The following is a 144,179-nucleotide window of genomic DNA, read 5'->3' on the forward strand; positions in this document are numbered from 1 at the left end:
AACTCAGTGAGATTATGGGTCTGTCTACACTGCAATTAAGATTTATATATCTATACACACATTGCAGAGTTATACAGCTTCGTATAGGAGGATTATCACAAGTGACTGATATTTTTAAGCACAGTACCCTTCTAAGTCTACAGAACACTGGTGTATTCTGCCTTTTGAGCACCCTTTTTTCATTAAGTAAATTAGTTTTAGAATATTCAATTAAATTTTTTTAAAACTTTTTTTTTTAATTATTGTGCCATTTATCTAAGCACTGTGTTCTGTTCAGTTAGTTTTAAAGAAAAAACTTTGAAGATTTAAATTTTCATCATCAGAAGGAAATCATACCAATCTAAGTGCTTTCCCAAATATTGCCAAGGGGTGAGCAAAGTCATATTTTTGCTTAATGTGCATACAGCTATTCTGTTTTGTTTGTATATTGTCTTATACAACAGGATACATGTTTTTTTGCTTGAATTCTAGTATTGTAATCCATTTTAGATCATTCTGCAGACAATTTTACACATGTACAAATAGAGATAGTATGAGTCATGGGAATAGTAATGAGATGTGGACACTTTCATTTCTAAGTCACAGGTTTGAATCCAATCTGAGGCCCAATCCTGCAAATTGTTCCATGTAGGACGACTCATGGTCACATACAGAGCCCCACTCATTTTGATGGTTCTTTATACAGCCTAGGGGGCCACTCATGCAGAACAAATTTCATGATCATATTCAAAATTAGTAGTAACCAAAAGTCATAAAAACTACTATTCCACAAAAGTAGCGGTAAAATGTTACATTGCTATAGCATTATCCATATGACAATCTTAAAGTATTTTACTAACATGAATAAATTAAACCTCACAAAACCTTTATGAAACATTGTAGATAAATATTATGTGCCTTTTAATACAGAAATTGTTGCACAGGCTATGACTTTTGCCCAAGTTCACTCTGGTATTTATGGAAGAAATTGCATATGTAGGTAGAAAAGAGGCCATGTCCAAACAGAATAGAGTTTTGATTTTATATAATGATTCAAGAATCTTAAGCCTTTGAAGTAACATGAAATACTAGAAATGTAGTGACTGTGCAGACAAATGGAGTAGCTGTTACGGGATTTAACAATAGATTGCCTGCAATCTTGGATATTAGAAATTATTTTATTGAGAAGGAACTCTAGTCAGATCATCAGTATCATCCCCTACCTTTTTTTAAAGTAACTTGGGATCTTCAGTGTCAAATATGGACCTACTGGTGTTAACTGTTTGTTTGCCCTATCCAACTTCCTGTTTCTTTTGCTGTAATATGGAAACTTATTGATTCTATTGTTTTTCTGTTCAGCTTACATTAATGCTGAATTGTGTCATGCCCATCCCACTGTACTGTTTTTTAAAAAGTAGCTGGAGTCTGCACCACAAACGTTCTGGTAAATAAAAGATTCATGGGCTACAGGGATTCTATGGCAGTAGAAACTTAATCCTAGTTTGTCTGGAAAACTGGCAGCCATGTGAACAGCTGCATTTCATGGGGCCCCATGGCAAACTGTCCTACAGATAGTGTTTTCAGTGGCTTGCAAGGCAAATGAAAGCATAAGAAAGAATTTAGTCCAGATATGGTAAGCAGCTACATCAATAACCTTGCCTGCCTGGCTGCTTTGCCCCCTTTTATTTTCAGTCCTAACCTTCCATTACATTCACTGTATTAAATGTAAGATATAAACATAATCAGCATATTAATTTTAGTGGCTTGAGCAGAAAAATCAAATAAAAATTAGCCATTCACAAGAATAATGACAAGTAAGGTCTGGAAATTTTTCACTTTTCATTAGGTTACTTTTTATTTAGCACCTCATACTCTGTTTATACAGCAGTTACTTTGTCTACTTGTATATTATGTTTTAAAAAAATTATTTAATATTTTAACTTCCAATAAATGCTGCTTAACCTGCTTATCAGGTATTTGATAGTAAAAAGCTGTTTTAACTGATTTTTCTGATTGCTATGTTAATAAGTATGCATGCAAATTTAATTTTGACTGTCAAACAACATTGTTCAGTTGTTTGTGACATAGACTGTATGGGCAGGAGGTGGTTCATGTCTGTCGATGTGTGTTCCTGTGCAAAATCAGATTTTTATATTTAGTGTGTGTAGATACACAACTCACAGTTAATGTTCTACCTAGAAAGTATCCTATTACTAAAGAGACTTGCTTAATGAACCTGTGGATTGAGCATCTTTAGGACACTTCTGAGATTGATAGCCTCCAAATTTGACTGATTTTTTTCCCTTCTGCTTGGTACCATAGTTCATACTGTGTTGTCCTTCTAAAATTTGATTATTTTTCTTCAAGGAAAAAAACATCCCTAAAACGTCAAGAACACAACAAAAATCAGTGATAGTAACCATACAATAATAAACGAACATGCATGTGTGATAGGGAAAAAGTAACTAAACAAACCTATTTTGGCCACTAGCTTTCAAGGAATTGCTGTGTTAGGGAGCAAAAATTGATTTGGGAAAAAAAAAAAGAGTTGCATTGGTAATGGGATATGGAACCTTTGACCTAGGTCATTGGTCTGAATACAGCCCAGATTTGTATTGACAAGAAATTGTTACCATCTGAAGGTTATTTGGTATGTGTAAATTAGTTGTTAATCTGATCTAGTAGGCATATGTTCTCATCACAAAAACTGCCACCAGATAGGCTCCTTGACTGGCAATCTCAGAATTCAAGGATTATGAAAGGATACACTGAACCACTTTATTTCTGTAAACTTCACCATTTAACAGAGATTGAGCACACTGGTGGAGCAGTGTTTTATCAGAAGACTTATGCTGTTGCTGCCCATGCTGTAACTCTTCTAGAGACAGGTAAAGGAATCTGTCTCCATATTGCTGACTGGAAATTTTCTTGAGCACTGAACTCATAAAATTACAGCAGAAATTAAAAAATGAAATATAACATCAGTGTCCTTTTAATTGTTTAGGAGCCTGTTGATAATATAACCTCTTGTCACATTCTGGGGTGCAATCCAGACCAGTGAGGGGTTGTGTTACTGCCTGCCCTGTAATGCTGAGTGCCTAAAATGGTCTCCTGCTGAAGCCCTCTTGTCTGGCCGCTTCCAGCTAGTGTACAAGTTCTGTGTGTTAAGTAGCTCTGACTCAGCAATTCTGATTCCAGCAGCTTGCTTGTTATACAGCTGCCACATTCTGGCCTCCCCCAGCCTTCGTGACACCTGGCAAGATGACCCCAACACTCCCCAGTCCCAAATTTTCCCAAAGCCATGTATTCTGGAATGTCCAGCCTTCTCTTGGACTACTCAGAGAGACATTAAGGTCTGTTTGTTCCCTTAAAGATACAATACCCAGCAGTTTGCCACATTAACTGGAATTAACTTTTAAATTTAAATTCACTTTAAATCAAGCACAGCGCTTGGGTTGCTTAGATTAAAAGTAAAACAAGTTTATTAGCCAAGGGAGATAGGATTTTAAGTGAGTTCAAGTATGAAGGACAGAGTTAGAAATGGTACAAACAAATAAAAGTTAAAAATGATTTCTAGAGACAGAGTTAACAAAACTACAGTCTTGGCTCAAAGTAAGATTCTCATCACAGTACCTTCCGGCAAGATGGCTGACTATCCCTTCTCCCACAAAGTCCAAAGTGCTCAGTTCTTTGTCTTCTTAGATGAAAGATAATTTGGAGTTTTTCGCCCCTTTCTTTCATAGTCCAGTAAACCTTTGAATTAAATTTTTTTAAGATTACTCCCCAAAGTAAAGTTAATTCAAGCTGTGAGGAAGATGACAGAGTCTGATGGGGAAGAAAGTTCCATGCTGATTTCTTCGCCTGCTAAAATGCAAATTGAGCAGTTTCTTTCAATCTCCTCCCCCTGCTGTGATGCTGAGTGGCTGTCTCCTCTCCTTGTTGGCTTTATGGTCCTGATTATCTTTTATGTAAATTGCATTCCCATTGTCTTTTAATGTACCTTGGAAATACCTTTCAGGTGGAAAAACCATATTCCTTTGTCTAGGTTGGGGTAACTTTAGCCCTGCCTAGCAGACACACTTTGATAAAGTAATTTCCAATATCTTTATCATTTTGAGTTTGTCCTCTGTTCATACACCATGCAATAATATTAATTATCAGCAGGGCCGGCTCCAGGCACCAGCTTAACAAGCAGGTGCTTGGGGCGGCCAAGGGAGAGGGGCGGCACCTGAGGCAATTCGGGGGCGGCAGGTCCCTCACTCCCTCTAGGAGCAAAGGACCTGCTGCTGAACTGCCGCCGCCGATCGGGGGTTTTTTTTTTTTTTTTTTGCTTGGGGCGGCAGAAATGCTGGAGCTGGCCCTGATTATCAGTATGTTATTAGTTTTCTATTGATACCTTACATGACACCTTTTAGATACAGATTATGACATTAATTAGTTGGATACCAGGTACCAAAGAGCCCCTTGCTCTCTTGCACTGGGATGTTGTTAGATTCATACCCCTTGCTAAATGAATTTAGAATAGCCTAGTGAAAGTTTCAGCACCTGAAATAAGTAATTTCTGAAAATAACCTTAGTTATATTATACTAAGGATCTATTTTTATTCTTTTCACTTTCATATTTGTATGCATATATGGTGTAGGGTAGATAAGCTGTGGTTACATGACATACCTGTTATGTAGAAGATGTGTGAATGTGTATATAGCTATGCAACCACACTGACATACCCTTGTTTTTGTTTAAATAAGACTATTACAATCAAGCACAGTGTGAATATCACTCTACAAACTCCAGCCATTACCCTGCTGGGCATGGCAGGTTTTGTTTTATGAAGAAACTTTAAGTATCTCCATCTTCATTTTTTATTTGTTATAAAACATAGAGAATTTCCACGTAGTTGCACTTTGAATAAACACGCATAGTTGTCTCAGTTTCAAATTAAGATTCGTGGCTTTGTGTCATTATGCATGTCAGTTTTCAAGGGTTTGTATAGAAGTAGAGCAAAAAGACACTAACTCTCTAGTGGGAATGTTCTGTACTTTGACAAAGGTCTGTTTGATCATGTCTGAGTTTTATTTCTGAGTGAGTGTCCCAGCTGTGTTGCTTGCTGCATACTAATGAATAATGTGTGAAAGCATTGTCTGAATTGGGTGCATCTTGTCTGTTATAGTGCTCTGATTAAGTCTCTAGTTAAGTTCTGATACATTAATTCCATGGATGTATAACTCTATCCAACATGATATATAGAGCAGTGCACTCTACGTACCTGGAAAACACCATTCAAATTCCAGGAACCTTATATTCCTGTGTGTTCATGCCTTAATGATAGTTGATTTATTCCTTGGTCTTGGAATATATTTAGTTCTTCTATACATTTTAGGGTCTGCTTCACTGACGTCATTGGTAGTTTTCCCACTTGCAATGTACATGTTTTGTGTGTATGAGTTAGTTATGTTTCCCTGTAGTGGCTGGACTGCAAAGACCTACCATTGTTACAGTCTGAACTTTTTTGTTTTATCTACATTTGGCCTAGTCAGCCTAAAAACAGCAAGATCCAGGCCCATTATACAATTATCATTATTACTGTAGAGCTTAAGAGCTCTGGTCTTGGACCAGGACGCCATTGTACCGGGTGTTGTAAAATCCAGAATGAAATGTTGGTCCCTGCCCTAAAGATTGTACATTTGTGTATAAAATATGGATGCAAACTAACTGATGGGGTAGTACAGGGAAACAATGAGACAATATTGGTCACTATGATGGGCAGTGGTCTCAGCACACCAGAGGCCTAACCATTGTTAAGCTTTTATGTAGCCATCACAGCAAAGGTGAGTTTGGAGGAGGATAAAGAGATCATTTTATGGATGTGGACAAACACCTGTCAGGGATGGTCTCAATAATACTTAGTCCTGCCTCACTGCAGGGGACTGGACTAGATGACCTATTGAGGTCCCTTCCAGTTCTACGATTCTATGATTCTGTATTTATGGGACCCTCCCAAGCATCAGGGGCAGCACAGGAGAAAGTACGATGGTGCTTGTTTGAAAATTTAATAAATGGGCGATGGAGGCTGGCTTCATAGAGAGTACACTTATAAAGTTTGCGGATACCAAGCTGGGAAGGGTTGCAAGTGCTTTGGAGGATGGGATTAAAATTCAAAATGATCTGGAAAAACTGGAGAAATGGTCTGAAGTAAATAGGATGAAATTCAATAAGGACAAATGCAAAGCACTCCACTTAGGAAGGAACAGTCAGTTGCACACATACAAAATGGGGAATGACTGCCTAGGAAGAAGTATTGTGGAAAGTGATCTGGGGATCATAGTGAATCACAAGCTAAATATGTGTCAACAGTGTAACGCTGTTGCAAAAAAAGCAAACATCATTCTGGGATGTATTAGCAGGAGTGTTGTAAGCAAGACACGAGAAGTAATTCTTCCGCTCTTCTCCAGGCTGATTAGGCCTCAACTGGAGTATTGTGTCCAGTTCTGGGGGCGCCACATTTCAGGAAAGATGTGGACAAATTGGAGAAAGTCCAGAGGAGAGCAACAAAAATTATTAAAGGTCTAGAAAACATGACCTGTGAGGGAAGATTGAAAAAACTGGGTTTGTTTAGTCTGGAAAAGAGAAGACTGAGAGGGGACATAAGTTTTCAAGTACATAAAAGGTTGTTACAAGGAGGAGGGAGAAAAATTGTTCTTAACTTCTGAGGATAGGACAAGAAGCAATGGGCTTAAATTGCAGGAAGGGAGGTTTAGGTTAGACATCAGAAAAAACTTCTGAACTGTCAGAGTGGTTAAGCACTGGAATAAATTGCCTACGTAGATTGTAAAATCTAAGTCTTTGGGGATTTTTAAGAGCAGTTTAGACAAACACCTGTCAGGGATGGTCTAGATAATACTTAGTCCTGCCATGAGTGCAGGGGACTGGACTAGATGACCCCTCGAGGACCCTTCCAGTCCTATGGTTCTGTGATTCATGGGCTGAGTGGAGGTGGGAGTCAGCATCTTCAATAGCAAACAAATGATGATAGGTAGGGTGGGGATAGGCTGAGCAGGGCCTTGAAAGTGAAAGACAAGCATCTTCTGTTTGTTACAGTAGCCTTCTCCAAAACCACCCCCAGCTTCTTTGGCTTTGGGAGAAACAAACACCAAACTGGTATCTATCCCAGTCAAAAGAGGAGGCTGATACTCTATTGCCAAGTGACCCCTAGAAGTTGCCATCTGTAACCATGGTGTCCTGTGAAATCCAAACTGCAAACTTCAAACCACAACAAACTGTAAATTCATTAACATTCTCCACCAATAATCACACGGGGGAGGAGAGAGTGGGCTTTGTGGCGGAGAACAGAGCAGGAAGGGGTGCTCTTCTGCTTTGCTTGCTAATATCATCTACACTGTGTCCCAGCTGGCCAACTCAAGAGACCTATTACAGGTACCAGGAGTATCGGATGTGAGTGCTCCTCGTACTCTTATTGCCCCTTTGGGTGAGTGTTGCAACAAGGCAACCCAAGGGCATGGACTGCTCTTCAGACCCTGCCCTGCAATCCCATATGGCTTTCTTCCAAACAACAAGTCAAACACCACTTAAAGGGATTTTTCAATTTGAAAATTGCTTTTATCTGAAAATTATATATCTGAAACAAAATTATCTGAAAATTATCTGCAACAAAATAGTCAAAAAAAATTCTTTTTTTCAGTTTACTTTGTGCATTTGGCAGCACTTTGTATAGCCAGTTTAACGTCCTCTATATAGGAGAAGGCCTGCGACTATTACCCAGAGCAGTGGTGGGATCCCATGGTATGAGGGCAGGTGTGCTTAGTGCCCTGGATTGTCTTCATCTGCTCCTGTCCCTGTCCCTTAACATAGTTAAGGTAATATACTCCCTGCTTACTTTTGAAGAACCCAACTGAAAAGGCTACACTGAAGCCTCTGGATTTACTTGTACCAGCTTTGGCAAAGAGGACTGACTGTGCTAGGATTTAAATATTCGTTACGTTTTGTGTTGAGTCTGGTATAATTTTACATCATGGTAGCTCTTTCTGAAGTCCACAATGGATGCTCTGGCTAGTGTAATATAACTTCCTTATTTTGAAGTACCATCTTAATTGACCATGAATTTAACTCTTGGAGTCTGCCTTCAAGGTGGCACAATCTAATATTGGGAGTGTTAAAAATCTTTTATACATTTTTGGAAAAAATGAACATTTTTTTATTTTTTCATTTTTGGGCATTGGCTCTTGCAAGAGAGAAGTGCTATATGCTTTAGTCATGAAGTTAGAAATTTTGTTTTTCTGTTTACATTATTGATTAGCAGCTAACAGCAGACTGTTACTTATAGAGGACATTATTTCCTAGTTATTAGGGAGGGACATGGATGTAGAATCCTATGTGTTTGGCTGTTTGTTTTCATTTCTTCTTTAAAAAGAAAAGATCATTGTATCAAAAAGTAAGGTATTTTTTCTAGATGTGTGTCTTTTAATTTTCTTATTCAGATGAGAGCTGAGTGAAAATAAAATTTCTGCCCATGGGAAATTCTGATATTTTAACATTAGTTTTCCTCCCAATTCAAGAAGAAAACTGAAATATCAACATTTTTTGCAGAATAAAAAGTTCTGAAAAAAATTCTGTTTAGAAATGGGAAAACAGCATTTCAGTATTCCTGCATTAAAATAGTTCATTTTGATTTGTTGAACCAAATCAAAATGTTTTGTTTCAAGTGAGCTCAATGTAAAACTTCATGTGCCTGTGATGCCATGGTGCCTGATGAGAATTTTAATTCAGGTGTTCCTTGCCCCCACTCTCCCCTGGGGCAAGGTTCCTTAACTAGACTAGAACTCCCCTGTTGCACCTGCAGTCATATGATTCCCATGATGTGTCACATGGCTTGGTCAGAGGAGAGACAGCATGGAATCATAGGAGATGTAGAGTTGTGAAGAAGCACAGCCAGTAGGGGAGAATTTAAGCTTGCAGCACCAGAACTACAACTTCCATGAGGCATTGAGACACCGTAGGCAAATGCAGTTTAATGTTGAACTAACTTGACACTAAAGGTTTTGGTTCAATTCAACAAACCAAATGTTTTGAGCAGGTTGAACCAACCCAAAATGAAATACTTAGTTTAGATTTTCCTGATGGAAAATCAAAAGTTTTTTACAAAACAACTGCATTTTCTGTTTTAAAAAAATCATTTCCATGGAAAATTCCCAACCAACTGTAGTATTTTAGAACAATAATATCCACAGTGGACAAACAACAAATACTTTACAAATGATGATAACAAAGGAAAAATTCTATGAGCTAAGTCGCTTGTCCCCTTCTCCTCCAGTATATCTCTGTAGCAATCTGATGCATTTCTCACCTGTAAACCTGTTTTTTCTTTGAGAGAAATTATTCCCATATCACACGAAATTCGTCTGTTATGTATTAATCTTATAAATAACAGCTCATAGGGAGCAATTTCTACCATGCCATGTGTAAGTCTCTTAACAGTGAAGTGGTGAAATCCTTGCCCTGTTGAAGTCATTGGGAGTTTTGCCATTGACTTCTGTGGAGCCACGACTTTACTCAAGAACTTTTCTTTTAAAAAATCAGTCTGCAATTGTCCTTAGGTGTGCAAACAGACTGATTTTTTTAAAAGAAAAGATCTCAGTGTACTTGATGGCAAAAAAAGAAATGTAGCTAATATAGTTACGATTCATCTGGTAACTTATGAATCCTTGCTAGTTCTATACCATTTATAACACCTGATCAAAATTTTCTAATATTGGTATATTGCCAGTAATGTTAGGTTTCCAACCTGATTTCCACTCTGCTAGCATACATTGTCCAATATGCCACATTTGAACAAGTGTGCAGGAATACAAGAAATACTTTGTATGAGTTTAAATTGCATTAACTTAATGTTAGACTCACTCACACTTTTGTAAATGTATAGAAAGTCCATTTATTCATTTCTGAATACTGGGTAACATCATAGCAGAATTTTTGGGAGCATTCTCAATCCTTTGAGAACTTCACACACTCAGCAGCTGACTTCCCAGTGATCTGTTGCACAATGTCTATCCATCTGCTCACTGATTGTCCCCTCTACAATGACCTGCCAGCATTCCTTCCATGATAACTTTCTCAGGGTTATTTCCATCTGTATGCCTGGTGTGATCAAAGTACATAAATTTGTGCCTGTTGATTTCCGACAACGGAGTCTGCTTCTCTTCAGCAATATTTCAAACATAAGTGTTAGTCTTCTTTTCCATCCAGGAGATACGCTTGAGTCTTTGCCAGTACCACATCTTAAACGTTTCCGTTTTTCTCTTGTCAGGAGCATTGGTTTTCCAGGATTCACATCCATAAGTCACTATGGAAAAAATTAAGCTTTTCCCTGGTTGAACTTCATACGTTTTGAGATGCCATGGTTTTCCACATTTTTGTATTTCATCAAAGCATATATTTAACTCAAACTTCCATCTTTCTCTGAAAAATTGAAATGCACAAATAGACTGAAGTAGTCTGAGAAACATTGCATAAAGTACTGAGACCAGATGAGAGGTAGACGCAAGTTTTAGTATAAGAATTTCAGGTGTCTCTCCTTCCATGGAGTGGATGGTAGTAGTGCAGCCTTCATAAAGTTCCTGGACCAGTTGGAGAAAGCTTTCAGGCATCCCAAACTCTCGCAGTATGGCAAAAATGTGCTTGTGGAGCATGGATGCAAAAGCATTAGCCAGGTCGAGCCACACTATGGCACATTGTCTCTGTGCACTCCTGGCTGTGTGGATGGCAGTCTGAAGGACAAAGTTGTGTTCATAACAACCTTCGCATGACATGAAGCCTTTCTGGATGGAGCTGATGGCTCCTCTGTTCACCGACCAGTCTGTGATCCTAGCCATCAGGCCGCTAGCATACAGTTTGTACATGGTGAAACAGAGAGAGATGGGTCTCCAGTTGCCGTGGTCATCTCTCTCACCTTTCTTGTAGACGAGCACTGTCATAGACTTCTTCCAGGAGCTGGGAGTACAGCAGAACTATTTGCATTTGTTGAAAATGGCAGTTAATACCAGGCAACCGGGGTCTCATTTTTTCAGGAAGTTGTAGCGAATGCCATCTTTTCCAGGGGCTGTGGTTTTGGTATTTGTAAGACTGGTCCTTACTTCATATGATGTAAAGTCTTCTTCCAGGTCCCCTGCACAGCCAACTCGCCGTAGAGGATGAAGCTATCTGTAGTGGCATGAAGTAAGGCTGTCCCCTCAGCCCCATTGTTTTCGACTTAGCCATGGAGCCGTTCATTCGAGTGATCTCCAGCGGTGTAGGCGGTTTCAACCTGTACGGCAACAGCATGAATATCCTGGCCTACGAGGACGATTTGGACCTGATGGCAGACAACCCTGAGAGTCTCCAACAAATGCTCAATGTCACGAGCCAGGCTGCCAACTGGGTGGGACTCGGCTTCAATGCCAGGAAGTGTGCATCCCTGCATATCAATGGCAGTAGAAGGGACTTGGTCCAGGGTGACGCCATTTCAGATCCAGGGTGAACCTATGATCTTCCTCGAAGATGGACAAACGTACCAACACTTCAGCACTCCAACGTTTCCGCGTCCAGCAGACATCTGAGGATGCCATCGTGGAGATCCTATAAGATGTGGCCAGGATTGACTCCTCCCTACTGGCACGATGGCAGAAGAGCAATGCCTTGAACATCTTCCTGATCCCCCGTATTTTATTCGTTCTGAGGGGATCTGCCGTGGCGAAGGTACTACGTAACAAGGCGGACAACACTGTCAGGCAGCTAGTGAAGAAGTGGAGGTTTCTTCTCCAGAGGGTCAGCAATGAACTGGTATACATCTCGCACAGGCAGGGCGGCACCAACGTCCCTCGAGCGGGTGCAACATTGCAGTGATCACTCATGCCTTACACCTTCTGGCATGCCCAGACGCCATGGTGAGGAACATCGCGGAGAGTGCTATGCAGGACATCATCAGGAAGCGAATTGCCAGGACCCCCTTCAACCAAGATGTCGCCACCTACCTGAGCAGTTCCCTGGAAGGCAAATTTGTAAGAGAGAGGGGAAACTGCTTCGCTCTAGACTCATGCCCGCAATGCTATGCAACACCTGGAGAAGCGAATCGTCTGCCACTGGACATGGTGTGAGGAATGTCAGGAGCTGGGAGTCCTGGTGTCACAGGTGACAAAATACAGAGCACACAATCGTCATCGGAGAGCTAGAACCATGCTGGAGAGGATTCTTAAGGATGCCATCCACTCCAATACATGGAAAACCTGAAATGGAAGCCTGACCAGCGCAAGGCCTTCGCCATCCCTGGAACGGACAGCCAACTGTGACCGGATGTCATCACCAACAAGGAACAGAAGAAGATCATCATGGTGGATGTCACAGTTCCATTTGAAAACAGGACCCTAGCCTTCCGCGATGCCCGATCTTGAAAACTGGAGAAATGCGCCCCTCTGGCTGACACCTGGAGAGCTAGGGGCTACAAGGTTCAAACTCATGCGCTGATCGTTGGAGCCCTGGTCTCATGGGACCCCAGTAACAAGCAAGTGTTGAGAGAATGTGGAATGAGTCAATGATATGCTCAGCGGCAACTCATGGTGTCAGACACCATCAGGTGGTTGAGGGACATCTAGAACACATCGGCAGTACCAGGAGAGAGAAGCTGGAGTGCCGACCAGAAGCGAAATTGGAAAGTAACTGAAATACTTCTGTGATGGATTATATCTACTAAGGGACAACCTATCCTAAATGCTCAATTACTGAGTGACAATCTACACTCATTCCTATATTTGCTTTCTACAACCAATTCTCTGTATAACTTTTCATGAGTGATGTACCCGAGTATTTGGATTCTAATACCTAAACTGTATCATTAAAATTGGGTTATTGCAGATTATGTTCGTTCTCTCTCTCTCTCTCTCTCTCTCTATATATATATATATAACACGACTTTTAAACCAGATTTTGTACTTTTGGGTAATCTAAGCACTACATCCAGATGTACAGACAATCTTTTCTTAACCTGTGTATTATATAATTTTAACATTAGCTTTATTAAATGTATATAGTGACTCAAATGCTTTAGCTCAACAGGAGTGCAGATAACTGAGAAATTTCATGAAATCTCAGTTGATTGCTTTCTTAGTTAAAACCCTTTTACAGAAAGAATACAAAAGTGCTTGATAAGCCATTCAGATATAAACCCACAACAAAGACCAAAACAAACACCAAGCAACATAGGAAGGATGTTATCTTTTGTTTTTACAATTATAACAGAAAAATTGTTGTGTAGATCTTTAGTCATCGAGGAAACAGTGAAAATAATAGGTAAGAAACATGGGAATGAGAAGAATGGAAACCTAGTATGTGTAGGGCGGAGGGATAGCTCAGTGGTTTGAGCATTGGCCTGCTAAACCCAGGGTTGTGAGTTCAATCCTTGAGGGGGCTATTTAGGGATCTGGGGCAAAAATGTCTGGGGGTTGGTCCTGCTTTGAGCAGGGGGTTGGACTAGATGACCTCCTGAGGTCCCTTCCAACCCTGATATTCTATGATTAGGTATAAGGCACCAAGCACATCAGCATCACTTATCAGACCTGTCAACTTGCCAAGGCCTAAATTTGGGACACAATGTTTCCTTAAATGAAGGAATTCAGGAAAGTTAAAATGCTGTGGGATTCTTTTCTTTAGTGTAAATGACTTTCTGTAGTTTGAATGTCTTCTTTGTCTAATATAAATACTTTTCAACAATGAAGGTGATGATAAACCATCTTTCTGTGGAACATAGGTAACATAGGGATTAAAATGAGTGATGTACCTCATTTTGAGAGATATTTAAGAGGTATGGTGCTTAACAAATAATGGATTTCCCCTTAAATACTTTAAAAGGAACTTTAACTTTTGCAAGTTTGTCATGAAAACCTCTGTGTCAAAGTTTTGTTGTAATTTTGTTTTTGAAAATACATTTCCTCTTTGTTCAGAAAGATTTGTTTCCATTCTTAGCTCTATAAGATTCTAGGATTGTCACTCTCTGTCCTCTCAAACCTGTGATGGCTGAGTCAGTGTGAAGCGATGCAAACAGCTACAAGCGTAGTTGAAAGCTCTTTTTGTTTAAAATATCACCAGTTCAGTAATCGCTGGGATTTGTAGTCTGTTACTTGCCAATTTTTAAATTCTCAGCCATTTTCAGCTTTTTTTACACTTTATGAATTACATCTGGATGACAGCATGTTTTTATATATTTTTTATTTTAATATAAATTGTTTATATAGTGTTTCTTGTTCACAATTATCCCAAAGTACTTGACAGGCTGTTTGGGAATTATTTCACCCATTGCTGAAACACAGCCTCTTCGTGGAACATGGCAACTAGTTAACTGCACACAACAGTTCAGGACAGGAAACTGAAGAGAAAGTTTGGTAGGCAGAATGTAATTACCCAAACTGGAATTTGGTGAGGACACTGGGGCTAAAACCTCTGTGCTTGCAAGGTGCCCTGTTTATTATCTCATTTGAAAGATGATAGCTGACAATGTTGTAAGAGTTCAGTGCATTCTGTTCTGACTCAGAGGGAGTTCTTTACCATCAGAATGCTTGAGTTTCCTAACATCAGATTAAGTTAGTGGATTCAATATTAAATTGGAAGGAAGCATGCCACCTACTGAATCACCAACAGTACCTTCTCTAGTATCTAACTTTACCTTTGAATGTCTCTATTCCTGTCATTGACTGGGCTTGATTCTGCTTAGTGTGAAGCAGGATGAAATTGTAGCTCAAGGTGACATAGCTACAGACTGCATTGTGTATATTTTAATTATTTTACAGTAACCAGGCAATGTTTTACTCTGGACAAGATCAGTTAGATCTGTTCTTGATCAATATGTTTATAACTCTTTGGTTTACTTCTGAAGATATCATTCTTAATATGTTGTGATAAATTTTTTTTATTGCATCCCAATAACTACTCTGTTTGTTAAACCTTGGCACTGGAATTCATTTTCTTTTTTAATGAAATCCATTTCGTTTCCATTTATTTTGTTAGCTTTTCATAATGGTTCAAGTAGTATTTTTTTTTCAAGGAAAGAAAGGTAATGAATTGAAAAGATTACTTTTTTGAAGGAAAAAATTAAATTGTTCAGAATGGGTTTTTTAAATTAAATTGAAACAACTTAAGTCCTTACTTCCCCTCACATCTCCCTTGGAAACTCCCTCCTTTACTGTAACCTTGTGGTCTTGATGATATTCACAGAGAAGCTGATTTACTGAATAAAGAACTTCTTTAAGTTTTGAGTTTTGGAACATTACCAGTGTGTCTGAACCCAGGTTTCAAATTTTACTGGCATTTTGTTGGCAAACCAGTTTTTGGAGTCCCTTCTTATTTGAGTATGTTTCCTGACACCTTTGGCTGTGTGTTACTGTGTTTTTACATTCTGTCTCTTTTTAAAAAAAATAGTATATAAACATTTACAAAGAATTAATTTAAAAATATCTGGTATAAAAGTAGAATAAAGACACAAGAAAATTACCAATTGAAAATTCAGAAAGCACAAAAAATAAGTACCATTTTTATTGCCAAGGTACCAAAAGTAGCAATGTTATCTCCTGTCCAGTCAGTGGGCCCAGTCCTCAAAACACTTCAAATGAAGTGGTCACAACTGTGTGTAGCCACATTGACTTCATCCTCCTCACAATAGCACTATGTCTAGAAATAAGTGTTTACAGAATTGGGTCCTACGGTTGACACTCTTGTTGCTAGCACAATTTTTTTTCCTCCGACAACTGTCCAAAGTGCGTAACTGTAAGACACTTGGTTTTCAACCTGTGGTCCCTGGACACCAGGGGTCTACAGACTGTGTAAAGATTTCTAAAGGGGTCTACACCTCCATTTGAGATTTTTTTTAGGGGTCCACAAATGAAAAAGGGTTGAAAACTACTGCTGTAAAACAACCTTGTTAGCCCAATTTCATTCACAGCAGACAGAGGTCAGAAAAAATATGATGACCTTAATATGGTAGATTCTTCTTTGTACAATAAGTGTTTATAGCAAGGTAGGAAAAACTAGCAGTGTAAAATTACAAGGCTTTTTGTAAATCTACAGAAGTCTGGAACACCTTCATCACTTTTTTTTTTTAAGAGGATGCAGGAAACGAATATCTGGAGACGTAAAAGAGACTATTGGTTTAAATGATCACTTTGTGTACTAGTACTAATATGGGAAAAGGCTGTTTTATGTGGAAGCTGCTTGGATTTCTGCTATAAAAGAGAAATTTTGGCATATTGATGAGCTCCAACACGTAGTAATGACTGGTTGGGTAGAATGTCTCTGATTGTGTTGCAAGCACTGCACTAAAGAATCAACAATTTCAGGTAGTCTGCACTGTGTAGAAATAGATGGGTCTCGAAAAGTAGCTGGGATTAGAGGCCTTTTCTGTGTAATTACACTATGAAAATAAAGGGTAATGGTACATTTAGAAAATGTAGTGGAATATATTGTTAAAGATGACCCTTTTCCAGTGGAAGGAGTTGTTAACTTGAAAACTGTTCTGCTCACAAAGATGCTTTTGTGTTCCCATAGATAAACTCATAATTTTATTAGTATATTTTGAATTTAGTTAGAAAAACAAATAGAAAACCTACAATATGTAACAACTTGGGAGTGGGATAAAGAATTCTTTAGCATGTTGTGAATGGCACACAGTACATAGGAGAAAACGGAGTGGATTTGTAGCAAAGAGACTGAACGATTTGACACACGTTAGCCTTGAGTCTGCATTTCATGACTTTTGTGAGCTTTAAACTAGACCCATAGCTAGCTTTAGTGTGGATTTATTGGGGGAAGAGAGATGAAGTTTTTTTTAACTTAATTAAATTAAGTTGCTCAAACAACTTACTTACCTGGTGAATAATTTACTATTTTATTGTTTGAAAGGGGCAAAACCATCCCTCCTCTAAAATTTGTTATAGGACTTATTGTTAGCGTGCAACAAAATGATGTTATGCGGAATTCTACTATGGAGGGTATTTCTACAATTGTAAGAACTAAGAATTGGAATGGAAATGTCAATAGAACTGTCATTTAGAAGTAACAGTCTTTTCAGTAATGCATTTTAAGATCTGACAACTTGTCTTCCAAGATGCTCCTGGGGAAAGCCTGAATTATAAAACCATAAATGGCACTATGTAGTAACGTCTGAGCATTTCTGTCACAGTGCATTAGGATCGTTGATTGACTTATCTTCTTTTATACGGTCCTATGGACCTTTGTAGCTATTGAAAATATTTTAAACTCTATCGACAGGGAAGGCTTTGTTTCATTACAGTTTATTCTTTAGAAAAGTATCCAGCTCAAACTCCCATTACCTAAATTAAGGAGATGGATTACACATCGGGTATCAGGCACTATAATGAAATATGTAAATATATCAATACATACACTGCTAATTTCCAGAAAGGATATAATGGACTATGGCTACGGTTAAGTAATAAAAATGGAACAGAGAGTTTGCAGGTCACCTCTTTGTCTGAAATATCATAGGAGACTTGGATCAAGTGGCATGTCCTTTTTTTCAGTTTGACTAAAAAATATTATCTCTTTGTTCTAATACTGTTTCCAATATTATGGCATTCTCTGTAAATGAAATCATAGTAACTATAATCAAGCAACTTGAAGGTTGTGATTTGGTTTTTTTAAATCCCTCCCTCTCCCCACTCAGAACAAAGACATTCAGAGTTAAGGGTAGAAGTCTGTCTCTAACCTATGCCCAGGTATTTCAACATCTGGAATGTAATGTTGCCTTTTGTAATACCTCTGCAATACTGTAACACAGCAGGGTGCATTAATGAGACTTTCAGCTTTAAACCCACAACATCAATGAAATGTATAGTTGTCAGGCTGTTAACATTTTTCAAACATAGTTTTTGTGGTTTCAATTCCCATTTTATGTTGCTATATACACAAAAGCCATTGCATTGGCTAGCTGTGGGGACTGATGGTTCTTTGGCCCTGATATTTCTGTGAGCCATTTAAGTATTGTTTACTACTCTTGACAACATAGACTGTAAATTATGTTGTGAAAAATTATTAATGTGCTAGTATTTTACCATTTAATATTTCAGTTGCTTTAAACACCAGAAGTGCACAGTTCACAGTTTGTCAGGTACCGCAAAAAATTTGTGGTGGTGAAGAAAATTTGAAATTAAATTAAAGCATTTTTTTCCAGAATCAGATAAATGCTTTTCTTTATCCCTACCTGTTGAGTAAATTTAGTTTGAATGGATCAATCTTCTAGATTCATCAGTGAGGTCTTCTGTCTTAATTCATTGTGCAACAATGAGAAACACAGAACTTTATGAAAACATTGAAATGAAGGGGAAAGTGAAATAAAAGAGGAAATGAAAGTATGAGATAACTTCATCATATTACATTATGCCATTGATGAACCCCCTTTTCATCCTCCAGTCTAATCGGTCCCAAATATAATCATTTATTTCTTCAGTGGGAACGTCAATAGCTAAGAATGTAAATCCATCTACAATTGCTTCTTTCTAGTAAAGAAAATTCAAACAACTTTTCTTTTCCAGAAATGAAACAACCCCGCGCACCCCAAAAAACCAACACAATTTATTAAGTTCAGAAGCACTTTATTATTGCCTTTGAGCTGTGTGGCAATGCCTCCAGGGCTATCTCAGATAGCAGAAATAAATCCGTCTGCCTCCAGTTGTCTCAGCCTAGGTATTAGCGACTTCCCCATGTTGTGTACCTCCTTACAGAATTTCCTCTTGGCCTAAACAGTACAATCTCACTGTTCTCAAACTCAGTCTTGTTAACTGTTGCCAAACCTCTAACCGTTCCATGCATATGTTCCCTTAATCATATCTCTTTGTTTTAGAGGTCTGTGTTTGGTTTCAGAACTAACTTTTTTCCTGCCCTGATTTTTTTACCCCCAGAGCTGTAACATGACTATCTATTGTTTGCCTGATATTTAAAGAACCTAGATCATATGAACAGAGAAGTGATAAACAAGTTTGTTTCGACAAAATTTGTAATCTGTCCTTAGCCCCATTTCCAAATTTAAATTAATGTCCTTGTTGGAGTACCATGAATTCAGTATTGTAGCTGAAGTGATGTTAATGAGTACAAAGAACCTCTCTGGATTTTGCTACTGGTTCCCAACACTAGGAAAGGTATATTTCAATATTAAAGATTGACTGTAGATAGGCAATCATAGTCTCAATAAGCAATTCGTAGTGTCCAAGAGAAACAATTCTCAAGCTGTATTTCATGTGAAATGGAAGTGGGACTGGCAAAGAGATCTTCTGGCTAGTGTTCTTTGAAAATGTTTCACATTGATTTCTGCAATAATGTGAAAAAAAACATCTGTTGGACCTGTTAAATCTCCAGTCAGCTGTAGTTCAAGTATTTCTAATTAGTAAAGGTGTTTTATAGTCCAAACCTCTCTTTGGCCCTTAGAATAACCTACTCCTTTCATAGTCATGTGAGCAATTGAATCATTATGCAGAGATGTTCTGAGATTTCAGGAAGTGGTTACTTTTCTGTATTTTTGCTCTACTTCCTCTCCCTTATCTAGCCACAGCCATTAATAAAATACCACATTTCAAATTAAAAAGCGGGGGAGGAGGGGAAGCAGACGAATAGCTCCTTCAGTAGCTGTCTGCCATAACATTTATTCCCAGTAAGCAGCAGAGGGTGCACTTGTACTTATTAGTTCCTACTATACAGTGTCACTATCTTGGTTACAGGAGGACTTGGAAGTCCTTGAATCTTCTTCCTAAATTCAGAAGAAATAATTCTGAATGCCACTTACTCTTTTCTGATTAGTGTGGCACATATTGCCTAAGGCAAAACCACCTTTAATTTAAATGAACTACTCTTTATTTGCATTAAAAGTGAGCTTTTTCAGACTATAAATTATTTACTAGATTTATCTTGTATAGCCAAACAATGGTAACATCATGTGGATCTTTTTTGTCTGTTAAATAATTTCTTTTCCCCAAAACTTAAAATGAAATGAAGAAGGATCATAATACAGTTGAAATATGTTTAAAACAGTTCCCATAGTAAGATTTTTTTAAAGTTAATGTTGACTCATTTGGTGGCATTCAAGTGTACTTTCTACGGATTCCCAGAGGAAAGTTAGTATTCTTTTAAGTGAAACTATTTTAACAGCAGAGTGCAAGCCTAAACCAAACCAGTGTTCTCTAGAGTTCTCAGAAGGTGTAGATTTATTTACTGTAGTTAAATCATAATTAGTTCTCAGGGGATAGTGTATCTTTTAAACTGCTTTATTGCCACCATATTGGTTTTCTAAATAATCAGAAACTGCTGCTGTTATATTGTAGAGTATGAACAAAAATTTGCTGTAAGTAGAAACAAATGTCTGGAATCGCTACTATGGGAGATAGTGACACAAGTTAGAAGAAATAAGTACTTCTCGGAGAAATACTAAAGAAATACAGCCATCTGTGTTTTAAAAAGCACCTTAAATGAACTATGGTCATATCTTTTTTCCAGAATTACAGATGCAGTATTATTTCACTTGGTCATTTTTCAGTTAGCTTCTCTTTTTGGATTTTCCATTGCCCTTTTCACCTAATCATAAATTATAACTGAAAATGAATAAATGATGCTTTTAATTTGATGTAAAATATTAGCCTCTATTTAAATGTTGATGGTAGATTTTCATGAAAAAAGCTGACTGTTCTAGCTGACAACCTTTTTCCTTAATTGGCAGGTTGATGTTCAATTTGCCTCAGGAAATGGATTTAATAGCGATTGCAGTTCGACAAACACAAGGGAAAGGTAAGTAGGTTTTCTTGCAACACTAACAGAAAGAAGATAGTTTATTGCATTTATTCAGTAATGTAGTTAATATAGATCATTTATAGTAGGGCTGTCAAGTGCTTTAAAAAATTAATCATAATTAATCACACTGTTAAATAATAATAATAGAATACCATTTATTTAAATATTTTTGGATGCTTTCTACATTTTCAAATATATTGATTTCAATTACATCACAGAATACAACGTGTACAGTGCTCACCTTATATTTATTTCAGATTAAAAATATTTGCACTGTAAATAATAAAATAGTATTTTTCAATTCACCCAATACAAGTACTGTAGTGCAATCTCTTTATCATGAAAGTTAAACTTACAAATGTAGACTTATGTACAAAAAAAACTGCATTCAAAAATAAAATAATGTAAAACTTTAGAGCCTACAAGTCCACTCAGTCCTACTTCTTATTCAACCAATTGCTCAGACAGACAAGTTTGTTTACATTTGCAAGAGATAATGCTTTCTGCTTCTCGTTCACAATGTCACCTGAAAGTGAGAACAGGCGTTCACATGGCTCTGTTCTAGCCTAGGTCGCAAGATATTTACATGCTAGATGCGCTAAAGATTCATATGTCCCTTCATGCTTCAACCACCATTCCAGAGGACAGGCGTCCATGCTGATGACGGGTTCTGCCCAATAACAATCCAAAGCAGTGCGGACCGACGCATGTTCATTTTCATCCTCTGAGTCAGATGCCACCAGCAGAAGGTTGATTTCTTTTTTGGAGGTTCGGGTTCTGTAGTTTCCGCATCGGAGTATTGCTTTTTTAAGACTTCTGAAAGCATGTGCCACACCTCGTTCCTCTCAAATTTTGGAAGGCACTTCAGATTCTTAAACCTTGGGTTGAGTGCTGTAGCTATCTTTAGAAATCTCACATTGGTACCTTCTTTGCGTTTTGTCAAATCTGCAGCAAAAGTGTTCTTAAAAGGAACTACAAGTGCTGAGTCATCATCCGAGACTACTATAACATGAAATATATGGCCGAAACAGCTAAAACAGAGCCGGAGACATACAATTCTCCCCCAAGAAGTTCAGTCACAAATTTAATTAATGCATTATTTTTTTAACAAGCATCATCAGCATGGAAGCATGTCCTCTGGAATGGTGGCCGAAGTATGAAGGAGCATACAAATATTTAGCATATTTGGCATGCACATACCTTGCAATGCCAGCTACAAAAGTCCCATGCGAATGCCTGTTCTCACTTTCAGGTGACATTGTAAATAAGAACTGGGCAGCATTATCTCCCATAAATGTCAACAAACTTGTTTGTCTTAGCGATTGGCTGAACAAGAAGTAGGACTGAGTGGACTTGTAGGCTCTAAAGTTTTGCATTGTTTTGTTTTTCGAGTGCTTGCTCATGTCCATTCCATATTAGGTGTGTGTGCTCGCCACATGCAGCAGTGCCAGAAGTTTTTCCCTCAGCAGTATCTCTAGGGGACTGGCTCTGGCGCCCTCTAGAGTGGTGGCTGCATGGCGTGGTATAAGGAGCGCCACCAGCTCCCCGCACCCTCAGTTCCTTCTTGCCGCCAGTGACAGTGCTGGAATATCTGCTGTTTCAGCTAGAATTGTTTTGTTCTCCATTTTTGTGAACTTTATAAACCTGTAATATAGTTGTATATAGTTTGTAGTTGAATTAGTTACCCGCAGTAGTAGTTTTTAAAGTCTTTGTTAGTCCCGAATGGGACTCAGCCTGGGGACGGGGCATGCAGCCACCACTCTAGAGGGCGCCAGGCTTTAAGCCCTGCGATCATTGCAAACGGCCTATGCCCATCAGCGATCCACATGATAGTTGCCTAAGGTGCTTGGGCGAAGGGCACATAAGCGACAAGTGTCATCTTTGTAAGTCCTTCAAACCCAGGACGAAAAGGGAGCAGGACAATCGCCTGAAAGGGAAAGGAAAGGGCTGGGGGCAAGCCAAGACCCACGCCAGACAGCTCAATGCCCCCTTAGAGAAGTCGGGACCCAGCTCAAGTCGAGCATTGCAGGCCATCCCATACCTTGCCTGCGACTCTGGATAGCAGTACAGGCCTCCGTCAGCTTCAGGTGCCATCGGCACCTGAAGCCCTGCAGGCAGCTCAGGAGATCCTGGTGCTTCCGGTACTGCCCACACTGGCTCCGGCAGTACCCCGGTCTCGGGGTAAACCCGCCTTGGGGCCTCCACATACGTCCCCACATCAGCGGCACTGTTTCCCATCACATGGGATGTCCTGCCACCGCTCCCCCGCCCGAAGCCATCATGCCTCAGAGCTAGAGAGGCAGGCTCAGCAGAGCCCTCTTCAGTCCACAGACCTTGGGAACCAACAGCAGGATTCGAGGCGTACCTCACCAGTAGCCTGGCACAGATCCACCGAGGCATGCGCTCCCTGGCAGGAGACTGACCCCTCACATCGCCAAGAGCTTGTTACAGATCTCAGGACCAATTGGGGGACTAAAGCCACCGATCACCAGCCCATTGTCATCAGTCGTCCAGATGGTGGTCGCCCTATTCGGGAAGATCCTCCCAGCAACCAGTGCGTGATAGCTCCTGGTCCCGCTTGACATCCGGTACCAGTCAAGTAGCATAAAGCGTAGATTGCCGGGTTTCTGACACTGATCCACCGAACACCGTCAGTCCACAAGGCCCAGACCAAGACCTTCATCTCGCTTGGACAGATCTACCTTAAGGCGCAGTGACCAGCACTGGTCAGATAAGAGCTGCCGCTCCACCCAATCCTGGTCGCCAGGTAGCGACCGTTCCAGCGATAGCTCCAGCATGGAGCAGGGTTCCGTAACTCCAGGGCATCCTACGATACTTGCGCTGTCGCCTACATCATCAGCACCAAAACCTGTCCCAGGGCCCCAAGTGCAGTGTCCGGTGCCATGGTACCCATGGAACCCTTGGGGGTTCACCCAACCTTCCCAGGCTGCCCCATCGGTGTCAGGAGCCTCGGACAGGTCAGCAGCCTCGACATCCCAACCCCCTCCAGTGCCTGAGACTTATGGGGGAAGGACCCCACAGGTCCAGGAGGACCCAGGGGAGCAGCCTGGTGGCCCACCAATGGACGTCGAGGGTCCTGGTACCGGCATCGTCCTTGTTGTCGCCGGATGAGGCTATCATAGAGCCCCCTTACCCAGTTCCTCAGGATGACGCTAAGGCGCACCAGGAACTATTGAAGAGGGTTGCTTCTACCCTGGGGCTTCAGGCCGAGGAATTGGAGGAGCCTTTGGTCTTCGTATTTGATGTCCTCTGCTCCTCAGCACCTGCCAGGGTGGCTTTACCCCTTCATGAAGGGGTATCGAAGATTACCACTGTCCTGTAGCAGACTCCCTCCTCCTTGCCCCTCATCTCTAAAAGGGCCAAGCGCATGTACTTTGTGCCAACCAAGAGGCATGAGTACTTATATTCCCACCTGGCCTCCAATTCCCTGATGGTAGAGGCAATTAACCACAGGGAGAGGCAGGGTCAACCCGGGGCTACCCCCAAAAACAAAGACTCAAGGAGGCTGGATCTCTTAGCACACAAAGTTTATTTGTCTTCCAGCCTGCAGTTGGGAGTGGCCAATCACCAGGCCCTCCTTGGCTGCTATGATTACAGCATGTGGCAGGCCATGGCCAACTTCGAGGCTTCACTTCCCGAAGGGTCCAGGAAGGAATTCTGGGTGATCCTCGAGGAGAGCACGGCTGTGGCCAGAGCGGCCCTCCAGGCAGCTTCAGACGCAGCGGATTCTGCCACCCGCACCATGGCCTCCGCCATCTCCATGCGGCGAGCTTCCTGGCTGCTCCTGTCGGGCTTTTGCACAGGCTCAGCAGTCGATGCAGGACCTTCCCTTCGATGGCCAGGCCCTGTTGCAGAGCAGACAGCCTGAAAACTCTGGGACTTTATGTCCCAGGCCTGGCACGTAAGCGGTTCAAACCGCAACAGCCTCAGGGACAAGGGAGCCAGCCTCGGTAGGACCTGCCTCACAAGAAGGCCAAGGGCTACAAACGCCAACTGAGCCACCCTCCTCCACCCTCTGCTCAGTCGGGCTCCACCCTAAACAATCAGGGGGCCAAGCACATTTTGAGGATGTGCCTGAGGGCAACCTACCAGACTATATTCCCTGGATCCATCTTCTTCAGTTTTTTCCAACCGCCTTTTCTTTTTCCTCCTTGCGTGGACCGCTGTAACCTCGGACCGCTGGGTCCTGAACACAGGGTTATACCCCCCAGTTTATTTCTACCCCCCACCCAGGCTCCTTCCCCGTCCCTCTTCAGGGACCCGTCTCACGAGAGTCTCCTCACGCAGGAGGTCCAAGGGTTACTGCAGCTGGGTGCGGTGGAGGAGGTTCCTCTCGAATACAGGAACAAGGGGTTCTATTCCTGGTACTTTGTAATCCCAAAGGTCAAGGGCGGTCTACAGCCTGTTCTGGACATGCGAGACCTCAACAAATACCTAAAGAAGCTGAAGTTCTGAATGGTCTCCCTGGCCTCTATCCTCCCGTCCCTGGATCTGGGAGACTGGTATGCCGCTCTTGACTTAAAGGGCACATACTTCCACATAGCGATCTTTCAAGGACACAGACGCTTCCTCCAATTTATGGGGGGACCCGGCCACTACCAATTTACTGTCCTCCCGTCTGGCCTAGCAACAGCACCGAGGGTGTTCACCAAGTGCATGTCGGTGGTGGCAGCTTATCTCAGGTGCCGGGATATCCAGATCTACCCGTACCTCGACGAATGGCTGGTCAAAGGCAGCTCCAGGTCTCAGGTCCAAAAGGATGTTGTGGTGCTGCAAGCCACGACGCTCCCTGGGCCTACTGGTGAACGACAAAAAGTCGACGATAGTTCCAGTGCAAAAGATAGAGTTCATCAGAGCGGAGCTCGACTCGACCTGTGCCAGAGCGTTCCTGCCACTTCAAAGGATCCAGACATTGGCGGACCTCATCGCGGAGTCTCTGCATTCCCCCTGACTGTGGCCAGGGTTTGCCTGTGTCTGCTGGGCCACATGGCAGCTTGCACATACGTTGTCCGCCATGCCAGGCTCCGGATGCGGCCCCTGCAGCAATGGCTGACTGTGGTCTTTTCCCAGTCCAGGGATCACCTGGAAAAGATTGTTACCACCCTCCCCGGTAATACTCACCTCGCTGCGTTGATGGACCGATCGTAAGAAGGTCCTAGAGAGAGTTCCGTTCGACAACCCCCCGACTCCTTCTAGTTGGTGTTGGACGCCTCGGACCTTGGCTGCGGTGCGCACCTCAGAGATCTCCAGACCCAGGGTATGTGGTCCCCGGAGAAGATGACGCTACACATAAATGTCAAAGAACTCAGAACAGTCCGCTTGGTATGTGGGGTCTTCCTACCTCACCTGTTGGGCAAGGTAGTGAGAGTTCTGACAGACAACACAGCCTCAAAGTTCTACATCAACAGACAAGGAGGAGCGCGCTCGTCGGCTTTCTGTCAGGAGGTGCTCCGTCTCTGGAACTTCTGCATCAACCACGAGATCCACCTGGAGGCTTGTCATCTCCCTGGCATCAAGAACACACTAGCGGATCACCTCAGCAGGGCTGTCTCCTCTCACCATGAGTGGTCACTCCACCAGGAGGTAGCCTACGTGATTTTCCAGAGGTGGGGAACTCCCCAGATGGACCTCTTTGCCACCAGGCAAAACAGAAAATGTCATCGATTTTGGTCTGGGCAAGGACTCCCTTTCCGATGCCTTCCTCCTGTCATGGTCGGGGAGCCTGATGTACACGTTCCCTCCGATTCCACTCATCAGCAAGATCCTGGCAAAGATCAAGAGAGACAGGGCGCAAGTTATCATGATCACCCATGCGTGGCCTTGCCAGCACTGGTTCGGCGTGCTCATGAACCTGACAGCAGCCCCTCCCTGTTCCCTGCCCAACCGACCAGACCTGCTGTCACAGGACCACGGTCGGCTCTTATACCCCAACCTCGCGTCCCTCCACCTCTCGGGGTGGATGCTGCGTGGCTGAACCCGGACGAGCAGATCTGTTCGGAGGAGGTCCAACAGGTCCTCCTGGGAAGTAGGAAGCCCTCAACCAGACTGATTTACCTGGCCAAGTGGACAATTTCCCACTGGGCGTCCGAGCGTGGCGTCTCTCCCTCACATTCTTCCATACAGTCTGTCCTTAGACTACCTGCTTCATTTGAGGAACCAAGGCCTGGCACACTCTTCTATTAGAGTGCATCTCGTGGCCATCTCTGCTTTTCACCTGCTGATCCAGGGCCAGACAGTGTTTTCTCATGACATGACGGTCAGATTCTTGAGAGGTCTCGATAGACTCTTCCTGCAGGTACGGGCCCCTGTCCCGCAGTGGGATCTTAACTTGGTCCTTTCTAGGCTCACGGGCCCACCCTTTGAGCTGCTGGACTGCTGCCCCCTTCCCACCTGTCATGGAAGGTTGCTTTCCCGGTGGCGGTGACATCAGCGAGACGAGTCTCTGAGATTAAAGCCGTGACCTCAGAACCGCCGGACACGGTCTTCTACAAAGACAAGGTTCAGCTGCGGCCCCCACCTGGCCTTCCTGCCGAAGGTGGTGTCCACCTTCCATCTGAACCAGGACATCTTTCTTCTGGTGTTCTGTCCCAAACCACACAAAACCAGTGAGGAGAGGCGTCTTTTTTTTTTTTTAAATTAATGGAGATATCCTATCTCCTAGAACTGGAAGGGACCTTGAAAGGTCATCGAATCCAGCCCCCTGCCTTCACTAGCAGGACCAAGTACTGATTTTGCCCCAGATCCCTAGGTGGCCCCCTCAAGGATTGAACTCACAACCCTGGGTTTAGCAGGCCAATGCTCAAACCACTGAGCTATCCCTACCCCCCAGTCTTCATGTACTGGATGTCCGGAGAGCCTTGGCTTTTACCTGGAATGTACCAAGCCTTTCCGTAAATCAACTCAGCTCTTCATCACTACAGCGGATTGGATGAAGGGCTTTTCGGTGTCCTCGCAAAGAATTTCCAATTGGATCACTGTTACAACCTGGTGGGGGTTCTACCACCACCGATTGTCAGAGCCCACTCAACTAGAGCTCAGATGTCCTTAGCGGTCTTTCTGGCGCACGTCCCTATCCAGGACATCTGTAGAGCCGCAATGTGGTCCTCTGTTCACACGTTCACGGCGCATTATGCCATCACTCAGCAGACCAGAGATGATGCTGGGTTCAGCAGCACTGTGTTGCAATCTACATGTCCGTGAACTCCTACCCACCTCCGATGGTGCTGCTTGGGAGTCACCTAGTATGGAATGGACATGAGCAAGCACTCGAAGAAGAAAAGACAGTTTCCTGTTCCGTAACTGATGTTCTTCGAGATGTGTTGCTCATGTCCATTCCACGACCCGCCCTCCTTCCCCACTGTTGTAGTTTACAGCAAAAAGGAACTGAAGGTGGGGGGAACCAGCGCCACCCCTTATACCGCGCCATGCAGGCGCCACTCCAGAGGGCACCTATGGATCCTGCTGAGGGAAAAACTTCCGACACCGGTGCATGTGGCGAGCACACATACCTAATATGGAATGGACATGAGCAACACATCTTGAAGAACACCAGTTACGGAACAGGTAACTGTCTTTTTTTTTGTGTGTGTGTGTGTGTGTGTGTGTGCAGTTATGTAACAACAAAAAATCTACATTTGTAAGTTGCACTTTCATGATAAAGAGATTGCACTACAGTACTTTGAGGTGAACTGAAAAATACTGTTTCTATTGTTTATCATTTTTACAGTGCAAATATTTGTAATCAAAAATAATATAAAGTGAGCAGTGTGCACTTTGTATTATGTGTTGTAATTGAAATCAATATATTTGAAAATGTAGAAAAACATCCAAAAATATTTAATAAATTTCAATTGGTATTCTATTGTTTAACAGTGCGAGTAAAACTACAATTAATCACAATAAATTTTTTAAATCATGGTTAATTTTTTTGAGTTAATCATGTGAGTTAACTGCGATTAATCAACAGCTCTAATTTATAGACACAGTAAAAATATTTTTGGAGAGCTCAGGGGGTTGAAAATCGGGCAGCAGTTTTTTCTCCTTTTACTCTGACTAATCTGAATCCAGCCCAACTTAGAAATGACCAAAAGTAGTTATCTCATGGATGTTTAGTGGCTTACATAGAATGAATTGGTGGCATTGTTTTAATTCCTACTGAAAAGTATTCCATATCACACAAACTGCCATCACCACAGTTGGCACTGAATCAAATCAGAACCAAAACTCCGATTGACTTCATTGCAGCAGGACTGGGCCTTGAATTGGCATGGAGCAGTGGTTCTCAACCTGCGGCCCACAGGTCACTTGCAGACCAATCAGCACACAGCTGTGGCTCATGTGACATCCTCAGGGTCATACAGGGAGCATGTACATTGTGTGCGTGTGACCCATATAACACACAGAATGCTACAAATGCGGCCCTCAATGGTAAATAGGTTGAGAACTACGAGCATGGAGTCTGTTCTGTGGATAGACAGAAGGCTTCAATCTCCAGGAACATTTCACAAGTACTTTTTTATTTAAAAACAAACGTAAATAGTTCATAAAAACATATGATCTACAAGATACCAAGGAATTGTGGGCAACATATTGTGTGCAACACTTTTGATTTCTTTATGAGGTTTCTATAAACATGATTACCTGAACACACATTAACAAAACCAATACTTTAAAATAGCTATAAAATTGAATGTAGTTTTTCTTTGAAATAAGCTGGAACAGTTTTAGAGCCCTCCTTGTAGATTTTTTTTCAAGAGGGTGCTATTTTTGAATAAACTAATTCTTATGCTGCTGCTTTCTACATTAACTAGTATGAACTTTGTAAAAACAAAACAAAAAACCCTCACAATTTCTCTGTCTTACATGTTTGTTTATTCAGTGTTGCGGATTTTTTTCAGGTCGTGGTGGAAATGTCTGGCTCAGTCCTGTGGGATGTGCTCTATCAACATTACATGTTTCCATTCCTTTGTGTTCCCAGCTGGGACAGAGAATTCCTTTTATTCAGCACCTGGTGTCCCTGGCTGTGGTGGAATCCGTTAGATCAGTACCTGGATATCAGGTATCTAATTTTAATTCATTTTAATATTCCTATTATTTTTACATTTCATTGAGTTCAGTCTTTAACCTGACCTTCATAACTAGGTTGTGTCATTGAAGCCATAGATCAGTGATACTCGGACTGAGGCTCACAAGCCGCAAGTGACTCTTTAATGTGTCTACTATGGCTCTTTGCAGCACATGATATTAAAACACTGCGTGATTTAATTATTAACCAATCGGAATGCTTTTGCTATATTATTAACCAAAAATAATAATACTTGGTCCGTCATTTTTCTGTGAGAATTTATATATATATATATGTATATAAAAAATAAAATGTTAAAAACTAAATATTTCCTGTCATACCATTTAAATATGAATACATAGTACCATAGTAAATGAAACAATAAATTCACACTACTGTGCCTCTTTTGGGTAATGTTGATCCCTAAGTTGTCTCCTGAACTGCTGCGGTCTGAGTATCCCTGCCAATGAGTTTAGCTCTTCAGTAATACTGGATTGTATAATTGCTGTGTGATTAAAAGAATGGATGGATTTAGCCTTCCGATTTATTTGTATGTGTTTTTAATAGATGTGGTGCTTGCAAAGTGAGTGCCTGCTATCAGGGCCGGCTCTACTGTCTTTGCCTCCCCAAGCAGTGCGCTGAATTGCCGCCGCGGACGGCAGGGGCAGTCCGTGCGCCGTTAGGGTGGCATGCGCGTTTCCGCCGTGGCGGCAATTCGGCAGCAGCTTCTCGGACGGCAATTTGGCGCACTGCTTGGGGGCAAAAACACATGGACTGTCGCCCCTTGCAGATTGCCGCCCCAAGCACCTGCTTGGAAGGCTGGTGCCTGGAGCCGGCCCTGCCTGCTATTGATTAGATTGAGTCTAGCAAACTCATTTCACTTATAATCTAATGAGCATTTGAGCTTCAGATTCCAACAGTGAAGATGGATTTACCCTTTACTTTGTCTAAATGTTGGATTCATTTGTTTTGGTTATGAAAGTGTTGAGGAAAAGTGAGAAGAAAAACGGAATGAAACTGATAAATGCTTTTTTTGTTGGTGCATTTCAGAGGCCACTTGTCCCCTTCTAAAGGATTTTTTCCAACTCTTTTTGAAGGTTGAAAACTGATTTTTAAAGAAAAAGTTAAGAGTATTGCTTAGAGTAAAAAGGAATCAAATGTCCTGTCATCAGTGTTCAAATGAAGAACCAATCTTCTTCATCACCTCATATATCTCTTTTTTTAATGTTACCATATTCTAATATTTGCTAACTATAAAACTTTGGTATTTTACAGAAGTAGTTAACTAAAGCACGTGTTTCCTATATTACTCAAAATGAATGTCTTATACACATTTACACATGAACTTTATTATAGTGGCACCCAGTAGCTTTGCTGTAGTTTAGGGTCTGTCAGCCCTTCTATTAAAACCTCCTAACTTCAGCACTTCATAACTTGACTGTAAAAATTGCTCCAGACTGAAATTTGCAATACAAAACCTTTGGCTGGGGAGGTCAATATTTTTAACTATTGAAAATAAAAGGGGGAGAAGGGTTACTTTTTTAAAGTATGAGTCGAAAAGCAAAAATAGACATAGTTTAAGAATCTTCTTGCTTTTGCGCTTCTCTTCATACTGTGGCATATATAGCGGCTACTTTTCAATTAATTATTTTTTTAAAAAAATTAGTCCATTCAGGAGTAGCAACTTGATTGACATAATAGATGATGATATTAACACAGAAGGAATAATTGTGTCAATAACACACACAGTTGAGTCTACCGGTTATACATTTATATTTTTAGAATAGCTTGTTCTGACCATAAAGAAGTTGAGTTTATCTTGAAAGAAACACACTCCACCCCCTAAGAATGAATTAACTACATAATTGGAGGTATTAAATTCCATCATGTCAGTGATCACTAAATTAAGAGGAATCACTAAATATGCTTTGACAGTTTGTCATCATCCTGAACTCAGTGGAAGAAAGGATTTCTGTACTCCGTTTGAGACTTTTTTAAAGAAAGGAAATTAAACACAGACAATAGATTAAAACAATGTTAAGAGTCTGACTCAAATTCATGAAAGCAAGGAAATTCAAAGTTAAATCTGAAACTCTATTCTTAAATTGCCCCATTGGACGTAGGGTAATGCAAGGCTCTCCACATGGTGGATGAACATATATGCCATATGAGCTTCAGTAGCTAGGAACAATGGGCTAAGTTATGGATGAGGTTTCAATCTTAGCTTTACATTTCCATACCTTTTTGCATAAGTCAGACCTTTATTATTACTTTAACATACTTTTAATGTTGTTTTATTATGCTCAAATTCCATTCCAGAATTTTCATACAAAAGTATCAAATGTACGTGTCTCAGTTGATCAGTCAGTCATTTTTAGGGCTGTGTCTTTAGTGTTCACAGTTCTAAATGGCCAGCAGTTCAAGCTACTGTCCACAGTTCTGGATTCTCAGTGGGAAAATCTGACAATTCAATTCAGAGTTTCATTTGCAGATGACAGTGCTCTGAATACAAACAAACCTTATGTACTAGATATTTTCTACTGTCCCTGACTCAGAACAGTATTTAGGAGCCAGTACATAACTTACAAATAAAAATAACGTGTGTCACCACTACATGTAACCTGCTAAATCAGTGCAAAATAATGCATTGTATTTTATATTTTGACAGTAAATCCTTTGGAAACAATGGTAGTTATGCAGCAGCTCATCTTGCCTCATTATATTACAATAAAAAACTCATGTCACCACTATAGTTCATCTTGAAAACTAGTACTATTGTAGAAATATCTGCTGTTCTCCATATCCAGCAGTTAGTTCCTTAGCAGTACAAATGTCTGTGGTCTATTGGCTTGTCTACATGGGAAGTTAGTGCAGAACAGGCTGGGGTGTGAATTTAAAGCACAATTGCTATGTTGCCCTAGCTCACCACATGGCACTCTTATTCTGGACTAAGAGTGCCTTTGTGTGGTTAAATTTAATGTACTTTAAAGTGGAGTTAGTGTGAAATAGCAATTGCGCTTTAAATTCACACCCTAACTTATTCCACACTAACTTCCTCATGTAGACAAGCTAGCAATGTGTATTTTTCGAACTCCTGAGTCTGTTACAGTTCAGAGAGTAATGACCTGCACAGGATGCCTTGAGAAGATCTGTTAATCCTGACATACTGAATGGCTTAGCTGTGGCATGCTTTGAAAACTGTATGTCCCAAGAATCTTCTGTAAATCTGCACTGAAATGTGGATAGTCAAGTGCTTGTGGTAATGAATATGAACTATGTTTTCTTACAATTCCTTATGATACCAGAATAAGTTAGCATTTCCTGTACAGATATGCAGAGACATCTGTGTAATGGAATCCTCCCTGGCCTTTAAATCTGTCAGGAAAGTAGACATAGACCCAGGTGCAGTTTTCACACATCCTGTAAAAGGATTTCATAATCTACAAAAGGAGAGGGTGTAACCAGATTCTTGTAGTCATGGAGCACCTCCCATGATTTGCCTCTTGGGATCCAGTCAGATGCAGTTTTTTAAGCTCCAGGAAGCACATTTGCTTTCTTTTTACATTTAAGTAGCTGGTGCAAAGTTTAATTCAGTTCTGGGGCTTTAACAAAAACTTCTTTATTGCAATGGAATGGTGTCATATGATGCAGTTTGTGTTTCCAATACCATGGTATAGATTGAACATAGCTGCATAAAATGTGAATATTTTTAGGACTATTTACATAGTTAATTGTGAACTGGAATTTTCTCCTGACTGCTAAATTTCATTCCTGATCTTCAAGATGTCATTGCCTCCCTGTCTGACTTCTGCAAGAACCTTGGGATATATTTGTTCTGTTCATTGTGGGCAGTTCTAGGCATGTTTAGCAAAGTTGATTGTCTTTCTTTAATAGATCATTTCTATCCTGAAACAGATTTTTATGGTGAATAAAGAAATTCAACAAAGTTATTCGTAGACTAATAGATCGAAAGGCTAGAAAGGACCATTGTGATCATGTTGTCTGACCTACATAACACAAGCCAAGGAATTTCCCCAAAATAATTCCTTTTGAACTTTAGTTTCTTTGCTTAAAAAATCCAATCTTGATTTCAAAATTGCCAGTTATAGACAATCCCCGTAACTCTTGGTAAATTGTTCCAATGGTTAATTACCTATTGTCTGTGATTTTGAGATTTTTAGGGAAGACCTCTGCCAAGTCACTTTGAAGTCCCTATTTTTGATTATGTATAGTTCCTGTAAGCCATTAGTATCTACTGTATAGCTTATTACTAAATAAACTACTCTCAATTGTTTGTGATTGCTGCCAACCTTCATAATAAACCGCCACGAAACTTGCAGATTCCCCTACAGATATTTACTTTCTTTGGGGTTGAGGAGTAAGCCTCAAGAATGGGAAAGAGTTTTTCAAGGTGAAAATACCAACTTTCTCATTGATATTTGGATTTTTGGCAGTCATGAGTTTCCATCTTAATGTTGTTATACTTACCAGAGTTCCTCAAATGTGTGCTTAGTTATAAAAACTCAAATTCAAAATATAGTTGTGTGTCTGACTCATTGTTCTGTAAACCATTTTGATCTACTTTAATTAAGAAAGAACTAAATTAGCATGTTCCAAGGTAGCAGAGAGGGATGGCATTTGCAGAAATACTGAGTGATGGCAGTGTCTTTATAAAAGAACAGCATAATATGGTTATATACATATATATTTATTTCTTTAGGATATTGACCTGCGAGTGAAGTGGCCAAATGATATTTACTACAGTGACCTCATGAAGCTTGGTGGGGTTCTGGTAAATTCTACACTTATGGGAGACACATTTCACATACTTATTGGTAAGTGTCTAAATTATTTTCAGGCTTGTCAGGCCATTTTTTCTAAAGCTATTTAATTATTCTTAATGTCCTATACGAGTTCAAACTACGAGAACAAGAGCAAATGAGAAGTGGGTATGCTGGTATGCAAACCATGATATTCACAAAACACAAAAAATAGATGTCTTCTGTGATCTATAACATTCCATATGGCTGGCCGGGAGAAGCTAAACACAAGCATCAGGACTGATATAGAAGATTTTGAAGAATTAAAAATAACAGGATGAAAGTTTTTTTTCACATTGAATCACAAAGGTAGGGTACCATGGAGAAACGTTTACTATATGTTTAATGTTTTTTCCTATCTAATAAGTACACTGTGTCTTTTCCCTTCTCCATGAAGTGAGGAGTAGAATAGATCTGTCATGTGCTCAGGAGCAAACTCTGTGCTCTGTAGGGAGTTCCAGAATGTCCTGCCTCCTCAAAGCAATTCTTTATCTTTTGATAAGTCTAAAAACTGGATTTGTCAAGGATCTTCTATGTAGAAGGTTAAGACAAGGAGATGATTATTATTGTTTAGTATTGGTACATAGCACAACATATGTGCACAGTATTTTACAGAGCGAATGAAGACATGGTTCCTACCCAGATGGCTTAAAGATCTAAACAAGTTACACAGTTTAAGTCAAAAACAACGAGGAGTCCTTGTGGCATAATTTATTTGGGCATAAGCTTTCGTGGGCTATAACCCACTTCATGCATCTGATGAAGTAGGTTATAGCCCACGAAAGCTTATGCCCAAATAAATGTGTTAGTCTCTAAGGTGCCACAAGGACTCCTCATTGTTTTTGCTGATACAGACTAACATGGCTACCCCTCTGAAACCGTTTAAGTCAGTCATTCCTTTTCTCTTCAACTTAGTTGCAGCCATTGAATCTTCTGTTGAACTCATACCTTTGAAAGGCAATTTTCTTTTTTAATGAACTTAAGAGAATGGAAGGTGCTATGAAACAGTTATGAAGCCTTCTGTCTTTTAGAGCATTTGGTCCTTCCATATGTTTTTTTCTGAGCCATTCTAACCCAAGGGTAATACCTACAAAAGAATTTATCGTCTAAAGACAAGAAGGTAAAACCCATCTTAAAAATAAATAAATAAAAATCACCTTTTTTGTAGCAGTTACTTCTCTTGACTCATTACATTTCAGCGTTGGACATGGAGCTGCTAAATAAATGCACCAAAAAATTCCGATTCAAATTGGAACTTATTCATTCCATCCTCTCAATCATCTCCAGTGGAGACTTCATGACAAAAGTAGGTCTGGAAAGAGGTTACACATTAGAACCTCAGTTTTATGAACTAATTGGCGATTAAGGAGTTCAACAAATCCAAAAATTCATAAAATTGGAAATCTGAAAATGACAGTAAGTTCCGTTCATAGGTTAATTTATCAGTTGTCAGTGTACGTAACGAATGGTGGCAAATGGATGTAATGTGCCCGATTTGTCTTGGAGAGAACTGCTTCTCTTCCTTGCCACAGAATCTCTCATTTTTTTCAGATCTACACAGCCACTTGAATGTTGGCTGAAGGCATGTTCAATGGCAAAAAAATTGTTAATATAACCAATTGTTCATAAGGTCAGTGTTCATAAAATCAGAGTTCTGTTGTATTTTCATTTACTAATCAGACCCTCTAAATTGGAGGTTCCTGAGATTTCTGTACTAGTGTCTGCACTACCAATAGAAGGTTCTTTTCTGTCTGACTACCCCTCTCCCTCCTTTTCTCCAAGGAATATGTGATCTGGTAACAGTATTGAGTGTATTGGTGACAGCATTTAGAGTACAGAGTAATCTACCCATTCTTGGATTAGTAGCATGGTCAAATTCCTACAACTCAATGTGCAAAATGTGCCATCCGTTTTCTACAGACACATGGCTTCATTGTAAACCAAGTTGAGTGATGTAATTCCAATTAAACTTATTCAATATGTTGGGAGTGGTAATAAATACCAAGAGCCAACAAAGTCTGTATATCAGGACAAAGTATCAGAGGGGTAGCCGTGTTAGTCTGTATCCAAAAAAACAATGAGGAGTCCGGTGGCACCTTAAAGACTAACATTTATTTGGGCATAAGCTTTTGTGGTTAAAAAGAACCCAATTCTTCAGATGCATGGAGTGAAAATTACAGATACAGGCATAAATATATATTGGCACATGAAGAGAAGGGAGTTACCTTACGAAACACAGCTACTCCTTTAATAATCTAAACCTTCTAACCCTAGTTATGGGTGGAGAGGTAGGGAGGGAGGGCTCTTTCTCCTGTTTTCTGAAAGTCCCATTGAGAACCTAGCCCAAAAACCTTTTGGCTGAAACTATTCCACAAATTCGTGTCAAATTCACAGGCAGTCTTGGAACCACTAAAACTGCATTTTTCAGCTAATAAAACAACTGATACTTTGATACTAGGGTTAGAAGGATTAGATTATAAGAGAGGTAGCCGTGTTTTGTAAGGTAACTCCCTTCTCTTCATGTATCTGTAATTTTCACTCCATGCATCTGAAGAAGTGGGTTTTTTACCCATGAAAGTTTATGCCCAAATAACTCTGTTAACCTTTAAGGTGCCACTGGACTCCTCGTTGTTTTTTGTATCAGGACAAAGATCCTCTCTGCCAGGATAGCCAGCTGAATTTAAGTGTCCGTCTCAGAAGCATAAAAGGCCAAAGACAAACTCTTTAACTAACTGGCATTACCAGGTTTTCTAACCATGACTGGTCACTCATTTCATATATCCTATGAAGAGATTTCTAAGGCTTCAGTCTGATCCTCTGCTCACATGTTTGTCAGGCTCTGCAAGATAGGTGATGTCTTGAAACTGATAGTACATTAGTAGCTAGGGTCTGTATTCATATGTACTATGTTTGAGTGCAAATAGCTGTGTTTGAATTGTTTACTTCTTAGCATATTGTGTTAATTTTTCTCATTTTCTTGTTAGATAATCCACTTCTCCCTACTTCCAGTTGTATTGATATATTTTGCTGGATATTACTGTAGATCTTTCTTTTGTGAGCATATTCTAGTTATTTAAAAAGAAAAAAAGTAATTTAGTTCGTGAAGAGAACCTTCTCTCTCCAGGTAATTCTGAGAGAATTAATTCCATGTTTTCATGATCTCATCAAGTTTATAAAATAATGTAACCTACTGCTTCATACGGAAGAAGCCAGTTTACTCTTGAGCCTGAGTGACAAGTCTGGCCTAACTGCACAGGGAAAGGAAAATCCACATTATATGGGGGGAAGGAGAGAACAAATAGTTAATACAAGATTTTCTTACATCTCTCAAAGCCTGTTTGAGGAGGCTGCAAGAAAGGTCCCCAAGAGCCATATAATAAGAATGGCTTTTTGCCAACATTATCCTAGCTGGAGAGATCTCAGTGAGAAACTTGAGGCTTCAAAAGGATATTATGGCAAGACAGCTTAAACTATCTGGAGTCTAACCCTGAAAGTCTGACTCTTCAGGGCTTTTCCCAGGAAGCCAATTGCTGACTTATGAGCTGAGGAAAAAAAGGCTTATTTTTCAGAATGTGAAATCAGTTAACTGTAGTAAATAGAAGAGACTCTTAGTCACGTTCTAGGCTGCTAGATTCATAGTGTGGTTAATCGTCTGCTTTCAGATAGTTTGGTAGCTGGCTGTCAATACCACAATTTAAGGGATTTTCAGTTCTTTATTGGCAATCTAGACAGCACAGCTAGCACTTTCCTTATTCCTAAATCTTCACTTTAGTCACAAGTTAGGAGTTTGGTAGGATGGCATTTTCTTGATGGGACTGTATTGGCGCTATTTGAACTGGCATTTATTGGCAGAAAGGAGTTTAAGGGAGGATGTGGACATAAATGTTAACTAGGCTCTGAGTGTAATTAGCTGCATACATGCATTTGGGAATGCAAGAGATTGATGAAAAACGGTACAATGGTGGGAAAATCCTTTAAGAAAACCTTTAGAAAGCTTTGCACCAAATGATTGAAGAAAGTGCAAATGCATTTGTTATATGATAAGAAACAGTCAACATTTCCTACTGTGCACTCTTGATTTTTCTTCCTCAGGCTGTGGATTTAATGTGAATAATAGCAATCCCACCATATGCATCAATGATCTCATCATGGAGTACAATAAGAAAAATATGACAAAACTAAGGTCCTTAACAGTAGACTACCTGATTGCTAGGAGTGTAACTGTGCTGGAAAGACTGATAGACATATTTCAGGAAAAAGGACCTGATGGAGTTCTTCCCTTATATTATAAATACTGGATACATGCGTAAGTATAGCTGTCTCTTCTATTCATCTTTTCCTAAACTTTCCCTTTAGAGAATTAGGAATAACTCATAGATGTCTTGCCTTGCACTGTGAATGTTCCACTAGATTGCCTTTTCAAACAGTAGTGACTTACTTGGGTTTTACGTAAGAGCATATTTTCAGTATTTATATTGGTGTTAGAATAGCATAGATCAAAATTTTAATGTATTGGCATTTATTACAAAACTTTGCTAGGGATCTTGCATGTACCATCTCATGAAACAATGAGAATATTTAGGGTTTTATAGCTATTTGGTTTTCTTAAAAATTGTGCTGTACTAATTTATCAAAAATTATGTTGTAAAAATAGTGTGAATTAACCATGCGTTCTGCAAAAGGGGTCTAAGGAGAAAATAAAGGAGCTCTACTGAAGGTCATTATTTCTCTAAAGATTCAGAGAAATGAGGAATAACACTGTCTTTAATAGAAGACTCAATGCTCTCCCTATAGTATTTATCATGATTGCTGTTTGTTAGTCATCCTTGTTGAATTGTTGTTAAAATCCACAACCAACTCTGGTGAATTTCAACCATTGTTTTGTTTTCATTTCGTTTCAGAGGAGGGAAAAGTTCACATGTAATAATATAATGGGTTATTTTTGTGACGTGTTCCAAGTTTATTTTTAAATAATTAACTGGTGCTCCCTTTTCTTTTCTTTTCTTTTTTTTTTTTTTTATAGTGGTAGGCACGTCCGTCTCTGGAGTGAAGAGGGCCCATTAGCATGGATAGTTGGAATAGATGATTGTGGATTCCTTCAAGTTCATGAGGAAGGCAAAGGTGTAGAGTCTGTGCACCCAGATGGCAACTCATTTGACATGCTGAAAAACCTTATTATCTCAAAGCAGCAGTAGACCTTAGAGTTGTTGAAAAAGCTGCTCTAAGAAGATTGTTCAGTATTCAGCACCTAGCAGCTGATCTTGGCTATACACAATATATCAAACTGGAATGATTTGGAGGTGAAGTGTAAAAGCTACATATTGCGTTTTACATTATTGTTTCATTTCTGCTGTGTTTTCTAGCCAGTGGCCCTAAGGACCAGTTAGTATTTTCTATGCGTTTTTCATGTTGTATATTTTTAAGCATAGAGGTGAGAGGTAGCTTATGATTGGTAAAAAATGGATTTCTCCTAATCTTTAGTTTCTTCTTTCTTAACATGGATAGCTTAGTTGAAAGTTGCTACAAAAGTTAGTGTTATCCCATTACTGGAGACCCGTAATCTTTCGCTAATTGCTAAAAAAATTCACTAATGGTATTGTTTGTTATAAGCATTTACAGTAGGGAAGTATTTGCAAAGGAAGATGTTAAGCTCATCATTAATTCAATATATTTAAGAAACTAAAAAGACTGCATATATTTGTTTTAAAAAAAATGTGTTTGAATAATGCGTCTGTTGTGGTTTTGCTTTGGATATAAGCAGTAAAATGTTTAAATTACTTACTATGAAATTTTAAAGAAATGAGTTCTGCTTATGTCAGCTGTGGAGGGGACATGTGAAAGAACTCACCACACACCCATAAGGGAAAGTGGGAAGAATTCTGCAAGTTTATTAAGTTAACTGTATACTCACTGTATACTTAGATTATAGTCCCTCCCACCCTTTAGAAATAATGAGCAACTTTGCTGATTTGGCTCTGCTCCCTATATCCTTTCATCATTCTGTAACTGGATCTCTGGCCTGTAGGCCCTTTGCACCTCTCTTGTGGTGGCCTTATGCTTGGACATCCCTACCAGCAGTGCCTGCGAACTGGGTTAATTTATAACCCCCAAGATATAGATATTTTCTGCTTTTCTTAGCCTGTTAACTAGCTCTGATTCTTAGTAAATCACTCCATGCTTCCTTGTATCATGGTCTTTCTTTCAAGAGCTCTTAACCCTCCACAAGAATTGCCCACCACATATGCAATTAGTGAATCACTTAGTTGTCATCCCCTATGCTATTGGCCATCAATACTCAGTCCAAGAATTGATATCAGTGTTGACTGTACTTCACTCAATCCCTGAGAGGTGAACCCCATCCAAATGATGAAATAAGAGAAGGAACCTTGTTCTTAAGGTCTCCTCTGCTAGCAACTATTCCAGTGAGAAAAGCACAATGAGGGGGCCTCTGTTCCAACCATCTCTCTAAAATCTCTTTTATTGTACTTTCCTACTATTTCCCAAAGCAAGCCTCCTATTGTGGTGTTAATAATTGAACCCAAGGGATTTAAGGATTGTTTACTTGAAAGTGCCCTGCAGTCCAGCCTCCAACCTTACCTAATTGCTGTAGAGGTTGGGTCAGATACAGTAGATAAGACAGTATGTGACTGGAGGGCATAGGCGAGAAGCTGAACTTGAGCTCCCAACTGCACGTATATGCTTTCAGGTTCTTCTCCTGGACCAGTCAAATTTTCATTTACAGCCTGGTCACCTGAGCAATGGACCTCAAGCCAATCACCACACATCAATAGATGTCAGGTGTGACCTGGCCAATAGCCAGCTATATCTCCTAATGTGGACTGCCATTGGTTATTTCTACACCCTTCCCTTAGGAAGCTTGGCTTAACCAAGTGGGTTCTCACAAATACATTCCTGTCTTCTAGCCAGAAATGGAATTTATGGGTTAAAGTTCACTTCATAAATAACCAATATAAGGAGATCAGCTCAATTACAAATCCAAGAAATCGTAAAGGAGAGTTGGCCTGTAATGGTAGATTAGGGTAATCCTGATTTACTGGGATTTGGATGCTTTGTCGGTAAATTGCTAGCGATTAAGTTTTCTGTGTATTTAAAGTGAGGATTTTGCCCTCCATGTCACAGTTTCTTTCATTTTCTGACTTACAAAACAGTCCGTTTCTTACATCAGACAAGACTGCACACCAAAAAAATGATAGAAGTAACACAATAGAGACTAAATATTGAATGACTTATTTAATAATTCATATTTAATGTACTATGTGTAAATAATAATGCCCAACTTCCCTCTCACAAGATCTTGGTTAGATTTTAATACTACTTTGGGCTGGGAACTTTTGACTACTGACTTATAGATATACATGATTATTTATTTTTAATACTCATATTTAAGTTTGAGCTACTAATCTTAAATACTGAGAGGAACTCTTGCAATGTAGTGTTCTCTACTCTTCTCTTCTTCGCTACCTTTTCTTTATACAGTTTATGAATGATGCATGTTGCTACTTGTCAACTGCAGAATTTTGATATTGCTTTTTACTCCTTGCCACCATCCCCAGCTATAAACAGTGAAAAGAAAATTCAACAATGCTCTTGGTTCTTCTTGGTCTGGTTTATTTCATCATGAAAACCTTCCCTTAATGCAGAGCAGTGCGTTCCCAATCTGACTCTTGTATAGCTGAATTAATCTAGAAAACTGCTGTTTGTGCTGCAGTCCGTAATATAAAACCTGACTGTCACTATCAGGGCACAGTCAGGCAGCCTTTTTGTAAAGCAGAATTAACACACTTAGGGCCATATCATACCACTGATTTTTTTTTTTTGTCTGAGCAGAGTTGATCTGAATGTGACTTACATTTGAAATGTGACAATATATGGCCTATTCTGTAGTGAGATCAATAGCAACAGTAGTTCTGAAAATTTCCATATGAAATCATAAACTTTATAATAGAGATTAATCTTAATAATAATAATAAAAAAATTCACTAGCAGGACCAAGTACTAATTTTGCCCTAGATCCCTAATTGCCCCTTCAAGGATTGAACTCACAACCCTGGGTTTAGCAGGCCAATGCCCAAACCACTGAGCTATCCCTCCCCCACAGTCCTGAACCACAGTCCCCTGATTGAAATACACCCAAACTTCAGGAAGTTTTGATCCAGATTTGAATGTTGTGGCGTGCCCTGATCTCGGTCATGGACTGATCCAAAACCCTGGATACAAACACCCCAAAACATTGGGCACATTTGGATCAACATCTAAGTCCAAAATGTGCAGTTTAAGCCCATGTAACACTTTACAAATCCTCATTGACTTCTTTGCGACCCGGCATAGGAATATAGGCCTGCCCACATGGTTTGGTAGGGCTGCATGGGTATAAATACCTCCCCCCCCACACACACACACTCTTTCGGTCAGCAGGAGGGTAATGCAGCAGCCCTCAACTGACCTGGCCCCAACTGCTTTCTACCGTTCCTGTCCGTACCTGTAAACTTCCCCTTTCTCCCCATCTGCTGAAAGGGAGCCGTTAAAGGGGCAACACCCCTTTTCCTCAGGCTAGCCGGACAAAGACCCACTTGCATGAACGTTGCAGTAGGCACATTATCCCAATAAAAAGACTAAGGAGGAAAATGTACTCCTTCTTGTGGACCGAGCTGAGTGTCTATAAAACTTCACTTAGCTGAAATGCCACAGGACCTGTAGAGCAGGCAGATATATATCTTTAACTATATAATAAAATGCCAACAGTCTTTCATAGCTCCTGTCATTGCTTTTGGGATTTCTGTGGGGAGTTCTTAATGAAAACCATGTTTTGTTTATGTTTTACGCTGTAATGCTATTCTGGACATGTCTGCATTGGAAAAATTATTTAATTTCCTTTTTGTAAATGAAAACTAATGAAGTGTGGACATGTCAGAGCACAAGTAGATCGTGTGGGAATACTACTTTTCCTTTACACTTTTTAATGGCTTGTTCTCGTGTGTACAAGACTACCTATTGTCTTGAGAGGGGAAAAACAGCCTTCAGTAGGATGAAACATTTGTCATAAACCTGACTTTTGCTTCAGATGTACCACAGATTTTTACAAAGCAAATTCCTGTTTTATGCAGAACAGCTGAGTAAGGCCATTCTGACCAGCAGCTGTTACTGTCAAGAAAGCCTTTTTATTCTACACTCATCTTAAGGTATATGGGGAACACAGTCGGTAATCTCATTGTTTTTGTGCCAAACTTGTGTTTAAAAAAAAAAAGTCAGAGTTTTTGTATAACTACTACTTTTTTTGATTAAAAAAAATCCCTATACAAATTAGATAAAACATAGAAATACGTATGGGCAAAGGTAGGAATTCAGCCATCCCAAAAATCTGGAAGTATCACACTGAAAATGTGTTGCTGTTAAAATATCCAGATTAGTAAAACATCTATTTCATTTTTAGGCTGATGTCACATCTCAAACAATTTTCTTGATGAAGTGCTGTCAAAAGTGTTTCATTATGGTACCCATATTTCTTGCAATTTGAGATTTTCTCCTGGACTCAAACTCCTCATTAGACGTGAAAATAGTTATAGAGATTGTATATTGATAGCAAAACTTTTGCTGAGCAAGTGTGGCTGGGGGAGGAGGAGGTGTCTTTGTCTCTCTCTTTGGAAAGAGTGAGACAGGGACTTGTATCCAAGTAGAACTGATACCATTTCCAGTGTTTTTAAAATTATATCAGGCACTTAGAATTAAGAGTTCAAGATCTGAGCAAACCTCACTCCTGTTATGATGTTTTATAAGCGTTTGGTGCATTTTTAAATATATATCCTGCAAGATTAATATACCTCAAGGGCTGTTATCTAGAAATTGTATTGAAAAATGTTTAAATCTTTATGCTGTAGCTCAACTATTGCAGGTAAGAAAATATTTTGGTTTTGGTGTTTTTTTGGCGGGGGGAGGCAGTTAAAGATATTTTGCTCTTTTTGATTCAGCAACAGGACCATAGTAATTTGAAAAATTACAATTCTGAAACTAGTTGGGGAACTATGATGAAACATATAGTTGTGCAAAAAATACAGCACTAAAATATTTGGCATGGAAAGGAGTAGTACATAACCCATTCTTCAGTTCAGCTTATGTCTTTTAGTGGGGATAGATTCCATCATTAGAACCTATTAAAACTAGCTGATTTCCTGGTGAGCTGTATTTGTGGAGCACACATGCATTTTTCAGCAGTGTTTATGCTACTGTAGTGGACCGGTACCAGGGTGCTAAAGCTGCTTTCTCACCATTAACAGATGGGACTTAGCCGAAGAATTAACACATTAGAGTCCCACAAATAGTTTAGGAAAAGGAGTTGCAATCAAATGCTGTACATTTGTGATGTATTTAAAATACTCTATTGGTAGGCTTTATTCAGCAGATAGCCTTATCTTTAAGGACTGAAAATAACCCTATTTCTATAAAACTGCTATGCATAGTTGGAATAAAATAAATTAAATCCTTGCATTTCACAGTTTGAAAGAATAATCTAAGTTAATGTTGTCAAAGCTATGATTACAATTAAAAACTCTAAATGCTCAAAAAAATCTCCACTATGTGTCTGTCATTCTTAATGCCTTATGCTTGTATTTTAAAAAAATCAAACCCATTACTCCTTTGGCTACAGTATTTATTAACATTTTAACAGTTTTGTTTTATATAATAAATAAGCAAAATATGCTTTATATTTTTAGGGAGTACATACATAATTCCGAGCATTAATAGTGTGTTTGTATTTTTCTTTACTTTTCACAAGTATTTGCCAAATACTTCATTTCTGCATCATATTTAAAAAAAAAAATGTTCCAGGAAAAAAGTGGACTCAGACACATTTGTTCTGAGAAATAACTGAGATGGATTGAAAAAATACATTTACTGTCACATTTTGTGAATTTCAGACAAGTACCAATATTCCAGCAGATATCCCATTCTTTCATAAAAACAGCATCTGTTTTGTGAGTGAGCTATATTTTCTAACCTATATATTGTGCATATCACTGTGTTTAGAATGAGCAAATCTACTGAGTAACTCTTTAGAAACTTCAGGGCTGAATTCAATAGAAAAGTTTGTTACTGCACTTACAAGTGTTGTGATATCTCTGCTAATAGCATACAAATTTTGAGACACCAATAAGTGATTAATGTTTCCAATTTCACTCTTCATTAAAACTCTGTATTTCTCTTTACATAGTTTCTTTGCCATTCCAGGAACTCCCTAAGAAGTGAAAAAATCTGTGGAGTTGCACAATGAAAGTATTTCTGGCTCAAATGAATGTGGTAGAGAGAAGGGAAATGAAATGGTTTTTCCCTAATATATTCTGATTTACACTCCACTTATATGGAATATTTTTCCTAATATTAAAAAAAAAAGTCAATTCTTGCCCCATATACTGCGCTGAGTATGCACAGTGAACATCTGTAGTTTAACTGTCTCAAAGTATAGATCTGTACTCCTGCTTCTTTATAGAATTCTTCATTCATGTTCCAGATGTGAATACACAATCAGTGTTTCTATTTGGGGTGGCTCGGGGAAATGTTACACATTTGGGTTTTTTAGTCACAAATATATGTTCTGAAACTTAATCCACATTATCATATGTGAATGCATAATTGACTATTTCCTAACTATAAACCTCTATGTATCAGAACATCATGTACTGTAAAACATCTGCCGGGGAATGATGGAACACCTCCATAACACATATTCTTTGACTACAGCCGCAAAGTGTGAATAAGGAAGTAGATGCTTGAAAATACTTTGTGGTATTGTAAAAAACAAAACAAAAAAAACACTAAAGCCAAACTTGTACCTTCTGAAATCATGTTTTCACAATGAAGACCAACTCAAGAGAACAGAAAAATATACTAGACTGACGTTGTGTGCAGCGTACTAGTGATGTATAGCAAAATGTATATGGGAGAGCTGTGCATCGGGTTTCTTCTTGACAGTGACGACAATGTCAGTTTTCTCATTGCAGGACATTTTTAATTTTAAAAAATTAACACACTTAAGTCTTGGCATCATTGTAGTCTTCCAGGAATTAAGTTGGACACATACATTAGTGACACTAGTTTGGAAGGTCAATTAAACAACGAGAACAAAGCACTTGTAGCTAATCATATCAATATCGGTAATAGGATTCACTTGTAAAATTCTTTTAGACCTGACTCCTTTCTATCTTTAGAGAAGCACAGAGTGCACTTACAGTGAACATTTTTGTAAAGGCATCAAAATTCTAGTAGCTACTAGTAAATATTTTTGTTGAGCATTATAGTGAAAGTATGCAGGGGCAGAGAAAAAAGCACTGTAAGCAAATTAAAAGTTCAGTTAACTGTGAACTTACAATACATCAGATTAATTGCAAAATAAGGCTTTCTTAATACTATTAACCTTTTAATAGGAAGGCAGTACAAATACTGAAAACTGTTTTTTAAACACGTCTTTAAAGCATTTCTGTTTACTTGTTATATCAATTAATATTCATAAAAACCAGGAAGATGAATGAATTTTGTTGCTGTGTATGAAATACAGAAAATGCTTTATTGATTAAAAATGTATACATTTTATTACATCCTTTAACATATTTGTCTTTAATAAGGTGTAATCCATGAGCATGTATTTTTCCATATTGCACAAGCCATGTGAGTACTTTCTTTAGAGATACTCCTACAGAGCATGAGACATTTATATTTAGCTGTGGCAGATAAAAGCTTTTATAATGTAATCTAGCCTTGAATGGAACTAAAAAAAGAAGCTAGATATTGCTGACTCAAGTCTACAATGCAGTCTTCTTATAAAACACCATCTGACTCCATTATTTGTACTTGTTAATGTTTATATGTATTATTTTAGGGAGTCATTCGTCATTTTATCAAGGGCACAAAGAATTTTTAGGGAGGTGATGGAGAAGGTGTTGTATGCTGATCATGTCTACTCTCTATAGAACATACATACAGTAGAACCTCAGAATTACGAACACCTTGGGAATGGAGATTGTTCATAACTGAAATGTTTGCAACTCTGAACAAAACGTTACAGTTGTTCTTTCAAAAGTTTAAAACTCAACATTGATTTAATACAGCTTTGAAACTTTACTATGTGGAAGAAAAATGCTGCTTTCCCTTTACTTTTTTTGTAGTTTTCGTTCAACACAGTACAGTACTGTATTTACTTTTTTGGAGAGGGCGGTCTCTACAGTTGACTGATTGTGTACTTCCAGTTCCAAATGAGGTGGGGTGGTTGACTGGTCAGTTTGTAACTCTAGTGTTTGTAACAGTGAGGTTCTATTGTAAATACGTATGTCTCCTTATGTCCTGATTTGTACACCGTAGGGACAGGCGAAAATAACTAATTGGTACTTTATTGGAAATACTGAACAAAACTAAGTAGATGGGGATTTTCTGCTAATCTGAAATGCTTTTTCCTGGATACAGTTTACTGTACCTAACCATGAGAGCTGTACGAAATGTTCAGCTCTATCTAACACAAATGTACTCAAACTGCTTTTTGTAACTTGCGGTGGTTTCTTGTGTCCAAAGTGTCCATCAAAGTTTTTTGTGGTGAGAGAGAATCTGTGAAACCTGAATCTTGACTTCGGGTCGACAAGGAGAATTCAACCTTGAGAAAATCCAGTTTGCTAAAACCTGAACTTTTTCAAAACTTTAGAAACTGCTGACACGTTTTGAACCAAGCTTGTAAAGTTTCACTGAATTCTTTTCACTATTTCCTTCGCTGTCTATAATAAGAAATTTCTAATGTTCCTATGAGGACGGTCTTTTGAATAGTTTGTTTGAAAAAGTGCACAATCTTCTCCCAGTATATCCAGTGGCACACACTTCAAAAAGTTATTTCTTATCATTTAGCATTTTTTTTATTGGGAGTAATTTTCAGTCCTTGCAGTGTGATCTCATGTTATGCCAATCTTGCTATGACAAGACTTTTTAATATGTATCTGTGTCGTCTAGTTTGACATTTTATCATCCCTCTGGAATACACTGTGATAGCAACAAGGTATGAATTCCTGACTCTGTGTTAAAATATATCATCAAGGTAGAATCATCAAACTTTGTTTTAGACCATTCAAATAATTAATAAGCATTCCAAGACAATGTGATTTGTGGTTAGTTCATGCAATTATGTCATGGATACCTAGGATTCATTACCATTTTTTAAACAAAGTTCATTTGTCAGGTTGTTTACAACATGGATTGAAAATTGCTCTAATATTTCACAGTGTTTGTCAGATAACATTTAAACTAAATGTTATGGTTCATATTAATGATAAAAATCTTGAATATATTTTGGAGTCCTAGTTTTTAAAAAAAGAAAAAAAATAGTTGCCTCTGTATAATTCTAGGCATATAACACTTACCCTTTAATTTTGTTACACACTGTAAAATAACAAAAATATGATCTTTATATGGCTTCTTACTGGCAGAGTCTACACCAGAGATTAATCTGTAACAATGAAGCACTGAAGCTAGATGTGTATTTTTCTGACCTTAAAGGTACTATTACACATTACTTGCCAAGAACACATACAAGTTTGTCCCTCATTGACCTTCTGCTATGCTCAGTAAATGTAACCATGTTTTCTCATGCTTTTTAGAAATTATTACAGTTTGGGTTTGTTTTTAATTAAGAAATACATTTCTATTATCGTCACCTCCCATTGGCTATTATTACAGAAGTTCCAATATAATGGGGTAGTGCAGTCTCCTTGTGGGTTTCTGGAGAAGACGCTGATGATGGACTTTGGTTTTTATAAATAAATGTATTTACCTCTTCAGAAGTGTATCCATAATTTTCTGCTACATGTCCAGTCGCTGTACATGCTGAGGTTTGAAATGTACCGTGTTTGGCTAAAACATGGTGATAGTTCAGAAATACAAATGGGACTTGTCCAGTAGTTCTTGTATCCATCATGTGTTCATTTTCAGAGTCATGGTCAAGCTTTACTGTCATTCTGTCATCGTTGTCTAGTTCATCCAGGTTCATAGCATGATGGCTAATATGCCCATATTTTGGTTCTTTCATACATATTCTCCTTGTTTGTTCATATACTGTTGGCACTGGCAGGAGATGACTTAATTGTCCAATAGCTTTAGCCTGAAAACATTCTGATTTTGGCAACAAGGAATTAGCTATGGAGTTTGAAAAAGACTTTTCATTAACACACACTTTTTCTTGTAGGTCTCTGCTGAACGCTAACTTGTTTTCTTCTTTAATGAGATGATGAGATGGATGTATCCTGCTTTCCGTTTTGTTGGGTTTCATGATGCTGGAGTTGTAAATCTCTTCTTTGTATCTGCTGTTTGGCATGGATGTTGCACAACTTGTAAAGCTGTCAGATGTAGCATCTTGGCTGTATCTTCTGTTTGATATAGGCACTTTTAGGGAAAATAAAGAGTATTAATTGCAGATGATCGGAACTCATATACTATGAGTTGTGTTAGAGACATTAACATTAATACCAGCTAAATTTGGGCCTAATCCAAAGCTCATTGACTTCAATGGTTTGAATCAGACCCTTTATGATCGTACTGAAAAACCAGAAACCGATATGGAAGGCTAGTCAGTGTGTAAGGCAATTGACACTTTAGTTGCTCTATTGCAACTTTTCAACTAGGAAAATGTTTTGATTGCATTATTAGATTAACTTCTCGTTGTTTGTCTGTGTGTCTGTAAATTGGTTTCCTCTTTGAAATGGTTAAATCAGGAAATCTAACAAGGACTTAAACATTTGGAAAAGGGATTTAAGTTTATACTTTTGAAACTTCTTTGTAAAAGCTTCAAAATCGATTCCCAAAATAAACGTTACATTTTTATTATGTATTAAATTCAGAGTCAAACAGGACTTTATTCTTGTTGCCAATGTGTAGGGGGCGGAGATTACTTGGACTCTTACAGGAGCCATTTACAAATGGATCTAGAATTATGTCCTGTTATACTGGCTTTTTAAATTGTTTAATTTGTTTCTTTGAAATGAAATCTAGCATTGGATATTAAAAATACTGTATCTGTAGCAGAACAGTAGAAATGCCACTTGACTACAGTAATATTATACTTATGCTTTTGAGAGAGACTCTGACATGTCAAAAACAGTCCAAAAACTTGGGGAGTTTGAAGATCAGAATATTAAATCATGGATGAGCCTCAGATGCAAAGGTCAGATCTGGATCCAAGGTATCCCAGTTTTCAAGGATATTTGAATGTGGGGTTTTGGTTTCACCCCATCTTTCTGAAATACAAAAATGTCTGCTGCATCTCTTCTCAATAAGCTCTACTCTGTCCATGGTTTAAGGATTCATTAGCCAATAGGCGTTGGTTGAATTGTTTTCTGTTTGCCTCACACTGCCGTTCTGTTTCGTGCCATTTTGCCTACAAATGACAGGAGAAGAAGCTACCTGTTTTAGTCCTATCCAATCTGACTAAAGTTATGCAATATTCAGCCAGAATATAAAATGCAGTTTCTGGTTAGTAACCATCTGGATTTTTTTATGCTCAGTGCCAAGAAATAAATCTTGGGGTATGTCTACACTACGGGATTAATCCGAATTTAGATAATTCGAATTTGGGAAACAGGTTGTATAAATTCGATTGTGCGCGGCCACACTAAGCACATTAATTCGGTTTTTAACCACATTAATTCGGTGGTGTGCGGCCACACTACCCCATTTATTTTAACCACATTAATTCGGTGGTGTGCGGCCACACTAACCCTAATTCGAATTAACAAAATCGATTTTGGCGCTACTCCGCTCGTCGAGGTGGAGTACAGAAATCGATTTAAAGCACCCTTTAATTCGAACTAAATGGCTCTGTAGTGTGGACGGGTGAAGGGTTAATTCGAATTAACGCTGCTAAATCCGAATTAATCCCATAGTGTAGACCAGGCCTTGGATTTAACCTTTAATATCAAACGTTCAAATATCAGATCTAAGTATGCCTTGGTCTCATTTTCAAGTCACTTAGGCACTCAGGCTGAGGGCAAGTCTACACGAGAGCGCTACATTGGCACAGCTGCACCTAGTGACGACGTGCCATGCTGACGGGAGAGTGCTCTCCTGTCGGATAATTACTCCACCTCCGCAAGAGCTGAAAGCTATGTCGGCGGGAGAGCGCCTCCTGCCGACGTAGCACCGGTGTGGGCAGCGCTTAAGTTGATGTAATTTATGTCACTCGGGGGTGGCTTTTTCACACCCCTGAGCGACGTACGTTACATGGACTTAAGCAGTAGTGTAGACCAGCCCTTAGTCTCAATGGAAGTACGTGTGACTTAGACTTTTGAAAAATGGATGGGCTCTTTCAGAAATTTTATCCAACATCTTATAGGTTATGTCTACACTGTAGCTGGGATCTGCTTCCCAGTGCAGGTAGACAGATGTGCTAGGTTTGCTTTTGAGCTATCGTGAAAAATAGCAGTGTAGCTGGGGGTAGCCACCCGTGTATGTACTCTGGAGGTCTGGGTGGAGTTGTACTCAGGCAGTTAGCCCAAGCTGCTGCATCTGTCACTTCCAGCTACATGGCTATTTTTAGCATGGTAGCTCAAACTGAGCAAGCTTGTGTCTATCTACCCATGCTGGGAAGCACGCTGCCAGCTGTAGTGTCGGCATATCCTTACTTAGGGCTCACCCTGTAGTGATTGCTGACATCAATGCAACTAAAATATTCACATCACTGCTGCAGACACTAGTGAAGCCATCAACTACACACACTTTCTACTGATTTCAGTGGGAGTTGCAGCACATAATTAATAGATGAATTTGGTCCAGAATGCTGGACTTAGTTTCTCCCTTTACTTATCTATCAAAAACTAACTTTCAAATATTGTTTTTACTATTTTTGTAAGTTTCACAGTAAATAGTGCACACACTTTGTTAATAGATAAAATGACACCTTAGTTCACACGTGAAAGCAGTGTTTAATTCTTATAACACAAAGGGCTTGTCTACACAGGGAAATTTACTGGTATAATTATAGTGCAATCGTTTTACCACTAGAACTCCTTGTGTGGACACTCTTATTCTGGAATACAAGTGGTTCATTGCAGGTTAGTTTATGTTGCTTGGAAGCAGTACACTGGTATAGTTATGCCAGTAAATTTCCCTGTGTAGATAGGCCCTAAGATGTAATAAACTTGCCCTCTTTACTGCAGTTTGGAGCAGTTTAGCTCTTGTCCCTATTCTCCTCTATCAGCAGAAGCCTCATTTCCTTTACTGCACCCTCCTTTCATCCAAACAAAACTCCTCTCCCCCAACTTAAGAACTCAATTTTGAAGAACCCAATCGTGTACTTTTGTTTTTATAGACTCATAGACTCATAGTTTACCTCCCTGTTTGTAAGCCAACATCTAGGTGTCTCATGGGTTAGGGTAGTCAGTTAAACGAGCTGTCTCTGGAGCAGCAGAGCACAAACCATTATTGGTGTCACATACACTAGCTTTTGTTTTGTGCACTTGGTCTCAAAACATTTATTGGAACTAGGCTAGAGTTAGCCCAGTGTCTTAGCAAGTCCGAGTCGCCTTGGTGGAGGTTTCTCATGGGATGGCCTCTAGTGGGAAATTTAGTTGTTGAAAGCAAACTCAGGGCATCATGCTGCCACAGGAAGTAGTTTACACCAGGACTGGTTGAGCCAATGCTATCAAACTTGCAGCTGTAGGACGCCTGACTACATCAGAAGCACAGTGAAATGCCTGTGAGACATTTACTGCTCATTGGCCAGGGTTGAACTGTATGAAGTAGAAGCTGTTTTACAATGGCTAGGAGTCAATGCATTAATTCTGGGCACATTTCCTGTCAACTCTCTCTTCCCCCAGTGGGACTGAGTTCTCCCAGTAGGCCTGGCAGACAGTTTGGGACAGGTGAGACAAAGGATGTTGCACAATTAACATTGGGCCTTATAAAAGAAAGTCACAATGGCTTCGCAGAAGGGCCCTTGTACTTGCCTCTGTTCATAACCTACACCAGCAACAGTGAATCTGGTCCATTCTGCATCATGTCTCCAACCACTCAGTGAGGATTAGTGCAGCTCAAGAGATTTGAAAGGAACAGTAGGGGTGTCAGCCCCACCCACTGGGAAGACTGACAAAAGCACCTTACCCCCAACCTTGAGAATGACCATGATGGGTTCCAGCATTAGCCGTTCTTGTTTTAAACATTGCCCCTTTTTAACATTGCAGCAGTTTTGAACACTTTTTCCTCCTCCTCTTTCTCTTCTTCTCTGGGGAATTTTTTCCCCGCTTAGGGACCACTCTGACTAGGATACACTTTTCCCACCTTGAGATGGTGGAGCAGACCAGAACAGCACAAAGTCCAGATGGTATTCAATATGCGAGAAGTACCTGCAGCCAGATATTTTATTCTCAGTGTGCCCAACTTGCTGAGTTTCACTCTGCCAGCAGAAAGGGCTCTGAAGCTGATAGACACAGCTGCACTCCATTTCAGCGCGCATGTAGCACCGCAGGAAAGGAATCTGGAGGCATCCTAAGCCAAACTCACTCTGACTCCTCTCAATGATCATTTCCACCTGAAGGGACGTGAGGCATGTCAGCAACAAATTAGATGCAGCCACTTTGGCAGCAAAGAGTCCTCTGTTGCATCCTATGGGCTAAAACAGGTGCTTTTTTCCTAGCGCAATTACCTCAGGATAGTACATTGAGAATTATGACTATGGTATAAGTTTCTTATATTCTAATGAGTAGTTCCTGCCTCAAGATCCCGGGCAAAGGAAAATGGGATCAGCCCCCAAACAACCTACATAAGCATATGGCTGTCTGCATCTTGCCCCAGAAAGCCCAAGGGATTAAGAAAAAAGGCAAATAAACCAAAAGGCACTAGAAGTCAGAAATTATGTTTTTGTTCTCTTTTCTCCTCCTCTATTGAGAGAGAGAAATTTGCAGAAACTCAGGGAGCACAGCTTGATAAAGAATGTTGCCACCTGCCAAAGCTGAGAAAACAAAGACAATGGATATCACTATACTAGTGTCCAGCCTGCTGTCCCCTAGCTTGAGGAAACCAATATCGGGGATGGTGCTCTCCTTTAAGATGACATCAGGTACAACCTCTGTGTTTTCCCATTCATGGATGTTTTAAGAGCTCACCCCAAGTTTCCAGGTGAGGGCAAAATCCAGTCTCTAACACTTTGCAAAATTTGGGGCGCTAAGAAAGCTCTCTTTGAATAATTTTAGGTATCTGTCATTTTCATACTGCTGCCCATCACTATAATGTCCAAGAACCTTCTGTGTAAAATGAATAGCAAAGTTCATAGTGGACTTCATGGAAGTCTTTGGTACTTCTCCCTTTATGAAGCCAAAACTCTGCTTGGAGCTGGGGTTGTTTTGACAGAACAGAGAAGGGTGGGAGAGATTTGGTAATAACAGAGGTGATCAAACTGAGCATCACTTATGGTGGAAAGGCTTTCTCACAAAGAATGTGCAGGCGCGGCTCTGTGGTGCCCTGACTCTTTTTCCTTTCATCTGAGCCTCTTAAGAACTCCACACAGACTTCCTTGTGACTAACCCCGTCCCTGCCTGTGGCTGGTTTAATAACCAAAGCAATTCAAAACAATCCTCAAGAGCCAAAAATAAAGTCTATCATCACAAAAGTTCATACTCAGCCCTAGTGTCTTCTACCACATCCAGAGCTCTTCTGTCCCAGTCTCCTCTTCACAAAGCTTCCCTTCCCAGCTGGAGCTCAGCCTTCTGGCTTTGGCCCAAACCCTTCTCCCACTCAGGGGTCTCCTTATCACTAGAGTTCTTCTCTTCTCTGCCACAGCTGCTTCTTCCATGCCCTGTTCCCTTCTGACTCTTTATAGAGAGCAGGAACACCTGCACTCTATCAGGCTCCATCAAGAGGTTGTTATGAGGCATAGGTGAGCTGGACCAGTTCCCTCTTAAAGAGCCCAGTCCTCCCTATGACAGGACAGTGCTGCAACTTTTCCGAAAGATGGTCAGAACCTGGATTTACTTGATCTCCTCTGGAAAACTGTTCCGTAGACAGATCCCTCCGAGAGGGTTTTGTCCCAGAGGAGCACAGCTGTCATGGTGGTTCATAGATTGAAATTAGATCTTTGATGTAACTGGGGCTTAATCTATTAATTGGCTTGAAAATTAGGAGCAAGACCTTAAGGTGGCATTGGAAGCCAACTGGGAGCCAGAGAAGGGACTTGAGCACAGGTCTGAGGTGCTCATCATGGCCTGAACCATGGGAAAGGTAAGCAGCCACATTCTGTACCAGCCGGAGCCTGTGCATCATCTTCGCATTAAACTTCAGAAGCAATGAGTTACAGTAATATGGCCTGGTGGTGACAAATGCATGGATACTGTGGCCAGGTCCCCATCCAGGAGGAAGGGATGAAGTTTCCTCACAAGCTGGAAGTGAAAGAAAGCAGCTTTGGAAATGGATACTACCTGGTCATCCAAGTTAGCAAGGAGTTAAACAGGACCTCGATGTTTCACACTATTTTGACTAAGGGGGGGCTGTTTGCCTTCAATGGAAGACCTAGACAATATCTTGGCCAATTCTTCAACGCCTTTCCCCTGGGTTCAGCTTGAGCCATCTGCTCTTCATCCGAGAGCTTAATTGCTCTAGGCATTCTTGACATTTCAGTAGTATCAGTGATTGCATCAGTTGAGAATGAGATGTATGTGGAAGGGCATAGATCTGTTTCACAGGTTGTGCCTCTTGATATTTTTCAGGCTACTTGAGTTCAGTGGAGTGGATAATAGAATCTGGTCAGGGCTGAAATGTTCTGTCCCAGTTGGCTCCTTCTGTATCAAATATTGCAGAGAGATCCTCCCTGGCTGAAGAGACAGTTATGTTCTCTGAAGGGATTTCTTCTTCTTTCCCAGTCAGCAGGAAAGTTGAAGAAGCCTGAAGACAAGATTCTGAGACAGTGTCATCTGATTTGCAGACAGCTTTTTGTGCTACATACTTTTCCAGAGCTTTGATGGCTTGGTCTGATGAATCTAAAAAATAGAATTCATACTGGAAAACACATCTTCAGTCCACGCCCTTTTTGGTAGATGCCGCTATGGAAGTAATGTGCTTTGCTGTAACAGCCATGGTCTCAAACCCTGTTGCCAAATATCGTATTTGGTTTTCCTTTGAACTGCAGTTAATGATTCTAAGCAGATCCTCTCGGCTTAAAAGTTGACTCGTTCTCACCAGTCAAGTGAAGCAATGGAAAAAAGTAGCAGATAGTGTGAACAAGATCAGACACTCCTTTCCTTCCCATTCCATTCAAATCTAAGGAAGGGATCCCTTCCAAGGATCCATGCCTCCTGTTTGCCAATAGCAACATGTCTGATTCTGGCTATGGAGGAGGCAAATTCTGAAACGGGGTAGAAATAAAATCCACAGTGCCCTCAGGGAGGCTCCACTCCTAACTCCCATCAACTTTTTCTATGAGACACATGAGTGATCTCTAACCAGGCCTGAGCTTACAGGGACGTTTTTCCCATTTTATTCCTAAATGGTGCAATTTCACTAGCGATAAATGAGTCCCAGAATGGCTTCATTTTCCAAAAGCATTTTTCATGTAGTGCCCAATTCCCAAACTTTCTTCAAAACATTTCTTTCTTCAGGAGATATCCCACATTTTCTGTCTTATGCTATAAAACCCATTTCAGAACCAGAGACGTGGTGCATGACAGTGAAGATCAATCTTCAAGCACCTCCTTCAGGAGCTGGGTGCACAGTGAGTCCCAAGTGAATAATCCCGTGATGTCTCTGGGATCGCTAAAGCTTTTGATCCTACCTGTCTTTCCCTATCTTTTTTTCTTCACTGTTTTCCATTAGAGGAGATATTCCATAGAAGAATGGAAAACTTCCTTTCTCCCAGTAATGTCTCTGCTAATCAGTCCTAACTGGTGGTTTTCAGTTTATCCATCTTACTGCAGGCTCCCATTACGGCTGGGGTTTTTTCTTTTGAGAGTGGTGTATGCAGTTAAACACTGAGCAGAGAAATATTTAAAACCTATTTCACACAAGGATAGGACTGAATTTTCAACTTATTTTATTTTATTTTTTTCATTTAACATTTCCTAAAGCCTTGGAAGTACACTTCTTGTGAGTTGTCTGGCGGGAGAGGCCAACATCCCCTGTGTTCCTTTCAAAGCATTTGAGCTGCCCCCAGCTGTGTGGAAAGATGGTGCAACTCCCATCAGTGAAGACATTGCCTGAAGAACATTAGTAATCAAGACAATTTCCCATTGACTTCAATCCTAAAAATGCTTACATTTACTATCATTAACATAGCTAGTGAGGCAAATACTTTAAATATAGGTACATTTTTAAAAGGATGGCTTCCCTTTTGTATGGGTACAATCATGCCTGTATTTTGGTTTCTACAGTTGACTTGTAGGTGCAGATCTGAGTACTTCCACTTCTTTCTGATATGCTGGCACAATTTGAACCCACATTTCTGCACCTGCAAACTAACTTTGCATAAACACTCATGTGAGTTGTGCCTGTAAAGGGAGGCCAAGTCTTGGCTTTTGTGAAAATTTTCCCACTAAAGCAGTGGTTCTCAAACTTTTGTACTGGTGACCCCTTTCACACAGCAAGCCTCTGAGTGCGGCCTCCCCTTATAAATTAAAAACACTTGTTTATATATTTAACACCATTATAAATGCTGGAGGCAAAGCGGGGTTTGGGGTGGAGGCTGACAGCTCCATGAGTCCCCATGTAATAACCTCGCGACCCCCTGAGGGGTCCCGACCCCCAGTTTGAGAACCCCTGCACTAAAGGCTTTCATTAAAAAAAAAAATCAACGTTCTGAAACTGGATAACATTCCTATTCAAATGCTCAAACGAAAAAAAAGTAGGTCTAAATGTCATGACAGTATACCTTCTAAACATACTGCATGTTAAACCCAAAGATATATTTTGTCTGTGTTCAGTAAACATACTGTATTTCATATTTTTAAAGTACACGTTAAAAACATCTTCCAAATGCTATGCAGCTTATTATTTTTAAGATAACACTCACCTTCATAACTCTGTGCAAGATTATGACATGCAATATTTATTGGTTGATCGGGAAGATTTTTAGACGGCGACTGGCTGGTAGGTACTAAAGAGTTGGCATAATGCCATTGGCGCTCTCCACTTGTCTGCAACGTACTCAAGAAAAAACGAGCCACTTCACAAGGTGATCCTTGAGACTGCCCAAATTTAGAAGTCAGCATTTGTTTTTTGCTACTGAAGACATGAGAATCTACAGGGAAGTGTCCATAATGGTAAGAGAATGGCAAACTATATGAGGGGGCATATAAAAGTTCACTGTTTTCTGAATGGAAGTTCTGTTCTTGGATGGTGCCAGCATTCACTGTAGGGCTGGATCTCCAGCTTCCAACCTGGCCACATTCCAGTTTGTCTGTTTGGAATGAGCTGTATTGCTGAAAAATAAAGAAAAGTGTTCAAATGTATCCATGTTACACACCAGTGTAGTTGCCTCCAGCCATGCCACATGGAACTGTCACCTCATTAAATCTCATAAAGTAAGTAGGATTGGGGCAGATCAAAACTTGGACTGGGAAGTTGCATGGGGAAATGGTGTCGGTGACTCAGTAGATGGCATTCTTCCCTGTAAGTCAATAGTGAGTAAATGTCCCCCATAAAGGACCTGTATTAGTGGCTATGATGTAAAAACAAGGCTGCTGACCACTTTTCATTAAAAATCCCATGTGACTTTTCACCAGAGTTGGGGCATTAATCCTAGTGTTCAGTCAGAAATCTTATTTGGATAATTGTGCCTATCTAAAATTTCCCCTGTGTTTTTAACTGGAGACATTTAAGGACATGGTGTGAGGAATATTGTAAACCAAATGCTGCACTCCATCCAAGAGATGGCTGCATTTCAAAGGCAGGTTTGCAACTCTTTGGCGATCCTTCAGGATGTGAGCTGCTATGTAAATATCATACAGTATTGTTAGGTCACTGAATAAAGACAGTAGCAAAACACTATTCTGATGTAACAGAACAATAATTTCAGCACAACCGCAGTCATCCTAATGTTAAGGAATAATTTTGGATAGTTAAAGTTTTTGGTCAATCGTTGTACGTAGACATCAGAGGATATAAACCTGTTTTGAAGAACAGGAAGTCTTGGTTAAATGACACATGAGTGTCATTTGCTTATGTTAAAAAGATTTATTTATTAATATGGGAAGCTTTGGAATGGTGGCAAGTCCAGATCTAACCTCTATGAGTCAGTTAAACACCACAACACACACTTCCTCCAAATGTTTGACTGGCTCCCACTGTGTTCAATAAAGTACGTATGCTAGTTTTCCCCCATTCCTGATCAATAATAATATCCAGCTTTTATCATCTGTAGATCTCAAAGTGCTTTTACAAAGAAGATCAATATTCTTATCCCTCATTTTACAGATTGGGAAACTGAAGCACTGAGAGGCGAAGTGACTTGCCTAAGGTGACCCAGCAGGGCAGGGATTGATCCCAGGTCTCTTAAATCCCAGGTCAGCATCCTATCCACTAGGCTACCTTCTGTTGCCTGAGGAAGTTGCCAGCATTCATTTGGAGCCAGACCTTGGTTAGCAAAAATTGGTATATTTTTACACCAGCTCAAATTAAACTTACAGCATCTGCTCTCTGTGTTACATTGTTCTCTTTTTGCTTAAAAAAAAAAAAAAACTTAGTTTTTCTAACTAATCTGAATACCTAAAATCCAAAAGCTTTTGAGTTCTGACCGATAACCTGATAATCCTTAAGCCTCTTCTTGCCACATGCTGTGCCTTCTCCATTTCTTCTGTGTCATTTACATGAGATGGCATTCTCGTGCCCCCAAGAAAGGACAAGGCTGGTGTTAACTTTGAATGTCAAGGGAGTTTTTTGGCAGCATTATACTAGCAGCAAATTAATCTCATGATGACCAAGCTACTCCCACAAACGCCCTGTTTACTTGTAGTTGGGTATTACAGAAAGAGTTACCTGTTGCGGGTAAGGAGTCATTCTGAGTTTTGCCTTCATTTTATTACTTTTGGGTTTTGCTACTCTCCTTGTTTCTTGTGAGGTAGACATTGAGTTTCTGCATGAAAACTGTGACTTAGAAATGGTAACCTGGTCCAGTGATAATTGAAGTTCCTTGTACTCAATATCTCTGCAAAAGAATCATTGTGATAGGTTAAATACTTTAATGCACTGCACAGATGAAACATATAATATTTTAAAATGGTTTAGTTTCACAATGTTTTCATTACTATCCATCCAAGATATTCATTTGGTCTGCAGTGGTGGGTGGGGAACGTGAGAGAGGGAGATAAATCATAAGGCCTGAACCTATTCCCATGGAAATGGATTGCAAACTTCCATCAGGAACAGGGTTACAAACTTTGTATTAAACATCCCTAAAGTCTGAACTTAAGCTCTCTTAACTTTTTTTTTTTTTTAAAGCCATCCTTGTGGCACTTTGCCTTGGGGACCACAAACAATGCTGGTGTGGGGTGATCTAACAGCAGGGCAAAGATCAGATCAGTGCCCTCCAACCTTCCTCAAGCATGAGTTCGTCTTTTCCCTGACACATTTGAATATTGACACAGAGGAAAGGGAACCCAGGTCATTCTTCTGCCAGTATGATATGCGACAACCACACCACAGAATCAGCCAGTAGGGTTTAATTTCATGGTGATGTCTATCTTTTCTCAGATTTATCTGTTCAATCGATACTGCAGATTTTTTTAGACAAATTTTTTTTATAGATAACTGTGTACAAAAAAATAAGGATATTTAAGACTAAGCTGTGGGGCTTCAGTGTTGTTTGGTGTGTTGGTTTGTTTTTCCATTTATTGCTGCAGCTCTGATTTTTAAAAAATCCATTCCTTTTGGACTTACCAAAAATTTCAGTGGAGGGAAGTGAGAGGGTGTAGCAGGAGAGCTGAAAATCAGCAATATGAAAGCATACAGGATAAAGATTGAACTTCACAGGGAATGACAGTGTTTTCAGTAAGTTTTACAGCAGACAGGTGAAAGAATAACTAGACAAAACCTTTTCCCTCTCTTCTGTAGCTAGGAGTCATTTCTGTCTGAGAAAATGACATAGAACTAAATTCTGCCCACAGATGTGCACAGGCTTTGTGGCAGTTACTTGAAAATACAAGAAAAGAGTTGAGCCCTAACTAGCTGTGCGACCTCAGGCAAGTGACTTAATTTCTCTGTGCCTCAGTTTCCTGCCTCTAAAATGGGCATAATACTTCCTTTCTCCCACCCTTTGTCTGTCTTGTCTAGTTAGACTGTAAACTCATCAGGTCAGAAACTTTGCCTAGCATACAGGGGCTCTGATCTCAAGTACAGCCTCTGGGCTCCACTGTAACCCAAATAATTACCAGTAATGTAACAGGTTCACCACAAAATCTTTGGAATCCTTCAGAATGCAAGGTAATAGTGTGTAAATATAATCAGAGTGGATACACACTCATTTTACCCAATATGCCATTTATACTGTCACTTACTGTAAGTGTAAGAGGGAGCTGGTGGGGAAAGATAAATTGCTGTAGATTGTATATATACAAGATGATACCAGAGGAGATTAATACTATAAGATTGGATAAAGGATTGGATTAGTAATCCATCAAGTACTGATAAATGTCTTTTAATGGTACAAAATATTTTGACTTACGTAAGGACATAATTGACACTCACTATGCAGTGAGGCCGAGATGAACGGCTGTTATGCACGATGGTAGCATAGCTCTGTACCCAAACCCAGCCTCCATGCTTGGACAGTAGTCGATAGTACTTGGTTGTGACTTGGCCTTTCACCAACACTGTGAACATAATGCAAAGAGTATTTCACATTGCTTGAGCTTGTGACCAGCTCCTACAGTGATTTATTTGTAAAGAGGAAACTTGCCCCCTATAAACTCTGAACTTCCCTGCAAAGACCACACTCCTTTATATAGTTTCTCTGGGTTTTGCATAAATGTGTACAAATATCTTATTACAGACTATTTACCTGCATCTGCCCTTCATTCCCCAATTTATTCTGCACTCATACCATAACAAAGTCGTTATTTATGGAAGTGCAATAACCACCCCCACCTTTGGACTGCTTTTTTAAAAAAGGTTTGATAAGTAGAAGCATCCAAAAATATTTGGAAACAGAGAGAGAACTGCTTTTATTTTAATTTTACCAAAGTATTTGCAATTGATTGATTGAAACATGATTGAGCATTTGTAATGTATTTTTGGCTGCTTTTGTTTTTCCCCTCTGGAAAGTAAACTTTGTATTTTGAAGACTGGGCTTATTTTTTTTAACATGACAAATTTAAAATACAGTTCTTTGGTTCTTCTCTTAAACATACAAATAAAGAGCAGTCACAGGAAGCGAATCAGTTACTGGAGAGTTTTTACTGGAGGTGCAAATCCTCTAAACACCCTGCTTGGTAACTCTGTGAAGAGGTATGCTAAAATTAGAGCTGGGGACAATCTCCAAATGTTTAGTCTGGCTCCCTCTCCCCAGATCTCTCTGGTTCAGTGCCAGAGATTTAACTAATGCGTCACAACAAAGCCATAACTCCAGCTCTGGAACATTTTTGCATGACCCTGAAGACCTTATTGGGAAGCTCCACCTTGCTCCTTTTCCACACAACCAGATTTGTTTTACGTTGAGAGAAAAAAGGCTGTATGAAAGGTTCAAATGCTCCCATTTAGCCAATAGCAGCAGCTCTCAGTAGGTGTGTATGACACACTATGAAGAAATAGAGATTCTCTCTTACTCTCAAATGGCCTGATTCTGCATTCCATTGAACTGGATGGTAAAGCTCCCAGATGGAACTAGGCTTATTTTCAATGCAGGATCAGGCCAATAAGTGGGCCAGACAAGCAATAATTTTCTGCTTTAAGCCAGTGGTAGTGAAGAAAATGACCACTTGAAATAAAACTTCTGAGCTCATCTGATTACTTGTATTCACAGGGGGTTATTTTGATGGAGATGCGTCCAGTAGAAGGGGTGGAATAGAAGAGCACCCAATAATACTTTTATTTACCATTTGGTAGTTAATGACATGGTTTTCAGTATTTGGACTAATTATGTTTTTGTAATTCTGACAGTGGTCGGATGCCATAGTGATGTGCATGTTGTAAATACCTGGTTAGAGAGACTGACATACTATACTTGAGCTAAAACTTTGGGTTAAATGAGTCATGGACGGATTAGAACATTTGTTCTTGGTACTACCCCCCTGAAGTTTCAGAATGCTAGTATCTACATTATGCGGATCATCTCACATTAGATTCCTCTCATTTCCATCTACACAGGTGGTAACTCATTAAACTTTTCTTCAAATCCAATCTATCTTGCTGGAGTTCCTCAGGAAATACCCTCAAAAATTACTCTTGCAAGAACTTTCTGGCTATGGAGTCAGCTCCTCCTCCACTAATAGACACAGTCCATGTTCATTCTGAAGATACCAAGATAAACTGCAGCATCCTTTGAGAGGGCAACCAGGAATCCATCATGGTAGATGCCAAGCTGTTCGCTTCTTTTACCTCAGAGTCCCTTTTTAGTCATCTGGCTTCTTTTATACCATGTTTGGTTATCCTATTTCTCTAAAACATATATTAACCATAAGCTCAGTACATTAAGAACATAAGAAAGGCCGTACCGGGTCAGACCAAAGGTCCATCTAGCCCAGTATCCTGTCTACCGACAGTGGCCAATGCCAGGGGCCCCAGAGGGAGTGAACCTAACAGGCAATGGTCAAGTGATCTCTCTCCTGCCATCCATCTCCACCCTCTGACAGACAGAGGCTAGGGACACCATTCCTTACCAGTCCTGGCTAATAGCCATTAATGGACTTAACCACCATGAATTTATCAAGTTCTCTTTTAAACTCTGTTATAGTCCTAGCCTTCACAACCTCCTCAGGTAAGGAATTCCACAAGTTGACTGTGCGCTGCGTGAAGAAGAACTTCCTTTTTTTTTTTTAAACCTGCTGCCTATTAATTTCATTTGATGACCCCTAGTTCTTGTATTATGGGAATAAGTAAATAACTTTTCCTTATCCACTTTCTCCACATCACTCATGATTTTATATACCTCTATCATATCCCCCCTTTGGGCAGGTCTACACTTACTTCCTGGTCTGGCCGTAAGCAGTCTATCTTCTGGGATCGATCCCGGAAGTGCTCGCCGTCGACGCCGGTACTCCAGCTCGGCGAGAGGAGTATGCAGCATCGACGGGGGAGCCTGCCTGCCGCGTCTGGACCCGCGGTAAGTTCGAACTAAGGTACTTCAAATTCAGCTACGTTATTAACGTAGCTGAATTTGCGTACCTTAGTGCGAAGTGGGGGGTTAGTGTGGACCAGGCCTTAGTCTCCTCTTTTAGAAGCTGAAGAGTCCTAGCCTCTTTAATCTCTCCTATGGGACCAGTTCCAAACCCTTAATCATTTTAGTTGCCCTTTTCTGAACCTTTTCTAGTGCCAGTATATCTTTTTTGAGATGAGGAGACCACATCTGTACGCAGTATTCGAGATGAGGGCGTACCATCGATTTATATAAGGGCAATAATATATTCTCAGTCTTATTCTCTATCCCCTTTTTAATGATTCCTAACATCCTGTTTGCTTTTTTGACCGCCTCTACATTAATTCAGAGGTTAGGGTCTTGGACAAAACAAAAGAGCCCATCTTCATTTTGCTGTTTTAGGATTTAGTGTCATAACCTCGGATTAATGCTAGTCTACATCTGTGATGTTACTAATCAGAGTTGTCCAGTTAAATCTCTGTGCATCATGCTTTCATGTTTACCTGTACTCTAAAGAACCCAAAGCCTCACACATGGCACTCTCATTTTGGCTTTGATCTTCTGAGAGAGGGAGCTTTTCAATGGGCTCTAAGTTTTCCAAAAGCAACTTCCTCTACCTCAGGGGATGTCTACACTTCCAGCTGGGGGAGTGAGTCTCAGCTCGAGGAGAGATATTCATGCTAACTCTCATCAAGCTAACATGCTAAAAATAAAATGTAACCACAGAAACAGGAGGGGCTAGCCACACCGAGTACATGTCCATCACAGTCACTAAGCACGTACTCAAGGTGTCTAGCCCTTCCTGCCACTCTCATCATTGCAGCTACACTATATTTAGTGCACTAGCTTGATCAGAGCTAGCACAGATATGTCTCCTCAAGCTGGGAATAACATTCCCAGCTCAAAGTGCAGTCATACCCTTAGTCTAATTCTCAGGTTTCTCTTATACTGAATTCAAATTATCTAGCTACTTAATCTTCCAAAGCATAAATTAACACTAGTAGAGCACCTTCTGTTCTATGTATCCACAGCAGCATTCTTCTTTGTGCGCCAGGAGTTGTTCTGGGCTCCACCCTTGTCAGTTGCCTTCTCATTTTCCTAATTCCTGTTTTAGGTCCTCTGTTAAGACAATGTTTTAAAGGTTGCAAAAGAATTGAGGACTAAATATAGTACTCCAGCTTCACTTCCCAAGTATATATGAGCAGTGTGTCTCCTGTGTTCTTCTTTTTGGCAGTCTTTGGCAGTCTTTGAGGAAAGTCTTTGGCAGTCTTTGGCCACAATTCTAATACAGAATGTTAGATCAGTTCACAGTTGACCCTGCATTAAATTGCCCTGTGAGCTGCTGACTGAGAGACCTCAGCCATGTCTTTCTGGGACAGAAGTGTCTATTACCAAGCCAACTTGTGCAGGCCCAAGTGACCCTCATTGCAATCAGTTGGATAGAATTTAGCAGCTTTTTACTCTTGGCTGTTCGATTTACAGCTTTCCTCTACCATTTGTGAATGGCTGTTTCTCTGTTGTGGTTCCCTGCCTGGTTGAGCGTGCAGGCTGAAAAGATTGGCTGGCCGATTTGATCTGTCATAAATGGCTATTTTAAAAGGCTCCATAGGTTTCACTGGAATGCATCATTCACCAGCCTGTGCTCAAGGCCACAACTTTGCAGGGAAATTGGCCTTTCAATCCTACACTTGCAACAGTAATTGGCTAAGCTTCCCCAGATCACACCACTTGCCAATCCACTGGATTCCCTACAACTGCATGAGTGGATGGTGCCCTGACAGAATAGCAGCCCTTTAAAGTTCCCTAGCTGCCTGAAAGACCAGTGGTGCTTTGCTGAAAGTCTTGAGCAGGGCCGGCTCCAGGCACCAGCTTCTCAAGCAGGTGCTTGGGGCGGCCGTTCCGGACAGGGGCGGCAGTTCCAGGTATTCGGCGGCAATTCGGCGGACCGTCCCTCACTCCGCCTGGGAGTGAAGGACCTCCAGCCGAATTGCAGCCGCAGATCGCGATCGCGACTTTTTTTAGATCGCGATTGCGGCTTTTTTGGCTGCTTGGGGCGGCCAAAACCCTGGAGCCGGCCCTGGTCTTGAGCATTACACTGGGAGATGACAGGCTCAAAGTGGTGCAGAATTTAACTTGCACCTCCTCCATTATACTGGGCATTGTGCCTGTGAGGTTCCGTTCCAGGGAGCAGCTGGGGCTTGTACTTTGTCTGCCCTGACATATGGAGCCAGTTCCTGGACAAACTGGCAGCAATTTGTGCAGCAGAAACAATGGGATTATAACATCTTTGGTGCATTGAACCCTCCCTACAAAGGAAGCAGGCTCATGAGAAAAGACACAGCTGAGGCTAGGAGTATTTTGTTTGCATTGTAATGGCTTCACTTGTCCTGTTTTGTAGACTATCAGCTCCTTAGGCAGGGACCCATTAGCTGAGTGGCAAACTTCCTCTGTTCTACAGTAATTCCCTGCACACCGATGGCATTATAGAAATAAGTAAACCCTCTGAAATGTCAACATTTTTTTCTTCAACCTGGAAGCTAACAGGAAACTATTTTTATATCAGCACATCTTCAGCAAACTACTCACATCTACTACTCTTGCTGTTCTTATTACACCCATTATACTTTTAGTTTTGTTGTTTCGTTCATGGCTCTCTCTAATGCTTGTCTTATAGTTTGAGTTTATTTTGGAAGCGCAATTGCTTATCACAGTATAGGGTTTTGTTTTTTTAATTCTCTAATCAGGTGTAAGATTTTTCTCTCCAGATTAACATCAGGTGACACTTAATCATCAGACTGTTTCATAGAATGCTAAATTGTGTACATTCAGACCTGTCAACCTTTTACTGTTCATACTCGTCAGATGTTTGGTGGGGGAGTTATAACAGTGCTCTCTGGAGGCACAGAAGTTTGTACATTTTACATCTGTTTTCATCATTCATGCCATGCTTTTTTACTCTTCCTATTGTTCCCCAAGTATTTTGACTTTTTCTCCCTCTTCTTGGCCCTTGGTTACCTTAACTCATTAGACCTTTTAAATTAGATCTGTCTCTCTTATATTTCTTCTGTTTCTAAACTTTGTAATTCTTTATCTTTATAGTTCAGTTATAGCATCCAGATCAGTATTTTTAACTAAGTAGCTTAGTCATATCTCCGTATTTTAGAATTCCACTCAAATCCTATTTACAAAACTGGACCAAAGTATCAGCTATTGCCTTCCATTGCCAGCACGAGTTCTGATGCTATGGGTTCTGATGTTCATGACCGTGTTGTAAAGGTGAGATACTGTTTTTCAGAAGATGATCATGGCTTTATCAGAATTCTTTATACTGTTTGACATAATTATATCAAATAATATCAGAGGGGAAAAATGAGCATTGGCATGTGCAGGTGAGCAGTCAGATGCCACAGGAGGGAACTAAGGATATAAGCAGGTTTTGAACTTTCATAAAAGAGGAGACTAAAAATAAGAGCCAGTAGGAAATAATGTGATTTAGCAGGTCTGAGCTTCCACTAATTCTTTGGCAAATGCCAAAATATTTAGGGTCAATTTCTGCGTTCCTGTGCGTAACTCCCATTGGAGTCAATAGAATTTGATATTTAGTCATTCACCATTGACTTGTTCTAAGTACAGGAAGGTCATCTTCCTATATAATTCTTATATATATTCCAGATCTTCATTAACATCACACAGTAACATAAGGGATTGACTCTTCTTCAGAGAGGGTTAAGGATGGTTTCTTTCTGGTTGTTTTAAGCCAATGGTGGCAATCTGGAAACCAATTCATTAGCAAAGGTTTTGGTTTCTTTTGTCTTTTTTGGGGGGTTGTTTGTTTACGTAATTAGTGGATGTGGTGAGAGTTGGGCTGTGGAAGTCTGAGCCAATCAGAAACATTTTCTATTCCCCCAATTTGCTTCTGGAAAAATAAATGAATAAATAAAGCTACTGTGCGAATATTTCAGTGAATAAACTAAATCCAAATGTATGAAGAGGCGATCAATTCCCCTTTTGGCAATGGGGAATTACTAATCATGTATCTTTTTTTTCTCCTGACACTCTGCTTTCAGAACTCATCCACATACTACTAAGGAACATGCATCTCAGAATTTTTTTGTTTTACATCCAACTTTTCAAACACACACTGATTATTACCAGTGTGCTTGGGAAAAAAACATGGAACTGTTGCATAACTTTTTTTTTTTTTTCAAACTAACACCATTAAGAGACAGATTTTTCAAAAGAATTCAGCACTCACAATCAGGGACAGATTTTCAAAACAGCTCTGCTCCCATTTGGGCAGCAAAATAAGTAGCCAAATATATTTTGAGAAGAACATAGCATGTTGGGTGATGAGCTCATTTGAAAATCAGACCATTTAATTGCTACCTGAATGGGAGCTGAGTACTTTTGAAAATCTGGTCTCAATTATGGGTGCTGAGCACTTGAGATCTGCCCCTTTTGGGGGTTGTTTTCCTTGCACCACAGTGTCTGTTGTCTGCAGAACTCCTGACCTTACTGAATAAGCTGAAGATTTTGAGCCAATCACTTTATGCCAATTACTTACAGAGATGGTGAGCATATCGTAAATGGAAGACATCGCAGCCATGGACATGGTGGTAGAGGGTCTTCTCTATCAAGTCTTGGGGCTCGTATCCAGTTAAATCAGTCACCCTGGAAGAGGAAGGCTGACGGATAAGCAGCATCTCTAGAAATATTTAATTTCATTAAACTAATATTGATTTTGTGAACTAATCAAGTGCTAAAAGGCTGCAGAGAAATCATGTTGGTTTGGAAACAGAGAACAATGATCTTTACAAGAAATTAAAACTTCAGTACGCCCGCCAAATACAGGGTGCAGTAATGTTGTACACAAAGAAGTGTCCCAGATACAGTCAAGGAGGAGGATCTGTTAACTTATTTCAGCATTAGATTTTTACTTTGGAGCTACTAACATGTGATCCTTTGCACAAAGATCCAGTTGATGAGCTGTTCATGGAAGTGTAAAGTTCCCCCCCCCCTTTTTTTTTTAAACTATTGATAAATTTTATGCCTTTGCAGATATATGCGCATAGCAAGAATAATTAGTCTACAGTAGCCGTTCTCACAGTCTATAAATAAATTTGAGCTAACTGCCTAAAGGAAGGCGCAGGATTATTCCGTTTTGGAGATGGAAGGACAAGGAACAATAGCAGTGCCTGGAAGCTAAAGAAGGAAAAGGAAAGCTTCAGTTAGACATGATGCAAAAGTTTCTTAACATTAAGAGCAATAGGATGGGAACTGAGTGGAACGAAATTAAAGCATGATCACTGCAGATAGACTGGGAATGAGGTAGTGAATACATAAGAATTGCCATAGGGAATCAAAGCTGAGATCTATCTAGTCCAGTATGGTGACAGCGACCAGTATCAGCCACTTCAAGGAAGGTGCAAGAAACTCTGTAGTAGGCCCTTATAGGAATAGTCCCACGCAATACAATAGGGATCAAACTACATGACCCAAGTGGTCTTTCCTGTCCTTGCTACTTGATAGCAAAAGATACTCTAAATTACATCAAGGAATTTAATCAGTTAGCTTTGTTTGTTTATCTATGTGTTGATGGCATTTACACTCCCATGCTCTTTCTCCATCTCTAATGGCAGAGCAGAGGTACTGCACTCAGTTTCAGGATAACATAGCAATCCTGTAAAATGAATACAAGAAGTGTTGCACAGTGTAATTGGGTCTTGCAAATAACCTGAACTCCACTTTTTGATTATCATGCCTTTTGTTTTCTCTTTCCTTAGAGCTTCATGCATTGCTTGGCCCTGCAGAGAAGCAGGTCTTTATATTTACTTTTATCCTGACACATCAGTTGGTGGGAAAAGGTGTGGGGGGGGGGGAGAAAGGGGGAGGAGGAAAGAAGGCTCCTCTAGCGACCCTTCCCCTACACACACATTAATCCTTCCCTAAAGATCCCCCAACATGGCAACCTTTCCTTCATCTGGGAAGGATTTAGATGCATTTTCCTTAGGGGCGGTCGGTGATGTTTTGTACACCAACATGAGGTGGAGGTCATTTGAGGGTAAAATGAAGAGCTTCCTGCCCCTGCGAGGTGTGTGTTGGGGTGGGAGCAGGGTGAGGAGTTGGATGTGACCTTCACAGCACTCCCATTCTCTCCTGGGTCACAAAACTCAGGACCCAAATTCTGCCTTGTGCGCAGTGGTGCTATGACCAAGTGGGAAACATTGGTTTATTTTTCATGAATATGGTGCATACCTGTGTGTGATTGTTTGATGGGTTACTTGCTATGGAGTTAGATCAAAAGGGTTTGTTAAGGAAACCAAGCAGGAAAGGTAAACCAATGGCCTGCATAAGGAGCATCCCAACAAACACAATGCCCAGGTTTATAGTTAGGAAGAGGGGACTACTCAGCAGCGCTGATTCGATAGCTGTTTTGCAAGGCTGAGGAGAGAGAGGTCAAAGGGAACACTAAGGGTACGTGTATACTTACCTCCGGGTCCGGCGGTAAGCAATTGATCTTCTGGGATCAATTTATCGCATCTTGTCTAGACGCGATAAATCGATCCCGGATCAATCCCGGAAGTGCTCGCCGTCGACGCCGGTACTCCTGCTCCGCGAGAGGAGTACGCAGAGTGGACGGGGGAGCCTGCCTGCCGCGTCTGGACCCGCGGTAAGTTCAAACTAAGGTACTTCGACTTCAGCTACGTTATTCATGTAGCTGAAGTTGCGTATCTTAGTTCGAAGTGGGGGGTTAGTGTGGACCAGGCACAAGACGTTAAAGCAGTGGCTCTCAACTTTCTAGACTACTGTACCCCTTTCAGGAGTCTGATTTGTCTTACATACTCCCAAGTTTCACTTCACTTAAAAACTATGTACTTACAAAATCAGTCATAAGAATACAAAAGTGTCACAGCACACAATTACTGAAAAAATGCTTACTTTCTCATTTTTACCATATAATTATAAAATAAACATTGTACTTACCTTTCAGTGTATAGTATACAGAGCAGTATAAACAAGCCATTGCCTGTATGAAATTTTAGTTTGTACTGACTTTTCTAGTGTTTTTCACATAGCCTGTTGTAAAACTAGGCAAATATCTAGATGAGTTGATGTTCCACCTGGAAGACTTCTGCATACCCCCAGTGGTACACATACTCCTGGTTCAGAACCACTGCATTAGACGACCCTGGGCCTAGAAAAGGATGGGGGTTGATCGCGTGGCCAGGTGGCTGCCTAGGGTATCTGTGAAAGCTGACAGGTTGGCAAGGAAAAAAGAGACAGGGAGAGCCTACTGTGATCAGAACAGTTTGTTTCTCTCAGTAAGAGCTGGGTTGTTAGCTGGGCTGAGGGGGAATAACAAAAGCTGGCAAGGAAAAATTAAGATGTACCAGACCCAGAGGTATAGGACTTTAATTGGTTTTATCCTTTGCTCTATGGCAGGGGTGGCTAACCTGAGCCTGAGAAGGAGCCAGAATTTACCAATGTACATTGCCAAAGAGCCACAGTAATACATCAGCAGCTTCCCCCTGCCAGCACCTCCTGCCCATTAGCAGCCCCACCAATCAGCACTTCCCTCTCCCTCCCCCCACCTCCCAATCAGCTGTTTTGTGGCGTGCAGGAGGCTCGGGGGGGAGGAGCGAGGGCATGGCAGGTTCAGAGGAGTGGTTGGGAAGGGGTGGAGTGGGGGCAGGGCCTGGGGCAGAGCAGTGAGCACCCCCCGGCATATTGGAAAGTTGGTACCTGTAGCTCCAGCCCCTTCAGTGCCTATACAAGGAGCCGCATATTAACTTCTGAAGAGCTGCATGTGGGTCCAGAGCCACAGGTTGGCCACCCCTGCTCTATGGGCTTTGTACTTTTGGGGAAATGCATAAATAATGCCGATTAATCCCAACTATCCATACAACTTGATGGGGGTTAAATTATATGTTATCGCTCAAGAAAGAGACCTTCGAGTCCTTGTGGATGGTTCTCTGAAAACACCTACTCAATGTGCAGTGGCAGTTAAATAAAGCTATCACTATGTTAGGAGCCATTAGGAAAGGGATAGATAATAAAACAGAAAATATCATAATGCCATTATATACTTCCATGGTACGCCCACACTCTGAATACTGTGTGCAATTCAGGTCACCCATCTCAAAGAAGAGATAGTAGGGCAATAAAAATGATTAGGGATATGGAACAGCTTCCATACAAGGGGAGATTAAAAAGACTGGGACTGTTCAGTTAGACAAGAGATGGCTAAGGAAGGATATAATAATGGTCAATAAAATCATGAATGGTGAAGTCTATAAAATCACAAATGGTCTGGAGAAAGCAAATTAGGGAAATGTTATTTACTCCTTCACATAACCCCTTCATATAGAAATCACCTGATGAAATTAAGCAGCAGCAGGTTTAAAACAAACAAAAGGAAGAACTTCGTCACACAACGCACAATCAACCTGTTGAACTTGTTGCCATGAGATACTGTAAAGGCCAAAATGATAATTGGATTCAACAAAGAATTAGATAAGTTCATGGAGGATAGGTCCATCAATGGCTCTTAGCTGATGGTCAGGGACACAACTCCATGCTCTGGGTGTTCCTAAACCTCCAACTGTCAGGAGCTGGGACTTGATAACAGGGGATGGATCATTTGAAACTGCCCTGTTCTGGGTGTTCTTAAACCTCCAACTGGCCACTGTTGGTAGACAGGATACTGGGCTAGACAGACCATTGGTCTGACCTAGTATGGCCTTTCTTATGTTCTGAAGGCCCCATCTGAGTCATTTTAATCTACTCTCTGGTCACAGGTTCCAGCAGTGAAAGGGCTGAGAGGTGCCAAACTCAGTTCGGCCTGTCACATTAACACAGTTGAGAAACAGCCCCCGAGATCCATCTAAGGCCTTGGCTACACTGGCGCTGTACAGCGCTGCAACTTGCTGCGCTCAGGGGTGTGAAAACGCCCCCCCCGAGCGCAGCGCTGTAAAGCGCCAGTGTAATCAGCACCTGCAGCGCTGTACGCTCGCTCGCAGCGCTGCAAGCTATTCCCCTCGGAGAGGTGGAGTACTTGCAGCGCTGCGAGAGTGGCAGCGCTGGCGGCGCGACTACACTCGCGCTTCACAGCACTGCCACGGCAGCGCTGTGAATTCTTAAGTGTAGCCAAGGCCTAAGAGTGGTTAGACCACAAGGTTCCACCCAGGGTGAGGTGTACGAAGCCGGGCCTATCACGTAAGGGGTGCACCGGAGAGTGATTAAAAGGGGTCTAAGGCACAGTTCACCCTGTAACTGTGAGAGGTGCCCTGTTTAGATCTCATTTACATCAGTCACTCAGCTCTCAGTGCCATTAAAATGAAGAGAGTGATTTCATGTGGCTTTCTTGCTTAACTAATGATCAAAGATGAACTCAAATCAAAATCCTGGAGCTGAATATCTCCAGATGTTGGATCTGTATCCCTAGTTTTGCAGCTACCCCTAGAATGGTCAAACAAACCCCTGATCTGAACACACTCAGAATTTGGAAAAGTTTGATTCTGGATCTGAGTTTTGCAGCCTTGTCTATTTCTACTCCAAATATCCCTGGTTTCCATCTTGGGATGTAAAAGGGACTCTGAGTGTGTGAACAAGGAAAACAGAAAGGGGAACAGAGCTGGCCAAAATTATCTCATCTCCCCTCCAGTGTCCCTTGAAATTGTGGGAATGAATGGATGCATACAGTAAAGCAGCAGCCACAGATCACTTTTGTGGGCTGGAATTAACTCTTAAACTAAACTATCAAAACTATTTCTCCTTAAAGCTGATATATTTAGTTGTCTTCTCCTAATACCATTTAGGGCATGATTATGCCCTTTCTGTGTGGGTACACTACAGGTGGGAGTCAGAGAGAGTACCTTCCTGTCAGGAGGTAATGATAATTTGGACAGCTGGGCTGGCAGTGCTAGGGGAAAGGCACTGGCCAGCACTACCGACACTGCTTGATATTCCAGAAGTTCATCTTTGTGGGACAGGGGCAGGACCCCACCTTTGTGCTTCCTGGCAAGTATGGGGACACTGCTGGCAGTATCTTTTTCAATGGTGTAACAGGAGCTTTTGTTCACTGTGCTCCTATCAGCGCCTCTGGATAGACTCTCTCTTATGAAGACTCTTATGCCTCCAGGCAACTCCACTTAAAATCACAGAATCACAGGATGAGAATTCTTCCGCTTTATCTGCGCTGATTAGGCCTCAACTTAAGTACTGTGGCCAGTTCTTGGTGCCATGTTTCAGGAAAGATGTGGACAAACTGGAGAAAAGCCAGAGGAGAGCAACAAAAATTATTAGAAGTCTAGAAAACATGATTTATGAGGGGAGATTGAAAAAATTGGGTTTAGTCTGGAGAAGAGAAGACTGCAGGGGGACAACAGTTTTCAAGTACATAAAAGGTTGTTACAGGGAGGAGGGTGAAACATTGTTCTCCTTAATCTCTTAGGATAGGACAAGAAGCAATGGGCTTAAATTGCAGCAAAGGCAGTTTAGGTTGGCCATTAGGAAAAACTTCCTAACTGTCAGGGTAGTTAAGCAGTGGAATAAATTGCCCGGGGAGGTTGTGGAATCTCTGTCATTGGAGATTTTTAAGATCAGGTTAGACAAATACCTGTCAGGGATGGGTCTACAAAATACTTAGTCCTGCCATGAGTGCAGGGGACTAGACTAGAAGGCCTCTTGAGGTCCCATTAGAACACCTCTTCCTCATCCTATCTTAGCTCTGCCATGTACAGGCATATTGTTGAGCCTTAGGTTGTATCTACACTAGAAATGCTACAGCAGCACAGCTTCAGCACTGCAGTTGCACCACTGTAGTATAGACACTTACTACCGTGATAGAAGGGGTTCTTCCATCTCTCCGAGAGGTGGTAGCTAGGTCAATGTAAGACTTCTTCTGGCAACCTAACAGTGTCCATACCGGGGCTTAGGTTGCTTAACTAGATCGCACATAATGCGAAATAATTCACAACCTTGAGCAACTATAGTTAACCCAATTTAACTTGATAGCGTAGACCAGCTTTCAGTGCTTAGCAATATTGGATGTATTGCATTAAACATGCCAAAAAAAGAGAGAGGATTCCTAAAATACATTGTAACTTGCATTTTAGCACTGGGCCTCGTTGATCTTAGCCTGGAGAGACAGCATGCTTTTGAGTGTTTAAATTGCCCTGCAAAACTTCTCCAATGTATTGGTCATAGACTTTTTTACCATTATGTATGAATATCATTTCTTTTCCTTGAAACTCCAGCATGTCACGGAAGACACCAAGTAGGTCAAATCTTGTTCCACAGTCCTAGTACTGTGGGGTGGTTGGTTTTTTTTGGGAGGTGGGGCAGGCGTGAGTTAGAATTATCTGCCTGTTGGTAGTCAAACCTAGAAGACTGGAAATTTGCTGGAAGGTTCTTCCCTTGGGACATCTAAAACTGGACCATATAGATCATCAAAGTATATTGTAAGGCATAATTATATGTTGAAAAGAGATCCATTAGTCACTTCATGTGTCTCTTTGAGCTCAGATTTGTGCTTTTCCATTGCCCATGTGGGAGTTCTTTCAGGCATCCACATGGGTTGTATCGGTAGAGTGTGCTGAGATGGTTCTATTGCCTATTTCACATAAATCCAGGCAGAGCTTGTGCACTAGGCAATCTTGCAAGCTGTCCCAATAGTTACTATTTTTCTGAAGAGATTTAATGTCTGGTTTTTTTTTAAATGGCCATTTGACTTAACTGTCACTCGTATCTTTTCATAAACCCATAATGTAGGCAAGGTTAGAGACATTAGATAGGTAAGCTGGTCTCACAGCTAAGGCACTGAACTAGGACTTGGGAGACTGGGTTCCCATGGATTTCCTTTGTTACCTCAGTCAAGTCACCTAAGCTCTCTGTGACTCAGTTCTCTACCTGTAAAACAGGCACAATAATGCTTCCTTTCTCCCACCTTTTATCTGTCCTGCCTGTTAACATGGTAAACTCTTCAGGACATGAAGTGTTTTACTGTGTTTATACACTGCCTAATGAGGCCTCTGGACACTACCATAACACAAATAACTATAGATTAGAATCAGGTTCCGTAGGCTTGATATTTTAAAGATAAAATATTGCCTTATTTACTGAGTCATTTTGAAAGTCCTACATACATTTACAGTGCTCAAGTTCAATTTTAATGATGTCATAGTTAAAATACACCTAAAACTTAAGTATATTGAAGTATTTAGAAACCCCTATAATTTGACAAAACTTAACTTCCAGATGCTATATGATGGAAACCAAATCATTTTGCTTACCTGGAATCTAGGAATATAAGTTTTAAGTCCAGACTTGCTCTGAACATGAACATGTTACTGTGAAGCTTGATCTCAGTGATTGCACTGGGAGGTAAAGATTGACCCACAGCCACCAGTCCTACAATTTGGTAACAGGAATCATACAAGGACATGTCCAGCATATACTGACGTATCTTCAAATAGCCACTGCAGTGGATCACCTGGCATGGAAAGAAAGCATAGTAGATATTTGAAGGTAAAGGAAGAGGTCTTACAGGTCAAGAGAGCATCTTGAGAACATCTATTTCTCAGCCTCTGCTGCATCTATTTCAATGGTGATACAAACAATTTCTCTTAACACCATTTGTCTGGCTGCATAGTTTGTTAAGTCTTATTTGTAAGTAGAGATGCAGTGATGCTGTGTACCTGTGTTACTGTCGCCAGCACATAGTAATCTGGTATTAAAATGCAAGAGCCCTGGTGCCATATGGACTGCTCTCCAGTTAATGCTTTAAATTAAGGTTATCTAACATACATTTAATGTAGATACAATAAGATAGTTATTGTGCATTAACCAAATAAACTGAAATTTGCCTTTGATGGTGACTTAATCATGGAACAGCCATACTTATTCCTAGCTATACTTTAACAGCCAGTTTGATGTATCAAAACTACTTCTATTGAATTTGTTCTTCATTATGATGAAAAACAGATACATTTTAAGAGACTTATGAATGTAGCCCTAATTATAAATAATTGAATATATATTTAGACACATTAAAAGTGTTGCTTCTTTCCAGTCAGGATTAATTGATCCCTGTTGACAAATTAACAATGACAATGTCTAGGGGCCAAATTCTAGCCTGACTTACATTTACATAATTCCAGTTTCCGTCCATGAGAGTTGCATGTGTATATCTGATGCTAAAATTTAGCTATTAGGCTGTAAGAAGGGATAAATAATGATTTGGGGCAACAAAGGTAAATGCAAAATGCTCTTAGAAACTCTTTTGAGGAACATAAATATTCTTAATTTCTAACGGCTACTATTTGGCTATGCACACTCTTACAAGGCTCAGTCCCAAATATCATGTGGGAAACTCCACAAGTATCAAAACCACATTCTATATATCCCTCAGTTTATTTGTATATTTCCTTTGTTTTGACTTGTACGTTCTTCCAGTAAAAAGGAGAGTGTGTCCACTGCCTTAAGCAATCCTTGGCAATCCATTATCTATATATCTAAAAATAGATTCCTCTTAAGGCTCCCCGTTCAATCATTAATTAATATGGTAGTCAATAATAACCCAGTGATAACTTACTTAAAATCTCCCATCAGAGCCTCCTCGTTCCCTCACAATTAGGCATATTTGGTTTCCCTTGCACTTAGGCTATTCAGGTGGTACTTTCTGAAGTGCTCAGCACTGGCCTAACCTTGAAGTCATTGACTGATGAGAGCAGAGTTAGGGCAATGCTGAGCGCTCTAGAAAATCACATCTTTAAACAACATACACTGGAATCAGGCAATAGGGCTTCAAGGGAGAAAATGGCACGTGACTCCGCTTGCTGACAAATTGTAATCTAAGAAGAAACAGAGGGATGTCACCACCTACTCATTTTTTTTTTAAATTGTTTCAATATAAATTATGGATTAGAACAATGTACATTGCAGGACTACACTTTCAGGAATAATTGTTCAAGTTTAAAAGGGTAGGTAAATGTCTGCACCTTGGAAGAATTCTAAAAGAATAGCAAGTCACTCTGAGGTGTTCTTCCTCTTGCTGTTGAATAAGTCATTTATTTTCAGTAAAACTGTGTGTAAGGTGCCTTTCTTAGCTGCTGCTTAGATAGTAGAAATATGTTGTTTAGTTTATGGGAGAATAAATGCAAAAAGTAAAGCTGAAAATATATGCTTGAATGGCAGGTGCTAATGTAGGATTACAGTATTTACCATCACCCATGCTCAAGTGCAGTAACTATTAAAACAATATATGCTAAGAGGTTGATAAATAAACCTGAGACTGTGGTAGACATCAATCCTGAACTGAGATATACAGGCACATGGGGCCATATTCTGATACCCTTACTCATGCTGAACAGTACAGGGAATAATCTCATTCAAATCAATGGGATTACCTGTGGAGTTAGGTACTAGTCAGCATGAGCATGGGTATCAAAATCTGGCCCATAGCTTCAGGGTGTACTGTTGCATTAATAACAAAATCTGCACCCAGCGGTGGTATTCTGACTCTTTTCAGTAGTAGACTTTGTTTTACAGCTACCCATATAATAAAACCTGTTACTCTTTGAACATGGAAAGGCTTCAGAACATTACCTTGTAGCCGCTACATGTCAAGCCTGCATTCCTCTTGGCCAAGACACACTTCATCCGGAGAAAAAATGATCTCTCTATTTCGTACTCTGAAAGCATAAGCCCATAGTGTTTTAATTATTAATATAGGTTTCAAAAAATCACCCATAATGTTTACTTTGACCATTTAACCTAAGTATTTGCAGGGTATTTCAGCCATTTATATTAACCTTTGTATTGTCATTATTATTTTTAGGGAAAGAAGGCAATAGGAAGATGGCCGTGACACATCTTTGTCCCCATCCATGGTCGGCTGTCTCTGCCAAGGTCACTGATAGTTGTGATTTATTTTAAAGGTTAAAAGAGTTGGGGGTTGTGACATTTTGGGGTTCACTCAAGCCAGTCAGGGGTTCAGTCAATGCCTGCTTTGTAAACCTGTATGTCTTGTGACTGCACAGCTCAATTTGATCTCTGTGATGGGTCCTGGTCAGGCCAGCCAGGAAAAATCTGGAAAGAAGACAGTGGAGGAGAGAGAAACTGTCTTGAACAAAGAGTGTATCTTGCTAGATTAAGTTTTAGACTTCTAGATGAACGTGTTCACTTTTATTTGCTTTCAACCATCTCTACCTTTATTCCTTTTACTTGGCATCACTTAATCCATCCTCTTTTGTTAATAAATGTGTTTTGCTGTCATTATAAATCAGCAGTGCTGGTAAAATTCAGTAAAGTGTGTGATTGTGTTAAGCTGGCAAGTTGGAATGTTCTACTGTCTCTGTAGAGGCAGCGAACCTAATGCTTTTTCTGAGAGGGTCTAATGAGAGGAACCGGATCCTGCAGAAGGATGATTTTGGGGTGGAATTCAGGCCTGGAAGGGTACTAAGGTCAGCTTGCAAGGAGTATCCAAGTTGGGCAAAGCCAGGGTGAGACTTGTGGCCTGCTGGCAGGCTGTTAAGGTGAGAGCTCTGAACCAAAGCTGCACAGTCACAAGACACCCAGGGCTACAAGGCAGACAATGACTGAACCCCTTACTGGCCTAGGTGAACCCCAGAATGTCAAAGGCATTGAGCCTCCAAGCTTTAAATAAAAGGCCTTTCCATTGAGCAGTGACATCTTAGCCTCTGCTGGCCTCAAGGGCAGGGTTTACAAAATTCAGTCTCGCATATGGTTGGATCTAAAGGCAACAGGTGAACCATGGATCAATATCTTGGAAGCAGCAAAAGAATAGGAAACTTATCAGAAAGTTCATGTTGTAATCTCACCGTACACTGCCAGTCATTGGGCAAAAACTTGCAAGCCTAGACACTTTATAAAGTTGCTACCTATTCAGGGCACCAACAAGCAGACTCCTCTTAAGAGAAGTTTTTAAGAAAAATGTTTTTAATGGAAAAGTCACTGATTTTTTTAATTAAGCCCTGCTCAGGTGCATAAATATCTTCTTTTAAAAATTTAAAATCCTCATGTAGCAATTTTTTTTTGAGAAATACCTATTGCAGTTCTAATATATCCAAAGATAGTCAATAGTTTTAACCTTTTGCTATGAACACTACTGTGATGGGTTCCCCCCAGGGTGCCATGTGGAACTGGGGTACCACTGAGCCCTCTGACCCATCAGCCTGGGCTCCCTCTCACACTGTGCTGCTGTGACAAGATGCAAAGCCCTCCAGCCTGCACTTTCACCAGCATTCACACAGGTAGGGACTCACTTAGCTGCAGTTACAGGCAGTGTCTCTAACCACCAGCTTCCCAGCCTAGGACCCCAGAGCAGTACTGTCCTGCCCTGGTCAAATCTGGCCAGTATTTGGGTTTAATACCAAGTCCGCCTCTCCCTCAATGTGAAGAGAACAATGGTAACCAAGCAGAGATTTTCCCCAAGTACTCCAGTCAAAGCTCACTGGTTTGGATTAAAAATAAAATACATTTATTAACTACAAAAGACAGATTTTAAGTGATTATAAGTGATAGCAAACAGATCAAAGTAGATTACCTAGCAAATAAACAAAAAACGCAAACTAAGCTTAATATACTAAATAGATTGGATATGAATTAGCAGATTCTCACCCTAAGAGATGATACAAGCAGGCTGCAGATTTTTAAGGGGCAAGCTGCACTTGCTTTACAGCTTGGAATCCCCAAGTGTTCCATTCACAGGCTAGAAATCCCTTTATCCTGGGTCCTGCACTTCCCCCAGTTCAGTCTTTGCTCCTCAGGTGTTTCCAGGAGTCTTCTTGTGTGGGGAGTGAAGAACCCCAGATGATGTCACTCCCTGTCTTATATAGCTTTAGCATACAGCGGGAACCCTTTGTTTCGAAATTTGGTTCCCAGACCGGTTTGTGGGAAAATACTGACATCCCAAGATGGAGTCCAGAATCATGTGACCTGGTCACATGTCCTTGTAGAGTCATAGCAGCCATTACGTACAGGCTGTTTGGAGTGTTCTCAGGAAGGCTCCCCAGCTGGGAGAAAAGATTCTCCTAAGGCCTGTTGTTTTTCCTGATGGCCCATTACCCTGAATAGGCCCTTCCCCACCCACTATCTCGACTGAAAGCATCTTCTGTGGTGGGCGTTACCCAGGTGTAACTACATTTGAAGTACCGATATATAGTCATATTTATAGCTTCAGATACAAAAATGATACATGCATACAAATAAGATAATCATATTCAGCAAATCATAATCTTTCCAATTACACCTCACATGACTTATCTTGCATAAGATACATCATAATTATGCTATAATCATATAATAATAATATCACCACGAAGAATATGGGGTGCAGTGTCACAACTACCATTTTGGCAGGAATTGACAGAAGCAGCAGAGGAATCTCACTCTGTACTTCAATGAATGGGCACTTTGAAAGGTGTTTTCAGGTAAGTTTCAACACATTGATTTCTTCCCAGCCTTAGAGCTTGATCCAAAGCCCATTGAAGTCAATTGGAGTCTTTCCATTGACTTCAATGGGCTTTGGATTAGCCCCTAGTATATTGTTCTAACAACTTGTCTTAATTTGTCTTTACTGCAAATTTTGTGCTGTGTATTTTTATGCACCTGTCACCCAGTTAACACCTGCAGTTGCTTTAGCCTCAGATGCTACATAGAAACTATTAACTCTCTGCATTATACTCTATTTAAAAATCCTAGAAAACATCTGCAGAAAAAGGAAGCACATTTCATGTTAGAGCTATGCTTAAAGGAAAAAATGCAATACACACTGAATCTCACCTAGTATCATCAGCCTTCCAAATCAACTGCTTTTCCTGTTCATTGAACTGAAGGCCCAAGAATTTCCTTACAACTTACTGTCACTTCATGCCAAAATGCCACCCTCTGTATTATTTCAGAATTATGGTTTTACTTTTAATGCTCAATAAAATATTTTTAAAAGGCCAATTTAGGATTTTTTACAATAATATTAAATTGCACTGGAATTCCGGCAAAACATTGGAATTATCCATTTATCTTACTAATGCAAATTAGTTTCTTGTGGGAACAATAGGCACTTTAATGAACTGGCATATCTACTATCAAGTTTAAATAATGATATACACAAATAGGTGGGCGGAAGCTATACAGTATGCATCTCTGATGGAAGAATGGTCCTGGGATTAAGGCCTGGGATGTGGGTGGGTCTGAGTTCAGTTCATGGCTTTGGTACTGGCTCCCTGTGTGAGTTTGAGCAAGTCACTAACTCTGCCTCAGTTCCTTGTTTGTAAAATAGGGACAATACTTTCCTCCCTCACAGGGATGTGAGGATAACTTCACAACCATTAATGAACAGATGGTGATGGGGGCCACATAAACACCCAGATGGATGATGAACAGCAATTTTTATGACAAGTTCTTTTCTAAAGATCATTTGTGGAAGTGGAAGCAGGGTTTTAAGCAACAGAGCCAATAAATTTTATCAGAAATATTTCTGTAGCACTAACTTTACAATTCTATCGAGAATAGGTTTTGTGTACACAACAGTTCCAACACATAGCCTGGCCTTCATGAGTCTGTAACAATAGGGCAGTGGCAAACTAGTAAGGTGGAAGTTTAACAATTTCTCCCTTCCTCAATATTAAAAATAAAAAGTTCTCAATCTCTCAGGTTTCATGGTGGGGAACGATTCTCTACAGGGAAATTCCACCAAGTTTTTATCTTCTTCCCTGTAGAACTTTGACTTGATGGGTCAGCTTTTCTAATACTCGTATTTCCCATACTTTTTGGGACGAGTCAATTGATTTAGAGGAGTCACATCTCTTCCACCACCTTACAATTATGATTCTTGCTGCAACTATCAAATGGGTAATCGTTTCTTTGTGTCTGTCATACAACACAGAACTTTTGGGGAAAATTCACAAAAACACCTGTCATCTCCTTAAAGGAGTTTCCAACCTCTTTTTCAAAGTGTCTGAATATTTGGACAGATCCACCATATGTGAAGAAACCAGCCCACTTCAGAACACTCATTTCAGCATTTGCCCATGCCTGTACCATAGATGACTTTAACATAGTTTTCTTTTATGAATGTCTATATTGAAGTATAGGGACTGCTGTTCAAAATTCTCTCCCAATCCTCATCCTTAATTCCCTTGCACAAATCTGCATTCCACCTCTTCATGAAAAGTGTGTTTTCTCTAAGCAAAAACTGAAAATAATTTTATAAGGTGGAAAGTAGATCATTGTGCTTCATAATAGTGACAAGTAATTTTTCACTGTTAATTTTTTTCTCAGATTTACCTTTAAGATGATGTGTTGAAAAATGTTGCAATTGCAGCTATTGGTACAGTACAATGGAACTTTTGTATTTCTTGCAAGCTGATTTTTTTCTTCATATTATCTGAATGTAACGTCTCTGAGTAGTTGCCTAACTCTTGTAATACAACTACAATACCAGGTTTTAAAGTTTCCCAGAGTTTTATTAGGGTTGAATTTGGTGTTATGTACTATGGACATTAGAGGTGATGGGTCTGGGCTTAATTTTTGTTATCCCATGCCTCTATTGTTGCTCTCAGAAAAGGGTGGTTATATATTATTACTGATTAGGTCTGTCGATTAATCGCAGTTAACTCACGTGATTAACTAAAAAAAATTAATTGTGATTAAACAATAGAATACCAATTGAAATTTATTAAATATTTTGGACGTTTTTCTACATTTTCAAATATGTTGATTTCTATTACAACACAGATTACAAAGTGTACAGTGCTCACTTTATATTATTTTTATTACAAATATTTGCACTGTAAAAATGATAAACAAAAGAAATAGTATTTTTCAGTTCACCTCATACAAGAACTGTAGTGCAATCTCTTTATTGTGAAAGTGTAACTTAGAAATGTACGTTTTTTTGTTACATAACTGCACTCAAAACCAAAACAATGTAAAACTTTAGAGCCTTCAAGTCCACTCAGTCCTATTCTTATTCATCCAATCCCTAAGCCAAACAAGTTTGTTATATTTACGGGCGATACTGCTGCCTGCTTCTTATTTACAGTGTCACCTGAAAGTGAGAACAGGTGTTCACATGGCACTTTTGTAGCCAGCACTGCAAGGCATTTACGTACCAGATATGCTAAACATTCGTATGCTCCTTCATGCTTTGGCCACCATTCCAGAGGACATGCTTCCATGCTGATGATGCTCATTACAAAAATAATGCGTTAATTAAATTTGTGTCTGAATTCCTTGGGGAGAATTGTATGTCTCCTGTTCTGTTTTACACGCATTCTGCCATATATTTCATGTTATAGCAGTCTCGGATGATGACCCAGCACATGTTGTTCATTTTAAGAACACTTTCACTGCAGATCTGACAAAACACAAAGAAGGCACCAATGTGAGGTTTCTAAAAATAGCTACAGCACTTAACCCAAGGTTTAAGAATCTGAAGTGCCATCCAAAATCTGAGAGGAATGAGGTGTGGAGCATGCTTTCGGAAGTCTTTAAAGAGCAACACTCCGATGCGGAAACTACAGAACCCGAACCACCAAAAAAGAAAATCAACCTTCTGCTTGTGGCATCTGACTCAGATGATGAAAATGACTGTGCATCGTCCACACCGCTTTGGATCATTATCGAGCAGAACCCGTCATCAGCATGGACGCATGTCCTGTGCAATGATGGTTTAAGCATGAAGGGATATGTATCTATAGTGCATCTGGCACATAAATATCTTGTAATAACGGCTACAACAGTGCCATGCGAACGCCTATTCTCACTTTCAGGTGACATTGTAAATAAGAAGCGGGCAGCATTATCTCCTGCAAATTGTAACCAAACTTGTTTGTCTGAGCAATTGGCTGAACAAGAAGTAGGACTGAGTGGACTTGTAGTCTCTAAAGTTTTACATTGTTTTATTTTTGAATGAAGTTATTTTTGTACATAATTCTACATTTGTAAGTTCAACTTTCATGATAAAGTGATTGCACTGCAGTACTTGTATTAGGTGAATTGAGAAATACTATTTCTTTTGTTTTTTACAGTGCAAATATTTTAATCAAAAATAAATATAAAGTGAGCACTGTACACTTTGTATTCTGTGTTGTAATTGAAATCAAAATATTTGAAAATGTAGAAAACATCCAAAATATTTAAGTGGTATTCTATTATTGTTTAACAGCGTGATTAATCGCGAATAATTTTTTTAATCGCTTGACAGCCTTATTATAGACACAATATTTTCGGTCTAGAGGTTGTCTTAATCCAAGGAGTCATGTGGTGTTTGATGGTAGAACACTAAGCCTGTTCCATCTAGTTCTCACACTCTTTCGCTCTTTTGGGTTATCCAATACAGCAAATTTCTGCTTTGGTTTGCTGGGTGATAATATTTTAATTTTTGGTAGCATTAGTCCTCCTTCTTGCCAAGGTCTTTGTAGGGTAGCCTGTTTGTTTGACTCTTGGCTTCTTGTGTTCTCAAAAGAATTTGTTCGGCAGGGTTGCCAATCATCAAGATGTTCCCTGGGATGATTATTGGTAGTGTATGGAAGACAAAACTGATTTGAGGTAAGAATCATTTTTACTGCTACAATTTTCCCTAGAGGTGAGACTTTGACCAGTTTTCTACATGTGTTCTAACTTAATCAGAGGAGTATAATTAATATTATAGAGAACCCGCCTTTTCTGATATATTCCTAGGTTATTTTAATGAGGTAGTCACCCATTTATATTTATCATTTATGGTTTTTACAAGTTGAGATCACTACCAAAGTCCCAAATTTCAGACTTATCGTAGTTTATTTTTAAACCTGAAACTTTACTAAATTCCAGGTTTTCCTTTTGCAATTCAAGGAGCCTTTTCTGTTTCACTCATATTTCTTCATACTGCCACATTATCCTGTGCATGTGTCTGCTATAATGAACTCTGTACAGTGTGCTTGAATAGACTCCAGCTACTCATATGAGAAATCACAAAGAAGTTAATGTAAAACCCACCATAAAGCCAATTTGAACACCAACCTTGCAACAAGAGGGCCAGGTCCTAAACCAAGCAACACATTATGAAGAAAACTCTAGAGAGAATATATTGTTTCTGGAATTTTTTAAATAAAATATATTCTATTTTAGTTTCCACAAAGTGTGTCATTTCAGTTATCCCCTTTCCTTCTTTAGCTTGTACATTAGACAATCCGTCTGACTTTGAGCACTGTTTAAAAATAAAATGGCCTGTTTATAATTTGGTGATTTGTTCTTTTTTTTTTAAACTGTTGCAAACAGGATAAATGTCATGGTGCAGTAAATGAAGTGCATCTGGCTATTTTGGATAATGAATTTATGCATTTGTTCACTCATATTGCACATGACTACAAAACAAGATTCTCCAAGCATTTCTGTGAAATTATGGTTAGCTTTATGCAACCCTAATTATCCTTGGGGTGAAAATATGAAATCCATCTTCATTGCTCTAGCTCATCTTTCATCTCTTCTGAAAGAAGGCAGCTACTAAAATATGGGTATTTATATTTTTCTTGTAGTATGAGCTTAGAAAAGATCATCATGTTTCTTTCATGATTCCCTCTCTCATGTATTATTTTCCACAGGGTAAAGGCTAGTACTTTATATCTCTGACCCATAACTCAAAAGTTCTGCCGGGATGGGCGTTGCGAGAAGGCAGAGGTGGTGGCAGCAGAAGATCGGGGCCGCTGGGAGCTTGGGTGGTGATGAGACGGCTCGGATTGGCAGGTGGCCTGAGGGCAGGGGTGGAAGGATGACCAATGTTGCTTGTGGGTCGGGGCTGGCATATAGATACCCAGTGACCGGAGGGTGGCCTGGGAATCCTTGAGGGAGTGGAGGGTCTCATCGGTTTTATCACTGAAAAGCTTATGGTTGTCAAAGGGGAGGTCCTCAAGTGTAGTTTGAAGCTCCTTTGGGAACCCGGCAGACTGCAGCCAAGAGTCGCGGCAGAGCACTATCGCAGAAGCCAGGGACCAGGACGCTGTGTTGGCAGCATCGACCACGGCTTGGAAGGCCACCTTGGCAACCAGCTTGCCCTCATCCAGGAAACTTTGAAAGTCCTGCTGCTTTGCCGGGGGAAGGAAGGCCTGGAAGTCTGCCAACTTAGTGTATGCCAGGAAGTCGTACTTAGCCAGGTTGGCCTGTTAACTGGTGATGCGGCACTGAAGACCCACAGTGGAATAGACCTTGTGCCCAAGAAGGTTGAGTTTCTTCACCCCCCAGTCTGTGGGGGGGTAGATTTGAAATGTTGTTGGCAGGCACGCTCCGTAGCCACGTGGCCCACCAAGGAGTTAGGTGGAGGGTGTGTGAACAAAAAGTCTGGGCCCTTGGATGGCACAAAGTACTGTTGTTCCGCCCAGTTAGGGGTGGGGGAGCAGGAGGCCAGCATGTGCCAAACAGCCTGTGTGGGTTGGAGGATGGCATTGTGTATGGGCAAGGTGATACGGGAAGGTCCAGGGGGTTGCAGGATGTCCCGGAACTGGTTCTGGGGACCCCAGACATCCTCCACGGGCAGACTGAGGGCTGCTGTCATGCGATGAAGCAGGGCCTGGTACTACACATGGTCATCGGGGGAGAGGAAGAGAAGGAGGGAGGGATGAGTGCATCATGGGCGACGAAACCAGAGGTGCCAACAGAGCCCATGGTGCCGGGAACGTCCTGAGGGCCCTCGTAGGCAGAAGACAGAACAATGTGGGTCGGGGATGGACGGTGATGCAGGCGCATTGGGAGTATGGGTCCCAAGCAGGCCAGTAAGGCCAAGCATAGGGGTCGCCGAACATCAGTGCTCCCCGTGGGTAAGGGAAACAAGGATAGGCAAATGGGCCATAGGCCGGTGGATAAGGCTGGCTGCTGGGGTCCAGGCTGTAGGATCATGCCGGTGAGAAGGCAGGGTCACGGTCTGAAGACCAGTCCAAGTCCGAAGACCAGTCCAAGTCCGAAGATGGGTCCAGCAAAGGCAAGGCCATTGGGACCAGAAGCACAGGATGGGACAATGCCAGGAAGTCCAGGAGCAGGAGAGGTTCCGTGGAAGGGGATGGAGGCCCGAGAGCGGCCGGAGGGTCCAAGCACAGAGGAGAGCCACCAAACGGCAGCATCAGCTCAGCCATTGGCGTCAAAGGGGACAGGCGTCCTGGAGTGCACGGGACTGAGTGGGAAAGTCCAGACAGTCGTGGTGGTGTGGATGGTGCCAAAGGTGACAGCGGCGGGCCAGTCACTAGGGCTGAAGGCGATGCTGGCAGAGCGTGGTGCTTGGACATCCAGTCTGCATGAGAGCTCTTTGGAGCAGGAGCATCCGGGTCAACGCGCAACTTCTCACCCAACCTGCATGCGCAGTGAGACTATGCTGCATTTATAGGCGGTCCCCATTGGGGACCCGCCCTGGCATCCATGCCTGTGTTTCTTGTGTGCACAGTGGGATTGGGCGGATGAGACGGTGGTGCTGGGTGGGAAGGTCCCATGAAAGTGCTCATTGGCAGCGCTCCAACAGATCTGCTGGTGCCAGATCCGATTGCACACATGAGCACATAGCCTCCTCCATAAGCAACTTGCACAGCTGAAGCTCTCTGTCTTTCCAGATATGGGACGGGAGGAGCGACAGGTGGAACAGTGGGCAGCAACGTGGGCTTCGCCCAGACAATAGAGACAGCGTTGGTGCTCATGGAGGAGGAGTGGGGGCAAGAAGCACAGTATTTAAACCTGGCTTGCTGGGGCATAGTCCCTGGGCTGGGTAAGTGTCCCAAAGGGAAAGTGCAAAGGGGTGGAGATCTAACTGACTGGCCATCAATGTGATGGACAACAATATACAACTAGAGAAAAAACTATATATGAAAGAAAAAATGTAGAAGAATAGTTCTCTTAGCAAGCTAAGAGCACCAAAGAACAGGGGTTCTGATTCTGGCCATGTGGTAGTAAGAGGGAACTGGAGCGGCGCCGACCTGCACAGCCTCTTAAAGCCTCAGACACACCACACAGTCGACACACATGCAGGTCAACGGACACTACTATGAACAGTTATTGTGCATTCGCATCCACATAGGGACCACATATCTCTAAGAAGAATTGAAGAGTACAGATATTTATGTTCACATTTGATGGCTTGATTTACATCATGTAGAATATTTTTGCTCCTTTGGCAGGTTAAACTAGTTTTCACTGGATAATGTTCTGAGTATTAGATGTGGGACATATATTTTGACAAGTAAAGTTAAATCATAGAAATGTAGAACTGGAAGGGACCTTGAAAGGTCATCGAGTCCAGTCCCCTGCCTTCACAACAGGACCAAGTACCATCCCTGACAGATTGTTTTGCCCCAGATCCCTAAATGGCCTCCTCAAGGATTGAACTCACAACCCTGGGTTTAGCAGGCCAATGCTCAAACCACTGAGGTATCCTAAGCGAGGCTGTAAGCTAGTGACTTTTAGATACACCTCTACCCCGATAACGCTGTCCTCGGGAGCCAAAAAATCTTACTGCGTTATAGGTGAAACCACGTTATATCGAACTTGCTTTGATCCGTCGGAGTGCACAGTCCCGCCCCCACCCCCGGAGCGCTGCTTTACCGCATTATATCCGAATTCGTGTTATATCTGGTCGCGTTATATTGGGGTAGAGGTGTATTATTAATTGAAATGACTGCAGTATGGAACTAGTTCTGCTCCTGGGAAACTTCAAAAAGTGACTTTACAGATTAAAACCTTGTAAATCTCTCCACAATTATAATGGAGAGCTTTTTATTTGGACAAGGTACCCTGACAACTTGGGCAAGCTTTAAAGAGAAGGGAAATGACTAAAACTGAATTTAGAGTCAAAAATAACTGGGACATAAACTGATAAAAGTAGCTTTAATTTCTAATTCAGGTACCATAAACACATTAGTGGAAATGCCCTTTACACCAAGGATTTATTTGAAGTCAAAGAAGATCAACAGCAGTTTATTTGAATAATAAACTATATGGCAAAATTCACTGATTGGATGGAATCCTCACTTTCAAAGTCAATCACAAAAATTCCCTTCACTTCAGTGGGGCCAGGATTTCACTCTATACTTCAATAATTAATGAGTCCATAAAGGCATTGAAAATACAAATGTAAACCAGCAAATTGGATCTATTAAAGAATAAACACCATTCCATCAGTTTTAAAATGTGATTTAACTAAGCCAGATGCATGTCCTGAAGCAGTGGTTCCCAAACTTTCACTCAGGCAACCCACCAGCTCCATTTTGTATTTTTTTGTGACCCACCCTCAGCTCTGGCCCAGCAACCCTAGTCCTGGCCTGCTGTGGAGTGGGGGGGCGGTCGAGCCCACGCTGCACCCGTGGCTCCTGTCCCATGATCCTGGGCCGCACTCTCCATTCCAGGCATTGTGACCTAGCGCACAGTGTCGCAGCATCATTGGTTTGGCCCAGTTGCCCTGAAGGGGAGAAGTGTAAGTTTGCCTAGGCCAAGACCCAGTGATGGGTTAATCTGGCCCTGGACATGATGACCCATCTAGAATCTTCCCATGAACGCACTCGTGGTCATGATTCACCATTTGGCAAACACTGTCCTAAGGCCTACAGTCATGCCTTTTGCAGGAAGGCTTTTGCATCAAGATCCCTAAGCAACACAGGAGGAAAAAAAAGCTTAGATTCCAAATAAGATGTTGGCAACTGTTCATCTTAATTTCCACTACTACATTATAGGTTATGAAAGAGAAAATATCCATATAGAAGCTGATTAAACAAATTTGCAAATGATTGGTAAAAACTCCATCTTTAGCACCACCTAGAATCCAGTGTATGATGCTAAAACATCTTCATGTGGAAAATAAAGTTGGTAAGGAGCTGCACATAGCAGATGCCATTAGCAGAGCAATAAAGAGATCACCTGCCACCTGAAAATAGGTATGTAACTCACCATGAGGCATGTGTCTATTATGGTGCTATTTACAAAATCAGCAGAATTCCACACTGAAACACAAAGAACTGTGTGTACATTGAAATTAACATTTTTTACAAGGATAGCCCAAAGAAAGAGCACAATTAGATCTCAACCTGAGGTTATTTTGGAAAAAAAAGCACCAGTCATCTAGGTCTAGAAAAATGTAAGCAAGGAACAGCAGATATCCTGTTTGGGACTGAGATAAGAGCTTACATACATTGATTCAGACAAGCACAAACAAAAAAAGCCACAGTCATGAAATCCTAGCTCTACCCGACTGAGCCTAAGAGAGGATTTATTTGAATTTGACAATCTAATTCCTATTAATTTATCACTACTCTAAATTCATAGAGCTTTCACAACTAACACGCTCACCAGATAAATGATTACCCATATAAAGTTGGCAAGTGTAAGATTGAGTCAAGCTCCCCATGTTGGACACTGACCAGACTGCGGTGAAAAGTTCCAATTGCTTAATCCCATGTGCTTTTAACTTGCTGGGTTTGGGCAAAGTGCAGGCACCGTTCCTGGCTTTAGGACTCTCTCCCTTGGCATGCACTCCAGGTGTAAACCTCTGTGTCTGACAGTAGGAACTTGACAGTCCAGTTGCCTAGAAACTGAAACTAGTGTCATCTCCCACCTCAAACTTCCCCAGCAGCTCTTGCTCACCTTAGAATCTCACCGAAGTGTGAGCCCTCCTGGTTTACAGTTTACCTCCTCTGGGGTATGAGCTAGTGGCGCCAACAGACCCAAAGACTTTTCACAGGATCCTAAAACACCAAACTCTTAGAAGTATAAGAAATACACAGATCCATGCCCCTCATGCATTTCCCTGCCTCAGCTTTCCTTCGCCACCCTGGAGAGTTTTTTTGGCTTGGGCAGAGTACCCGTCTGGGGTGTCCAGAATCCTTCCCTTGAAGCTGATGACTTCTCTTCAGGAACACGGAGCCTTCTCTACCCCAGCTAGCTTTCTCTATCCTTGGTTGGCCCCACCGTTAAACTGGATCTCCCTGACCCCCATGACCCCCACTGTCTCTTCTTCTCGCTGGCCTCAAACTTCCTCCAAAGCCTTCCAAAATTCCTTCAGTGAGTCCTTTTTAACTCCCTGTTTTATCACCTTTTTCCTGTTGGGAATTTTCCACTCTCTCCACTTACCCCTCCCTCCAGACAGGCTTCAGTCAGCCTCCTTCATATACCCATTGTTCAGTCCAGAGCACAGTCATTAAAGTTAATAACTCTCCATTGGACCTGGTTTGAGATAGACATTCTATGGCTCTGTCAGCAAATGGGGGATTCAACATCCACACAGATGATACAATTTTAATCATTTTCATAATATGAGCTTCACACCATCAACCAGAATTCATAAGTTGTACAAGCAGATTCCCCAAAATATCACAGCCAGGCATGGAATACATGACCATGGATGCTGGTTTTCAAGAATTTGTGAAGGCCTCCTCATCTGAACTCACAACCTCCTTGCCAAAATAGCCACAGAACAACACATTGCCTACAAGCTATTCAGAGAGAGAAAAATCTCTTAACGAAATCTAAACATGACGGATACACATCGGTCCCTGAAAGTCCACCAAGAGGATTATTTCCCCCAGAACCTATGCAAATGGTCAGACACACAACAACCTCACTTCTGACAGAAGTTCAGTTACTCAAGCCCTGAGCAAGTACAAGATGTACAACTGCAACCGGAGGAAAGAGAATTAAACAAACTGTACTTTGACATAAATACAACACCACTGTCCAGCCTGATAGCTGGGCAGCTAGCCCATTTGAGAATGGACAGTTACAGCTGGAAGTCAGCTAGTGTTGTTACATCCACACAGATACTGAGAAAATGGACAGCCAGAGATACTTGAGATTTACTTGAAATACCTGAGACAGCCCAGCTACCCATCAACACAGGGGGGGGGGGGGGGGAAATAGTGAGAGCTTGATTCCTTAAGGAACAGATGAGTGTACACAAGGACCTCTGTTCATTCTGGTGGAGTCACTACAGACAGAGTCACTGTCAAGATCCCCAGGTGCAGAGATTTCACAGATACGCATATAAGCAAAACAGTACAGTTCTAAGTAGAACTGCAACATAAGTAGCCTGGAGTGTGCCATGTTATTAGTAGCCATGTCCTGAGAAAACCAATCCAATACTGACAGGACGGAAACAAGCTATAACTGAATGATTAAGCAATTTTGAAAAATATGTCAAAATGTATTAAACATGATGAATCTGAAACGGTTCTGTTATTTTAAAGTTCAAAGTATTGTCATGGGGAAGTAAATTAGCTAAAAGGGATAGGGTAAACATAGGTATCACATTATTAGTATGGCAGTAGTTATGCTAATGAGATGATGTAATATTAATAAGTGCAGGACGATGCTAATAGTTGTGTTAATTCTGTGAACATGCCCACTGTGGACTAGATGTTTCCGGTCTGAGCTGTGTATTTCAATACAGTGCTTTGCCTTCTCCTCTGAAACACCTGATTGCTTACTAAACTTTACCCTAAGCAGTACTGTGCTAGGTCAGTACACAGTACCCCGCTATACCGCCGCATGCTTCAAGAAGTAGCTCTGGTGATTCAGTAGGTGACACTTTCCTTCTGAGTTGGTAATGAATCAACGCCCCAGTATGATGTTAGGGAAAAAATCTGCTCCTGGAGATGCTATCTTTTCAGTAAGACACCAAACCTAAGTCATGACCGCTTGCAGTTATTAAAGAACCCATTGCATTCTTCATAAAGGAAAGGGTATTCCCTCTGGTGTCATAGCCAAATTCCAAATTTAACAAATTGCACTGAGATATGTCCTCATATTTTCTACTGGCTAACGTATTCTTCTTCACTTCCTCTCCTAAAATACTGTATAATGCAGCTGCAATGTCCTACCTCAGAGGTGGCTACGTAACAGAGGTGGATGAAATGATCCTTGTGTAAAGTTTGAATTGCAATTTAAAACTGCAAATGATCCAAGATCCTCTGGGATGAATGGTACTAATAAATCTAGGAGTGCTGCTTATTACCTATGCTGCTACAAGCCAAAATGCTGAGCTGCAGTATCAATTTGGTACCCATTCTGCATTTGTGTACACGAAGCTTTACCGGATAATGTATAAGCTTGCCATGTTGAATGCAGCTTTCTTATTTAGCTTTTCAGCTGAAATTTGATCACATCTCCTGGAAGTACCTTGTAAGAGGTGAGGATGAAGAGGCTGGTGTGCTGTAAGCACTGCTGTCATCTCATCATGGTCAGAAGGATGTATATACTCATAAATGCTATTGCCAGTAAGCTCCACCTGTCAAGAGACATATAAAACATTAGGCAGTACAAACGGCCTTTCTTTTAATAATATAAAGCATTCTTCAGTGACCTACGTATACTACATCTGTATACTGTGCATACAGTCCATTACCCTTACAACGTGTGGTTTTTACTGGACCAAAACCATGTACCAAATTATACCTATTAAACTGAATCATTCCTTTTTCAGTGGTAACTAACACTTTGGAAGCTTTTGTGGGAATTTCTGGTGCTATTCTGCACACAGGGGAGTTGCTAGTGGAGAAAGCTGGCAAGTGAAGAGATGATAGAGGAGCTACAGAAATGTTAGCTTCCCACAAAGAGGGGGGGGGAAAAAATCTCCACAAGCTGCATAAACTTTTCTCACAGACAAACATACACTAAAAGTTTTACATGTTCCCAGAAACCATCATTTAGGTTCTGTCTGTATTTGAAATTTAACAGCCAAGCCAGCAAATTGATACATTTCCTGTTACTTTTTTTTCTGTAAATGCCCTCCAAAAATACAATCCAAACTCTTATTAGGACCAAGTCTAGTGCCCATTTAATTCAGTGGAGCTATTCCCACTTATATCAATGAACATTGGATCCAGCATCTCCTGCTTCAAATAAATGTGCAGAATAATAATAAAAAAAAAAAAGACCAGCTCAGCAAGAGTTTTATTTGTCCTTAATTTCCTCAATAGAGCATATTCCTATTTCTCACTTGCTCTGAACCTCTGTTCACACATGGATGTGTTTCTGTCATAGTATTTGTCCCTTTCTATATATGATGTACATAATAAATATAGTATAGAGGCTGGGAGCACCATTACAGCTGGCATGTGCTGTATGTCCTTTTTGCTAACTTTATTTGGCACATGTAAAAACGCATCAACAAAAAGTCTCCAGATAGATGCAGTAATGGATTTAAGTAGAGAACCAATACTTTGAGCTTGTGTTTTAAATTAGTGTCAGGCTACCCAATTGTTCATTGTGGCCTGATGTGCATTGGGCCCCAAAGATCAGAGACAGCTGAGAGGTGAAGTAATTTAACCTATTCTTCTGGGCCAATCCTACTGATTTGCTAAGATGTGTGAGTTGCCTTTTCTTTAGAATAAATGAAGTTGTCTAGCCCACAAAGCAATCTTTTCCCGAAAATGTCTCTCATAGTTCCGTTTTCTGCATTATTCATGGAATGTCTCTTCCCAGCACTATACAAACTAATTCTTTCTAGCCATCTATTCCCCACTGTTCCCTTCCATCTCTCCCTCCCCTACCCACTCCCACGTCCCAAAAAACAAAACCCTTGGTACACATTCAATATTCCAACCAGATATTAGCACATTTCTTTAAACAGACAGTTTTCAGTTGCAGAAGGAAAACAAGAGATACCAAATTAACAATGTTAGTTCACATAAATCATTGCCCCTATGAGAAAATATTTGGGATCATTCCTTTTCAGGATTACAACAGGTGGGAACATCAACACCAGCTCAGTATATTTTGGCTTTAGTGGCTGGTGAAGGATTGGAAGTACACAAGGATGAATCTTTTTGCAACTTGTGATTTTTTTTTCACTCTTTGTAAAAAAAAAAATAAAACAGGCAAAAGTAGCAGATTGATCCATAGTATGTCTATGATTATAGACAGGACTATGATTTTCACAAAAGCTCTAATGCAACGTTTTTAGAGCACTGTGATTTGCATTGCTCTAAGCTCTCAAGAAAACAGAACAAGCAAAAAATCTAATTGGAGAAAGACTGAGTTTGGATGAATGTTCAAACCGAAATGTGGGGAGGTGGGGGTCTATGGACTTTCCTGTCCCTCTGAGTTTAACCCTCTGTCTGGAACCATCCCCTCTTAAAATAGCTTTTATCCTTAGCTCATAAGGATATTTCTGAAGAGCAGGCTTTTTGCCTTTGAAATGAATCAGACTGTACCAAATGGAATGTAGTTATAAAAAATGTTCATAGGAAGGATATCCTCAGATCTCTTTTATTCCGTCCCCTGTACAAAGGCATTCTTTCCTCCACCTGCCCTGCAAAGCTAATTACAAACACTAATTAGGTTAATCCAAAAGACTTGCATATTTAATTGATCATAATCCTCACATGGGGACCAATCCTGCAAAACCTAATTCACGTGAGTAGCCCTTGCTTTTGAAAGTAATCCTGTTGACTTAAATGGGACTACTCACCCAAGCAAGGACTAGTCACAGAAGGATTCTCAGAATTGGGCCCATGGTCACAATTTTACCTACACTGAGATTCAGATCACATGGCTTATTTCTCAAAGTTAACACAGCTCGCTTTCTTGAATATAGATATAGGGATAAATTCTGTTCTGTTATGCATGTGCAACCCCAATGAAATCAGTGCAGTGCCACATATCTAAGTGACAGCAAACTTTGATCTGTTGATTGTTAAATAAATCTGAAAAACCTAAAACCATCTTCAAAAATCTGGGGCTACATAACAGTCAAATAACCAAAATGTTTGTACATAATTTTTGAACTGACAACTGTCTCCTGTTATGCATATTTTATATGTGCTTTTTAAACATGCAATAAAATACTAACAACTTAAAAAATAAATTATATGGTTGAATCCATAAAACTTCTACAGTCTCACGCATCAGGCTTATTAAACCAGATCCTGGATGAAGCATTTCAATATTTGTAAATACCTATTTATTACCAGTTGTATTTGTTTCCTACTAAGAGCTTTTTTATGTGTAACTCAGCTGTATATTTTCTTTCTGCCAAGAAATGATTCATAATAAACAGAGGACTAAATAAATGGATACTGGAAGAAAATAATTATATATTTTGCCATTAGTATACTTACTGGATGAAAGTAAAACAAACTTTAGCAAGTTCAGATGTTTTTGGTTAAATATTTCAAGATTTATCAAAAATTAAATATAAGTTTTGCTCCCTTGTGGAATCAGAAAATTGTTGGAGTGCCAGCCCAGACTTTCAAAACTGCAAAATCTACTTTTCACAATAAGTTTCTTTGCTTCTGTTTAAAAAGGGTTTTCCCTGCAGTCTACAAGTCACGTAAGCAGTAATGTGTATATCTGTGTGCATGTGCACATATACAAGTTGCACTTAAACTGTACAGCCCACAACATACCATCAATTTTTCAGCTTAAGTCCTCGCAGAATTCACTAAGGGATTCTGCTAAAGAATTGATAGCACAGTATGGCGCTGTCTCTTACATGTGCTCATAAGTGCATGGCTATGCAATGTGTATTTATAGAACTTTCCTCTTCAAAATGTTAACATATGAATAAAAGGATCATGAAGTAAAATGATCATATGAACTTAAATGGTAATGGGTGATGCATTGTGCCAGCAGTTTTTAAGAAAAGCCTCATTGGGGAATTTGCCCCTTTTATTATTCACGGAGTAAGGACACATAGGGTCAGATCCTCAGCTAGCGTAAATCAATATAGATCCACTGACTTTAATAGAGCTATGCTGATTTAAACCAGATGAGTGTCTGGTCCTCAGTATTTACTATTCCTGCTGTTGCAAAAACTGACATGGAGTAAGATAGGACTTTTAAAAATTGTTGCTTCTGATACTTGTGTGTAAATTGTGTCTAAAAAACACTGAATTAGTGGGAAAAATACAAGTTAAGAAAATATCTTTAATGTTGCTTATAAATTTGTAAACACAGTTAAATGTGTTGACTACCAAAAGCTTAGTCAGAAGGTGTAAGTGACTCGCTGTTCTTTCTGCTGAAGCTATAATCAGGATTAATTGAAGGTACAGATTAATACAGCAGATCTCCAAGGATATCTTGTAAATGGTTTTTTTTAATGTATTTTTTTATTTATCATAATTACCTGTTTCAACAAATTGCACTAACTGAAAATTGACTTGTAATCTAGTTTCATAGTGGAAATGGTTCATAAAAAAGGCCTTTTTATAAACATTCTAAAAGATTATCTAAAATCATCATCATCACTTGGAGCGCCAGCCAAGACAAGCTGAGCCCAAACTCAGATATAAGAGCTCTTGTTGAAAATATAGTGTAGGATTATGACTTGGTGAGAGAAATTTGAAGAATTTGCTGCTATGGACCAATTCTGCTCTTATTGATGTCAATGGCAAAACTCCCAGAGACTTCAAGGGAAGCAGGAACAAGACCTCATTTAGCAAAGGATTTTTTAAAAATAAAATGCTTATAGGAGCGTCCTAGGATTAGTGTTTAAAAGTAAGCTGTTCCTTGAAAAATCAAGAATGGAGAGATGGTGGAAGGAGATTCCACAATACGGCAAATTACTGCTGACAAGAAGATGGTTTTGTGTTTTTCTTTTAAAGAGAATAAAAGAATGTGATGTATCATTCGGTATCCAATCCAGTGACTTTATTTTGCAATCGATAGACAGACAGACAGAAAGAATTGCATACTGTGAAATTGTTGGGGCTGGCTACTAAACCTGAAGTGGTGTTTTTTAAAGCAATCATAGTTTTCTACTCCCTAAACACTGCCTCTAAGGCTGGGTCTACACTACAGCGGGGGTCCGACCTAAGATACGCAACTTCAGCTACGTGAATACCGTAGCTGAAGTTGCGTATTTTAGGTCGACTTACCTGGCTGTGAGGACGGGGGAAAGTCGACCGCTGCCGCGCTGCCGCCGACTCCGCTGCCGCCTCTTGCCACGGTGGATTTCCGGAGTCGACGGCAGAGCGATCAGGGATCGATTTTATCGCGTCTTCACTAGACGCGATAAGTCGATCCCAGAACATCGATTCTCTGCCGCCGGACCCTCCGGTAAGTGTAGATGTACCCTAAGTCAGGGGTTCCCAAACTTGGTTCGCGGCTTGTTCAGGGTAAGCCCCTGGTGGGCCGCGAGACACTTTGTTTGCCTGAGCGTCCGCAGGTACAGACGCTCACAGCTCCCAGGGGCTGTGGTTCGCCGTTCCTGGCCAATGGGAGCTTCAGGAAGCGGCGCAGGCCGGGCCACCACTTCCCACTGCTCCCATTGGCCAGGAACAGTGAACCGCGGCCACTGGGAGCTACAAGCGGCCGTACCTGCGGACGCTCAGGTGAACAAGCCGTGAACCAAGTTTGGGAACCCCTGCTCTAAGTTCACATCTTCACATTCTCTTTGCTCTACAGCTTTCCTGAGAGTTCAAGGCAATAGCCACTTCTTACTACTGCAGGATATTCAAGAATTTTCTGGTTAATCTTGCTTCAGTAAACTTTATGGGCCAAATTCACCAGTCCTTCCTCAGGAAAAACTCCCATGGATTTCAGTGAGAGTGCATAAAGATGTACTTAAGGACAGGGGTGAAATTCTGTGCATAAGGACAGCATATGTCCAATTTAAAGGCTTTAAATGACACTGAAGTGGTGCACAGGCCTCATGGTGATCCCCTGCACAAGGGTGAACTTCAATACAGTTTCTTTGAATCTGGCATATTCAACTTATTTTATTCTCCGAATGATTCTGTAGTTCTTTGATTTCACTGGGATATATATATTATTCTACAGCAATGGGTGTCCCACCCACCATCGCTGAAGTGTTTCTTCATTCTCTTGACAAACACAAGAGAATGAAGAAACACTTCAGCGATGGTGGGTGGAACACCCATTGCTGTAGAATAATTGTTCTGTGTAAGTGGATCAATTTCACTAGCTATGGTTATGATGGATCTTTTTAATAGGTAGGTGGATAAAGAGGCTTTGAGTAAGGGCTCTAAATGCAAAGTGGAAAATATAGCCTCTTATTTGGAAAGTATTTCAGGAAAAGGCAATATTTAAAGACATTTAAATATGCATTTAAAATTATGAAACAACAAATATATGCAACTGCAGACTTGATAAACAAATGGCTTAAATTAAAAATTCTCCTTGTATATATTTTAAAAGTTGGTAGAAAAAGTAAGTGTCCACACTGAAACCTGAGTAGTGTCAAAATCTGAAAATTACTTTTCTAACAGAGATTACAAAAAAATAGTCTGAGGTTTCTTTCTTGTTTATCAGGAATGTTTTCAGAATATGATATGTAATATTTGCTTTTTCATGCTTTCTAGAGTTGTTTTTCTAATTGCGCAAACAATTATAAAAATTACACCCAAATAGTCTTCAATTCCTTTCAACATTAATCTCCATTATGACTTAAAATGCACATTTTAATCTCTACCACATAACTCCTGCAGTCTTGGAATAGTTTTCCTATATCTCCTTCTCTCATTGACTCTTCAGATCTCATTTGCAAACACATCATACCTTCCTTACCTTTATCTCTTCATTTCTCTCTCTCTCTGCTATTAATCATTTATCTGTTTTATCAATTCTGCAAAGCATTTGGGATCCAGCTGCTATGGAAGACTCTTTACAAAAAGTTGTGTTCTTTGTGAGGCTAATGCAGAGCCCAATGAATCAATGAGCACCTTTCCAATGGACTTCAGTGAGCTTTGGATCAGGTATTATGTCCCCAAATTTGTAGGATATATTTTCAAACAAACTCATGGAAACACGCATCTTACAATAAATACACTTCTAATTCTATTTGCTGTTGTACTTACTCTGAAAAGGTAAAAATTTAGAAGCGTCCTAAAAACAAACAAACAAAACCCTTCTACTTCTTGTGCAAAACAGTAGTAAACTGAGATTTACAAGTTCTATCACAAGTATATAAAACACTTTACTGAAAAGATCATTGAGCTTTAAAAATTCAGGAAAAATGACCCTGAATTCCATGTAAAAACTCAAATCTGCCCTCTGCCCACCTTCCCACCCCCCTCCCCCAAAAAAGCACATTTACAGTAAGACATGTTCCACATCAGATTTCCTCTCTCATAGATTCATAGACTATAAGGCCAGAAGGGGCCATCATGATCATCTAGTTTGACCTCCTGCTCATGGCAGGCCACAGAGCCACACCCACCCACTCCTGTAGTAGCCGCTATATTTTAGCAATTCTGTGTCACATACAATACAAAACGTATGCACTGGAAATCTTCACTTTTTTTTTTTTCTGAGATGTACAGCATTACCATGCAGGCAGTAGCTTTGAGTTCCAGGCTCAAGCTCAGAAACTACCTCCTGTTTGCAAAAACATTTATCAACCTTATTAAAGGTAATAGGAAGTAAAATTTAATCAACAAGAAAAGATACAAGGTAAGATAATCACATTGCCGCTCTAAGCAAATGGCTTTACTTAAATAAAAGAAAACTTAAGATCAGAACAAAATTGAAGCTTAAGACCTCACTGCAAAAAACTAAACCTAATACATTGACCAAGATATTACCATATTACATCAGTATTTAACAGATGGGCAGAAAGTTACTCCTACCTGGGATAAACCGAGATGAACAGATGCAGTTTCAGAGATATACATTATTTTGCCATCAGATGCTACCACAAAAACAAATCCATCCAATGTCTGCAATAAAGAAATATTTTGGATAAAAATCTCACAGTTTAATTGATAATTTAGAATAAAGATTTTTAAAGTGTTTCCCCTCCCAAGCAGAAAATATATTATTAAAAAGAAATATTTAACCCATACTGTCCCTGTGAAGAATATTACTCAAACACAAATTTGTGAAATCTACTTCATTATCCCCTTACAGAAGTTATGCTGCACTTTAAGTTAACATTCTCCTATTAACTTGGGTTACTTTAGTATTTATCACAAATCCTGAATTATGTGGTACTTAAGGTATCCAATGCTATACAGGCCATTTTTACGATGTAATGGCAGAATTGAGCAATGTTTTAAATTCCTTCTACTATATTTTTATTTATGCTTTTGTGGACAGAGAATTGTCTTTTTCATAGCTATTTGGAACTTGCCAGGGATGAAAAAGCCCATGACAGCTTCAGAAAGAAACAATCCATAAAGGAAACTTCATCAGACTGAAAGTGAAACATTGTAGACATTCATCACTAACATTGCAACCTGACAATCTTAACTAATGGTAACATTTAATGCAAACTTGGGGCCTGATCCTGATAATCCTTACTCACATGAGGTCTAACTTGAAAGTAATGATTACTCATGTGAGTAAAGGTTTGAAAGATTTAATTATCACACAAAGAAAAGATTGACAGGATAGAAATTAAAACTGTACAAAGATGGCCAGGATTTTCAAAAGTAACTAATGATTTTGGTTGCCTCAATTTTGAGGTGCTTTATATTGTATTTTAATAAGGGCTTGATTTTTCAGAAGGCCAGTGCTTAGGAAAATCAGAGATATCTAAAATCACTAATCACTTTTGAACTTCCTGGCCAAATACCTGTACACATGTAGATCACTGAAAAATAAACAGGAATTTTTGGAGGGGGAAACTAACTTCTAAAGTACAGAGATAAAACAACTGCCTTGTCTATTTACTAATTCATATTTTAGGATACTGAACTAGGAGGAATGCAATAAAATCCTGTAAAAGTAATGCACACAATGTGGCCCTAATAAAAAATATTCCAAATTATTCTCTGGCCTACTAACTATTTTTACAGCATGTAATTGAAACCGGATTACTTTTTAGCTTTACTCTTTTTTATCCCCCTCCAACATAAACAAAACTTTGTAGATGTATTAAAATGGGAAAGAAATCATTGCATCCTTAAATAAAAATTTTACTTTAAACATTATTGTCAACTTTCAATTGCTGTTCCCAATCTTCTAGTTAAAGTTGTGTCCATTCTTCCATTAGAATTATTGTTAGGGGTTTCCAACTCAGCTAGAAAAATTGTTGCTTAGAGTTGAAATTTGGCATACAAAATTTCATCCCAGGTGCTATTTTTAAAAAAGAGTTGACAGTAACTGTGCTGATTTAATACAATTTTTGAGCATTTATAATTTAGAAGTAAAATCCATTTTATGCATCATTTACAGGTAATTAGCACATAATATTACCTAACTGCTTTTGACACTAAACAAAATGTAAAATAAGTAAGAGATTAAGTAGCTACTGTATAAGCAAAGGCTTTCATCAAGATTTTTATTATGTACCTACATACGAATTTTCAAGATAGACCAATGGCTCCAAACAAACATATCAACTAAATTTATTTGAAATAAAATTCAAAGTACATATTTAATGAGCTAGATGATAACATCTCCAGGAGAGCAATCACCAAATCTTGCCTAAATATATTTATTAGGGCTGTCAAGTTATTAAAAATATTAATCACAATTAATCATGCTGTTAATAATAGTATACCATTTATTTAAATATTTTTGGGCATTTATTACATTTTCAAATATATCTATTTCAACTACAACACAGAATACAAAGTGTACAGTGCTCACTTTATATTTATTTTTATTACAAATATTTGCACTGTAAAACAAAAGAAATCGTATTTTTCAATTCACCTAATACAAGTACTGTAGTGCAATCTCTTTATCATGAAAGTTGAACTTACAAATGTAGAATTATGTACAAAAAATAACTGCATTCAAAGATAAAACAGTGTAAAACTTTAGAGCCTACAAGTCCACTCAGTCCTACTTCTTGTTCAGCCAATCGCTCAGACAAACAAGTTTGTTTACATTTGCAGGAGATAATGCTGCACGCTTCTTGTTTACAATGTCACCTGCAAGTGAGAACAGGTGATCATGTGGCAACGTTGTAGCCAGCGTTGCAAGGTACTTACGTACCAGATATGCTAAACATTCGTATGCCCCTTCATGCTTTGGCCACCATTCCAGAGGACATGCTTCCATGCTGATGACAAGTTCTGCATATGGCAGAATGTGGGTAAAACAGAGCAGGAAACATACAATTCTCCCCCAAGGAGTTCATTCACAAATTTAATTAACACATTATTTTTTTAACGAGTATCATCAGCATGGAAGCATGTCCTCTGGAATGGCAGCCAAAGCATGAAGGGGCATACAAATGTTTAGCATATCTGGTATGTAAATACCTTGCAAAGCTGGCTACAAAAGTGCCTGTTCTCACTTTCAGTAGCATTGTAAATAAGAAGCGGGCAGCATTATCTCCTGTAAATGTAAACACACTTGTTTCTCTTAGCAATTGGCTGAACAAGAAGTAGGCTCTGAAGTTTTACATTGTTATGTTTTTGAGTGCAGTTATATAACAAAAAAAAATCTACATTTGTAGGTTGTACTTTCACGATAAAGAGATTCCACTACAGTACTTGTATGAGGTGAACTGAAAAATACTATTTCTTTTATCATTTTCACAGTGCAAATATTAGTAATCAATAATAATATAAAGTGAGCACTGTACACTTTGTATTCTGTGTTGTAATTGAAATCAATATATTTGAAAATGTAGAAAAACATCAAAAATATTTAATACATTTCAATTAGTATTCTATTGTTTAGCAGTGCAATTAAAACTGAGATTAATCATCATTAATGTTTTGAGTTAATCGCGTGAGTTAGCTGCAATTAATCAACAGCCCTAATATTTATTTTTTTTAAATCAATAATGTGTTTCAAACCCTATCGTGAGAGAGTTTTCTCTTTTTAAACAAAGGAGTACACCAATTTTAAGTTGGCTTTAAATAATAAGGGCGTGGTGAAAAAAAATCCACTGTTCATGTCATTTCAAATCTTATCTGAATCCTTATCTGAATCTACATCTTTTCTAACGGATCCATGCATTTTGCTCTTCCTTTCCTATTACTGGTTATTCACCTCAGCTGCTTTACCTAGCGCACCAAGGCTTTTTGGGTTCAATCTTAAAAACTATTCCAACTGCTCCAAGGGCGTGACTCCATACCCCTTGAAACTAATAAGGGGCTTTTACCATTAATGTCCATGTTCCTATAATTGCAGTTTATAATATAAAAGCTTCAGGTTTTCATTATGTTATTATTCACGTCACTGTATCTTATCTTCAAAACAGTGGGAATGAAAGACAAGCGTGAGATACAACCCACTGCACTAGCAGTTGTCAGCTTCAACTCTAGTCATATGCATTGTATCAATGTTGCCTACTTCTTAGGCTACTCTGATACAAACTGGAAAAACAATAATGAGAATTAATACAATAGCATGGAAAGTAGAGTGACAAACTCTCTGACTGCATCTTTAAAATCTCACAGCTCAACAGATACAAATGCCAGTAGACTACATTTAGGAATGAGGTTTTGAAAGAGTTTTCAATACTCACAGCTCAGAGGCTGAGTTTCTCTTTAGATATAATCACTACCCCAGTGTACACTTAAAAACAGCTATGTGACTAAATACTTAACTTCCTCAATAAAACTGACCATTAAATAATTAAAATTTATTATGTCTTTAAAGTGGGGGGAGGGGGAGAAAGAGTCCTTGCTGCATTAAGGTTACAAACAGAAAGCTCCCTTTGGGTGCTCCCACCCAACTATTTCTCCCTAAATTCTCTGCTACATGGGGACGTCCACATGGGGAGCAGAAGAATTCCAGAGCAGATCAACAGGATTCGGAACAACTGTATTTTCAGGTGCTAGCGTAAATAGGAGATCTAAGCCAGATGTTCACCTCCTGCTGCAGGAGCCATGCGCTCTTTTAAAGGTTTTCCCTACTGAGCAATCTGTGGAGAACTATGATCTCCCATTTACAAAAACACCCTGACTGGATTGTTGATAGTAAATACTATCCACGTTGCAATTCACCAGGGACCGTTTGTAGTACCAAAAGCGATCCCTTAGTGTGTGTGCGGGGTGGGGGGATTTATTTGTCATTGCTGGACCAGGCAAACCGTTCTTATTAATGTAGGCTGTTGGTACTGCTAAAATCAAAGAACGAACATTAAAATGACTGGCTTCACTCTGAACAGCTGAAAGAAAACCGTGGCTCTAGGTTGTGTGAACAGAATGACCTCGCAAAGCCTTCATGTAACAACTAGGCTGGGAGGGCAATAGGGAGGATTACACAGAGTCACAAAAAATCCCAATGCAGCGTATAAAAATCGAATAAAGCATCTTCTACCTGAAGCAAATGAGATCCCAGCTCTTTAGCCACATTATCCAAGGGCCCTATTCTGCTCGGCTGGCCCCAGGCGTCGCCCAAACCTGGAAAGGAACCGACAAATCAGTTAGAAACTCGGGGATGGGAATGAGCCTCCGGGGCCGCGCGTGTCCCCGGTTCCCTTGGCTGCCCAGGGTGCGGGGCTGACCTGGCCGGGCCGCGGGACACTAACACCAGCGCACGTCTCCCGGCGAGGACGTGTGGTCTTTTCTGTAGGCGAATCAGCGCCATGACCTTGGGGTTTAGGCTCGGAGCGAGCGGAGCCTGCGGGGGGGCGCGCCCTGGCGGGGCCACGCGTGCCTTCGCCTTCAAATGCCACTTTAGTTCAAATCCCGCCAAGTAACCCGACCCCGGCCCGTCCTAGCCAGGGCCCAACTGCGTCTGGTGATGGAAAGTCCCTGCGGTCCCACCGCTGTGAAAGCACAGAGCTGCCGCGCCCTCCATGTCTCCCCACGCGACCCCAATGAGCCTGGGCTGGACTGTGACACGGACCCCAGGCTCTGGGGGGCCGACCCGGCAGCCTTCGCTCAGCCAAAAGCAATGAGGAGGGGCTGCAAGACTGAGCCCCGCGTTACTCTTCTCTGCAAATGCAACTGTTTAGATGAGAGATAGATAGATAGATAGATAGATAATGTGCCCAGGCAGACAAGAGCCTGGCTCCTTGTTATATGCACAAGCCCCACATCCGCGCCCTTTCTCTAGGGGGGCTGTAACCGATGGAGCCCCTCAGGGCAGACCCCACAGCCGCCGCTCGGAGAAGCCGAGCTGGAGGCTGGGCGCAGCCCCAGGGGGGTGTCACTGGCGCACATGAAGCTGCCCCAGGCCGCAGCCCGGGCGGTCAGGGTGACTGAGGCGCTTCGCTTGGAGCCGCGCAGCTCCAATGTCGCTTTCCCAGAGGCGCTGGCTGCAGGGCGGGCGATGGATTTAAAGACGGTGGGAAATCGCTGCTTCGGGGCCGAAGCTGCTGAGCGCCTCTTAACCCGCCGTTACCTACGGGGCTTGGTGAGGCTGAGCAAAGGGCCGGGCCGAGAAATCCCGCGGCGCGGCAGGGCCAGCAGCAGCCTCTGCCCAGCCTCGCTGCCCCTAGGGGCCCGGCCAAGCCCCCGGCTTCGGGGCCACACACGGCTCTGCAAAGCGAGGGGCCTAGTTGCGGCTGAAGGCCGAGCCTGCGCTGCCCAGCGGGGCCTGGCCGCCAAGAGCCCCCCAGGCGAGGGTCTGTCCCCGGGAGCCGAGGCTCAGCCCTGGCGCCCAGCGCGGAGCGTACAAAGCCCTGCGCGCCTTCGCCCGCCAGCTCCTGGCCTCGGGCTGCCCCTCCCGGCCCCCTGGCCAGCAGCGCTGGGTGCGGGTCGAGCGGACGCTGGACCCCGTGCGGCGGCGCAGCCGGGCTGGCAGAGCGAAGTGTCGCCATGGGCGGGTGCCTGGGTCCGGGTCCCGCTGTGCAAACCCCGCCGGGCTTGGGGGGTGGGGGTGGAGTGGCAGGGGAAATGCACGTTCGCTTCAGTGACCTAGCGCTATGGCCGGGGGAGGGGGGGCTAAAAGGACTGTGGCACTCTGTGTGCGTGGCCCCGCTTGGCACCGATGGGAATAACGCCTGTGAGTGTTTCTCCGGCCATTTTACTTATGATGCACCCAGCATGATGCACCCAGTACGACGCATGAACCTTATTCCCCGGCGCGAACAATAACGCGGCCGTCTAGGGAGGCACGGCGGCCAGTGGCAGCTTGGGCACTTATCTCCCGCTGCAGCGCTCCCAGCTGGCGGCGCTAGAGAGCAGCTGCAAACACGCGCCCCGAGCAGGGGCTGGAGAGGTGGCTGTCCGGCGTCACTCACCCCCTGCGGCCCAGTGACCCCCCCATGGCCCCGGCAGACGCTGTACTCAGCCCCAATGCTCCCTGCGGCCTTGCCTGGCCATGCTGCTCGCACAAGCTAAGGTGAATTCTCGACGTAGCCTCTCTGTAGCGGCTGGCCCCGCTCCACACACAGCCACTTGCAAGGGACACTCGTGTGTCAGGACTGCTACGGGCTGGGGCCGGGCTACCGCTATTACACTGAAGGAGACACACACAGACCTCAAATCAGATAGTGCTCTCGGAGCCCCTGCTCTCAGCGCGGCCTTCTCTTCTCTACCCTCCTCCGGGCAATTATTTGCCACTGTTTATTGCTAAAGGCTAGGCATGAAACGTCCTGGGTTTTCATTTGCTTTGCTTGACTGGCTGCAGGTGAAGCAGGCAAAGGCCTGGGCCAAACCCCAAGTCAAGGGGAGGCTCAGGACAGACAATGGAGGGAAGGGAGAGGGTGAGAAGGTCAGGATAAATCTAAACAGTTCTTAGGCAGTTGTTGTGCTGGTCTTACTGACCAATATTATCTCATTGTTTCCTTGTGCTACCCCAGCTGTCTGTATCCACCTTATACTTAGATTGTGAGCTCTTTGAAGCAGGGATTGTGTTTTTATTCTGGGTTTGTGCAGCGCCTAGCACAATGGGTCTTGGCCCCTGACTAGGGCTCCTAGAGACCCTACTAATACAAGTTAATACCAGTATTAATAAATAATGGTTCAAGGCATGACTGTGCTTATTCCACTTCCACCACTACCACTGACCTTCCTATAACTCAGTCATTCTTCTGCTACTCGGGTGCTAAGGAGCCATATCAATAATTCAGTGTATCCGGAGTCAGTCCCAAAGGTATGTCTTCTTTGAACATCCACATTAGCCATCAGAGTTGCCTGAGTGTATGCTTCAGTAAACTGAATGGCAGAAGAATTTTACTTCTACAGGCAATTTGTTTTTGCTTTGGGGTATCTGTCTATATTTTGATGTTTGCCTATATTGTGAAATTGTATTTTTTAATAAATAGAGCTTCCATTTATCTACTGCTATCCTCTATTTCTCTCAGGCACTTTACAGACGTTTACAAATTCCACTGCTACATAAACTATTCCCATCTTTCTCTGCTGAAATGCAGCCTTCTCTTGAGTGGAAAGTATCTGCTGTATGAAGGAGCACAGAAAGGTGAATTTTCCTTGGCAAAATGATGCTAAATTAAAGCGTTAGCAGTTATCTTGTTGCTACACAAACTGCCCTTTTTAATAGTGCAAATGATAAAGTCACCTTGAGCCAGTCAAACGAACTCACTCATAACGTTACAGATACATTTTTTTAAAACTACTCTTATGACTAAGCAGTCTCCTGACTAGCTGAAGTACAAAGCAGGTTTGTTCTTTAAGCCAGTCATACAGAGGATTTTCAATAATGGTATATAAACAACTGTCATTCCAATATACCAATGCCTAGCGGTATATTTGATTGTATCATTTGGTATTACAGTTACAGTTTTAGCAATATCGTCAGTATTTCCACTATTTTTTTCGGAGCCTTCTAGCGCAGACTCGCTATTAACATAAAATCTCTCTCCAGCAGGATTTTTTCTTTTCGAAATTTAAAATCGGTTTAGCCATTTCAAAATTATATCAAATTTGAATACATTTAGTGGATTCCTTGATATTTTCCCTTGTTTTAAAGTCATTTCATCAGTCGATAAAATAATTTCTCAGAATATTATTTTCAAAGGTGGGAATAAAGCGAATACAACCTTAAACTCTGCAAAACGGACCGCTGCACATTAACGGCTCTTCCTAGAGACATGCAGCTGAGTTTGTAGGTGAGTGGTGCATATGGATGCAATAAACTCAAAGGAGCTATTCCTGACTAACCAGTAAACACTGTACACTTCACTCAGTAGGCTGGACCTAGCCAAAGAAGCTGCTGGGACAAAGTAAGCATTCTGTAAATGGCTGAAATGCAATGTGTGATTACTTAATAGACCCGAATGGTTCCAAATCACTAGCTTGTAGACTGGTTTTAAAGAGCCGGATGGACTAGAATGGTTTCAAATGAGTCATTTTGAAGGAAGCGTTTAAGATGTATATTGTATATTTACCTGTGAGAAAACTGAGCAGCTGAAGGATTTTTTTTCTGGCAAATATTTAACATTTGAACAACAATCAAGGGGTGCCAAATTGTTCCCTATTCAATTTTAAATGTATGGGATTACCTCTATCAATTAAGGTCAGACATTTATCTAGAGCGAGACAGGTTCACAAAGCCAAGAAATTCCAATCCAGACTGAATTCCAGAGTCAGACATTCCTGTGCCACAAACTGAACCCGAAAGTAGTCTATTATCCAGTAGGGGAAGCAAATGGTGAAGCAGATTGTCAGAGAGAAAATATCGAGCTTTTTTTGAAAACTACGCTGTGTTGCCCTTGTTCTGGAGGTTTGAGTTCTGACTTGCTTCTCCAAAGTTCCTTTATACAGCCACACAGCCATGTTGGGGACAAGTGGCATCATCTCTTTATAAATGTTAACTAAAGGGCTCTCTTCACTTTCTCGTGATCTTAATCGTGGTTCTCCTGCATTCTTTTCTCATTTTAATCGAGGTGTGCTGGGAATGCAGTGCGATTGAGTGTCCCTCCAGTACCTAGCACATTGGAGCTTCAGTTTTGATTGGGCCTTTGCGCGCTACTACCCCAAGACAAATATAAGTAACAACTCGTGGTTCTATTTCTCTCCCACGCATTGAAGGTTTTCTTTAGCCGGGGCGTCTAGACAACTGTCAGTTCTACGGTGACTGTTTTCGACGGAGAGGCAAAAAATTATATGGCAGGGCATTTGAAAGTGGAGAAACTCCAGGGCGTCTGATTCTCATGTTAAAATGCTCCCTCCCTTTTATTACTAAATATGGACACGATTCTCTCCCTTAATCTTACATCTCAAACTTTGTCAAGACATCTTAATATTCACCTCGTGGCATTTCTCAGTCTTCAGAGGAAAACAATGGGTTAAATTGTAACAAAATCTGGAAGCATTTTAGGTAAATAAAAGGTAAAAAAAAACAGTGCCTTTTCTGTTTGGAAATCTGCTAAAAGAATTACTTATCAGTAATGTAGTATGTAAGTATCAGATTGCCCTGTAATTTGGAGTATTTCCTTTGTGTCTCTACCCTATTGTGCTCCCACTCCCCTTTAGTGCACGATCCTACGCGTTATTCAATAGCCATAATTCAAAGGAACCTGGGTCAACTACAAACATTGGGATTTCATTGCTCCCTCTCCGGGGGGAATTTAACCGGCTGTGGGGCATCCTCCCCTGGCCTTGCAAACAGTTTATGAAGAAGAGAGGCACGTTGCAATTATACAAAAGGCAGGAGAGCGGCAAACCAGGCAACACCACCCGTCTGCAAGAGACAAAAAAGGAGGTGCCCCCGCTGGTTCCTTTCCCCCTGTATTGGAGACGCTGATGGTGACCCTAATAATTCAGCAGTGAAGTTTCTTATAGTCACAACACAGACACGCACATACATATACTCCAACAGAGACCTAACCCGATCCCGCAGTTCTAAAGGAAAAATTCTCACTGAAGCTATGGTGGCACTTGGGACCCATCCCTGAAGTCAATGATAAGTCAAGATCGGGCCTAGTCCCACACCGACACTATTCTCACTCCGGAACACGTGAGATAGCTGCAGGTGCCCTGATCAAATCGGGTTGTAGATCGGTACACACGGCTTTGGAGACGTATTTCTCACCTCTGAAAACTAGCGCTGCTAGTCACCGCAACTCGTGGGGCTCTGAAATTTCAGCAATTGTGTCGCCTCCTGTTCAAAATACTGTCTGCACGCTCACCTTAGCTCTACTGGGAGGTTACACTAATGGGGTAGGGGGAAACTATCTTGACTTTCTGGCACATAACTTATCACATCACTAGACAAAATTAGATCGACAGCGTCCTTCAATAGCTGTCTTAAATTTGTTGTGTTTTGGAGGTGGCTAGAAACTGGCCGATTAAGAGGAAAGGACAGATCTTTGTCTAGGACCAGCAGACTCCTGTTCAGGTTGTGGATCGGAACTCTACGTATATATAACTAATTATTTTAGATCTATTAAAGATGTATTAAGAGATCCACTTGTTTTCTATTTGTATTTTTTAAGTCGCGTATTGGAAATATTAGTGCGGTCGGGGTTAAGATTTCTCGAGAAAAAAATGTTTAAAAACCCACAGACTCAAACCCACGCCAAATCACAAACAAGAGCGAGAGAAAAACCCTCCTGTAATGACAGTATTTAGACGCATTTAGTGTGGCGAGATATTTGAAAGTCTCACTCACAACAAGGGACAAATAGACAAATCACGGTTTATAATTATAATTTGCGGATGATCGTGCCATCCAGATTTATTCTAGGAGGAAACTGAAATGCGTCTTGCCGCTGATGTGAAAAGTCCAGCTGCTAAGAAATGATGGAGGAGATTATTAAAATCCCTGTTTTATTCTAATCTGCTCCCGATTCCCAAATCTTTCTTGCAAGCAGCCCATATACCTGTGACTGATTGCTAGTTATGTATGCCTCCAACATTCCGGTGATCTCTAAATGCCACCGATTTACATTTAGAGCAAGCCTCAAAGGAAGCCCTAATGCCGTCTTTTATTTTAATAAACTCTTTAATACCATCAACTACTATTAGCTGTTATTAAAGTAGGCACACACGGCTTTATGAATGGCTCACTCTCAGCATTGTTTGTAGCCTTTAAAGCGAATGTTAAACCTCGCAGATGTACAGAAAAAGACTGAGCTGAAACTGTTGTAATTCAACCTGTGTTATATTCCCGGCTCTATTTTAAATACACGGAGGACAAGAAAATATTTATATGCCCTTTAAAGAATTATTAAAACGTCTATTCATAGGAGTAAGTAATAGATCCCAGATTGTACTATTAAGACATGATGCCAAGCACAGAAATAAAAGAAAAATTCACAATATCTCCCAGGCTTTTGTTTTGTTTTTAGGTAGTGGTGGGAATAGTATACGCTACATTTTTGAGTCACTTATTAAGCAGCTCATTCCTTTTGGTTTAATCATTAATAAATGCGCAGTGTTAAAGCTAGTTCTAGAAAATGCGTGGAGTCACAATTTAACCTCAGCGCCATAACCTGGTGGATGGGATCTTTTCAACTCAACAATAGTCCTCACCCCCCCCCCCACTCGCCTCGCTCCCCTTCTATTTGTTCATTTGTGGAAAAACATATTGACAGCCAAGCACCAAAAATATCTCGTAGTATTTTTTTGTTCTGCAGCAATAAATGGCTTGGCAAAATATCAAAACGCTACAGAGGATGAGGCTACAGAGTTTGAGTGTAGGGATATACGCTATGTTTTTGTCGCCTGGATTTTAAGTCAGAATGTGAAGGTCAGAGCAAATCCACACGGAAAAAAATACTATAGCGAAGCACGAAATTATACCCCACAAGACTAGCACTTTGGGAGAACAAAAGAGGTTTAATGTAACTCTCCTTTCACTCTCACTTCGGTGGGCCTGTTCCGGATCCTCCCGCAAGGAGTTCTGTGGGCCCAGATTGAACTGAGCCTCTTCTAAACATACAGTAACTGGTTGGATGGGAAATCTGATTGCCTCAAGTCCCGAAGTCTAGGGGAGCATAGGGATGCCCACAGCCGCGGACACCTTTTAAAATGTATTAAAAGTTGTCTACACTACGTGCCAGGGCGTTTTTAAACCGTTAACTACCAAGGCTTTTAAAACCCCACCCTTTTTCCTGGCCTATTCAGGGCTGGAAGCAAGTTTCATAGCGGGACAATAATTCGGATCAAATGTAGTAGAAATTCGATGGTTTAGCACTTAGGTTGCAGACTTCGGACGTCTCTTCCCCTCAGCCTCCCCCACCCTCCCACCCCAGCTTAAAGAAACAAAACTGGCTCAGTGTTATCACGAAGATGATAATTCAGTCGTAAAAGTGAATGTTTACACACATTGGAGAGTGGTGGTAGTGCACTTTTCCTCTTGTATTTACAATGTAATTATATATCTCAACATAGGTTATTCTAGATTTGATTCACCTTTTAGAAATTTTGGCACAATAAAAGGAAGCTGGTTTCTAGCCAGGACATATTCCTCTGGGCCAAATTCTGCTCCCATTGATGTGAATAGCAAATTCCCATGGACTTCGATGAGAGGCGGATTTGGCCCTAAAGGTGTCTTGGTTGTCTGTCATGCGCGGATTAAAAAATCACATCAAGTACAGTTTGCAGCCATGTGCCTTATATTTATGTCTTGGAGACACATGATCGCTGATGGGCACATTGAGTCACTACACATCTGCAAAACCTTGAAGTAATTTTCTGTTACAAGAGAGTTTAAAATACTGACTGCAGACACATCATCTATTTCTCTCAAAAAACCAAGATCTCAGCAAAATATTGTATAGCAGAAAATATGCACGATGGCTCTTTCGGAGATCAAAAAATGATAGCTCTCCAGGCTCTGTTTCACTTTGGGGCACTGATCCCAGACTGCACTTGTCTGTAACACTAAATCTAAAAAGTTGTTATTTCTATTCTGCTGACTAAGGCCACTAAATAATGCCATTTGGGAAAATATCAGGGCGAGAGGGAGACGTTCATTATAATTTCCTATAAAAACCAAATTCAGAAACATCAGCTCTTTCCTGAGGAAAGATACCCAACTATGAAGGGAGTTATTGATAGTGAAAGGAATTATGACCCAACCACTTCCCCACAAATTGTCTGGCAGAGAGTAGCTCCCAGCTTGAAACTTTCCAAAGCTGAACCAATTTATTAATGGGCATGGCTGAAATAATGTAATCATCACTTTCCAACAACTCTCCCCGTATGAGTTTAAAAAATATATTCAGAAACACAGGAGTAAATTATTTACTTCGTCTTTCATATACTGTTCTCAGTGTTCTGGTTTTTCAATATATTTACGCAGTATTTATGGCAAAAGAATACGTTTGTCATATGTATTTTAAAAATTACTCTTAAGCATGTGGGGAGTGCAGAAGCACACAGTCATTTGGTCTGAAGAGAATTTACACATAAGACACTGCCATCCTGGGTATATAAACTCGCGAGGCTTTCATCCTCTGGTTTTTAAGTGTTCTTTGAGCATTGCAATTGTTCGTTGACACAGTTCGTTCAATAGGAGAGTTTTATCTGGGAAACTTGTAATATAACCCTGTCCAGAGAAGTCTCAACATATGTATTTCTAAATATGTAATTCACTTATTTTGGAGGAAAAACTTGCGATCAAAAATTGGGAACCCCCTCCCGAAATTATTATAAGATATTTCTTAATCGGAACTTTTATAATGACTTAAATTTTCGAAAGTCATTAGAATATACCAAAGCACTGGGATGTTTTATTACTATTAGAATGTAAATTTCTTTATTTTATATGTTTTATAGAACTCTTTCGGTTAAACAGAATTGTTGATTTTATGTAATACTAAGTAATCATTGCTCATAATTATTGACGTAGCTGATAAAGATTTTCTCGTTTTTAATTTGTAACCCTTTCATAAGCTCCTTAGAAACTAAGATGAATAACAAACTTTTCATTCTGGAATGCTAATTGTTCCTCCCCTCCCCCATCATCTGTCCAGACAGGCCAAACAAATCACAAAGGAAGAGATTTGGGTTTATTTAACCATCTAGAGAATATTAACCAGCATTTAATTTCATTTCTCTCATCCAGTTTAGTGATCACACAACATGACATATTACAAACGGCCCCACACAATGTATGTCAGTTGGCCACTTCCGCTTAGTGAAAGAAACATCTGAAGTGTGTACTTGTTTGGGGGGAAGAGGTTTGTGTGTATGGGATTGGGAAGGGGTTGGTATTTTTTGGATTCAGTGTTTGGTTTAAAAAAGTCCGAGGGGGAAATCTCAAGTTTTATGTGCATTGCTCGCTCTCCCTTTAAAAGACAGGGTGTTTAAGGCTCAGTCGAGCAGACTGGGGTCTGCACACACGCGAGAGCCAAAGGGCCAGATTCAGATCCCTTTATCCAAGTTGAATAGGCCTGCATATCCCATTGAAGCCAATGGCGCTCGCTATGGAGGAAGGCGCTGCCCAGTGGGAGTAGGGGACCATACTGCCTCGCACTCAGATCTTTGCCCGGATCTCTCATTTCGCAGCAGATTTTCAATGGCATTGAAAAAGGCCGCGTCCTACAGTCCCGGCTCAAGCAAAGCCTCCCTTTGCAAAAAAAAAAAGTCCTACTGGGGATTTGGTCCGAGTTAGGGTCCTCCCCGGCGCTTGCAGAAGCGGGGCATGATCATTAACAACCAAAGATGAAATCTTGAACCTGTAGCTCGTTTACAAAAGAGGGTTTATTAGTCTACTTACGGATGCGAATTTTATGACACTTTTTTTACAGCTAAGTTCGCAGCCAGCCCTGTTCTGTGCGCCGATTCATTCCAATGTTTAAAGGGTTTGGCGTGGGTGCAAACGACGCGGGCGAGGCTAGAAATGCTGAGCTCTGTGAGTTGGATCCCTGCAGGCAGGTGGACGGGGCAGCGTTCAAAGACCATACAGCTAGGTAAATGCCGCGTTTTCAGAAACAAACACCCGCCGGGGATACCCCCGGCCCCCCAGGAGAATGAAAACAATTTCCCGTGCAATTAGTAACGGGCGGGGGCAGGGGGGAGGCTTCTAGCAGATGTCCGCAGCGCTATGTAACTAATGATATCCTCCTGCTGACAAATGGACTCCAGGCTGATGCACCATGCCACGCCGGCCCACCTAACGCAACCCGTTCTATTTATCAGTTCGGGACGCGCTGACATTTCGCTGCTGTTTGTTTGTTTGGGGTTGAGAGCAGAGCCCCGGCTGCTGCATGACCAGTAAGTTGAGGGACAGAGCGAGAAGCAAAATCAAAATAATCTCAGAGAGGGGACGACTCTTTAAAACTGTTAGCACAATGCGTGCGCGCTACAAGTCTAGCCGCGCTGCAAGTGAGCAGACAATGTGTGTGGCAGAGCGGAAACTAAGCCCAAGTAATGCCCTGTGTGTTCAGTGTTATGTCTAGTTCTTTTGGTACCAATTTTTATACACTCTGGGCCGGTTGGAGATTATGTTTGTTTGTTTGTTTTTAAATCACACCTGCAAGTTCATTGATATTAATTATATTATATTTATATTATTCACACGTATTTTAAATAGGTTCCTTTGTTGTGGTGTCCGTTTTATTAGAGTTATTCTCAGAAATCTTGTGCCACTCTCACGAAGTTTTCTGTCTCTACCTCTTGCAAGTGAGTTGCATGTGAATTTGTGCTCTCCTATTTTCCACATGACCCATCCCCCAAATCTTCAGGCTTTCTCGCTCCAATGGGAGAGAGTGAAGATAAAACACCAACTTTGTCCCTACTGTTATCCAAAGGCATTCTTGGTTCTAGGCCTCGTCAACGACGTGCCTGACCTGCTGGTTGTAGGCTGGATCCCCTCCCCCCATTCTGCTCTAGGTCTGGTCTCTACACTTTGTATTATCGCGTCCTAAATTAGGGAAATAATTTTAAGCAGCTCTAACCGCCCCCACACACAGGGAAAGAAAGAAAACAAAATCACAGACTGTACCACGCACAGATCTTGCTTGGTGTTTAGTCCGCTGCCTGGCACCATTTCCCCAAGATCTAAGCAGCCTCATTGCCCTGGGTTAGAGAACTCTGCTTCTTTCCTCCTCCCGGTTCTGTCGGACTCAGCGCACCGCAACACGACCTACAAATATTCCCGTTCCAAACTCGGGGTTATTATTTGAGCTTTAAAATAAGCCTGATGAATACGACTAAACTCATGGCGACTGGCCCCCTGCCTGCTTAGCACCTTGGGCACAGGCTACACTTGGAAATACAATTCACAGAGACGGCCTGGGGTGTGCGTAGGGAGGGGTGGCTATTTATAAACAGTCACTGTCTTCAAGGACAGACAGCAACTATTTCAATTACTGTCACGGCTCATTCAGACCCCCTTGCACCCTCGAAACGCAGATGATTGTAACTGCTAAGAAACTGCACCCAATATGTGCTGTCCCCCCACCGCCGCCCCTGCCTTATGAGAAGCAGCAGGTGCCCCGGAAGCAGCCGAGGGATTTACCTTCTGGGAAGACAGCTCGCATTTTCAGGTAACTGGTGGTGAGGCGGATGATGGAGGCCTTGTCCAGCTGGGAGGTGATAGCTGAAGGCAGAGGCAGCAACTTGGCCAGTTCGTAGAATTCTCCATTTTCTTTTTCCCTTCTAGTCTTCGCAGCATTCTTGGACTTTTCCTTCATGGCGGCTATTGCACGGCAATGAGGAGGATGGCACTGGCATATTAGACCCGATCCTTCCGGATTGCTGCGAGCATGGACTTTGACTTTATCGTTAATATTATTTTCTTCGTAAAAACAGAACAAAAATCAACACATAAGAAGGGCGAGACGAGAGTGGGAAACCACCTCTGTGCCACAAGCCGCAGCAGGTCAGGAGAATGCAGTTCTGGGCTGACTCTGCAATGCAAATATCTTGCACTTGGAAAGCAGAGACTGAAAGATCTACATGAACCAGGACCGTGGCTGCAGCTGGAAATGGATCTTCTCGTTCTCAGGGAGCATATCCCCCTTTTTTTTCTTTGTTTAGCGAATGATTTCCTGCTCTATGCAATTCTCCCCCCTCAGAAAAACAAAGCCTTCAAGTAACTGCTCAGCAGAAAATCATTGTACTAGGCAGTCTGCAATGTTTTTTTTTGAAAGGTAATTGTTCTCTAATGAACTAATGCAAAGGATCTGGCCCTAGAGCCCAAGGTGCAGAGGAGAAGACAAGCTGGAAAGGCAGCCCAGCCATAAAATGAAAGTCAAAGCCGGTGAGGAGGGAGCTGCTGGTAGGCTTGCTCTAAAACCACAGGCTCGCTTTTCCTTCACACATTTCCCTCTGAATCAGATCTAGGAGAGCGACCGCTTGTCTTGCAACCAGTGCTGGAGAAATATGCTTTCACCGTACACGTATGTATCAAACTGTGTGTATTTTAGACCACAAGTGCAGAACTTGCCTGCAATTTTGCCTAGCACAATCCCCGTTCACCTCTCATCTGAGATTCGGGGAATACTGTCTGCAGCAGCCAAGCGGATTTCGCTGCTTCAGCCCGTGTTCTAAATCCGGTTCTCCTAAACAGTTACATTAAAGGATCCATTTTCCTCCAGGCCAACGTCACTTCAGTGCTGTCACTATCCAAACAAGTCCAAGGCAATTCGTTAAAAAAAAGGTTTTATATTATAAAGAGAGATTTTTATTATTTGACACGTATTGAAAAAAATAAAAAAGCTGGTGCGAAGCGAGAGCTAGTTCACATTGACATGCGACTAGAGAGAGGACTCTACCTTACAGGAGAAATAAGGGTTTGCTATTTCACCTTCCAAGAGCTGACAGCCGCATTCTCCAAGCGCACCCACAGCAGCGATCGGAGGCAAATCCCCCACTCTCACAAAGCCTAACTTCGGTGCTCCCACGCACGGAAACACTAATGTCTTCCTCCTTCTCCTCCTCTTTGCCAGGAATAGCCAGAGACTCTGGAGTGGAACCTTCAGTTAATTCTTTAGTGAAGGCTGGAGCAAGCGAGAAGCGCCTCGAGAGGGGAGGGGATAAATGTGCCCCGTGACGTGTCCGCCGGTGCAGCAGCGCCTTCGGCAGGACCCAAAGACAGAGGCGCAGGGCAAGGACCGCAATTAGCACTTGCAATGGAAAGGGAGGCGGCGGGGGTGAACTGGAGGGGGTGTGGTTGTTCGAACAGTCTCCGGCTGGTGCTCCGGATCTCACCAACTCAGCCTGTATTACACACCCGCATCTACAGCCGGACACAGAGAGACCCACAGATCCTCACACATTTCTGCGGTGGTCTGGCATTTTGAACGTATTATAAATAGCGCGGGTTAAAATAAGGTGGTGGGAGATACGTGCTAATATCCGAGACTTTGAACTACACAACAACGCGATAGCCAGGAGGCTGGGAGAGAAAGTGGTTGAAAGGACCTACAGAGCGGGGGCTGGGCTAGAGTCTCCCTCATCTCACACACCATCCAAAGCTCCTCCTGCCATTGTCCTTGGCACATCTGAGCACTCCGGGTCCATAGTGCGCGCGTACACACACACACACACACACTTGAATATGTACCAACACGCTAATGTAGTTTCATTAGCCAAGCGCACAAGGATTTGGGGAATCGCACACACTTGCACACAGTCAATATCAAAGGAGGCCCGGTCCTGACGCTGGGCGCTGAGAGAACCCTGCTGATGGTACCGGACACTTCTCTAGTCCTTAGACTGGAAAGTATTTGCAGCTAACAGCGTGGAACCGTGGGCCCAAAACCTGCGCTCAGGCAGAGCGCCCAGCGTGATTTCAATGGGATGCAGGAGCAGGCCCTTGGGTAGGAGTGGGTTAGGTTATAATGCACATATGGCACCTATAGTTCAATGTCTCACACAACTGCAGCCAAGTACTCAATACTTTCCTCTCGGGATTTTTAATCCATCGATATGAATCTGTGTAGCTGGCGACCCAACAACCAATCAAGGGGGAATGGATGAGGACTGACAGCAGCAGCTCACCGGGCCGCTTTCTTTCGCTCAAGAAGGTAAAACAAAACACAAGCACACACACTAGCAAGCACAAAGAAAGGGGGAGAATTCCAGCGGTTACAAATCCGCTTGGCAAGCTAGGCAGGAGTTTAGTGATGCCCATTCAGATCATCCATAGCCCTGGGGGCCGGGCCCGGCATGGACGCTCACTACACTAGACAGCTACAGACGCACACAATGTGCACGCTCAGTGTGAGGCAGGTACACGCGCACACAGTGTGGGATTGTCACCTCTCGCCTGCTTTGATTTCTCCAGCAGCGGCTGTGCCACCTTTCCTTTGTTCTGTATTAAACAGAGAAAACACCAGTGTGCTTGGAGGGGAAGTCCTGCCCTGGTCACGCTGCCTTTTTGATCCCCTGGTATGTCATTCTCGGAGTCCTGGAGGCTCTAGTCTCCAACCTTCCCTCCCCCCAGGGCAGCTGCTGCGCCCCCATCTCTTCCCCAGACCTCAGCAGCGTGGCAGTGTTAATCATTCACAACGCTAGGGACTGCAATATGGTTCAACCGAGGTTTCCACAACCTAAAACAAGAGCAGGAGCGAGGGCTGTCCCAGGTCCCCTCTTCCCTCCTGAGAGTCCGAAGAAAGTCTACTGGATGCATATCATTTCTAAGCCTTTCCCAAATTCGGTACCTTAAGCCCAGTCCCCCTGGTCCTGCGTGGTGCCGGAAACCCTAAGCCTTTACTGACTTGTGAGCTGAGATCGCTCAGTACCTGGGCCAGAGCCGACCCCAAGCACATGTGCGGATAAATCTGTACACTGTGAATACGGGTCACACCAACAAAACTGACCAGCCATCGCTATATTGAAAACTTCGAAGTCGCTTCTTGTGTGGCTGTTACAGCCAGTTGTTGTTCTTTTAAAAGAACGGTGGTATGTCTCCCCTCCCTCGGGATAAGGCCTCTGTTAAATTCCAGGGCATCGAAAAGAAAGTGCGTTGCACTGTATTGACAGAACCTCAACTTCTGCTGTGTGAGAGTCTGTCTCCTTGTCATTGCAGGATTGTTCCTTGTGGAGTTGAATGGTTTATCCAGTCCGATTTTAAACCCTGGACTTCCAGCCAGGTCCACTGAAAGAATGTTCCACAATCTAGCCGGCTACATAGTTTAGCCTGTCTAATGGCACTCGGTTGAAATATGCTGCCCTTTTATTAACATTATTTGAATTTTCAGTCCAGTATACGTGTGTGACACCCCTCCACACACACACACAATTTCAGCTATAGAAAGACAAAAGATGTCTTCCTGGAATATCTGACTTGTATTACCAGCAAAACCCCGGAAGGAAGTTCAAGTGAAGTAGGAGTGACCCCCCGAATGCCTAGATCCAGATGTATTGCGTCTATGCTATTGGGTAGCCTCTGAGGAGTCACCCTGGAAGGTGACTTAAGAGGCAAGTACTGAGGAGCAAACGCGAGAGAAAGTGGTTGGGGCAGAGGGGAACTGCTGAAGATTTCCCCAAAGTACAACAACAAATTGAACAGCATCTAACTCACCCTGCCCCCGCCCCCGCCCCCATCCCCACCGGGAGGAAAAACACACTATTACTAACAAGGGCAAGCTCCTTGCATTAACTGCACGTCGCTTTAAACCTAGCGATAACATCCTTCTTCGTTCCTATTTCTTTGCAAGGAGGGAAAGACGGGCAGACTCACAAAAGTCAGCCTCGAATCGCATGTTTCACTCAAAGCTGATCTGGAAGAAAGGGTGACCCGAAAGGAAAAAAGACAGCGGATCTGTGTGTGTGTCGCTAAAACATCTGGTCAATTTTCCGTCTCAAATGCCCACAACTGGTTTCTCTGCACTTTACCTGCTTCTGCGGAAATGTATTCCATGAGCGATCATAGATCAGGAAGAGATAATGCAGCAACGCGCCGATATTTACATAATTTAACCCAACTAACTGTATTGTTGTTATTACTTCTCCTGCCGCAGTTACAGGAGGTCCGGCTTTAGGTAGTTCCAGATTTAAAGCAATCACTAGAAAACCAAAATTTAAAGAAAGGACGTGCAATTCGCTTTCTCTTGCCAGAAGGAATTGGCCGAAAAGGTGACTATTTTGTACGTTTAGGGATTTATTTGTGTTCCGATTTTGAGTTATTAATCGTTGTTTAGACCCCGTGTGAAAATACATTTCCATAGCAATAATCCGGATACAAATAATAATTTAGCAGATCTCCTGTTTGTAAAACACAATAATGGTCCTTAAAACTAATCCCTCTACCGAACCCTATCCCGTTGGAGTGTGTGTTTGTTTAAGCTATCTCGCACCTCTTTAATTATCCCATTACACCAGGATCTGCCAAAGCAAACCACCCTTCAGATAATGGCCCGATGTTGTTTAGGAGAAGGCTGTGCTCTTTAATCTCCCAATTACCCTCCTAAACAAGGAAAGTTATATCCCCGGGCAGGATTTTGCTGGCTTCAGGTAACTATATCGCTCCCTTTCTTTTCTAACTTTGGTAATCAAAGCTCCTTTTTTACGTCCTGCTCCCAATGAGGGCTCCTCATCGGACTGATCTTTTTACCAAACATGCATGTCTATCTGTCTCAGCGGGGCTTTTAACAAAGGGGACTCCTGTCACGTTTTCGGGGCGTATATTTCAAATTGTTTCCTGAGCTGGTGGAATAAATCCCATCCCGAAGGACTTGTTTTCCTTCAGCATTTTGTGCGTTAACATGGAAACTAGAGACATCTTTTAATTTTATGGTCATTTAAAGGTTTGTGCCCTGGAGAAGAAAACTAAAGGGGGAGGAAAAGGAGCACAAATCCCCAGTCAGACTTAAAGAGATTGTATATATAAAAACTCCTTTCTCCTACTACCTATTAAACTGGAGAAGAGCCGCCAATATAATTTTCTCAGCGCAGGGACACAATATAGTATCTAAACAAATAAGCCACTATGGTTATCAAAAGAACAAGAACAAATATAATCGTCAAGCATCTTTGATTTGTAAAAACATGAACAGACACCTATATATCTGAAAACACTTGTTTGGTCTTTGGATGCTAAAGAGCAAACTGTGTTTGCTAACATTAGCCCGGCTGGTATAAACGTGATTTGAGATCTCACGCCAGCTTTTCTCATACACTCTATATTTTATTCAGCAATCATCTTCGTGAAAACTGATTCCTACAGATAATATCAATAGCTGGGAAATGGTTTGGGGTTCAGTGCTGCAAACTGTCCTGAACTGGGAAGGAACTATCATTAGATTTGACCTTCTCTTTCACACAGTATAAAGAAAACCAAATCAAACTGTTACACAGAGAACCTGTGAATACCTAAGTGTGAGCCTGTTTACCTTTCTTGGTAATCGATGTCCCAGTGTAATAGGAACATACTTTGCACAAATCCTGCACAAACAAGACGACCATGTTTACAATGGGTTACAAAACTGCTTTCAAGCTGCTTTAAATTATACAAATGTCATTGAAATTTCCCCCGACAAACCTGAACGCCGCTGATGATTGTCTCTCCCTTTCTCAAACAAACCAACCCAGTTGTATTTATGAATTATATCAGAAAAATCTAGCCGAATCTGGCCGCATTAGCAGGGGAAAAACATCCCAGGGAAAAAATATCAAAGACAAGAAAAACGTATTTAAAAATTCAAGTCGACGGGCATTGCATGTTGCATCAGATATGACAACACGTTCCACTGTTTCTATTGTCCAACAGGATATTTTTGATGCAGATTAAAAATAAATATTGTTCCCTAAAGCGGGTATGATAACTGATTATTCTAATCAACCTTTTGATAGCAAAGGAAAGCGACCGTGTAGTAAATTACATCATTAACAAATAATTTTGGTTGGGAGAAGGGTCCGCTAATGAGACGTTTGAAATATAATCTCAAATGAAATGAATTTAAAATAAAAAAGTACATCTCTGAAATTGTGGCCCGAATTGATCAAAGCAAATCCCTAATATACTTGTCTCCCGAGGACAATCTGCAAAATAACTCCCAATAAACTCTGGACGCTGCTATAAAAAACTTCCTAAATGGTATTTTTCCTCTATCTGGTTTATTAAGAAATTCCACACATGGGATTCGATAATAAAATCAAAAGAACTCGAGAAATGAGGCATAGTTATTGACCTTGAATTGCACATTTCTCTGACCTCACCTAAAAGCCCATTTTAAGGTAACCCGTTGGCTTTTTTTTAAAATAGAAAAAGTGTATTAAAGACAAACATTTAGTTTTCGCAGGTTTTAATTAAAAAAACCCCAAAGCCGACAATTGCATTCACTCCGAATCAATTCATGTCTTGCTTCAGTGGAAAAAGAATTACAGTCAAATCAGCAGAAAGCAAAAGGTTTGAATCTCTGGAAGGAGTCATAGGGGGAATTGTTTACACGTGTAATTTATTCGAAACTCATTCTTGAGAAGTAGGCTGCATTGTAAAGTTGGGCGAGAATTGGGGGGGGGGGGGTTGAGAAGACTGATGTTAGGTTGTGACCTGTAGGAACGAGAAGCGTGCCCGCAATAACGCTTAGCACAGGAAATTGCCGATCAATTGCAGAATTAGCAAATAGCCCTGTCCCGGGACACCGAAGGCAAGAGATTCCTACCCAGGGCGCTGGGCAGCGCTCCGCTAGGCGAGTCCCGTTTGATCTCTGCACCACGAGCAGTGTCGTGTAACTTAACGTCGCTTCGTAGCCCGGCTCGTGCTGGACGTTGCTGAAATGGATGCGACTGCAGCGTCCCGGGGAGAGATCAAAAACTGCTGGAGGCGAGCCGGGAACTTGCCCGCTCCGCGCTGCTCCCCAGAGGGAGTGGGACCGAGTGGCTGCCGGAGAACACAAGAAGGGGCCGTTCCCACGTTCTTGTTTTCCAGGGTGATTCTTCCCAAATAGCCACGTGGGCTCAAAAGAAAATCGGCCCCCCTGACTGACGCAAGTGTGGTTGTAAATGGAGGGGGGTATACACTGGCAATCTCTAGAGCTCCGGGCTGGTCTTGCTTTAACGCCGCTCTCCACAACTTTAGGCTGGGGGCGGCTGACGTCTTGTCGCACAGCCCTGCACAGTGCCCCCGCTTGACACCTTCTGTCACCTGGCTCCTGCTGGTTTCAGACGTCAAATGGCTCGAAATCCGTCCGCGAGCTCGCCCTGCTCAGTAGTTCCCGATCTGAGTTCTCAGGGTTGCACCGCACTTCGCTTTAGAAAGCCCAGGCGCCGCGTAACACCGCGGGGTGTGGAAGTGGGGGGAAGAGGTCTGCAAAGGTTAGCAGACACAGAGTAGAAAAGAAGTTACATTCAGTATAATGGGGCTTGATCCACACTCAACAGAATCAATACGACGACTCATTTGGGAAAGGTGACGCTGGGGCTCACACCCTCTGTTCTCGTCGGCACAGGCTCCTTTGCGGGATGGGGGTTGTAAACGGCCGTGGGACGCTGTCTACTCACTGCTCAGAAGTGAGGGCGAGGTGCAGAACTCGATACGACACTTCTGTTAACTGCCCGTGTCCCTATAGAGAGGTTACCGTGCATGCTTAGGTGTAGATAAATTTTATGCCCGATTTATTTGGTCATACAGGCCCTAATCTAACCAAGGCTCTACCTATGCTTAACTTTAATGGTTGAAATCGGTGTGCCTAAACACACGCATAAATCCTTGCAGGATCAGAGACATGGGGTTTATTTTGTATTCCAGTCCAAATGTGACACAAAAAGACTCACCATAGGAAACAAAGATAGAGTAGAGAAGGCACCTTAACATTAGGCTGTTTTAATATGGCATAAATAACAATGTCTAGCACCAAGCTGCAGTTATTAAAGATGTAAATAATTTAGATCAATAAAGGAGTCGCTCCTGCTAGATCTGGAGGTGAACAAGTCTAAAAGGAGGAACAGGCATCTGGGCTGTATGGTCCGGTCCCCTTTTCTCCTTTGTGCAACCCCATAGAAACAAAAGGATCAGAACTAGGGGTATCGCTCATGGTGTGAAGAGGCCCACATTAAAATATTAATTATGATCCAGTGTCTAAATTTAGGACTATGGACTATCCTCAATCCAGGTCAGAATTCCTGCTGCGTGTTGGTGATGCGGAGCACTTTTAAAACTCTCCTCAATGGAGCCTGAATGGGAGCTGAGCTCTTGAAATGTGGCCTTTAGATTGTGCACAATTTGAATATGCCACATGGGCTCCATAAATCAAGCAAGCAGGCTGGGTATTTGATATCCCTGATTTTAAACAATGGTATTTCTAATATGCCAGTCAGCATAGTTTCTAGATACCAAAGATAAAAACTAAGAACTTGCATTAATTTTGAACTTAGAGGCAGGGCCGGCTCCAGGGTTTTGGCCGCCACAAGCAGCCACAACCAAAAAAAAAAAAAAGCCGCAATCGCGATCTAAAAAAAGCCGCGATCTTGATCTGCGGCTGCAATTCGGCTGGAGGTCCTTCACTCCCAGGCGGAGTGAGGGACCGTCCGCCGAATTGCCCCCGAATACCTGGAACTGCTGCCCCTGTCCGGAAGGGCCGCCCCAAGCACCTGCTTGAGAAGCTGGTGCCTGGAGCCGGCCCTGCTTAGAGGGCCTTGCCCTTTACCTCTCCGTGTGCTTTAAGCAAGGAGGGGGTTTAGAATTAGTGTGCAACTGCACTGGAGGGAGAGGGGAGAACGGTAGGATCAGTGGAAATGGTGCTGTAGGGACCAGAGTACAGTAGGAGAGCACAATTGCAAATGGAAGTTGTGTTGACTAAACAAAGATGGAGAAGTTTCAGTGTAAGACCCCAATCCTGCCAAGATTTATGCATGTGCCTAATTGTACATACTATGAGTAATCCTACTGAAGACAACAGGACTACTCACAATCCATAACATTAAGCACGTACATGAGTTTTTGCAGGATCAGGGTATAACATTCTTATACCTTTGTGTATGTCTGAGGACAGCAGTTACTCATTTTTCTAATTATAAACACAACCCTTAAAGCAGCTGGTGACTGAGAAAGAACAAGTTCTTTAGAGTTAGACATGATGCAAGTTGTTAACTTGAGTCTGTGGTGTTCGGCTAACACAGCGACTGGCATATTAGAAATACTGTGGAACTATCAAGTGAGCAAAGTTGATCAGTTGTTTAAATGGTTGCAGGGTTAGATCCGACCATGGCACCAGAGTGTCAGCATTGGTATTAGCTCAAGAAATAGGGCCAGATCCTGCAACCTGTTAACTAATACTCACTTGTGCTAATAGCTACTGCTCTCAGGGGAACAAAAACATAAAAATAAGCAAACCCCCCTGATAATAATAAAAAAAACAGATTCCTTGGGCTCTGTTTTGAACCAACAGAATTGTCACTTACACTATGATCTCATTTTGACATTCAGTAGGATTACCTGTGTGATTGAAAACTACCAGGCAAGTAGGGGCTGCAGGATCAGCCTCCTACCTAGTGTGCGACTTGAACCCATTGCTTAAAATAAGGCAACTAACATACATTGACAATTTATGATGAATAATTTAGAAGTGTTACATGATGTTGTCAGAATGATGATACTAAGTCCCTGACCCTGCAACTCCATACAGTACATAAACTCAGGCACCTGTGTAAATCTTTGCAGGATTGAGGCCCAAGGTTGCACTGGATCATTTTCAGCTCTTTTGCTGAGTCTATATTATCACTACTGTCTGACCTCCACAGGATGCTTGGGACACCATTTGGTAACTGAAGAGAAAATTATTTTTACTGGGCATAAATCTGGAAATAGTCAGCTGGGGCATGGGTTCCATTTCTGCTGGGAACAGAGGGAGGGAGAACTCAGTGCTCTCTCTCCTTGCACATGTGGCATTTTTAGTATTTGTTAAAGGCTACTTAAGGTAATTGACTAGAAAATCCCCGCTGTTTAAAAAAAATAAAGGGGACCTTTTTTAGAACTAATCAATTTATTTATGTTTCTGCACTGAGTGTGATCTACATGCTATTGCACTGGAGGAGCTGTCAGTGTTGATGGATTAATGCAAATGGATGACATTTACAAAAAAAGTATGTGTAAGTTATATACACATTAACTCCTGATGTTTGTGGGACAAAATCCATTAGTTGATATTTTTGTATTTTCAGTTTCTGAAGAAAAATATGGTTATTTTGGTCTGGCCAACTTGATTGTTTCATTTGGGCCTGGAATTTGAGGACTTTTCTGAAAGTATTGCAAACGGGGGTTATTAATATTAATTATCATGTGCAAACATTTGTCTCTGCTGATATAGGCTGCAAAGCAATATTTCTTTTAGCTACAGTAGATAGTTTAAAAGGTGAAAGTCTTCCTTGGGAACATGAGAAGCAATATATCAATCAGAGAGAGGAAATATCCATGCCGTAGAAATAGGAAAAACCTAGTTTGAAAAACACACACTGAAGTATTTTTGTTTCATTTGTCTGAAATCATTCCTCTGAACATTATGAAAGTGTTTTTTTTAAGCTATGTTCAGTGACTGGAGCTAGTTCTCAGTGACCCTCAGCTTGTATGAATAGTGTGACTAATCTAGTGGGGATGAATAATGAATCTTTAAGGAATATAAGAGATTTTATGCAAACTCTTTTCAGGGGATGCAGTATTTTATGCTGCTTGGCATTAGATATATTATAAAATGGTTGTCACAGGAACTTTGGTAATACTTTAAGGTAACATTTATAAATACTTTATTCATGATTTAGAAATGATTAATAGAAATTGCTGTTTATACATGATTATATGATGTCTTACCATGTTGCAGGCACATTCATAAATAATTGTATGTATTCCAGTTTACAAATGTACTTTTAAAGGTTGCTATAATATCCTGACTACATTTTTTTAAAATCTGTCTACTGAGCATTTCATAGCACATCCTACAATAACTAGCTCGTAAGAAGTATTTTTTTTTTACAAGGACATAAGCCTGCATAGATACAGTAATTTAATCAAAGAACAAGGTGTTGCTGGGCACTACTACCTGGGAGAACGGGGGAAGTACAGTATAGTGAAGTTGCCTCACAAATTTAGACCCCCTATTCTGCAATCAGACCTGCACCAGTTGATCCCTGCAGCCACATGGAGCCCCACTTAGTCTAATAGGTGAGCAGACCCATATGCCCATAAGGAACCCCAAATGGCTTCAGCAGGACACTGCGCAGGCACAACAGTATTCCCAAATGGGTGCACTGTAGAAGGGGGGAAATTTTGATACCCTAGTAACATGCCTAGACCCCTGCCTGCAGCTGGAATACCAATTGTTATGCTCATTGCTGAAAGCAGCTAGAAAGGCCATTTCTGAAGCCTTAGCACAACTAACAGACCAAGAAAGGAGGGGGGAAGTGAGTGTCCACGAGGACTAAACATGACCCTGGGGCCTCCTGACTTGAGCTTTTTGCCAAAGCATGCAGTTTTGCAACATGGAAAGTCTGGCAATAGTTAACTATGACTATGTGAAATACAACTGGTTAACTGATAGAAAACCCCATACAGCAGGCTGGAAAATGCCACACAACTTCTGCTCATAGACTCATAGACTTTAAGGTCAGAAGGGACCAATATGGTCATCTAGTCTGACCTCCCGCATGATGCAGGCCACAAAAGCTGACCCCCCCACTTTCCCTTAACTCTGCTGTTGAAGTCTCCAGATCGTGATCTAAAGACTTCAAGTTGCAGAGAATCTTCCAGCTTGCGACCCCTGCCCTATGCTGCGGAGGAAGGCGAAAAACCTCCAGGGCCACTGCCAATCTACCCTGGAGGAAAATTCCTTCCCAACCCCAAATATGGCGATCAGCAGAACCCCGAGCATACAGGCAAGATTCTCTAGCCAGACCCTCATTTTACCAGCGATGGCTGTTATTGCCTAATTGACTAAAATCGCGTTATCCCATCAAACCATTCCCTCCAGACCTCCTCAAGACCTTGGGTAAATATGAATCTGGGGTTGATTTGGGGTGCTCTACTAACCTGTTGCGGACGTGTGTAAGTGCTGGAGAATAAATAAAGTAGAAGCTTAAAGTGAAAGCACTTTTGTTTGCCTGCTTGCATCAATTAGCTATTGGCTGGATTTATTTCCTGCCACTGCCTTGCAAAGAGTAAAATTACCAAGAGCTTTGGGTTCAGCAAAACTCTGGGTAACAATACCCGCATGGATTGGACAGCCAGAAGAAAGGGTCTGTCTCCTGGGTGGTCCTGTCTGAGCTGATGGGGAAGGCCTAAATGGGGATGGGCTGGGGAAAGATCCACAAGCTCACTCTATGAACTGCCACAGAGGGTCTGATGCAGTGACTCCAGTCCATAGGATGGAATAGCAGTCCTGGTGGGAGCCTGGTATTCAGCAGCCTCACTCACTCCTCCCATGTCTGAGGGGAGTGAATGTCACTCTCAGAACCTTCTGCACTTTCTTAAAGCCCAATGCCTCAGGCTTTGCAAGGGTGTAATGGAATCCCCCTAGATGTCTTTCCCAAGGTCTGTGGCAGAGCGAGGACATCTGGATTCTACTCCTGACTTCCAGTGATATGCTTCAGCCATCAACTTTATTCTCCTCAGATCATCATGACCCTCCTCACTAGCAACTAGATTTCAAAGAAGATATTCTTTTGGTACTGCAAGGAAATCTAATAACCACAAAACCAAGAGCACTCATACTGAAGTATTTCAAAATCATTCTGAGCATGTATTCACCACCTTCACATGTATCAATATCAAACTGTCCACAACAAACTCATGCCAATCAGGGTTTTATATCTGAATTGCTTGATATTCAGTAAACATATCTGAAAGTTCAGCTACTCTCAATGCAGCAGATTCATGTTATATTTCTTCTTCTTGCTTCAATTAGTGGCTATAACATAGGATGCCTTTTTTCAAGACATTCACACTTTGTTGGTAGCTTCTGGAGTACATGGATTCTTGACTGAATAATGAAGCCAAGGCGAAATACTCTGTGAGGACCAAGTTAAGGCTGAGAAGATATTGTCCTCTAAAACGGGCTGTGTTTTAGGCACTATTCCTGCAGTTACACACTTGTAGACCCATTGACATCAATGGGACTATTAACATACATAAAGGTGACTTACATCAGCAGTGTGTATGCAGAATCAGAGCCTTAGTTTGTAAAATCATGGGGCGGGAGGACCATGCCTTGTTATATGTTTGCAAAGTGCCTATTGCATTACGGGTGCTAGAGGAAACAAATTAATAATTGTAAATAATGACCTTGTGACTGGAATTAAAATACTCAACAGGACAGACTTAATTTGTGTCCCCTAACTGGTGAAAATTTCCATCCTGTGGGAGGAAGGTTGATAGGGAATAGAAGGCAGTGTTGTGTTTGGTGTTGAAGCCTTTAACAATAACATTCTGAGTTTCCAGCCAGTGATGTGCTGCCATTTTTAACAAAGGGCTCCCACAGATACTCACACACTCCCACAGATACCCACACCCAAACACACTTACCCCTGAGTCCCCAGGGTGCGTGGAATTTACTCATTTGTTTGCTCATTTGAAAAGTGCTCTCTCATAATTACAAACAAGGTGGGAGGCAGCACCACTTGCCAAAGGAACTTAGTTTTATATATTAATCGATCTGGAAAATATACAAACTTATTTGATCAATACAATTTGTGCAATTTGAAATGGTGTGTTTGTGCAGGAGTGTGTCAAATTTGCAATAGGGTTCAGGGCAAGGTATACTTCTTGGGGGGGATTTTTAAAAAATACCCTTATACTTGGAGAAATCTGGTGCATTTTGAAGGCAAAAAATTGCTCTTTACAAGTATTTGTAAAAGCCTTGGTGATATGTCATCTCTGACAGGTGACTTAGCAGTATCCAGAGAGGGGCTGAGTCCATCAGAGGCAGGGGAATCATAGAACTGGAAGGGACCTCAAGAGGTCATCTAGTCCAGTCCCCTGCACTTGAGGCAGGACTTAGTACTATCTAGACCATCCCTGACAGGTGTTTGTCCAACCTGCTCTTAAAAATACCCAATGATGGAGATTCCACAACCTCCCTAGGCAATTTATTCCAGTGCTTAACCACCCTGAGTTAGGAAGTTTTTCCTACTGTCCAATCTAAACCACTTTTGCTGCAATTTAAGCCCATTGCTTCTTGTCCTATCCTCAGAAGTTAAGAAGAACATTTTTCTCCCTCCTCCTTGTAACAATCTTTTATGTACTTGAAAACTGTTATCATGGCCCCTCTCAGTCTTCTCTTCTCCAGACTAAACAAACCCAATTTTTTTCAATCTTCCCTCATAGGTCGGGTTTTCTAGATCTTTAATCATTTTTGTTGCTCTTCTCTGGATTTTCTTCAATTTGTTCACATCTTTCCTTAAATGTGGCAACCAGAACTGGACACAATACTCCAGTTGAGGCCTAATCAGCGCTGAGTAGAGTGGAAGAATTACTTCTTATGTCTTGCTTACAATACTCCTGCTAATACATCCCAGAATGATGTTTGCTTTTTTTGCAACAGCGTTACACTGTTGACTCGTATTTAGCTTGTGATCCATTATGACCCCTGGATCCCTTTCCGCAGTACTCCTTCCTAGGCAGTCATTTCCCATTTTGTATGTGTACAATTGATTGTTCCTTCCTAAGTGGGGTAATTTGTATTTGTCCTTACTGAATTTCATCCTATTTACTTCAGACCATTTCTCCAGTTTTTCCAGATCATTTTGAATTTTAATCCTATCTTCCAAAGCACTTGCAACCCCTCCCAGCTTGGTATTGTCTGCAAACTTTATAAGTGTACTCTCTATGCCATTATCTAAATCATTGATGAAGATATTGAACAGAACCGGACCCAGAACCGATCCCTGCAGGACTGCTCTCGTTATGCCCTTCCAGCATGACTGTGAACCACTTATAACTACTCTCTGGGAATGATTTTCCAACCAGTTATGCACCCACCTTATAGTAGCTCCATCTAGGTTGTATTTCCCTAGTTTGTTTATGAGAAGGTCATGCGAGACTGTATCAAAAGCTGTACTAAAGTCAAGATATACCACATCTACCGCTTCCCCCCAATCCACAAGGCTTGTTACCCTGTCAAAGAAAGCTACCAGGTTGGTTTGACACGATTTGTTCTTGACAAATCCACGCTGACTGTTATTTATCATCTATTATCTTCTAGGTGTTTGCAAATTGATTGCTTAATTATTTGCTCCATTATCTTTCCGGGTACAGAAGTTAAACAGATTGGTCTGTAATTCCCCGGGTTGTCCTTATTTCCCTTTTTATAGATGGGCGCTATATTTGCCCTTTTCCAGTCTTCTTGAATGTCTCCCATCTTCCATGACTTTTCAAAGATAATTGCTAATGGCTCAATTGCTAATGGCCTCAGTCAGCTCCTTGATTATTCTAGGATGCATTTAATCAGGCCCTGGTGATTTGAAGACATCTAACTTGTCTAAGTAATTTTTGACTTGTTCTTTCCCTATTTTAGACTCTGATCCTATCTCATTTTCACTGGCATTCACTATTTTAGATGTCCAATCGCCACCAACCTTCTTGGTAAAAACCAAAACAAAGAAGTAATTAAGCACCTCTGCCATTTCCACATTTTCTGTTATTGTCTTTCCCCCCTCATTGAGTAACAGGCCTACTCTGTCCTTGGTCTTCCTCTTGCTTCTAATGTATTTGTAGAATGTTTTCTTGTTTCCTTTTATGTCCCTAGCTAGTTTGATCTCATTTTGTGCCTTGGCTTTTCTAATTTTGTCCCTACATACTTGTGTTATTTGTTTATATTCATCCTTTGTAATTTGACTGAGTTTCCACTTTTTGTATGACTCTGTTTTGAGTTTTAGATCATTGAAGATCTCCTGGTTAAGCCAGCATGGTCTCTTGCCATACTTCCTATCTTTCCTACGCAGATAGTTTGCTCTTGTGCCCTTAATAATGTCTCTCTGAAAAACTGCCAACTGTCTTCAATTGTTTTTCCCCTTAGACTTGCTTCCCATGGGATTTTACCTACCAACTCTGAGTTTGCTAACGTCTGCCTTCTTGAAATCCATTGTCTTTATTGTGCTGTTCTCCCTCCTACCATTCCTTAGAATTGTGAACTCTACCGTTTCATGATCACTTTCACCCAAGTTGCCTTCCACTTTCAAATTCTCAACCAGTTCTTCCCTATTTGTCAAAATCAAATCTGGAACAGCGCCCCCTGTAGCTTTCTCCACCTTCTGAAATAAAAAATTGTCTCCAGTACATTCCCAGAAGTTGTTGGATAATCTGTGCCCTGCTGTTTTATTTTCCCAACAGATGTCTGGGCAGTTCAAGTTTCCCATCACCACCATGCTTTGGATGATTTTGTTAGTTGTTTTTAAAAAAACCTCATCCACCTCTTCTTCCTGGTTTGGTGGTCCGTAGTAGACCATTACCATGACATCACCCTTGTTTTATCCCAACCTTATCTACAATTTGGTGGCAGAATTTTAACTAGAGACTCCTCTGTAGGGTCTCCAGCAGCCTCTGCCCAGGAAGCTACCAATTTAGCTTTTATGTTAAAAAACCATAACATTCTAATATTATTTTAAAGGGCAATATATTATCTTACTTAATTATCTCAATGAAACTTTGTCTATGAATGTCCTTGGATTTTTAAAGTGGAAAATACCTAATCTGAGTATAACAGCTGTACAGATTTTCCTTGTATTTCATCACATGCATTTCATCTGTGATGCTCATGAGAGTTACCAGCTCCATTAGCTATGCTCCAAATGGGAGTAAGAGCCAGCTTGCATCTGACATAGGAAGAACCACATCTGAGGTATCACAGAAGTTATAAATGTTGCCAGCCTAACCTGTGGAGATTTTAGCCACCCTGAGCCCCACATGTTCTAACTTCTTCTAGCATAGGCGGTATGGCTCATGGCAGTTACAAGCTCCCCTGGATAGCCCTCATGAGATGTGTAACTTTTTAGCAGAACTCAAGTGGTTCTGAACCAGAGAACAACTGGAACCATTGATGTGGCCCCATTTTCACTCTTTGCACTCTGCACAGTGGACATAGAACAATGGGGTTCCAAAAGAGGATAGGTGAATCTGATATTCCATCCCAGGACTACTGGGTAAATGTTTACCACTTCTGATGAAAAATAGGTTTAAAAAAGGATGATGAACCAGAACAAATTAAGGATTTCCTGAGCATTTTAGGTTCATATAAATAGGGAACATTGGCTCAAGGGTTTAAATTTGGATCAAGGACTTAAAAGTCAGACCACAGTGCCTGCTTCCTTCAAGGAAAATGTCTTTCCAGTTTTTTTTAATCCCACCCGCTTTTTTGACCCCATGAGAATCAAAGAAGTCTCATAGCCAAGCAGGAATGACAATAATTGTAGCAGCCTCAACATGATTTGACCCAGAACCACATACTTATCTTAATTGGAACTGAGAAAAATACAGAAATTTTGACCTGTGCATCCATCCTATGGATATGCAACACCTCGCCTAAGTGTTTTAGATCCTCTGTAATGGCTAGTCCACATATTGGATAACAGCCTACTACTGCAACCAGCTAATGGGGCATCTCCTCCTCAAGTTGAAGGGATAGATGTTTAATTTTGGTGCTAACAATCTTGGTTCTAACCCCCATGACTTGTGATGAGAGAACTAAAGAAGCTACTGTTAAGCTGGGAGCAGCGGTAGATTCTTATCTTCTATGTTGACCAGCCATTAGATGGAAATGTGACCTACTTATCCAATGTCTTACACATGCTATTGATTTCATTATTAAGTTCAATCTTGTGCATGATGTGGAATGAACTATGCAAAAATTACCACATTAAGACAGTGCCTTGAAGGTTCAGAAAACTGGTGATATCTTTCATGCAAATGATATAATGCCCTAATTTGCATATTTAACTAAGCATCACCTTATTTACACCAATGAGAGAAAACGTCCCAATTACTAGAACTTAAGCCTGACAAGGCTGCGGTGTGTGAAAAACTCTAGGAGCATAGGAATTGCTGTGCTCCTGACTGCCTCTAGCATCTCATCGGGCAAGAGCCAAGCTCTGGCTGCTCCTGGCTGATGGTAGATGGAGAGGGATCCCCATCTGAGAGGGGCTTGTCCCTGCCTGGCTACTGCTTGTAGGCTCCTGCAGCCAGACACAGATAGTTACAGCACTAACCAGCACCACTGGAGTGGATGGTACGATGAGATTGCCTACAAAGGCATATAGCTGATCTGCAACTACTATCAGCCAATATCTCCAATGGCTGGATTATGGGACACTAGATGGGGAGGGCTCTGAGTTACTACAGAGAATTATTTCCCAGGTGTCTGGCTGATGGGTCTTGCCCACATACTCAGGCTCCAAATGATCAGCATATTTGGGGTCAGGAAGGAATTTTGCCCTGGGTCAGATGGGCAAAGACGCTGGGGGGTTTTCCCCTTCCTCTGCAGCTTGAGGCATGGGTCACTTGCAGGTTTAAACTAGTGTAAATGGTGGATTCGCTATAACTTGAAGTCTTTAAATCATGACTTGAGGACTTCAGTGACTCAGCCAGAGGTTATGGGTCTATTACAGAAGTGGGTGGGTGAGGTTTTGGGTCCAGCAGTGAGCAGACTGGATGATCATGATGGTCCTTTCTGGTCTTAAAGTCCACGGGCTCCAAGTCTGCACCCATGGATGGGTAGGATGGCTATGTTCTAGGCTGTATCTCTATGGATTGAGTCCTGGGTTGGTTTCTATGGACAAAGTCCTGGAAAGCCCCTCAAGAGCAGCCCTAGCCATAGAAAGACAGCATAGAGTGTCTCCTTGGCTCTATAAATCAGGAGGTTTAAATGCCTAGGATTATTCACACATGACACAGCCTCTAGTCTCTAGAAAGCCAGAGAAGTCTATGCCTGGAAGGTTCTGTTCTCTACGTGAAATAGCCCCCTAGCTTTCCTTAAATCACCCCAGTAGTCAATGGGCTGTTATGCTGCATCCTGGTACAAGATATCAACCATCCATTCTTGGTAACCCCTGCAATAGATAGGTTAGAAACAGGATTTTCAGCTCCAATGGCCCCTTGCTCCCCTCCAAATCTAAATACCTCTTACTTCGTGTGGGTGATCCCCTAAGATCCTTGGTTAAGGAAGGTTTTCCAGGTTTTCCCCTGGGGCAGGAGGGAAGGGAAACTACACACACCACAATGGAAGAATGAGTAGGAAACTCCATTAAAAAACAAACAAACCAAAAAACCATGTGGCATTTCCTCACCCCTCTTCTTGCTAAAGAAGAATGAAGTATGTCATCCAAGAGTCAGTAGATCACAGCACCACTCAGGTTTGGCCTGGCCATCCCTCCATCATGATGGATGAACAATAGAGCCAAATTTGAGCAAGTGATGTTATGACTTGGCACATGGAGTCACAGTGCCACTCAGATTTGGCACTGTGACCCCATGCGCCAGGTCAGAATGCCTCGGTCAGGGAGCCAGGCCCAGCCTTGAGGGATGGGAGCTGCAACTGTGAGGTACATGGGGGGTGGGCTTGCTCTCCACCCCCTCCACTTCCTCCCCAAGGTCCCCCCTCAATGCTTTTGCACCCTTGATTTTTTGAAAGGGTGTTGGGGCCTCCGTTTCAGATTTAGCCCTGCCCCCCACCCGGCTCTAGTGAAAACCTTTAGCTTCATGTGGAAACAAAGTGGCAGCCAGTGCAGATCACAGAGCATAGCTGTTGTGTCCTGTATCTGGAAAACGCTACATTCTACACTAGCTTCTACTTTGGAGTGATTCTAAAGAGCAGTCCCATATAGAGTGTATTGCTGCTTATCTCAAGGTAACCTAAATAAAGGGAAAAGGGCAATCTTTAGTGAATAAACAGTTAACAAAAATCATAATACTCGATCAGTCTCAGAAGGGAGACCAACCTACACCCTGCTCTACACTTGCTCCTATCAGTCCAGGCAATCTGGTGGGGCTGTGTGCAAAGCTTTCAGTGCCAATCTCCATCCTAGACTTGTTCTATACATAAAAAAGATAAAACCAGACATGTTTATTTGAAATCCTCAACCAAAATTGACCCTGAACTTGGCGGGGTTTGGATCAAAATGGCATCAGGATCTGAATGATCCTTACTATAAGTTTGGCCTCATCTAGAGAACAGAGGGCTCAAGTACCTAGAGCTGTCAATCTGGTACTTTTTGTGAGCACTGCATTTTTAAAGTGATCCTTATCTAAGGCACAATGTTCATCCCACAATGACATTTTATGTGCCCTTATCAGTGCCAGTTCACAAATAACCACCTCCAGGAGATACTTGAACTCTACCCTGGAAAATGAAATTTCCTTGATTAATCCCAGGGCTTGGGTATCTCCCATGGTAGCCACCAGGTTAATTAGCACAGCCACAAGCAGAAATTTCTTGCATGGCCATTAATTTCTTCTTTAGGACCAGAAAATAGGAGAACAGGACTATTTTTCTCCTTCCTTTTCCTCTCTCCTTTATCTTCTGTTTCTTCTTTAAGCTTTGTATATTCTAGGAATTCTCCAAGGGAAACACTAGTTGTGAGAGATTTGAAGACAGCAGTTTACCCTGCATAGATTGTACGTATTGGGCTGTGCAGAGTAGTAGTGTTCGTATTGGAGTGACTATGCCAATTCCTTTAACCCTCTGCGCATGTCCAATGTGAACTACAAATACTTCCAGTACCAGAGACAGTATCAGACTGAGCTGGGTATTTATATAGTTAATAAAATTGCTGCACCTACTCTCTTCACAAACCTGACTACTAGCCTCCCTGAGATTCCTGTGATGGAATTTACAGTCAGATTCCAAAAGTATGAGGGATCCTGGGGGCAGAATAGAAATTAAACTGGGCTGAGGAGAGTGGAGGAAGGAAAAAGAAAAGCATGAGGGAAATGGAGAATGAGAATCACCATGTCTGGCTAAAAGGATCAACTGGAGAACTGATTGACTTTATAGGGCAGATAAAGGAGCAAGGATAGTTAACAGATTAGCGAAGCTTAAGTACGAGAGAAGGATCTGATTAAATTAGGAGAAATAAGATAGATATTATGGTAATAGGTTCTAGAGAAAAATCTATCAGATAAAAAGGAAGGCTGAAGATCTCCAAAGGTTCAAATAGAATTTTAGATAAGAAGTTGAATCTTGGGGGCTTAATAAAACTGAATTTACAATCTCTGTGGTTTGCCCTAATTCTAGTGAAAATGCATAGTTCTAGTGCAATGGACGGGACTCCCATGAAAGGTCTAAACTCCAGGAAGCAGTGTCATGGCCTTGGGTATGAATATAAAATGTTCAGACACTGAGGGTTTCTCCAGTGATGTCATGTTTATAACTTGATAGCTTTCTATGGAGCTTTGGTTGATGGGGAACCAGAGAGAACTGAAATTAGCTTTTGCATGCTCAGAGTGGCAGTTAAGCAGTTGAATTAGTTTCTCAGATTCAGTTGCTAGAAAAAATAACTTTCCTCTAGACTCCTATTACTACAAACGCAACATACATATCAGATACTGAATATATTAAACAGGATTCTCTCCCCATATCTGCTTCAGTTTTGGAAAACAGCATTTGTACGCTTTCACCCTTTATGTTCCTATACATAACCAAGGCCCTCTCTTTTTGTGAATAAAATGGAAAGAAAAAATGATCAGTGTCTCTATGCCAAAATGAGCAAAAACAAACATACCAACCAACCACCAAAAACTCTGTAACTTGATTTTAGAAATAAAGCAAGTTAAGGATGGTGTTTCAGCCCTTAACTCTGAATTTCCTGGGTTTTGTCAGGTTAAATCAGACACTTCAGATCATTTTACCTTATGCTTTTCTGTGCAAGTGTGTGATTTATGTCCTATTTTTTATTACATGAACCTTTGTCTCAATGCTATTTGATTTAGTCTACTAATGGCTCTCAGCTGATTTCATTTTAGTATCTGTAAATTTTCCCACATGAAGCTAGACAAACACAGTGTATGGATAAATTAAATTGAGTAATTTAATAAAAAAAGCAAGTTCCTGAGAAAACAAGATTTTAACTGTTGATCCAGAACAGCTCTGCATGTAAACAATGGATCTTTGGTGTTTACTGTATATTATTATCTGTCTAAATACAAAGATTACTGTTTTCTCTAGTGTGGCAACTGGCTGGAGGCTCTCACGAGTAGCCGTTATTAGTACCAATGACACATTAATTGAACTTCACTGCTTCCAGGTGTGTGGCACACTCCAGGGTCACACAGTGCACCAGGATTTCATGTGTATTCAATTACTGTCGCCTTATGAAGGAATGCAACATATCATGCATTAAAATGTCAATTACCACTTTTTATGGAATAGCTGGTAAACTGAACCAATCCGCTTTCTTAGTTTGGGTTTTGTCTTGCTATAAAAATTAGGAGGCCAGGGAGAGAGGGAGAAATCAAATATACATCTCCAAGCATTTGGTCAGTATTCACTCATCTGGTACCTCCTATGCCACCCATACTACCAATAATCAAAATTACAAAAAACATAATAGTATGGTCTATTGCTAAGTCCATCATGTTGTTGGAAATGGAAAAGGCTAATTCACATCTATATAAAGGAATTATTTGCTTGCACTTTTTATGGACACCGCCTTTTATAGAGAATATGTTAGCTTTCTGCCTCTGTGCTTTGGATGCAAGGTCAGAGGTACAAAGTTCAGGTGTTTTTAGGGACTCTGCTGTCCACACTCTTTACATTCTGCACTCTGTTCAGCTCAGCGACAATGTCCTCACTAGTAAGCAGACTCTGAAGTTTCAGCCATTTCTCCGGGTAAACCTTCCCCTGCTATACACACCAGAAAATGTCCTCCTTTAAATTAATCAATGGCATTTGTTGTTGCATAAATTCATAGTTAAGCCTGTACAAACCTTATGTTAGCAAGGTTTATACATGTGCCCCACTATAAGCATTAAGGTAATAAGCTCTTATAATACAAGGGTAGGGATTCTTTTTTAGATTTTTTTTTTATACCTTTACATCTGAAATTTTTGTTCATTGCTCACAACACAGGGAGTCTAAAGTAGGCCCTGATCCTGAAAGGGGAACTAGATGGGCAGACTCCTATGCCTGCAAGGAGACTTGTTGAAGTCAAACTCCACATAGGTCCAAGGGCCTGTCCACATAGAGCCAATTGACAGACCAGGTCCCTAGACTGTAAACTGTTCAGGGTAGCGGGATGTATGTGAAAACACTGTACTTACCTAAAGAACTATATGCTCTGGAGAGACTCCATCTGTGTTCATGACCAGGGCTTTGGAACAAACAACGTAGCCCTTTAAGAATCCATCCAAGGCTTTAAATGAAAGCCAGTGCAAGGTGAAATAGGCTACAGTTTAGTGTGGTCCTGAAGCCAGGCAGACTATACTCAATAAAAGTTATAGTTCTATTCAATTAAAACGTTAAATGAATGGGGGATTTTAGTTAAATCACCAAAAGTCTTTATTGAGGTAAATGCCTTAATAATGGCTTTCACTGTATTAATTAAAATATCCCATTAACTTTGGATCAAATAATATGTATAGTAGACCCAGATCTGACTATATGAATTGAGTGAACGTAAGTGCCTCAATTTTCCCATCTGTAATCTTGACATACACAGAGAGAAAATAGGATAGTAGAGGGTTCTTGTCTGCTAGATCATTGTTTCTCAACCTTTTTGATACTAGAGACTGACTTGCTGCCTTCCTAAACTGTGTCAAGGAAATCTCAGGGTCCAGCTTCAGTCCACAGATCAGTCCTTGAGAAACACTGTGCTAGACTAACGGCATGACAAGACCCAATGGATGGAAGTTGAATTCAGTAAAGTTCAATCTGAAAATAAGACAACTTTTTAATAGTGAGGGTAATCAACCATTGGAATAGATTACCACAGGATATGGTAAATTCTCCATAACGAGGAGCCTTTAGATCAAGATTGGATGTCTTTTCAAAATACACCTCTACCCCGATATAACGTGACCCGATATAACACGAATTTGGATATAATGTGGTAAAGCAGTGCTCCGGGGGGGGAGGGGGGGCAGGCCTGCGCACTCCGGTGGATTAAAGCAAGTTCGATATAACACGGTTTCACCTATAATGCAGTAAGATTTTTTGGCTCCTGAGGACAGCGTTATATCGAGGTAGAGGTGTATATGCTCTGTAGTTCAACCACTAGCAACATGCAGAAATCCCTGAATGAAGTTCTATGGTCTGTATTATGTAGAAGATCAGATTAGATCAGCGGGTCTCAAACTGTGGGTTGGGACCCCATTTTAATGGCATCGCCAGGGATGGCTTAGACTTGCTGCGGCCTGGGGTTGAAGCCGAAGCCCAAGCCCCACCACTTGGAGACGAAGCCCAAGGGCTTCAGCCCTGTGCAGTGGGGCTAAGGTTACAGGCCCCCTGCGTGGGGCTGAAGCCCCGTGGGGCGGGGGGAGGCAGGGATCGCAGAAGCTCAAGCCTTCGGTCCCCCCTCCTGGTATCGTGTAGTAATTTTTGTTGGGGGTCGCGGTGCAATGAAGTTTGAAAATCCCTGGATTAGATGATCATTATGGTTCCTTCTGATT

The 144,179-nt window shown here is 41.2% G+C and overlaps 2 protein-coding genes across 2 annotated transcripts in view; one reads left to right on the forward strand and one right to left on the reverse strand.

Annotated features, from left to right (window-relative positions):
- The window catches only part of LOC112114735 (biotin--protein ligase), a 224,712-nt gene extending 183,529 nt beyond the window's left edge, over window positions 1-41,183 (forward strand). Inside the window, exons 7-11 of the mRNA XM_026651957.1 lie at window positions 20,736-20,803; window positions 29,725-29,885; window positions 34,612-34,726; window positions 38,804-39,017; window positions 39,735-41,183. Of these exons, the coding sequence (XP_026507742.1) occupies window positions 20,736-20,803; window positions 29,725-29,885; window positions 34,612-34,726; window positions 38,804-39,017; window positions 39,735-39,906 (730 nt within the window). The 3' untranslated portion in view covers window positions 39,907-41,183. The remainder of the gene's footprint in view (window positions 1-20,735; window positions 20,804-29,724; window positions 29,886-34,611; window positions 34,727-38,803; window positions 39,018-39,734) is intronic.
- Window positions 41,184-49,019: 7,836 nt separating this feature from the next.
- Window positions 49,020-119,734, reverse strand: LOC113406577 (single-minded homolog 2-like). Its single transcript, XM_026651963.1, has 11 exons — window positions 119,172-119,734; window positions 107,169-107,251; window positions 102,569-102,658; window positions 95,157-95,265; window positions 79,623-79,708; window positions 77,309-77,508; window positions 69,580-69,686; window positions 62,388-62,535; window positions 60,704-60,872; window positions 58,740-59,148; window positions 49,020-50,137 (listed from the first exon to the last, which is right to left on the reverse strand). Exons 1-11 carry the CDS (start codon window positions 119,344-119,346, stop codon window positions 49,410-49,412), a joined length of 2,304 nt encoding a protein of 767 aa, XP_026507748.1. The 5' UTR covers window positions 119,347-119,734; the 3' UTR covers window positions 49,020-49,409.
- Window positions 119,735-144,179: the final 24,445 nt, after the last annotated feature.

The sequence above is a fragment of the Terrapene carolina genome, unplaced genomic scaffold (genome assembly GCF_002925995.2).
Source record: "Terrapene carolina triunguis isolate 2854851 unplaced genomic scaffold, T_m_triunguis-2.0 Scaffold31, whole genome shotgun sequence".
In the NCBI taxonomy this organism is placed as follows: domain Eukaryota; kingdom Metazoa; phylum Chordata; order Testudines; family Emydidae; genus Terrapene; species Terrapene triunguis.

Coding starts and splice junctions, on each gene's coding strand:
- LOC113406577 (XM_026651963.1), bottom strand. CDS start 119,346: ATGAAGGAAAAGTCCAAGAATGCTGCGAAGACTAGAAGGGAAAAAGAA. Junction 102,659..107,168: donor TGGGATCTCATTTGCTTCAG/GTAGAAGATGCT, acceptor TCTTTATTGCAG/ACATTGGATGGATTTGTTTT. Junction 77,509..79,622: donor TGACATGTAGCGGCTACAAG/GTAATGTTCTGA, acceptor TTTCCATGCCAG/GTGATCCACTGCAGTGGCTA.